General features: G+C 41.7%; 1 long non-coding RNA gene across 3 annotated transcripts; it reads left to right on the forward strand.

Moving 5' to 3' along the window:
- Positions 1-4455: 4455 nt before the first annotated feature.
- Positions 4456-72925, forward strand: LOC122917665. Of its 3 annotated transcripts, none has more exons than XR_006386427.1 (3): positions 4456-4524; positions 5622-5791; positions 38218-38359. It is a non-coding gene; the product is annotated as an uncharacterized LOC122917665 (long non-coding RNA). The 3 variants fall into 3 exon arrangements; XR_006386425.1 differs by lacking the exon at positions 4456-4524 and adding an exon at positions 72873-72925 and having other exon boundaries at positions 5541-5791; positions 38218-38328; XR_006386426.1 differs by lacking the exon at positions 4456-4524 and adding an exon at positions 38402-38434 and having other exon boundaries at positions 5541-5791; positions 38218-38328.
- Positions 72926-144179: the final 71254 nt, after the last annotated feature.

Consider the following 144179-nt stretch of genomic DNA (forward strand, 5'->3'; position numbering starts at 1 on the left):
GCCTTTTCACAGCCTGAGCTCTATTGCTTAGAGCTGAATGATCCATTATCTATCCCAAATCTGTGATTTTACCCTCACTATTTTTTTTTCTGTCTACATGTCCTTCTTTCCCACCCTTGGTGCCCCCCAATCCACCACCCCATCACACACCATTTTATTCTGCCAACTCTTAATCTTTTTTTCATGTTTTATTAGGATGTCAGCTCTCCTAGGAAGTTTCCCTAAAACCCTAGGCCCACCCTATCATCACCCTCCATCCTTGGTCTTTATTGAATTACATGCACTCCCTTCATGTTTTCACAGCAGTCTGAGATTCTGCTCTCATTACACTAGCAATCAGGGTCCCAGAGGAAGGAGATGGCGCTTGCTAATTAGGATGATTCAGAGAGGTGTGGGAAAGGGGCAGGGGAACCATAAAGGATAGGGTAGGAACCCAGGTTAGTAACGGTTGATCTGGCACCCACTCTAGGTCAAACAGACAAGGTGAGAGAGTGGTTACTGACAGCCTAGACAGAGAAAATCATTTGGGAGAGGTTATCTGCTAAAGACCAGTGACCTTTGTTTGACAGTGACCAAAGGCGACCTTTCTGTGAAGAAAATAGAAGAGTGGGGCGCCTGGGTGGCTCAGTGGGTTAAAGCCTCTGCTTCGGCTCAAGTCATGATCCCAGGGTCCTGGGACAGAGCCCCACATTGGGCTCTCTGCTGAGCGAGGAGTCTGCTTTCTCCTCTCTCCATCTCTGCCTGCCTCTCGGCCTACTTGTGATCTCTGTCTGTCAAATAAATAAATAAAATCTTAAAAAAAAAAAAAAGAAAGAAAAGAAAACAGAAAACAGAGGAACAGAAGTGTAACTCTCCTGGCTTCATTTTCCTTTTTTCTACTGGACTTCATACCAGGGTTTCCCATTGGCCAAACCAACCAGCAGGTAGAGGACAAGAAAATGAGTTAAATAATCTCATAGCCCAGCCTGGTGACCTGTAAGTTTGGAGAAGGGTAAAGATAGGCTTTAGAGAAGTGAACGGATTATATCTAGCACAGTCACATGGTAATGAAACTGTCTTCATTGTTCATAGGGCTCCTTCATTAGCCTGAGTTGCTTGAGGATAGAAAATATTTCTTTCATCTCTGCATCCTCGGTATCTAATATATACTAGGTAACACGTGCTTATGGAACACAGGGAATTGGACATTACTTAGAGGGCTGTACTTTCTGAGCATGTCCTACATGCTTTTTGGAATCCAGGGAAAATGGAAAATAGAATGAGTTTTACGATTTCCATTGTCTCACAAAGAAGAAACATCATTTGTTCAAGAGAGATGAGTTATGTTAGTGCTCAGCACTGGGAGGGATTGGATGCAATCTTGTGACTTCCTACATAAGAGATATTCGGCTGAATAATGGGCAATTCCTCCAAGGGAAGCCACAGGTGCAGAAACAGTTTTCATAGGACTATTTAAAAACTATGAGCCCCTTGGGGGTGCCAGGGTGGCTCAGTTGGTTGAGAGTCTGACTCGGTTTTGGCTCTGGTCATGATCCCAGGGTTTTGGGATTGTGCCCTGAATATAGCTCCATGCTGGGCATTGGAGTCTACTTGAGATTCTCTCCTTCTCCCTTTGCCCCTTTCTCTGCTCATGCTTGTGCACACACAGGCTCTCTCTCCCAAATAAATAAATCTTTAAAAAAAATTTAAGGGGCACCTGGGTGGCTCAGTCAGTTAAGCATCTGCTTTCAGCTCAGGTCATGATCCCAGAGTCCTGGGATTGAGTCTCAGGATGCATCTGGCTCATTGCCCAGCAAAGATCCTGCTTCTCCCTCCCTCTGCCTGCCGCTCCCCCTGCTTATACTCTCTCCTTCTTTCTGTTTAATCTTTTAATCTTTTTAATCTTTAATCCTTTCTTTTTAATTCTTTTTTTTTTAATCTTTCTTTGAAGATTAAGCAAGAGAATAATTTAGTCTACCTGGCATCTGGTACACATTAAGACTTTTCTTCTTTTCTTCCTAACTCTCTGGTAAGTTATTTATTGCTGTGTAACAAACCACCCAAAATAATGACTTAAAAAGTAACAATCATTGATGCTGCTCCCAGAGCCAGGGCTGTGAAAACCTGAGTAGCAGGGGTGGGGTGAGGTTGGAACAGCTGGCTTCCTTGGGTTTCTTTCTTTCTGTGGTCTCTCCCCATGGTCTCTCCACAGGGCAGCCCCAGGGTAACCATGGCAGCTGAAGGCTTCCAGTGAGAGCAGAGGGAGTGAGAGAGTAGAGCAAGAAAGAGCCAGAGTGAGTTACAGAGAAGGAGAGTGTGAGGCAGAAGCTTGTAATGCCTTATGACCTAGCCTTGGAAGGACATTGTGCTGCCTCGTTTCCGTCACATTTTCTGAGAAGCAAAGCATAAGGGCCAGCTCATGGTCATGGGGAGAAAAATTAGACTCCACTTCTTGATTGAATTTTTGGCCATGTTTTTTTAGCTACCACATTTTCCTTCTCTAAAATGCTTGCCTGAATGAATGCAAACACAAAGCTCAGAATGTAAGGGTCACATCCAAGGTCATTCAGCCCTTAAATGGTTCCACTAATATTAGATCCAATTTTTTGACTCCTGCCTCTATGCACTTCCCAGAATCCCAGAAAAAAAATCTCACATGATCAGAACCTGGTAGGCAAGACATGCTAGCCCCCAAACAGACCCAATGCTCATTGCCTTGGAAAACACACTTACATTTATTTTGGAGGAAAAATATTACCCAGAAAGCAGTCATCGATGAGCACTTTCCAAGTTTGTCCCAAACATCTGTGTTTAAAATTTTTCCCCCAACAGATTTATTCATTTGCATTTCCCCAGATGAATCACTTTTTTTGTTGTTGTTATTTTTTTACTGTATTTCTCACCTCTCATGATCCTTTGGTATTAATTCTCAAACCCACCACTTAGGTTGGTACTGTCTCCTGATTTGGAGCCTTCCCTTTCTTCTATTATCATGAACATTTGCCCTTTCTGTGGGCCACTAAATGAAATGTTCTTTAAGCGGATGATCTGAGGAGTACCTGGGTGGTTGAGTCCCTTAAGCATTCCACTCTTGGTTTTGGCTCAGGTCATAATCTCAGGGTCCTGAGGCTGAGCCACACCTTGGGCTTCTGCTCAGCAGTGAGTCTGCAGGAGATTTTCAATGCCTCCCCCTTGCCCTCGGAACCTACCCTGCTCTTATTAGTGTTCCCCTCTCTCTTTCTGTCTAAAAATAAGTAAAATAAATGAATTTTTTTTTTAAAAAGAGGACAGTTTGATAGGTCTGAGGGGCATTGTGGTTTTTTTGCTTTGTTTTGGCAATAGGCCAACATTTCTAGAATTGAAACTTCTGTTGACCAAGAGAGAGTTTAAAACTCATTTTAGAAAATCTGGGTTACTTGAACAGTGATATAACTCTGAAATCTCAGAGGGCTCACATAGTGCCTACAGTTCGAAGCAGTAAGGTATATTTCCATGCAGGAGCTTTCCTGTTTGGGGATCCCCAGGAGTCTCTATGGGAAACCATCCTTTCTCTTTCCCAGACCCAATGTCTTGATGGGAACATGGGGTAAGAAAAAGAGAAAGTGGAGGAGTTTCCAGGAGATCTCTGTGTGGCGGTCTCTGCGTAGACCAGCACACTCTTCAGAGACATAATGCAAGCCCCGAGGGTAGTGCTATATTTTCTAGTTAAAAAGTAAAAGGTGAAATTAATTTTAATAATAGATTTTAGTTAACTCAGTATATCCAAAATACTATCATCTGAACATGTAGTCATTAAAAAAAAAAATTCACGAGACACTTTTCATTCTTATTTATATACCCAGTCTTGGAATCCGATGTGCATTTCACACTTCTTAAACACTTCATTTGGGACTAGCCACTTTTCAAGCCTACACCATATTGAAGAGCACACATAAACCCTTCGTTTCTATTGCTCATTGGTCCTCTGGGACCTCAATCTTTTCTCTGTTTGCATACCCTATCATTCAGATCTCAGCTCAAAACACCTATTCTGGAGAGGAAAGACAAGTAAATTCGACCCACTCCCTCCCTGTCCTCCTCTTTCCCATTCTCCTGTGTTACTGTCTCCCTAGAACTGATCTCTTATGAAATGGTCTTATTCATTTGCTTACATATTTCTTTTCTATCTTCTCCATCAGAATGTAAGTTTCACGAGGACAGGGATTTTTAAAAATTTATTTTGGTCTCTTGAGTTCCCGGGGCCGAGCACCGTGCCTGGCACATGCCAGGCGCTCAGGACACATTTCGCTGGACGAAGGAGTCACATTTCTCTAGAACGCAGCGGAAGGGGGCAGCCGAGCTGCGTGCACAGGTGGGGCGCCCACGACACGCGCGGCGCTCCCTCGGCTCCAGGGTGGGTGTGGGTGAAGGGGTGTGGGTGAAGGGGTGTGGGTGAGTGGGTGTGTGCGGGGGTAGAGCACGCCAGGGAGCCCCGAGCGCGGAGCTGGGAGGAGCAGTCGGCGCTGCGCAGAAAACGCAGCGCCCGCCGGGCCAGGCAGCTCGGAGGTGGGTGCACCGTGCGTCCAGCCCGCCCGCGGGGTTCCCATTGGCCGCCTGCCGGCCGCCCTCCACCAAAAAGGCGGCGAGGAGCCGAGGGGCTGCTCCCGAGCCGGAGGGGGAGCGCCCGACCAAGCCGACGTCGGGGCCGACGCGTAGGATCCGCGCCCCCCACTCGCTCCCTCCCCGAGCTCCCGAAGCCGCCCCGCTCGACTCCGGCGCTGGCGACCTCGGTCGGCCCCGACAGCTACGGAGGGACCCGGGCAGCTCCCGGTCGCCCGGCGCTGAGTGGCCGCGCGCGCACTCCCCGACCCCTCGCTGGCCCCGCCGCCTACTTTTGCTTTCGCGGCGGCGGCGCGGCGGGGTTTGCCAGGGCAGCGCCCAGGGCAACCGGGAAGGCCCAGGAGGGGGCAGCTGGACTGCGGGGAGAAATGGAGTCGCAGCCAGGAGGCTCCCCCTGCCCCGAGGGCTGGGTGGGAACAGTTGGCGCGGGCCAGGCCGGGCGCTTTGTGTCGGGGCGCGGAGACCGGGAGCGGGCGACCGCGCCTCCCTCGGCAGCTCCCTTTCCTGCCCTGCTCCCCCGTACGGCCGTACGCCGGGTCGGCCGGGTAACGGGGCGGGAGTCGCCTGGAATGTGCCTCTGGGGCTCGAGGGAGGAGCGGGGGTGGCCGCGGCGGCCGGGGAGTGCGGGAGCCGAGAGGTGGCGCGGGGGCCGCTGTGCCGCCGCAGGCCGGAGGGGGATGCTTCCAGCGAGGCGCGTTCCGCCCGGGCGAGGGCTTCATTCTCCCGCGGCGCTCCCGGAGGTGGGGAGCTGGGTGGGCGTGCGTGTGTGGAGAGAGGGGAGGCGGGGAGGCCAGTCACTTCCGGAGCCGGTTCCGATCCGCGCCGACGCGGACCTCGGGATGCGTTTGTGCCCGGCTCCACGCGCCGCGGGCGATGCGGGAGTGGGGGACGACCCTGGTGCGGGTTTAACAAAGGGTGCGCTTCTCCACCCGGCGGGCCGGGGCAGCCGGGGAGAGGTGGTCCTCGGGAGGTGCTCTTAGCTGGGGAGGACTTCTTCGTTTTCGGGTTGTCATTGTATTATTATTTTTGCAATTATTTTAAAGGACTGGAGACTGATGCATGAGGGGCCCACGGAGGCGCAGGAGCGGTGGTGATGGTGTGGGAAGCGGAGCTGAAGTGCGCTGGGCTTTGGTGAGGAGTGACAGTTGATCATGACTGTGTTCAGGCAGGAAAACGTGGATGATTACTACGACACTGGCGAGGAACTTGGCAGGTACGGGGTGGGGGGCGCGGTGCGGGAAGCGCATGCTACTGGGTTGTGCGAATGCATAATATTGGTGGCAGTGGGCGGTAGACAAACGCAGTTTGAATCAGGCGGCTCCCTCTCCCTTCCAAGAGATGTGCAAATTATAGGGAAGAGTTGCTAACCCTGCGTGTCCTGGGTCCAGAAATAAAGTCGCGAAAATGGGCTATGATGGAAGAGGCAATTTCAGTGCTAGATGATGCTGCATACGGTATTGATCAAGACCCCTGGACGGGAACAGATTTAATTGTCTGCAGTAATTCTTGTCAGCTTTTGCAGTTCCGAGATGAGGCAAAAGCTTAGTAAGATATATTTGCATCTGGTGTTAGGTCTTGTATGTGACTTGAACAGCGTACCGACGAATTAGTAGGATTTAAAATATTCATGCTTTCTCTCTTTGAATTTTCAGAGTAACGCGAGCAAGTATGGGTAGGTCATATATGGCGACAGGCCCGATGTTGGTGTTAGGTTGGATTTTGAAACTTCCTCCAGCCAGAGATTTAATTACCCCGTTGGTGTTCCTGGTTGCTTTGGTTTCCTTTACAATGTTAAATTTGTAGCAGATTAAAGATTGAGAGTCTAATATGGCTATCTGGATTCAGAGCATACTTCCGTTGGTTGCGGGAGCTGTGACTCTGAGGGCAAAGTCGTTCAGTTTCTGGTGAACAAGGAATGATTATTTTGAGGCATCTCAGGAGGGGCTCAGTTTCCCCTTGACTGGTTATTGACAGGATGTGTTGAGCTCTGGTCTAAGTAGCAGGAAACCCAGTTTTCACACCTAAACTTAGGTTCAACATAAGGATTTGATTTTAGTGTATATGTTTTGAGTGAATGATCTTAAAACAAACACGAAGTGTGTATTTACTTACACTTGTATCAAAATATGGACTTTTCCATATTCATATAATGTCCTGATCCTAAGCCTTTTTTTTTAAAGAAGGAAATTCAAAAGCACCCACACCCTAGGTTACCTAATGGGGATTTCCAGTGTGGAGCTTAACAAAAATTTGTTACAAGTTCAGATAAGAATGGGGAACAAAAGCCATTTTATTTTATTTTTTTTAAAGATTTTATTTATTTATTTGACAGAGACAGATCACAAGTAGGCAGAGAGGCAGGCAGAGAGAGAGAGGAGGAAGCAGGCTCCCTGCTGAGCAGAGAGCCCTATGTGGGACTCCATCCCTGGACCCTGAGATCATGACCTGAGCCAAAGGCAGAGGCTTAACCCACTGAGCCACCCAGGCGCCCACAAAAGCCATTAAAAAAAAATAGTTTAGTTAGTTATTTGACAGAGAGAGGCATAACAAGAGAGGGAACACAAACGGGGACGGGGAGAGGGAGAAGCAGGCTTCCCCCCACACCCCAACAGGGAGCCCGATACAGGGCTCAATCCCAGGACCCTGGGATCATGACCTGAGAAGGCAGACACTTAACCGACTGAGCCACCCAGGCACCCCTAAAAGCCATTTTTTAAAAAAGATTTATTTCTTTGACCGAGAGAGAGATCACAAGTAGGCAGAGAGGGGGGAGAGGCAGGCTCCCCGCTGAGCAGAGAGCCCCACTTGGGGCTTGATCCTGGATCCTTGAGATCAAGACCTGAGCCGAAGGCAGAGGCCCAACCCACTGAGCCACCCAGTGGCTCACCCAGTGAGTGCCCCTAAAAGCCATTTTTAAAAGGTTACTGTAACAAAGTATTTCTGTATGTGTTTAATATCAACTCAGGATGTCACTGAGAGCCTGCATTTAGGAGGAGTTTATGATATATTGGAGATTTTCTGAGGGAATAAGGAAGAAGGAAAGTTCTGAAAAATCATATTTCATGGATATGTTTAAAATAAAGGTTTAAGGATGTGTGGTTGAAGTACTTGTTTTAACTAGAATTAAATAACTTTGTTCCTGTGGTTTTCAGCAAAGCGAGTGGTATATGGAGTTTTCCTTTGAATTTCCCCACTGGGGGGAAAAAATGGTGAAAAAATATATTTTAATTCCATTTGTGTAGTGTGGCCTCATTATATAAATTCTCTTAGAAAGAGGGGTGATTAAAATTAGGCGAGCCAGTTGCTTTATGGATTAAGTATATGACTTTATTTTCAGTAAGATCTTTTGGTAGAATTATATGTTATGAGAAAGAAAGAAAAACAAAAAACAAAAAACGAAGTCTCTCTAACGCTGGTGAGGGCGGGGGTTTGTGATCTTCACTTAGTGGGCGAGATGACAGGCCCTCTGCCTCTGAGCTGGGAGGTGGCATGCTCCGTTTTCACTGCATTTATTTTATTTTTTTATTTTTTTCCAATTTATTTATTTTCAGAAAAACATTATTCATTATTTTTTCACCACACCCAGTGCTCCATGCAAGCCGTGCCCTCTATAATACCCACCACCTGGTACCCCCAACCTCCCACCCCCCCCCCCCCGCCACTTCAAACCCCTCAGATTGTTTTTCAGAGTCCATAGTCTCTCATGGTTCACCTCCCCTTCCAATTTACCCAAATTCCCTTCTCCTCTCTAATGCCCCCTGTCCTCCATGCTATTTGTTAAGCTCCACAAATAAGTGAAACCATATGATAATTGACTCACTCTGCTTTTCACTGCATTTAGCTTTGACTTTTGTCTTGGTCTCCGTTTTTGTGTAGAACTTTCTTCCCAACATGTAAGGTTAATTGACATCTCGTTGATGGGCTGATTTAATTTGTGTGACCTGTGGATTTGAGAGAAGGGCTCTGAGAAACTGGGAGTTGTGGGTTTTTTAAATAAAATATATATTCCATCCGCCTGATACAGCTGCTTTTGCTTTGCCTGAAAATGAGGAAAATGGTTGACTTGAGGGGGAAGTTTTATTTTGTTTTGTTTTGTTCTGTTTTTCCCAAGCCCTGCGGTTTTTACATCTGTCTTGGAAATAACCAATTCCTGAAAACAAGTCCTGAGCTAAGACAGAGATGAAGGAAAGAGCACAGAAATAGAAATGGGCAGATGAGGAGCACAGGTGCAGGGCCCTTGTGAGCAGTGAGTTATACCCAGACCTGTGTATATTCTACACTTGACCGGCATGTCTTTAGGAGTCATCGAAATAATAGGTAGTCTTTTCGCTTACGCATGCTGAGACCAAGTCCATAGCCAGAGGAGGTGAGATGTGGACACTCGATATTATTACTATTATTGCTTTACTTTTAGGAAAACAAGAGAGTACCTTATGTATGAGTGTCTGTGTGTCTGTGTGTCTGTGTGGACTCCCCAGGACTGTCATAAAAGCTCTCTGTCCCTGTAAAGAACTTTATAAAGTACTCTGATAGTCGCAGTAATGATCCAGCAGACAGATCCCTGGACAGAGACCCTGGTTCAAAATCTGGCTCTGCAACTTGCTACTTACCTTGAGTAAGTCCCTTACCCTCTCTGACCCTCAGGATCTTCATTTTGTTGTTGTTGTTAAAGATTTTATTTATTTGGCACAGAGAGAGATCACAAGTAGGCAGAGCATCAGGCAGAGAGAGAGGAAGGGAAGCAGGCCCCCTGCTGAGGAGAGAGCCCAATGTGGGACTCGATCCCAGAACCCTGAGATCATAACCTGAGCCGAAGGCAGCAGCTTAACCCACTGAGCCACCCAGGCGCCCAGGATCTTCATTTTTAAAGCAAGTGGCCTACGGGTGCCTGGCTAGCTCAGTCAGAAGAGCATGTGACTCTTGTTCTCTGGGTTGTGAGTTTGAGCCCCGTGTAGGGTGTACACATTACTTACATGAATACATAAAAACTTAGAAAAAAATAAAGTGAGAGGCTCAGTGCTTATGTTGTGGCTGTTTTGAAAATCGCATAGTCTAACACATGTAGAAGTATTTTAATCCTCAGTAAAGCATTTAACCAAGGGAGATGTTATCTGCAGGACTGACTGACACATGTGGGTGTTCCAGGCAGGCTAATAACTTGGCCTGCAAGTCAATTTTTGTTCAGCCTTCTGTTTGCCAATTTTGTGAATGGAAGTTTTCTGGGAAAAGGGTCATGTTGGGGGAGGCACATTGATGTTGCCCTTGGCCTCCCCACTCTGAGTCCAAACTCCTGTCGTGAGCACTGCCACCCTTTTAGAAGACTGTTTGGTGAGTCTTCAACTTTGTGTTGACTCCAGGAGGCCCTTTGGGGTCTCACTCTCCATCCATAAAGCACTGCTTCCATCCCATGGAGTGATTTCTGGGAGGGGTTCTTGTGAACGCAGCTGTAAGAGCTGGGTCACTTGTAACTCCACAGGGTACCCTCGCCACTCTTAGCAGCTGGAGCAGACTGGCTTGTCCCACCCTCGGGCTCCGCTTACATGGTGGTTCAGCCTAACGCGGGAGCCTTCTGGACATCTCGCTGAGCACCGCTTTCCTCTCCCACCGTCTGACCTTACATGATCAGGAGGCAGGGTTTCCTGAAGAACTTCCCTCCACAGTGAGTTCTTCTTCAGACTTGCTGTCTTGAAGCAGTCCGCTCGGCTGGTAGGTGACCACAGACTATCGTGCCGGGCTGGGTCCTTGCTTTGTGCTGTCATTATTCTCTTGCTTCTCATGGCCCGCCGGAGCACTCCTTGTGGTGAGCTCCGTGGTCTTTTCTTCCCAGGGCATGCAGTGCACTGTGTAACACTGAGGGACATCTGGATCAGTGCCTGGACAAGCCATGCGGGTGGCCAGGTGCGGCGTTGGGACCATGATGGGGATTTAAGACCTAAATGACGATGCAGGCGTTCATGCTGATAGAGAGGCAGTGTGCGGTGTGAGACAGCCTCGGGACACTCATTTGGAAAGTGGGGGGACACCTACCTTTGTAAGGTGTTATGGGAATGAGACACTGTGGCTGTCAACACCTGACACGCTGTCCCTGCCTGAGGTATTATTTTTAATAACCTGTTGTCCCATCCCAGTGTTCCCACATTATAGAGTCACTGTTTAGATGATTCCTGCTTTCCTCACAGGTTGTCCCAGGGCTGTGACCTTGGACTTGCTCATGGGTGTGTATCTCTAAGACCAACTTAGATACTCATCAGTAGGGGCTCAGTAAACGCTTGTTGATGGGATGAATAAATTGTTGTGTGTGAAGCACTGTGAACACACACACACACACACACACGTGCACACATGCACATATGGCCCTCAGTAAGGGATGACCCCGGTGGGGGATGAGCTTAGGCGGTCAAGGACTGCGACTCCTAAGAGCGGAAACTGCTCTTCCGTTTGTGTTCTCTGTGCCTGGACAGTAATATGCACCGCAGCCAAAATGTCTAAGCCCAAGGTCCATTTTAAATGAAACAAAGTGGAGCATTAGATAATTTACATCCGTTTGGATGGTGGCTGGAAGCTTAATAATTCAAATTTAAAACTTTCTCATTCTGGCATATGATCCATAGGCATTTTAATAGAAGAAAGGCTTTGTCCTAAACTCCAGGAGCCAGCATACGTCTTTGATTTGGTTTGCTGCGGATCACTGGGTGGGTTCGTGGAGTCATGGCTGTCCTGCGTGGCTAGAAGGAAAAAAGACTTCTCGGCCTGTTTTCCATTTGGAAGGGGTGATCTCGGGCCCACCTGGTTAACTGTGAGATCATCCAGTAGGACTGCGCTGAATGTGATTTTTTGTATTTGCCTTTCTGCTTCCGTGTGCCCTCAGATGTTTCCTCTGATAGGAGAGGCTGCAAAGTTTTAAGAGAGATAAGGTTCAAATAGATGCATTAGAGGTGATATTCAGTGATTTTCTTTTTTTTTTTTTTTTGATTGAAGTGTAGTCGACACACCATGTTACATTCATTTCAGGTGTACAACATAGTGATTGACAGCTCTGTGTGTTATGGTATGCTCACGGGGGTGGCTGTCCTCTGTCACCCACTGTACAACACCATTATGGCATCATCGACTACATTCTGCACTCAGTAACTTTGAATTCTGTGCATTTTAGGACGTTCTAATCATGGTCTTCCAGCCTGTGAAGGGAGGGCACAGTGATGGCAGTTGGGGGGCAGTTTGGCTGGATGCTTGCTTGCCAGCACTGGGAAGGCATCCCTGGACCACCCAGGCGGGAATCATTTAGGGCCGATGGGACCAGAAACATAGGGGGTTGAGGTTTTATTGCTGGGGAGCTGAGAAGCAAGAAGCTGACTCTTCGGTCCCCCTATTCCCCGTTACCCCAAGCCTATATCTTACCAAGTCGCTTGGAAACCTAAGGCCCCATAACACTGGCTGCCTCTCCAAAGCCTTGGAAAACACACAGCAGGCTCACAGAGATGGGTGCTCAGATTAATTCCAGGAATTACATACAGAGGTTTTAAAAGGGGAGGTGACAGGGTCAATACGTTCTCTGACCTTCTAGCAAAGTTGTGATCCCTTAAAGGCAAAGACCATTTCCTCCCAGGTGGAGTGGGGCTGAGGAGGGCATCTGGGTGGAGAGGCACAGACATGTGTTGCCGGATACCCTTGGAGAGGGTATGGTGGGAGGGCAAGGCCCAAGCCCTGTGAGCTACAAGGTCAGTTACATCGTCTGACCTCTTCGAAGGCTCCCTGTCTTCCTACAGGGAGATGTGTTACCAGCTTTCACCCTGAATTCTTGGCAGCTGCTGTGTGTACCTACGCTAGCCAGGTATTTTGTATGAATGCAATAAAACATGATTTTAGCAGAAACCTATTACTGATCATGAGACAAAGAAGCCGCTTCCTGGTGGAAAGGACAGGCGTGCCTTAATGAAGACCCCTCTGCACCCGGACCTGGAAGAAGCTGGGAGTCATCTGTGGGTCTTCCCTTCCCATTTTACCTGGTCGGTGCTTAGACAGGGCCGGTGTCTCAAGCAGCTGGTTAGTAGGTAGCAAGAGGTGGGCCTGAACCCGGCCAGGCCTGCTTCGAATGTTCTTTATGCTAGTTAGGATTTGGCAAGATATTTAAGAGAGGTGACCTGGGCAGCCGGCTACTGCCAATCCGTTTTTAATATCTGCCTCGAAGAGGGTGGTTAGGAGCAGCTAGTAGCCAACTTCCCTGAAGGCTGGATTCTTCCCCCCTGCCAGAGGCTTACTCTGAGCTCAGAACTCTCCTGGCCACTTTCCTGCACAAAGAAACTTCTTTCGTTTTCCCTTGTGCCCCACGGTTATGAATGATGTTCGTGTGTGGCATGGTTTGACCCAACTCCCCAAGTTAATAGTTCAGCTTTTTAGAAAGTTCGCAGAACACTCTTCGTATTACTGAACCTTCGAGTAACATATGTGAGAGTCACGGCTCTGCCCGGTGGGCCATCCCCTAAGTGACAAACTATTTCGTGTTTCATGAAGTGGCGCTGGTCTGTCTGGGGTAGGGCTGCTGTGCCGTTGCCTGAGCCTCTATGTGGAAGGCAATACTTAATTGTTTTGCTTTGGTTTGTTGAGGGAGATTATCACAACAGAAAGCCTCCTCTTTCAGCCTTGAAAGAGATGATATGACAGTATAATTATTTATAGTAAATCCAATTTATCACTTTATTAACATTCTAAATGAATTCGTTTAAATGGGCAGTCAGGAGAGAGAGGAGGGAAAAAAATTGCCATCCTGTTTGTCTACAATATCTAAATGGGATTAAAACATCTGGGTCTGTGTAATAAATCTTTCTTAGGTAACCCGTCTCGTTTATTTCCTCTCTCTTTTTAGGTGACGTTAGAAGCTAGTATGGCTTACAGGTCACACTGTGGTCACTTAAGTGTCATGTTACCTCCCCCTGAGAAATGACCATGGGGCTCACCCCCTTATTCTATGACCTTTCAAGTGTGAGCTTAAGGAATTTTATTCAACTGCCTATGTTCAGAGATGTCAGGACAGGAGGTGGGGTGAATGTTGTAGATTTTTTTCCCTTTATACACACATTCAACTTTGGATGATGAACGTAATGTTTGAGCAAATGAATGCTGGAAACTGCTGATCTCTGGTGCTTGGAAGTTTTTATTGATAGTTTTCAGCTGGGAAATTTGGCTCTGAGTGGGGCCTCTCTTTGGGGACATATTTTCTGTCAAAACTACCTAATTATTTTTATTATGATCTAATGTGACGAACGAGGCTGGTTTCTCTCAAGTAGTATGGATATTCTAAGTGTTCACCTGCAAGGAATGCGCTAATTTCCATTCTTTCCCATAGTTCAAAAGCTCTTTCTGCAGCTTGGCATTTCTTGCCTTTGAAACCACACACAGTTTTCTTTGTAACTTAAAAAATCAGGAGTTTTGAGACCTTACTTCCATCTTCTGTGCTCATGTTACAGGCCCTTGAGGTTAGAGTTTTCCAGTTGAAAAATAAATGTAAGGGGCCCGTGGGTGGCTCAGTGGGTTAAGCCTCTGCCTTCGGCTCAGGTCATGATCTCAGGATCTTGGGACTGAGCCCTGCATCTGGCTCCCTACTCAGCAGGGAGCCTGCTTCCCCCTCTCTCTCTCTGCCTGCCTCTCTGCCTACTTGTGATCGCTCTCTCTCTCTCTGTGTCAAATAATTAAATAAAATCTTAAAAAAAAAAAAGAAAGAAAAAGAAATGTAGGGAAAATAAGTAGTGCCCCTTTTTCGATCTGTCATGAAAAGGATTCCTCAGCCTGTCACCAGGCTGCACGTGCAGAGGGTAAGTAGGACTTGGGTGAGGCAAGGAACAAGATGGAGGGATCTGTTGGGACAAAGTGGGAGTGGCTTGGGGCAGAAGAGATCAGTCGTTGGAGCTGACTGAGGCCTTTGCTGCCCACCCTCCTCTAAGAAGTTGCTTTGCCTCATCTGTGCAGAGCTCCAGTTTTTTGTTGTTGTTGTTGTTTGTTTGTTTTGTTTCTTGTTTTTTGTTTTTTGTTGGTGGTGGTGCTGTCTGTGGTTTCTAGGTAAGCAGTGTAGGTTTGTGTGTGTGTCTCAGATGTTGTCGAGAAGAGACTTTGACCAGCCAGCTGCTGATGTCTGAGATGCTGACTCGTCCATGATACACAGAGGAGATGTCTGTAGAAATTTGGTAAGCAAAACCCAAACCCAAACCACTAACAGGTCACTTGATACCTTACAAATGCCGTTTTATTGTGATATAAATCAGTATAATTTGAAAGCAGAGCCTGCCCGGGGTTTCTCCTGTACACCTAGGGCGTGATTATACAAAACTGTCTCTCTAAATACTGTCTTTGCCACTCAGAGTATCTAGAATCAGCATGTGAGCTGTTGTCCTTGAAGCCAGAAACTTCCACTGAGTTAGTCCTCAGGAGCTTGTCTGGCTCCTGCTGAGCACGGGTTAGCTTCCTTCCCCTCCGCAAGACATGAGCAGCCCCTCTCCCAGTGCGAGTGCTGTGGCACTGGGCTGCTCTGGGCGAGGCCGGGCTGACTTCAGGCCCTCCCGCTCCTTTTTCTCCCAGATGTCATGTGTCCAACATTGTGCAGCTGGAACCTGTCATCCCTTCTGGCTCTGAGCCTATCAGGTGACCACTTGGTATCCTGTTCTTGGCATTTCTTTGTAATCCGAACAAGCTTTGGGATAGCTGGAGGATATTTAGAGTTTTCCCTTCGAGAACTGGTGAGGGCTGGAACCAAGTACCACCCCATATTTTCCCACATGTGGAGCTGCAGGCGGCTGGCTCAGTTGTCTGTGAGAGGAGGTGGGTGAGTACAAGCGGAATATTTTCCAGGGTAAAGTTTTATCAGTCCGTACTCCCCATCGCTCCCTTGACGCAGAGTTGGCAGTGCTTGGCAAATACACCAGTGGGCAGGCCTCGGCGTGGTGTGTGTGGAGGCGTGAAGTCCCTGGTTTGGCCGAATGTGGTCCCGGGGTTGAATGAGCATGTCCTGTTTTGTGAATATCGCTGACTTGTAGGGACCACCCTGTGTAGGTCTCATCTCCTCTTCAGAAGCACTGTTCTCTCTCTGATGAAGATAATTTTAAGAAAGTCATCTACATGAGAGAAGAGTGATCGCCTGGAGAAATGACCTGGAGTGGCAGCCCGTGCCTTCTCCAGAGCATGTCCCCGGCTGGTCCACCAGGAAGCCCGTCTTCCTTGGATTCTGTATTCCTTAACAATTCGGAATGAAGAAGCGGCCACTTGGTGTGCTTGCGCAACTGGGTTCTGCCTGTAATTCTCTGCTCTCCCTATGGATTGTGCGTCTTCTGAGTAGAGAACGTGGCTTCTTATGTCACTTCTCTTGGGTGGGATTAAGGTAAACACACAGTAGGTCTTACTTATTTGCTTAATGAAGGTACATATGCAGAAATTAGAATATGGTTCAGAGCTTTGGACCCAAATCCCTGATTCCACAATGCATCAGCTGTTACCTTGGGAAACTCACTGGATTCAGTTTTTTCATCCATTAAATGGGACCAGCAATATACCTGTCTCCTAAGTTCGTTGTGAGCTTGTAGGTAATGCGTGTAAAGTGCTTGGTCTGGTAGCAGGCATAGAGTAAAGGCTTAAGAAATGGTGGCTGGTTAACAAGATGGAGAGAGTGAGAGGGAACGAGGGAGAGGGCACTATATGACACGCTTCTGAATCTCTGTGACAGGACTGTCCCTTGTCTCCATTCGTTCCTCCTTTCTCTGCTCACGTTCTGTCCTGAACACTTAGTGGTGGGGTGGGGGGTGAGGGCTCACTCCTTAGTTCCCTTCTTCCACCTTCTCTTCTCCATTCTCTTCTACCTTCGACTCAGCCTGCAGGGTGGGCTCACTCTGCCAAGCTCGACTTTGTTCATCTGATTGTTCATCTGATCCATCCTTGTAGGCGTGCCTGCCCCTTGCTGGTGGGCACCGACACAGGACTCGTTTTATGTGCTGGGCTCCCTCAGCAAGTTGGCCTCATGTTGTGGTAAATGGCTCTTCGGAGTTCCTGAGAAACAAATAAGGAATTTAGCTGGGCATTCAAAAGTGGGCTGCTGGGGCGCATGGGTGGCTCAGTCGTTAAGTGGCTGCCTTCGGCTCAGGTCAAGATCCCAGGGTCCTGGGGTTGAGCCCTGCATCCATCACCCTGCTCAGCGGGAAGCCTGCCTCTCCCTTTGCATTCCCCCTGCTTGTGTTCCTTCTCTTGCTTTTTCTTTCTCGGTCAAATAAAGAAATAAAATCTTTAAAAAAAAGAAAAAAGTGGGCTCTTGGGGATAAGATACCATCTTGAAACTCCACCCAGGGATGCCTGGGTGGCTCAGTGGGTTAAGAATCTGCCTTTGGCTCTGGTCACGATCTCAGTGTCCTGAGATCAAGGCCCCCATCGGGCTCCCTGCTCAGCGGGGAACCTGCTTCTCCCTCTGCCCCTCCCCCTGCTGGTGTTCTCTCTGTCTCTCTCAAATAGATAAAATCCTTAAAAAAAAAAAAAAGAAAGAAAGGAAAGAAAGTCCATCCAGATGCCATGGGAAGAAGGAGGGAGAAGCTTCTGTCAAGGAGGTTCTATAAAAAGAGATGTGTCCAGGGAAGCCAGGTGTCAGCTACTCAGAAATGCTCCCAGGCTAAAGCCCTCCTGGCATTTACTGGGAACCCGGGACGTGTCAGCATGCAGATTCAGCTTTCCTGTGCTGTCTTTGAGTTCCTGAAAAGCCTATTTCATTTTTCTAGCTGCTTTTTAAGTTAAAAGTACATTGAGATATCACCTTACACCAGTTAGAATGGCCAAAATTAACAAGACAGGAAACAACATGTGTTGGAGGGGATGTGGAGAAAGGGGAACCCTCTTCCACTGTTGGTGGGAATGCAAGTTGGTGTAGCCTCGTTGGACAACAGTGTGGAGATTCCTCAAAAAATTAAAAATAGAACTTCCCTATGACCCTGCAATTTCACTCCTGGGTATTTACCCCAAAGATATAGATGTCGTGAAAAGAAGGGCCATCTGTACCCCAATGTTTATAGCAGCAATGGTCACTGTTGCCAAACTGTGAAAAGAACCAAGATGCCCTTCAACGGACGAATGGATAAGGAAGATGTGGTCCATATACACTATGGAGTATTATGCCTCCATCAGAAAGGACAAATACCCAACTTTTGCAGCAACGTGGATGGGACTGGAAGAGATTATGCTGAGTGAAATAAGTCAAGCAGAGAGAGTCAATTATCATATGGTTTCACTGATTTGTGAAACATAACAAATAGCATGGAGGACATGGGGAGATAGAGAGGAGAAGGGAGTTGGGGGAAATTGGAAGGGGAGGTGAACCATGAGAGACTATGGACTCTGAAAAACAATCTGAGGGGTTTGAAGGGGAGGGGGGTGGGAGGTCGGGGTACCAGGTGGTGGGTATTATAGAGGGCACGGATTGCATGGAGCACTGGGTGTGGTGCAAAAATAATGAATACTGTTATGCTGAAAATAAAAAAAAAAAACTGAAAAAAAAAAGCGTCAAAAGCCCAGGGGAACAAGGACGGGCACTCCAGTGTGTAAGTGGGCATTCACTCCCAGCACCTGGCAGAGCCTCTTGGCCATTAAGTGAGTCCTAACAATTCAGTCTTTCAGTCACCAACCTAATAGGCACAGGCACAGGCAATTTGGGCTTCGCCAAACACTTATTTTCACATTTTAAATCAGTACATGTCAGAGCTAAACGGAGGCTCGGCTCTGCCACAGGTCTTGTGTTCTGAGGCAAACTTGTCTTGCTCAGGAACTCGGGGGTCCGCACACTCACTGCAGACCTCTTTTTCCATAAAGATCTGTGACAAAAAGCAGCGGTTTTTGCCTCTGATCAAATGCCTGGAGTCTTCTCTGGCGGCTTAGGACTACTTTTTTTAAAAAATTAATTTATTTATTCTCAGCATAACAGTATTCATTATTTTTTCACCACACCCAGTGTTCCATGAAATCCGTGCCCTCTATAATACCCACCACCTGGTACCCCAACATCCAACCCCCCGCCACTTCAAACCCCTCAGATTGTTTTTCAGAGTCCATAGTCTCTCATGATTTACCTCCCCTTCCAATTTCCCCCAACTCCCTTCTCCTCTCTAACTCCCCATGTCCTCCATGCTATTTGTTATGCTCCACAAATAAGTGAAACCATATGATAATTGACTCTCTCTGCTTGACTTATTTCACTCAGCATAACCTCTTCCAGTCCCATCCATGTTGCTACAAAAGTTGGGTTTCCTGTCTTGCTAATTTTGGCCATTCTAACTGGTGTAAGGTGATATCTCAATGTAGTTTTAATTTGAATCTCCCTGAGGGCTAGTGATGATGAACATTTTTTCATGTGTCTGTTAGCCATTTGTATGTCTTTATTGGAGAAGTGTCTGTCCATATCTTCTGCCTATTTTATGATATCATTGTCTGTTTTGTGTGTGTTGAGATTGAGGAGTTCATTATAGATCCTGGATATCAACCTTTTGTCTGTACTGTCATTTGCAAATATCTTCTCCCATTCCATGGGTTGCCTCTTTGTTTTCTTGACTGTTTCCTTGGCTTTGCAGAAGCTTTTGATTTTGATGAAGTCCCAAAAGTTCATCTTCGCTTTTGTTTCCTTTGCCTTTGGAGACATATCTTGAAAGAAGTTGCTGTGGCTGATATCGAAGAGATTACTGCCTATGTTCTCCTCTAGGATTCTGATGGATTCCTGGCTCACCTTGAGGTCTTTTATCCATTTTGAGTTTATCTTTGTGTACGGTGTAAGAGAATGGTCGAGTTTCATTCTTCTACATATAGCTGCCCAGTTTTCCCAGCACCAGTTATTGAAGAGACTGTCTTTTTTCCACTGTATATTTTTTCCTGTTTTGTTGAAGATTAATTGACCATAGAGTTGAGGGTTCATATCTGGGCTCTCTACTCTGTTCCACTGGTCTATGTGTCTGTTTTTATGCCAGTACCATGCTGTCTTGTTGATCACAGCTTTGTAGTAAATCTTGAAATCAGGTAATGTGATGCCCCCCATTTTATTTTTGTTTTTCAACATTTTCTTAGCGATTCAGGGTCTCTTCTGATTCCATAAAAATTTTAGGATTATTTGCTCCAGCTCTTTGAAGAATATTGGTGGAATTTTAATTGGAAGAAATTGACAACCTGAGTAGACCAATATCTAGTAAGGAGATTGAAGCGGTGATCAAAAACTTCCCAAAAAACAAGAGCCCAGAACCTGATGGATTCCCTGGGGAATTCTACCAAACTTACAAAGAAGAAATAACACCTATTCTCCTGAAGCTGTTTCAAAAAATTGAAGCAGAAGGAAAACTTCCTGGCTCTTTCTATGAAGCCAGCATTATTACCCTGATCCCCAAACCAGGCAAAGACCCTACCAATAAGGAGAATTTCAGACCAATATCACTGATGAATATGGATGCTAAGATTCTCAACAAGATCCTAGCCAACAGGATCCAACAGCACATTAAAAAGATTATCCACCATGACCCGGTGGGATTCATCCCTGGGCTACAAGGATGGTTCAACATTTGCAAATCAATCAATGTGATAGAACAAATTAATAAGAGAAGAGAGAAGAACCACATGGTCCTCTCAATTGATGCAGAAAAAGCATTTGACAAAATCCAGCATCCATTCCTGATTAAAACACTTCAAAGTATAGGGACAGAGGGAACATTCCTGAACTTCATCAAATCTATCTATGAAAGACCCACAGCAAATATCATTCTCAATGGGAAAAAGCTTGCAGCCTTCCCGTTGAGATCAGGAACACGACAAGGATGCCCACTTTCACCACTCTTGTTCAAAATAGTATTAGAAGTCCTAGCAACAGCAATCAGACAACAGAGGGAAATAAAAGGTATCCAAATTGGTAATGAAGAAGTCAAACTCTCTCTCTTTGCAGATGACATGATTCTTTATATGGAATACCCAAAAGACTCCACCCCCAAACTACTAGAACTCATACAACAATTCAGCAACGTGGCAGGATACAAAGTCAATGTGCAGAAATCAGTGGCTTTCTTATACACTAATAATGAAAATACAGAAAGGGAAATTAGAGAATCGATTCCATTTACTATAGCACCAAGAACCATAAGATACCTGGGAATAAACCTAACCAAAGAGGTAAAGGATCTGTACTTGAGGAACTACAGAACACTCATGAAAGAAATTGAAGAAGACACAAAAAGATGGAAGACCATTCCATGCTCTTGGATCGGAAGAATAAACATTGTTAAAATGTATATACTGCCTAGAGCAATCTATACTTCTGTTGTTTTTTTTTTTTTAAGATTTATTTACTTATTTACTTGACAGAGAGAGAGATCACAAGTAGAGAGGCAGGCAGAGAGAGAGGAGGAAGCAGGCTCCTTGCAGAGCAGAGAGCCTGATGTGGGGCTCGATCCCAGGACCCCGAGATCATGACCTGAGCTGAAGGCAGAGGCTTTAACCCACTGAGCCACCCAGGTGCCCATGAATTTTTTATTCTTATTCTTATTTTATTCTTATTTAAATTCCAAATGGTATTGAATAGGCACAATAACAATAAATTTATTCAAAATTCAAGGTTAGAAAGAATTTTAATTAACCTGATTGTTTTATATTTTTGTAAGTGAGTAACAGTGTTTTAGCTGTATTATCTGGACTGTATGGTTGCTTTAAAATAATTTTTACCTTGAGCAACTTGATATTGGATAAATGGAAGTTTTCATATGTTTTGGATGCCCTATCGAAATAGTACAGCAGCCCCCGATCTTAGCTCACTCCTCTTAATAGGTTTGGTCTAGCCTGGGGGATGTTGCCTGGTATACTGTGGTGTGTGTGTTTCATGTGTATGGCATCTGTGATACAGATGGGATGTGCGTGTGGTGCAGTGTGTGTTTAACGTGTGATGTACAAGGAGAGTGCCCCTGTCTGTGCGGAATGCGGTGTATGTACAATGTGCCATGTCAGGTGTGTGTGTTGTATGCGTGTGCAAAGTATGTGCTATATAGGGTGTGTGCTTGTGCTCATAGGGGATGTGGTGTTTGTGTGTGTGTAGATAGAATGGAGTCTGTGTATCATCACTAATTTATGTGAGAGGGAAGAAATCAAAATTATTTAGTGGCCAACTCTCCTTTTTAACATGGCCTTATTTTACTGAGTTGGGTACTCAAACTGAGGGAAGAACTAAATTGAGAGAACTAGAGAAAGGGAGAAGCAAGTCAGATACCGGATGATAAAGGGGAGAGAACTCTGGGAGCAAAAAAAGGTGTCTAATACAATTGTTCTTCTAGGTTATGGCCATCTGGTGTGTGATGTGAATTCTCTCCATCCCATAAAAAATTAGTGAAATTAGGCACCTGGGTGGCTTAGTGGGTTAAGCCTCTACCTTTGGCTCAGGTCATGATCTCAGGGTCCTGGGATCTAGCCCCGCATCAGGCTCTCTGCTGGTGGGGAGCCTGCTTCCCCCCCACCCCGCCTGCCTCTCTGCCTACCTGTGATCTCTCTCTGTCAAATAAATAAATAGAATCTTTTTTAAAAATTAGTAAAATTAGGGGCGCCTGGGTGGCTCAGTGAGTTAAAGCCTCTGCCTTCGGCTCAGGTCATGATCCCAGGGTCCTGGGATTGAGCCCCACATCAGGCTCTCTGCCTGTCGGGGAACCTGCTTCGTCCTCTCTCTCTGCCTGCCTCTCTGCCTACTTGTGATCTCTGTCTGTCAAATAAATAAATAAATAAAATCTTTAAAAAAAAAATTAGTAAAATTAGCATCAACTTGCCAGTGCTTTTAGAGTTGGATTTGTTTGTTCTGGGATATTAAATACTACTTATTCTGGCCTCAAAATATTCTTAAGTAGTCTAAACAAAGACTACCCAAAGGGCTGGCACGTTTGAGACATTCTCTGCTTCTCTGAAGAATTTTTTGCATTTTTGAGTTTGGAAAGCCTAAGTCATATGGAATCACTAAAATTCAGATGAGAGGTAAAACCCAGAACGTCACGTCTAGAGATAAGGTGTGGAATGATAGAACTTAATGGGACTTGTTACTTCCTTTAGCCCAAAGACTATAGAGTTTGGAAATCCATAAGAAGCTTACTGGAAAAACTAACATTATTTCCTGGAAGTCATTGCCATATAAGAGCCTGGGATTTGGATGTAATATGACCCAGATTTGAACCCCAGTTCCACGACTTATCATGAGTGACATTGGACAGGCTAAGTGAACTCTTACCTCCCAGTTCCTCATCTATAAAACATGGATAGAGAAACTTCCTTGCAGGGTTTAGAATGAGGGGTAAGTAAGTAAGTAAGTAAGTATGTATAGTGCAGTTGTCACAGACTTTGGCATATAGTAAGTAACAGCTTTTTATCAATTATAAATGATAATAAGTTCAACACTACAGCATTGGACTACACAAAGTCCTATTGTGTAGCATTAATATGATGCTGGACAATGGATGGATTCTGTCCCTACTCCCAAGAGTAACTATAGTTATGTATTGACACTGAATTCATTCTACCACACAACTGTGTAACAAGGCAACTCTGCAGATAAATCTTTTTTGCGTGTCAAACTTGGGTATAAAGACTATTCTTGGAGGCATCAGTCCGAAAAGCATATTCATTAACTAAAAAAATGAGAAATCTGATGCATTCACACCCACCCTGTGTGTGCACTTGTCGTCATGGTCAAGACACTGAGGAGACATAGCAGAAGGTTAGCATTAAACACAGAGCATTCATAAATGGACTGTAATTCATTATTTGGTCATCAGAGTGATGCAGTTCAATGGATCGCAGCACAGAAAAATGCCAGAGTGTTTTACATAATGTCAATGCGTGCTTGGTAATTATCTATCATTTACCTAGTGCCTTGTGTTTTCAATATGCACTGCACTCATTTAAAGTGGGCAGGTGGTATTCTTCCTCCTGGAGGGCTTGGAAAATAAATATAGAATACTGTAGGAACTAGGACTGTTTCTTAGCTCTTCATGTTCCATAGTTGGAAGGACCTGACAAATGAGGTATAGAAGTGATAGTATCTGATGATCTTTGTTCCAATAAGAAGTTCTTTTCATCACAAAATGTGCCGTATTCTTACTAATTTCCTCTAGCTAGAGAGATTTCTGTGGGCCAGTGTTTCATGGCCCTTTGTGCTCTAACTCCCAAATGAAGATAGGGGATTGGCATCTGCAAAACTAGGTGGGAGTGAGCATACTTTCTGGATGAAGACTTAAATTTACACGGTAGCCTGTGTTTTCCACAGTAGTCCTACATGTATTATCACATGACCCTTACCATGCCGTGAGAGTGATAAAGGGCAATAATTACTATCTCTATTATGCGGATGAAGAAACTCCACTGTAAAGAGTTAAGTGACTTGTCCAGGTCAATTTAGCTAGTTAAGTAGCAGGTGCCAGTCTCAAAGAAAGGACTTCCAACTTTAAGATCAATATACTTTCCATTCAAATACAAAATCCCTGTGCTAGCAATCTTGGTTTTGTTGAGTAATCATACTGGACGCTACAGTGCTAACTTATGGGTCTGTTGGTAGACAAAGCTACCATTATTCCATAGGAAAAATGTGGGAAAAGCATGCTTTTCTCTGAATGGAAATAACCTTGCTCTAGCCAGTAATTCGTATGGCAAGTGGAGCATGAGCTAGATTTCAGCTCTCATTTATCCTTTCAGCCAGACAAGCTTGTGAAACACTCATGGTAGACCTGCTGGTGGGGTAAAGGAAGGCAGACTGTGGTAACTGGCCTCCAAAGATAGTTGTCAACATTACTCCCACTTCTGTATGCTCACGAAGTACTTCCATTGAAAACTGAAGCTTGTTTCTCCTCCCTTTAAATATGGGTTGGTATTCTGACTATTCTGACTGAGAGAATTCTGTCATAATTAGTCTAATATTTCTAAGCCCAGGCCTTCAAAGAACTGTCAACTTATCCTTCTTTCCTTTTGATGCTCCATAATGGAAATCAAGTCATCATGCTGTAAGGAACCCCAAGAAATACAAGGAGAGGCCCACGCAGTGGAGAACTGTGGTCCCCAGCCACAGCCCTGTTTGAACTTCAGCCAACAGCTAGTACCAACTGAAACCCATAAGAATTAAGTCGTTTGGATTTTTCCAACCGTCCTAGTGCCCCAGCTGACAGGAAGTGAAATAGACCTATGTAGTTAAATCCCAGAATCATTAGCTAATATTATTTAAGACATTAAGTTGTGGGTTGCTTTGTAATATAATAGTCAATAACTAGAAAGAAATTCACATGGATTAGTGAGAACTGGGGCACAAATGACCAGAGCTGTTACTAGCCTCACAAGTGAATTAGCTACAATAATGAGGTGATGACAGTGTATTGGACTGGTTGGTGGCCCTGAAAAAAATCTATGTCCATATCCTAGTCCTCAGAACTTGTGGGCATCAAATTATTTGGAAAAGGTGTTTTTGCAAATGTAATTAATGTAAGGAATCTAAGATGAGGGTATCATCATAGTAGGCTCTAAACCTAATGACAGCTGTGACCATGGAGACAGAGATTGGAGTGATGTGGCTATAAGCATTAAGAAATGCTTCAAGCCACCGGAGGCTGGAAGAGGCAAGAAATGGATTTTCCCCAAGGTCCCCAGAGGAAGTATGATCCTACTAGGTTTCTGAATTTCTAGCTTCCAGAACCATCAGAGAATACATTTCTGTAGTTTGAAGCCATCTAGTTTGTGGTAATTTGTTGTAGGAAATAGATACAGATTTTGAAATGGGCTGCTGTAAATGTAAATAAACACTTAAAAGGCAGAAGTGGCTTTGAAATTTGATAATGGGTACAGGTTGAAAAAATCTCGAGATGCATGATAAAATATATCAACTGCCTTGTATAGACTATTGGAAGAAATCTGGATGTTTAAGAGAGTCTTTAGTGAGGGCTAAGAAGAAGATAAGGAACATGTTATTGGAGATTGGAGAAAAGGCAATCCTTGTTATATTATAACAGAAAACATGGCTGACGTGTTCTGTACTTGTGTAGAACACAGATTTTTTCTTTCATCATGATAAGTATATTATTTAATCCCTATCCCTTATTCCCTGTCGGGGTGTCCGGGACCCCACAAGGCAGGCCGGACGGGATGGCGGCTGGCAATGAGCCAGTGCGGTCAGGCTTTAGAATGAACAAGCTTCATCCGGATGAGGAAGCAATCCTCATTGGACAGGGCGCCTGCATGCTCTGTGCGTGATCTCTGTATGCCCTGTATGCTTTAGTGCAGTGTCCACGCGCCTAACTCATGTACCCTGCTGTGATTGGCTGACCATGAACATATAACTGGGAGGGGCCGGGAGGACCGAGAGAGAGTGAGCGCGGCCGCCGCTGCCTGGAGAAAGGAAAGCGCGAGGAGCCGCCACTGCCACCGCCGCCAGCGCCGCCATGCCAGAGCCGAGGGGACCCAGGCCGCCGCCCCGCCGTGCCTCCTGCTCGCCGCTGGCTCCCTGTCCTCGGAGAGTGCCCCAGGGCAAGCCCCGCGCCAGCCAGCAGGGAAGAAGCATCCTCCGGAGTGTAAGAAGCTAGCATGCAGAAATAAAAGAGCTCTCCTTAACTACGTATCGTGTCTCTCTGCGGGCGGAGTGAACGCGATAATTCCCTCCTCCTCCCTCCGCCACTCATCTCCTCTCTCATAACCATGTATGTACTCTATAGCTAAGAGTCTATTTCTTGGTTTGTCTGTTTTTCTTGCTCATTTTTTTTTTTGTTTCTTGAATTGCACATATGACTGAGATTATATGGTGCTTGTCTTTCTCTGACTTATTTTGCTTAATGTTATTCTTTTTAGGTTTATCCATGTTGTTGCAAACTTCAGGATTTCATTTTTTATGGCCAAATAATATTCCTGTGTGTGTGTGTACCACATCTTGATCCATTTATCTATCAATGGAAACTTGAGCTGCTTCTATAGTTTGGTTATTGTAGCATATGTTATAATAAACATAGGGATGCATGTATCCCTTTGAATTAGTTATTTTTGTATTTTGGGGGTAAATACCCAGTAGTGTGATTACTGGATTGTACAGCAGTTCTATTTTTAATTTTTTGAGGAACTTTCATACTATTTTCCACAGTGGCTGCACCAGTTTGCATTCCAATAGTGCAGGAGGGTTCCTTTTTCTCTACATCCCTGTCAACACATTGTTTCCTGTATTTTTTATTTTAGTCATTCTGACGGGTATGAGATACTTTTTTTGTGGTTTCAATTTGCATTTCCCTGATGAGTGATGCTGAACATTGTTTTGCATGTCTGTTGGCCATCTGTATGACTTCTTTGGATAAATGTCTGTTCCTGTCTTCTGACCACCTTAATTGGATTAGTTGTTTTTTGGGTTTTGAGATGTATCCAGTTCTTTATATATTTTGGGTGCTGACCCTTTATTGGATATGCCATTTGAAAATATCCTCTACCATTCAGTAGGTTGCCTTTTAGTTTTGTTGATTGTTTCCTTTGCTGTGCAGAAACTTTTTATTTTGATGTAGTCCCAATAGTTTATTTTTGCTCTTGTTTCCCTTGTTTCAAAAGACGTATCTAGAAAATGTTACTATGACTGATGTCAGGGAATTTATAGGCTATGCTCTCTTCATGGATTTTTGTGGTTTAAGGTCTCACATATGGGTCTCAGATTTTGAGTTTGTTTTTGTGTATGGTGTAAGATAAGTGGTCCAGTTTGGTGCTTTTGTATGAGGCTGTCCAGTCTTCCCAACACCATTTGCTGAAGAGACTTCTTCCCTTTGCATATTCATTCCTCCTTTGTTGAAGATTAACTGACCATATGAGTGTGGATTTATTTGAGTTTTCTATTCTATTTCACTGATTTTAGTGTCTTTTTTTTTTTTATGCCAGTACCATACTGTTTTAATTACTACCACTTTGTAGTATAACTTGAAGTCTAGAATTGTGACCCCTCCAGTTTTGTTTTTCTTTTTCAAGATTGCTTTGGCTATTCAGGGTCTTTTGTGGTTCCATACAAATATCAGGATTGTTTATCCTAGTTCTGTGAAAAATGCTGTTGGTATCATGATAGGGCTGCATTAAATCTTTAAAACATAAACTTTTAAGGGATGAACTTGACGACTTGTGGAGGAGTTTTCCAAGCTAAGTGTTGAAGGTGTGGCTTGTTTTCTTCTTAATGCTTATAGTAAAGTGCTAGGGGAAAGAGATAAATTAAGGAAGAAACTTAAGTAAAAAGGAGCAAGCTCTTATTTGGAAAACTCTCAGCAAATTCTCATCGCAAAAGATGCTAAATTTGGGAGATTCGCTGTTAGGAAAATGTCCTGGAGAGAAGGCCAAGGGTATGTCTAAACAATCTTTTGCTGAGGAGATTGGGCATGTGACTCACACATACAATCATCTCAGCAGAATCCAGTAATAGAGATGAGGTTTTCCAGGAATGATGTGTTGGGAATCCTCTTGTTTAGTGGTTTGGATGCTGTGACGTACACAGAAGACATGAAAGGTTTTTGAGAATGTTGTATCAGCAGAAACACTGCTAACTGAAGGGGAATCCTGAAGGGGACAGAGAGAGAACAAAGTGAAAGTGGTCTATTGGACTCACAAAAGTCTATAGAAAAGAAACAAGCTGATAGAGCGACTTTATAGGGCTTAGCCTGTGCTAGTCTTCAAATAAAACAACACCAAAAAGCAGAATGACTTGAAGAGGTTGATAGATTGAGAGGCACAGGCCTACCAAGCTGAGCAGGTGCAGAAGCCGGCTGAGCTGCCACAGGCCTGCAGGGCAGAGCCTCTGGCCCAGAGCAGAGAACCTTGAGTCATAGAGGGATATTCTAAGTCTTGAAACCTAATGGAATTTTTCCCCTCTGGACTTTAAAATTGCTTGGGACTGGTAACTCCTTTGTTCCTTCCATTTTCTCTTTTTTGGAATGGTAATGTCTCTAACTCTTATACCCTATGTGTGTCCCACCATTAGGTTTTGGAACCAGGTAACTTGTGGTTACTCATTTCACAGGTCCACAGATAAGAGTGGAATTTTGTCCCATCATGGATCATACTGAGTCTCATGCAGACATGATTTAGATGATTTTGATGTGATTTTTGACTTTTGAGTTGATGATATACAATGAGAAATTAAATCTGAGCTAATGCCTATAATGAGTTAAGACTTTCAGGGATCTTGAAATGAGGTGAATGTATTTTGCACGTGGAAATGATGTGCATATTTTGAGTGGAGCCAGACAGTAGGCGGCCGTGGGCTGAATAGCGACCTCTGAAAATTTACGTCTATTCCTAATCCTAGAACCTGTGAATAGTACTTTATTTTGTAGATATAATTTAGTTAAAGATTCTAGAATTAGAATACCATCCTGAATTATCCAGGTGGGCCCTAAATTCAATGACTGATATACTTAACAGAGACAGAAGAGGAAGATTCCAGGATTCTCTCCTCCAGAATTGTGGGAAAATAAATTTACCTTTTTAAAGTCTCTTGTGTTCATGATAATTTGCTATAGCAGGTTAGGAAATTAATATAGCAAGGAAGTTCATTCTGTGGTTGGAAGGAACCTGTTTTCTCAATTTTATCACAATCTCTTGACAGTGGTTTTTGTCATAAATAAGATAGCCCCACGTCCCCATGATCCATATAGCACAGGACATTCAGCTCTATCCATACCCACAGATAGGAATTGAGTATCTCGATTTTTCAGCCCTGCCTGCCTCTAAGCCCTTTGAATTGTTACAGTGTAGCTCCTCCCATTAAGCGGTAGAGTGGATTCCCATCCCTTGATTTTGAAATTAATCTTCGGGCTAATAAAATGGGACAAAAGTGAGAGCACACAAGTTCGAAACCTATGCCTTAACCTCTTGGATATTTCTACTCTCTCCCAGAATCCTATTCCCAGCCTGTGAACAAGCATATGCTAGCCTGTTAGAAGATTAGAGACCCTGGGAAAAAAGAGCTCAATTGTCCAAACGAAGGCTTTCCTCAGCCAACTTAGAGCCAAGTAGGTGAGCAAGCCCCGCCTACCCAACAGCAAGGTCACCTAACCCAACCTCCAGGTCACCAAAGCTCATGAGGAAGCCCAGCTGACATATAGACTTCTGAGTTTTAATTAAGTATATAAATGAAGGAGTCATTAACTAATGCAGTATGCAAGAAGACTTTTCCTAAAGGTTATTGAGAAGACTTTAATTTCCTTGTGATGAAATAAAGTCCACCTGAGAAACTCTAGGGTCAGGTATGGCTCCAATATTTCCATATAAGGTTTCATATAAATATATGAAACTGGATGGAATAAGGAAGCAAGAGAATTTGCCTTGAAACTGTGTATGTATAGCAAGCATACATTTTTTGCTTTGGTATATTTATCTGGGGGTGGGAATAAGGGATAGTTTTCACAAGGAATTGACATTAATTATAAAGTCCAAAAGATGAGCAGTGAGTTGGCCAAGGCAACAAGATATAGGAGGACAGGAGAGGTTTTAGCTTGAGCAAAGTCCCCGAGTCCTTTGTTGGTACTCAGTATATGTTTAATAAATAAGCAAGTGTCCACGTACCGCTTAGTACTTTGCTTCATTACCACCTTTGGAACAACCCCCAAGATGCCTACTCTGCCAGCTGTCAGCCTCCCCCTCACTTCCTCTCCCCTTCCTTTCATCTACAAAAACACTGCCTGCTGATGAGTTGTAAGTCATTTTGCAGAGGAAATTGGGTGTGCAAATCCTGTGATTAGACAAACATCCCTCATTAAAAGCTGTAATCCACTGGCCCTCTGTGTTGACACCTTAATTCTGAACTCTTAACAGCCTGAGCACACTCAATGGCCCTGAACACCTCCACCTTCATCATCTCTTTCCCAGCCCCCTCCCTTCCTTGCTGAGTCTCCAGTAGAAAATGACATCGTCTTCCAGATGGGGTAACGTGGCCTTCTCTTACTTGCAGTGGTAATAGTGTTTTCTCAGTTTTATTACAGTCTCTTGAGAGTGGGACTGATTTGCATATTCCCTAACACTTAATTAACGATGTCACCTTCCCAGCGCCTTGAAAACAGTTTGCATTTTTTCTTCCTCCCCGGGCAGACCTCCAACAGTTACCTCCCACATTTTCTGCTGCAGTCCTTTTTATTACTTTAATGACAAATAATTGGACAGATTCTGAGTAATGAGGGTGAGAGCCAAAGGACTGTTGCATGGAAGACGGCTGCGTGTTACAAGGCACTTTTAGTGGTCTCTAAATCAGACAGACAAGTAGAGTAATGATCATCTTGCCGTAATGAGACACAATTAAGAATCACTGCGGCAAATGACAGAGCAGTTCATTGAACAGTAACCTCCTTCTTCACGTTCTCTCTCCCTTCTTTTTTTCCAAAGGAGATCGAAGCTTAATTATAGCATCGCCATTTGCAATGCTATCGTTAGGACTGTGTCAGCACTTCCAATATAAATTGCATATTTTCAAGGGTTTATTACTTAAACATTAAAAACTAGCTCCATTTTGAAATTTAGGGAGTCAGATCTTAATCTAACAGAATCAGAAAATATAGATTCTCTGGTAGAAAAAGGTCTTACAGGTGCTTGATTTGTATCTGATCTCTGAATGCTAGAATGAATCTAAAGCATTTTACGTTTTGCAGATTTCTAAGGAAAGACCCTTTTGCCCAATGTTTTTCAAACTTGAGCATGTATAACGACCACAGGAAGGACTTGTCACAACAGATTTCCTTGCCCCACCTAAGTACTTATTCAATAGTTGGGGTAGGACCAAGTTTACATTTCTAAATAATTCCTAAGTGATGCTTCTGTTGCTGGTCCAGGTAACCACACTTTGAAAACCATGACAAGGATCAATAACAAAATTCCAGATCATGGAACCACACATCTCAGAGGTTAGTGACATTGATTAGTATTTGACAGACTAATCCGACGTCGTGTAGGAAACAAAGCGTCCTCTGCAGAAATCCACCCTGTGACTCCTCTCCACTCTAAGTGGCAGGGAGTCTTTTCTAGTCTGTTCCTTCAAAATAAAAGGGAAATTAAAAACCAACTATATACTTGATGAGCCACTGCAATTTAAATTAAATATTCGTGGGGTGCCTGGGTGGCTCAGTTGGTTGAGCATCTGACTCGGCTCAGGTCATGCTCTCAGACTCCTCACTCAGTGGAGAGTCTGCTTGTTCCACTGCCCCTCCCCACAGTTCATGCTTATTCTCTTTCAAATAAATAAATAAATAAATTTTTAAACATACATATTCTTTTTTATTTTACTTTGTCTCTTTCCTAATGAGCTGAGTGCCCTTTGGAATGTATTCTTGCTCTCTATACACATTCCCTTTCTCCAAAGCTACATGTCTCTTTCAATATAGTATGTTTGGAATGGCCAACATTCCCAATTTCATAGACAGAGAAATGGCAATAGACTATAAATAATTTGCCCAAAGTCATGGAAATTTTGTGGTAATGGCAGATATATGTGTGGGTGCTCATTCTATGGATTTATAATCCATAATTTAGAATATAAATGGTTACATCCATCCTTATACTTAATTCCATTCCTTCTGTGATTGGTTCATAGCAATACAGTTTGCTATGGAATAAGATCAATTATACTATGTAGTTTGTATATAATATAAATTTGAGATGGTGGAAGAATTCAGTAGTGACTAAACATTTCGGTGGAAGCACACTCACGAGTGAAGGAAAGTAACTTATTTTTTCCTGAATTTTGCTAAACCGACCAATTTTTCTAGCATTGTTAAAATGCAGCTGAAAGGCAAGTTAGTGAATTGAAGAGTTTGAATATACTCAAAAAATTTTCTTGATTAATAGCACTTAGGAGATTCTGATATCTAAAGTTTAACATCAGCAGAACTCTGTGGTTGTGTCATGGGTAGAAGCATAGAAATCCCTGCCAATTACCTCAGTGATTATACAAGTCAGGATAGGCTGAGTTATTCAGTGGTAACAAAAATCAATAAACAAAACAAACTCAAAATTGTCATAGAGGTTTATTTCCTGCTCATGCAAAATCTACTGTGGGTCCAGATGGCTCTAGGGTGTAATATTCCTTATTTACCCACATCATTTACCCAAGTGGCCTGGATCTTTCGGTTCCACTATTTCAACTAAGGCTCCTCAGTCACCTTTGTAGGTGAAGGAAATGCCAACGGGGTGGGGGGTGGGGGGTGGGGGCATTGCACTGGTAATTAGAGCTTTGGCCCTGTGGACTCAGATATCACTTCTGCTAGCAGACTGTTGGCCTAGAACAGTCACTTCGCTCTGCCCAGTTTGAAAGTGGCAGGGAAAGGTGATCAGTCAGGAGGAGAGAGGACGAGATAAATGGGAGGACTAGAAGTCCTACCACCTGCTACAGTGATTCAGACAAAATTTCCTTCCTTCAATACTTTACACAAAATTGTTTTTCCTACCTAGCATCTACCTTTTATTTATGATTGGATAGTAGGAGGCTTTTGTTATATTTGGTTAATTGTCTCTGCTCTGCATTTTTATCATTGAAACATAAACTAAGGCCTAGTTGTATTGAACATATGTCATTTCCAAAGTATTTTTTTTACTATTATCTCAGTTAATATAACCCTGCAATAATGTGTGTAGAAGGGTATCATGATTGCTGTCAGGAAATAGCCTCAGCAATGCTTAGAAACTTCCAGGTTTTCCTAGTCAAGTAAGTGCTGAAGATAAGACTAAAACCCAAATCTGACTAACACCTCATATTCATTTTACTATACCATACTACTATTTTTGCTGGAGCTCTTTATGCTTAGTCCTCTCAAATAAGTAAATTAAAATTACTATTGTGCCCTTAAACATGGAAGATTCTGTATCTGGTTTGCCTTAGCGTTTCAGACTTCATTTAGTATTTATGAGGTCTGGAGTTGTTTTTTCACAAGGTTGCTGCAGAAATCCTTAGTCCATAATTTCCTTAAAAGTCTAAAATTAACTCTGCTTTTATTCCATTTTATTTGATTCTCACATGTGCTTTTAAAATTTTGGATTATTGGCCATTAAATTAATTAAATATCTGTAATTACGGGTCTTGGCTAACATAGCTCTGATATGTGCCATTTGTACTTCTTTACCAGTAAATTGAGATCTGTCAACTTTTATGGTGTCATTTTGTAGTTCCTCTTACCCCAGAACTTTAATGCTTTTTATAGAAACTAAACTCCTTGGAATTAGGTGTTTGCCTTTTTACCAAGGGAGAAAGCGAGGCCCACTAGGAGCTGTAATGCAGATTCTCGACTCCTGATCAGTTGTTATTTTCATGGCTTGGTTGGTATACATAGCAACATTTTGAATTGATTTTCCAATATCAAAGTGAACTATGAATGTAATTGTAAGGTATATAAACATTCACCCATAAAATCCAGTCTATAACAAATGTAACTATATTTCCCCTTAGATAACTCTGGCTAAGTATCTCTTATAAGCCCCCATTCTCCTGGGTGTTAGAAACTTAATTTCATGGCGTTTAGGATGCCTACAAGTAAATTGTGTCAATGCCCCCACCACAACCCCTTGGCTGTCACCATTCCCATATATGCAATAGTGCCTTACTGCCAACTTCTACAGCTCTCTACCTGAGGGCTCTCTCTCCCACATAGAGGGCAAAATGGAATAACCCTCAGCCAAGTAGAGATGAGAGCTAAAAAATAAGTACATTAGCTTCCTCGCCCCTCAGGTGGAAAACTAAGGTGTATTTCAGTCTCTCCACAGATTCCTATTGGGATTGATTCAGAGTTGCCCACAGCTGTAACATGTTCCTTAATGCATGCGTATTGGTTTCCTTCTTTTTCCTGTTTCATTTACCCACTCCTCTATGACAGCTTCCTGTAATTACCACCCACATAAGCCCCATGCTTTTGGACACATCTCAAGTTCTGTTTTGGATGGATTAGTCCAAGATACTCCCTTTCCAGTTTCCCCTACATCTGAATACCATTGGCTCATAGAACATTGAGACACCAGTGGAGGGGTGACTGTTATATGGGGTTGAATTCCAAATAGGTAGATACATGGATCTGGGAACCAAAAGGTGGAAGTAGAAAAGGTCCTGCTTTTATTACTCCCAGAGACTTTAAGGGGCTTTGTGCTTCCCTACCCCACGACTTGAGATTGTCAGTCTTGTGGTTCTAGTTCCCAGATGGGGAGAAACTTCCACCAGAAAACACAGCCTGAGTCTCATTCAGTTTAAAGTTAAGGTTGCCACCTCATCACTCTGAGTTCCTGTGCTAGTAGTCCAGTAGGCACAAAAACGATTTAACCCACTGAAATGGGTAATTGTCTCTGAATATCATAGGTAGTAGGAATGGCACCATATATTGGGCAAGGAAGAATACGTTTGGTATTAAAGTAATCCATTAGAGTCCTGGTATTCATATGTTCAGTAAATTGGCAACCATCACGTTATAAGGGCCTACGATCCCTTAGTGGTGAAGATCTGGGTCATCCTATCAGACAAACCACCTAGAGTATCAGAATGATGAACTAAGAGTGAGAGAAATCTAGATGGCAAGGGATGGAAATAGTATCAGCATGATCTCGGATTTTAAGTGCAACATCAGGTATGGTAGTTTGACCCACAAATTCCCTTTTGTAAATCTTCTTAGGAACTATGGCCATAGAATCCTAGAGTAGCTGCACCTAGATGCTGGATAGAGTGAAGAGAACGTGAGGAACAAGTACATTTGCTCAGTACAAGGGGTGGACTGTATTAGACGTTGTTTTGGTGCCCCACCCCACCTTCTTTAGAGGATGCTGTAAATGCTCACAGATGACTTTCTACTTTGTAGAAATTGCTTTTATCTTGTGGGTTCTTAAATATAATCCTGAATCCTAAGGAAGAGCCATAGCCAAAGGCTGAGTGATAGGAGAGTACATCAGCTCCTGCCTCAAGGAAATATAGCGCTCTGGTACAATTTATGTTCCAGAGCTCTTGTGGATGTGAAACCATATCCTTGCTCAGTTATAACCTCTTCTCTGTCCTGATTCACTTCCTCCTTTACAAGACTTTTTCTCAAGAGCACTCCTTCAACTCATGCATCTTCAAATCCCTGTCAGAGTATGCTTCAAGGGAATTTGACCTATGACACTCAATTACACAGGTTATTTTCTGAGATTTACATAGTTTTACAGTAAAAAAAAAAAGGTCATTTTCTCAATTCCTCAAATGATAGGACAAGTCAAAATTATGATTTAAAAGGGTTTTTTTCATATCATATTTTATAATCAGTCATAGTCAAGGTCATATTTGACAATTCTGTTTTCTTCACTAATTGTAACTCTGCTATTGTAGAGTTGTAGTGTAACTCTGCTAATTGTAACTCTGAAATTTTAGTTCAAGTAACTTGCCAAAATAACTTTATGTTTGAAAGGTGGGCCTGAGCCTATCTTAGTTGACTGAAGGTAAGAATTGGAAATAGTTAAATACTATGGAATGCACTCTGCAGGTGTTAGCAAATAAAAGGTGAAAAATTGGAGCACTTAAAAATCTTTTGAGTATAAAAAAATGCCTTTCTGTCTACCTATTTGTTGATCTGTCTAATCTATCTAGTTTTGCATGTATTTATATTCACACAGGCTCTTTTTTACTAGGCTAACATAACTATTGCTAGTGAGAAAGCAACACAGTAGTACACTGTAAGAAATACTAGGTTAGAAAACTTTAAGATAGTGCCTCAGCATCATAGTTTAGAGGTGGTGGTGAGGGCAGTGCTGATTAAGTGGGCTGTTCCTTCTAAATTCTTATGTGTCTACAATATCTTGGCTTTATTCTTTTGCACTTACTGGGCCAAATAATGCCTGGTCATGACAACCTCTTTAGTCACATTCCTTGGCACTGTTCCTTTGTATGCTATGCTCCATCCATTTCTGGAAAAATGTCAATGCAGTTCTCAGAAAGTGCCCTACTGTTTTCATCTTTAAACTTCACACAGGTTCACAGGCTCCTTTTGCCTGTAGCTAGCTCACATTTTTGTATGGCCAAACTCTACTCACTCATGAGATATCCCACCCAGTAGGAAATTGCTGATTACCTGTACATGTCATTGCATTATGTTTGCCCAGAACCTTGTCTTTTATATGAATTGCTCTAAGTTGTTTGTTTGATGTTAAGGAATGTATATTCAGTTCTGTACTCATACTGCCTAACAAACAACTTAACATATAGTAATTGCTTAAAAATGGCACTTGTTATTATTTAAAAGTGGACACAGAGCACATACCTGAATTTTAATTAAGTTCTGCCAGTTTCAAAAGCTCAGACATAAAACACTTTTTTACTGACATAAAACCATACCTATCACATCAATTTTATTTTTTCTTTTATTCCCCCACATTCTCTGATATTTATCAGTAGTCCACAATATGATGTAGATCAATGTAATTTACCATATGGGGAAATTGCAAATTACCTTGCAAACCATTACAGGATTTCATAGAATTGATGAAAGTGATGTTGGAAGACTACTAGTTTCTGTGTGAAGCTGTTGAAAAGCATGGCATACAAATGAAGACTGAAGAAGAGAAGATGCAAAGACAGTTTGAGTGATACTTCAAATAAGAATAATTAGTATAATAATAAAGATTAGGAAAATCCCTTGGAAAAATGGTTGAATCCTTTGAGTACTTTAGGAAAAATTATTCACTTTAGTAATATCTTAAAAGTAAGAAGTGACACAATAAATGTTCTATCAATATTTTACCTCTGATTTTTTTTTTACCTCTTAAGAAAAACTAATTCTAAGAATTAGCATAGAGATGCATTTCTTACCTAAATTCCATTAGTGGCACAAGATAAACACACTTCTTTTCTATACTGTTAAGTTTCATTTTCATAGTACTGGCCCAATCAAAATTTTTTTTCATTTTTCACCATGAGATTTTGGTGCCCACTTAAAGTGGATTCACTTTAAGTTGGTCTTCTTTTTGAGTACTGATTATCTTCATATACTGAGAACTTTCCGTACTTTCAGGGACTAAACTAGAACTAAAATATGGCAATTATAGGCAGATGACCAGGAAACTTTTTAGAATGAAAGGGAGCATACTTTATACCCATCACCCTGACACGACTATTTTTTATTTGACAGAGAGAAATCACAAGTAGATGGAGAGGCAGGCAGAGAGAGAGGGAAGCAGGCTCCCGCTGAGCAGAGAGCCCGACGCGGGACTCGATCCCAGGACCCTAAGACCATGACCTGAGCCAAAGGCAGCGGCTTAACCACTGAGCCACCCAGGCGCCCTACCCTGACACGACTATTAACTGGAACTGCTCTGGGCAAACCAAAACATTTAGGCACCCTTATTTTAGGGAGGTGTGTGCGTTGAAGTATTTATTAAATATTTTCTGATGGTGTGAGCAATCTCCTACTATCATGACTTCCCTGACATTGGAAGTATTCAGACTATCTGTCAGCAATGATATGATGACATCTGAGAACCCCTTTCCAATCACCAAGAGCACTGCTTCTTGATACACACGTAAAGCCATTATAGCATTCCAGCATCTTGCTTGGCTATAAAAAACCTTTTTCATTACGACAACAACAACAATAATGGCAACGCTGGTAAATATAGTTCTTGGTGTTTGATAACCTTGTTTCTGGTCTTTTTCAGGTTTCAGCACATTCTGTAACTGAAGACTCATTCTGCCATTGGTCAAGGCTTGGATAGCCTCAGCTGTCTATGCCAGGCACTCCCTAGCCTTATGGAACTAGAATCACAAAGGTGAGAATAAATGAGGACCTTAAGATCAGATATTAAAGGTAAAGTTGTTTTTTTTGTTTGTTTTGTTTTTAAGATTTTATTTATTTATTTGACAGAGAGAGAGAGATCACAAGTAGGCAAAGAGTCAGGCAGAGGTTGGCAGGGGGTAAGCAGGCTCCCTGCTGAGCAGAGAGCCCCATGCAGGGCTCGATCCCAGGACCCTGAGATCATGACCTGAGCTGAAGGCAGAGGCTTAACTGAGCCCACTGAGTCACCCAGGCACCATGAAGTTAAAGTTTTAAGTATCATATTATTTATAGATGAGACAGTAGGAGAATTTGTCAATTGGTTAGTGCTTTAAAAACCAGAGGGATGTTTCCTACTCTTGCTATAAAGAGGAAAACTGGATGAAAACTCTGTCATTCTCTTCAGGCATTGGGGTAGATCAATATTTCCTAAGAGAAATTTTGTAACATATTCTACTAGACTTTGATTCAAAATAGCAACCTGAAAACATGAGTGTGTAAGCTAGGAGATAGCCATTTAATATCTGGATATCTATAAAGCTATAATGCAGTAGAATTTTTTTCTTGAGTCTAGCCACTAAGAGAGGTGCCCTAAGTTCTGTCAATCATATTGTCACCTTATTTTGAGATGATCTTATCTGTAGATAAAACAGAAAAGGGAAGGGGTAGAAGAAAAAATAGATAATTGTAAATGTAGAACTTGAAATAATCCTGTGCTTTCATTACATCTTTTCACCTCTCCTTTCCATCTCCCTTGCTGTGGCTCACACCTCTCATCTTCCTTCTGATCAGCAGATTTCCTTGTGTATACTGAAGGTCTAGCATTTCTGCTCTGTTCTTTCTGAGTTTTAAAATAGCCTTCTGTCCTTCAGAAAGTTGTTAATAATACTTCATGGACTGATGGCTTGTTCTCTGGCTATAAATGTAAAGTGAAGGAGACAAGCCCCACCCACTTACATGGAGTGTCTATTCAGGCTGCCTCATACTCCATACTTAATATGGATAGAAAATTAAGAATCACTACACATTTAAGAAATATTGAAGTATGGAAGAGGAAAGGCAAAAATAGACAAATGAGGAAAATTTATAAGTAACAGAATAGAACTTTAAACATTGTGATTGAAGACTTCCATTCTGGACAAAATGGCATAGACACCCTTACCCTGATATCAATGCCAAAGATGATAAAATATAAACTTCTATCTCTTCTGAACTTAAATGCAAAAATCCTTAACGAATTTGAATCTAATAACATATAAAAAGAATTATACACCTTGGCTAAGTTGGATATATTCCAGGTATGGAAGACAGGTTCGACATTCAAAAATTAATCAATATAATCCACCATATCCACACCTATATGAGAAAAAAAATCTCCATTTTTTGGCAGAAAAAACATTTGACAAAATTCAACACACACTAATGATATAAAAATTCCAGCAAGTTACGAATTGAGCAGAATTAGCTCAGCTTGATAAGTAGCAGGTACCAAAAAATACACAATTAATATCATGGTGAGGGACAGAATGCTTTCCCTATAAGATCAAGAACAAGGCAAGGATGTCCTTTCTCACCACTCTCACGCAACAGTACTGAAAATTCTAGCTACTGCAATGAAGAAAATGAAGTAAAAAGCATACAGATTTGGAAGGAAGAGATAAAATTGTCTCACAGATCTAGTACAACATACCAGAAAATCTGTAAAAGAACATCTAGAACTAATAAATTCAGCAAGGTCACGGCATATAAGATCAACATGCAAAAAAATCAGTCCCGGGTGCCTGGGTGGCTCAGTGGGTTAAGCCGCTGCCTTTGGCTCAGGTCATGATCTCAGGGTCCTGGGATCGAGTCCTGCATAGGGCTCTCTGCTCAGCAGGGAGCCTGCTTTCCTCTCTCTCTCTCTGCCTGCCTCTCTGCCTACTTGTGATCTCTGTCAAATAAATAAATAAAATCTTAAAAAAATTAATCCCATTTCTGTATACTACAGTGAACATGTGGAAACCAAAATACAAAGCACAATACAATTTACAATCACTCCAAAGAAATGGAAATACTTAGGTATACAGTTAAAATATATATATAAGATCTGTATGCTGAAAATTACAAAATGCTGATGAAAGAAATCAAGGAAGACCTAAAAGTGGAGAGACATGCAGTGTTCATGAATTGGAAGGATCAACATACAAAAGATGTAAATTTTCCTTGAACTGATCTGTCAGTTTAATGGAAGTCCTATCAAAATCCCAGGAGGTGTTTCTATATACATAGACCAGCTTGTTCTAAAATTTATATGGATAAGCACAAGCCCTAGAATAGCTAACAACCTTGACATTGAAGGATAAAATGGGAGGAGTCACTGTATCACGTATTTTTGCTTACTATATAGCTACTGTAATCAAGAAAGTATGGTACTGACAGAGGGATAGACACAAAGATCAGTGGAACAGAAAAGATCACCCAGAAATAGATCCACACAAATATGTGCAATTGATTTAGGCAAAGATCCAAAAGTAATTCACTAAAGGAAGGACAGCCTTTTCAGCAAAAAGCCTGGAGTAATTGATATCCATAGGTTAAAAAAAAATGAACCTTGACTGAAACTTCACACCTTGTATAAAAATTAACTCAAAATAGTGGTGTCTGGGTGGCTCAGTCCATTAAGCATGTGCCTACTGCTCAGGTAATGATCCCAGGGTCCTGGGATCAGGCTCCATGTCACGGTCTCTGCTCAACGGGGAGCCTGTTCCGCCTTCTCCCTCTGCCTGCTGCTCACCCTGCTTGTGCATTCTGTCTCTGTCAAACAAATAAATATTTAAAAAATTAAAATAGATTATAGATATGAATTTAAAATGTAAATTTATAAAAATTAGAGATAGACATTTCATAGACTTGACACAAAAAGTATGAAAAACAATGGGAGGGAGGAGGAGTGAGATGGTAGAGGAGTAGGAGACCTAAATATCGTCAGGTCCTAGGAATTCAGCTAGATAGTTATGAAACCATTCTGAACACCTACAAACTCAACAGGAGATCAAAGAGAAGAAGAGCAGCAGCTCTAGGAAGAGAAAGCGACCACTTTCTGGAAGACAGGACATGCAGAGAAGTGAATGTGCGGTGATATACAGGAAGATAGACTATGGGGGCAGGGCTGGCTTCTGGCAAGCTATAGAGCAGCAGAGCACATAATCAGAATTTTTTATAAGTTTGCTCCCATGAGGGATTTCACTCCAGAGGCTAAGCAGCGTGGTGGAGCCCTTGAGGGGACAGTGTGGTCTCAGGACCCGTGGGGTCACAAAAAAGACCAGGAGTGCCCAAGTGTGGCAGAGCCCCCAGGTATCAGAGACAGCTGCAGAGACAGATCTGAGGGATGGGTCTTCAGCTCGGGGTCACCTTAAACTGTGATCCAAGGCACATTTGGACCACTGCTCTTTGAGCAGGGACTCCACTAGTGGCAGATCCAGGGAGACTCACCTTCCTCCCCCAGGAGGAGCAGTGCAGGAGCGCACTGTAGGAATCTGCTGGGTTTGGAGACTCCAAATGGGGCTGTGCACCAGAGATAGAAATGATCAGTCACAGGCTGGATGAGCTTGGAGCGTGGCCAGAGACCAGGGAGACAGGAGGGATTGACAGGAGGGTGCAGTGAGTCAGGCCCTGAGCTCTTGGTCCCTATGGGGACACTGAGAAGACACCGTATTATTCTCCTCTTCCAAAGCAGTACAGAAAGTGATCAGGGAACAAAAGCTACTGAGAGTGAACCTGAGCAGATTACTTAGCCTGGCCCCTAGAAAGGGCAGTGTAATTCTGCCTCCGGCACTGCAACATAACCCTCCCCCGGAAGGTCAACAGCAACATTCAGCCAAGAGCAAGTTCACCGATCAATGAGAACTGCAAAACTTCAGAACTACAGGAATACAATACATAGACTTCATGGCTTTCCCCCCCCATGATTCTTTAGTCTTTCAAAGTTAAATTTTTTAATTTTCTTTTTTCTTATCTTATTTTTAAAATTTTTTCCACTTTCCTATTTTAATGTTTTTAACTATTTTATCTTACCAGTACCTTTTTTGGAAATCTTTTAAAATTTTTATTGTTATAGTCATATTCTATCCCTTAATTGTATTTAACCTTATTTTTGTATACATACAAGTTTTTCTTTAAAATTTTGGAATACAGTTGGGTATTTTGGAATACCCTAAATCTAGTGCATGGCTTTGTTCTAGTCTCCAGCATGATCACATTCTTTCCTTGCTTTTTTTTTTCCTTTTTTCACTAACTTATCAACAATTCCTTTTTAGAATCTTTTTAAATTTTCATCTTTACAGTCATATTCCATCCCTTTGTCATGTTTACCTTTTTGTGTGTGCGTGTGACATATGTGTTTTTCTTTCTTTAATGTTTGGGAGGCAGTTTCTTCTAACATACTAAAATACACCCAAAATCAGGTGTGTGGCCCTGTTCTATTCACCAGTCCTATTTATTTATTTATTTATTTATTTATTTATTTATTTATTTTCCCCTCCTTTCTTTGCCACTTGGTTTTGGGTCTCTACCGATTTGGTTAGTATATATTTTACTGGGGTCATTGCCACCCTTTAGTATTTTCTCTCATTCATCTATTCTTGCCTGGATAAAAGGACGAGGTAGAAAAACGTACCTCAAAAAAAAAGAACAAGAGGCATTACTGACAGCTAGGGATCTAATCAATGTAGACATTAGTAAGATGTCAGAACTAAAGTTCAGAATGACAATTATCAAGGTGCTAGCTGGGCTCAGAAAAAAGCATGGATGATACCAGAGAATCCCTTTCTGGAGAAATAAAGGAACTAAAGTGTAACCAAGTTGAATTAAAAAAAAAAGCTATTGATGAGGTGTAATAAAAAATGGAGGCTCTTACTGCTAGATAAATGAGGCATAAAAGAGAATTAGTGATATAGAACAAATGATGGAGAATAAAGAAGCAGAGAAAAAGAGATCGACAGCTATTGGGCTTCAAGGGGCAATTTGAGAGAAATGTGATACCATAACACAAAACAATATTAGAATAATTGAGAGCCCAGAAGAAGAAGAAAGAGAAAGAGGGGCAGAAGGTATGCTGGAGCAAATTATAACAGAGAATTTCCCTAATTTGGCAAAGGGTATGAGCATCAATATCCAGGAGACAAAGAGAGCTCCCCTCAAAATCAAAAGACTGGCAGCAGACCCTTCCACAGAGAACTGACAGACCAGAAAGGACTGGCGTGATATATTCAGAGCACTAAACGAGAAAAATATGCAGCCAAGAATACTATATCCAGCTAGGCTATTGTTGAAAATAGAAAGAGAGATAAAAAGCTTCCGGACAAACCAAAACAAAGAATTTGCAAACACCAGACCAGCCCTACAGGAAATATTGAAAGTGGTCCTCTAAGCAAAAAGAAAGTCTAAAAGTAACAGGTCAGAAAGGAACAGAGAAAATATAAAGTAGCAGTCACCTTACAGACAATAAAATAGCACTAAATTGTTTTCTTGCAATAGTTATCCTGAATGTAAATGGGCTAAATGCCCCCAAACAAAAGACACAGGGTATCAGAATGGAGAAACAAAACAAAACCAAAACGAGATCCATCAATATGCTGTGTGCAAGAAACTCATTTTAGACCAAAAGACACCACCAGATTTAAAATGAGGGGGTGAAAAACAATTTACCATGCCAATGGACATCAAAAGAAAGCTGAAGTGGCAATCATTCTATCAGATAAATTATCTTAAGCCAAAGGCTATAATAAGAGAGGAGGAAGAACACTATATCATATTTAAAGGGTCCATCCAATAAGAACAATTTTAAATATCTATGCCCCTAACATTGGAGCAGCCAATTATATAAAGCAGTTAATACAAAATCAAAGAAACGCATCGACAATTATACATTAATAGTAAGGGACTTTAACACCCCCCTCACTGAAATGGACAGATCATCTAAGCAAAAATCAATAAGGAAATAAGGGCTTTAAATGACACACTGGACCAGATGGACATCACAGATATATTCAGAACATTCCATCCCAAAACAACAGAATACACATTCTTCTCAAGTGCACATGAAACATTCCCCGAAATAGATTGTATCCTGGGTCACAAATCAGGTCTCAACCAGTACCAAAAGATTGGGATCATTCCCTGCATATTTTCAGATCACAATGCTTTGAAACTAGAACTCAACCATAAGAGGAACATTGGAAAGAACTCAAATACATGGAGGCTAAAAAGCATCCTCCTAAAGAATGAATGACTCAACCAGGAAATTAAAGAGGAACTGAAGAAAAATTGATGGAAACAAAGGAAAATGAAAACACAACTCTTGAACATCATTGGGACACAGCAACGGTGGTCCTGCGAAGAAAGTATATAGCCATACAGGCCTTTCTTAAGAAATAAGAAAGGTCTCAAGTATACAACCTAATCCTACACTTAAAAGAGTTGGAGAAAGAACAGCAAAGAAAGCCTAAATCCAGCAGGAGAAGAGAAATAATAAAGATCAGAGCAGAAAACAATGAAATAGAAACTGAAAGAGCAGTAGAACAAATCAAAGAAACCAGGAGTTGGTTCTAGGAAAAAACTAGTAAGACTGATAAACCTCTAGCCAGACTTATCAAAAAGAAAAGAAAAAGGACCCAAATTAATAAAATCATAAATGGAAGAGGAGAAATCACAACCAACACCAAAGAAATACAAAGAATTATAAGAAACATATTATGAGCAAATATACACCAGCAACTCTGACAATCTGAAAGAAATGGATGCATTCCTAGAGACATATAAACTACCAAAACAGAATCAGAAAGAAACAGAAAACCTGAACAGACCCATAACCAGTAAGGAGATTGAAGCAGTCATCAAAAATCTCCCAACAAACACGAGCCCAGGACCAGAAGGCTTCCTAGGGGATTTCTACCAAACATTTAAAGAAGAATTAATACCTGTTCTCCTGAAACTATTCCAAAAAATAGAAATGGAAGGAAAACTTCCAAACTCATTTTATGAGGCTGGCATCACCTTGATCCCAAAACCAGACAAAGACCTCATCTAAAAGAATTACAGAACAATATCCTGGATGAACACAGATGCAAAAATTCTCACCAAAATACTAGCAAATAAGATCTAATAGTACATTAAAAGGATTATTCACCATGACCAAGTGTGATTTATGCCTTGGCTGCAAGGTTGGTTCAACATCTGCAAATCAATCACTGTGATAAAATACATTAATAAAAAAAATAAAAATAAAAATAAAAAATAAAATACATTAATAAAAGAAAGAACAAAAACCATATGATACTTTCAATAGATGCTGAGAAAGCATTTGACAAAATACAGCATCCTTTCTTGATAAAAACTCTTCAAAGTGTAGGGATAGAGGGTACATACCTCAGTATCACCAAAGCCATCTATGAAAAGCCAACAGCAAATATCATTCTCAACAGGAGAAAACTGAGAGCTTTCCCCTAATGTCAGGAAAACAGCAGGGCTGTCCACTATCACCACTTCTATTCTACATAGTATTAGAAGTCCTAGCTTCAGCAGTCAGACAACAAAAAGAAATAAAAGGAATCTGAATCAGCAAAAAAAGGAGTCAAACTCTCACTCTTTGCAGGTGATATAATGCTTTATGTGGAAAACCCAAAAGACTCCACTCCAAAACTTCTAGAACTCATATAGGATTTCAATAAAGTGACAGAATATAAAAACAATGCACAGAAATCAGTTGCATTTCTATATACCAACAGGAGGACAAAAGAAAGATAAATTAAGGAGTCGATCCCATTTACAATTGCTCCCCAAACCATAAGATAACTAAGAATAAACCTAACCAAAGAAGAAAAGAAACTGTACTCAGAAAACTGTAAAGTACTCATGAAAGAAATTGAGGAAATAACAAAGAAAATGGAGAAACGTTCCATGTTCATGGATTGGAAGAGCAAATATTGTGAAAATGTCTATGTTACCTAAGCATTCTATACATTCAATGCAATCCCTATCAAAATACCATAACTTTTTTCAAAGAAATGGAACATATAGTCCTAAAATTTATATGGAACCAGAAAAGACCAAATAGCCAGAGAAATGTTGAAAAAGAAAACCAGAGTTGGCGGCATCACATTCCAGACTTCAAGCTCTATTACAAAGCTGTCATCATCAAGATAGTATGGTACTGACATAAAAACAGACACATAGATTAATGTAACAGAATACAGAGTCCAGAAATGGACCCTCAATTCTATCGTCAACTAATCTTCAACAAAGCTGGAAAGAATGTCCAGTGGAAAAAAGTCTCTTCAACAAATGATGTTGGGAAAACTGGACAGCCACATGCAAGGGAATGAAACTGGACCATTTCCTAACACCACACACAAAAATAGACTCAAAATGGATGAAACACCTCAATGTGAGACAGGAATCCGCCCAAATCCACCCAAATCCACACAGGCAGCAACCTCTTTGACCTCAGCCACAGCAACTTCTTCCTAGAAATATCTCCAAAGGCAAGGGAAGGAAGGGCAAAATGAACTATTGGGACTTCCTCAAGATCAAATGCTTTTGCATAGCAAAGGAAACAGTCAACAAAACCAATGACAACCAACAGAATAGGAGAAGATATTTGCAAACAACATATCAGATAAAGGGCTAGTGTCCAAAATCTATAAAGAACTTAACAAACTCAACACCCAAAGAACAAATAATCCAATCAAGAAATGGGCAGAGGACATGAACAGACGTTTCTGCAAAGAAGACATCCAGATGGCCAACAGACACATGAAAAAGTGCTCCATATCACTCGGCATCAGGGAAATACAAATCAAAACCACAATGAGATATCACCTCACACCAGTCAGAATGGCTAAAATCAACAAGTCAGGAAATGCCAGATGCTGGCAAGGATGTGGAGAAAGGGGAACCCTCCTACACTGTTGGTGGGAATGCAAGCTGGTGCAACCACTCTGGAAAACAGCATGGAGGTTCCTCAAAATGTTGAAAATAGAACTACCCTACCCTACCACTGTTGTCATATGATACAAACGTAGTGATCCGAAGCGGCACGTGCACCCGAATGTTTATAGCAGCAATGTCCACAATAGCCAAACTATGGAAAGATCCTAGATGTCCATCAACAGATGAATGGATAAAGAAGAGGTGGTATATATACACAATGGAATACTATGCAGCCATCAAAAGAAACGAAATCTTACCATTTGCGACAACATGGATGGAACTAGAGTGTATCATGCTTAGTGAAATAAGTCAAGCAGAGAAAGACAACTATCATATGATCTCCCTGATATGAGGAAGTGGTGATGCAACATAGGGGCTTAAGTGGATAGGAGAAGAATAAATGAAACAAGATGGGATTGGGAGGGAGACAAACCATAAGTGACTCTTAATCTCACAAAACAATCTGAGGGTTGCTGGGGGGAGGGGTTTGGGAGAAGGGGGGTGGGGTTATGGACATTGGGGAGGGTATGTCCTTTGGTGAGTGCTGTGAAGTGTGTAAACCTGGTGATTCACAGACCTGTAGCTCTGGAGATAAAAACATGTGTTTATAAAAAATAAAAAAAATACAGGATGAAAAACTCATATGATCATTTTAATAAAGTATCTGAAAAAATGCAACATTTTTTCATGACAGAAACACACAACCACTAGGAAAAGAAATTTTTTTCTTAACTTTGTCAAGTAAGATCATCTAAATTGGAAGGGGAGGTGAACCATGAGAGACTATGGACTCTGAAAAACAATCTGAGGGGTTTGAAGTGGCGGGGGGGTGGGAGGTTGGGGTACCAGGTGGTGAGTATTATAGAGGGCACGGCTTGCATGGAGCACTGGATGTGGTGAAAAAATAATGAATACTGTTTTTCTGAAAATAAATAAATTGGAAAAAAAAAAAGAAAGATCATCTAAGAAAAACCCACAGTTAACTTCATACCGAATCAGCAAGAAATGAAAGTTTTCCCTGCCCCAAAGATCAGAAACAGGAATATCTTTTCTCATGCCATTTCTATTAAACATTGTGCTGGAGCTTCTAGCCAGGAAAATTGAGCAAGGAAATAAAGTAATAGGTATATAAACTGGAAAGAATTAAAACTACCTCCATTTTGATATGACATGCTCTTGTTCACAGAAAATCCTACAAAATACACAAAAAATTATTAGAGCTAATAAAGGAGTTCAACAAAGTTATAGGATACAAGATCAATATACAGGTAATGTAATGCCCCCAGTTTTATTTTTGTTTTTCAACATTTCCTTAGCGATTCGGGGTCTCTTCTGATTTCATACAAATTTTTGGATTATTTGCTCCAGCTCTTTGAAGAATACCAGTGGAATTTTGATTGGAATGGCATTAGAAGTATAGATTTCTCTAGGCAATATCGACATTTTAACAATGTTTATTCTTCTGATCCAAGAGCATGGAATGGTCTTCCATCTTTTTGTGTCTTCTTCAATTTCTTTCATGAGTGTTCTGTAGTTCCTCGAGTACAGATCCTTTACCTCTTTGGTTAGGTTTATTCCCAGGTATCTTATGGTTCGTGGTGGTATAGTAAATGGAATCGATTCTCTAATTTCCCTTTCTGTATTTTCATTGTTAGTGTATAAGAAAGCCACTGATTTTTGTACGTTGACTTTGTATCCTCCCATGTTGCTGAATTACTGTAGGAGTTCTAGTAGTTTGGGGGTGGAGTCTTTTGGATTTTCCATATAAAGAATCATGTCATCTGCAAAGAGAGAGTTTGACTTCTTCATTGCCAATTTGGATACCTTTAATTTCTCTTTGTTGTCGATTGCTGTTGCTAGGACTTCTAATACTATGTTGAACAAGAGTGGTGAGAGTGGGCATCTTGTCATGTTCCTGATCTCAATGGGAAGGCTGCAAGCTTTTTCCCATTGTGGATGATATTTGCTGTGGGTCTTTCATAGACAAATTTGATGAAGTTCAGGAATATTCCCTCTATCCCTATACTTTGAAGCATTTTAATCAGGAACGGATGCTGGATTTTGTCAAATGCTTTTTCTGCATCAATTGAGAGGACCATGTGGTTCTACTCTCTTCTCATATTAATTTGTTCTATCACATTATTTGTGAATGTTGAACCATCCTTGTAGCCCAGGGATGAATCCCACCTCGTCATGGTGGATAATCTTTTTAATGTGCTGTTGGACACTGTTTGCTGCTTTATTACAAAGCTGTGATCACCAAGACAGCATGGTACTAGCATAAAAACAGATACATAGACCAGTAGAACAGAGTAGAGAACCCAGATATGGACCCTCAACTCTAATGGTCAATTAATCTTCAACAAAACAGGAAAAAATATACAGTGGAAAAAAGACAGTCTCTTCAATAAATGGTGCTGGGAAAACTAGACAGCTATATGTAGAAGAATGAAACTCGACCATTCTCTTACACCGTACACAAAGATAAACTCAAAATGGATAAAAGACCTCAATGTGAGACAGGAATCCATCAGAATCTTAGAGGAGAACATAGGCAGTAATCTCTTCGATATCAGCCACAACAACTTCTTCCAAGATATGTCTCCAAAGGCAAAGGAAACAAAAGTGAAAATAAACTTTTGGGACTTCATCAAAATCAAAAGCTTCTGCACAGCAAAGGAAACAGTCAACAAAACAAAGAGGCAAAGAACCAAGATGCCCTTCAACGGATGAATGGATAAGGAAGATGTGGTCCATATACACTATGGAGTATTATGCCTCCATCAGAAAGGACGAATACCCAACCTTTGTAGCAACATGGACGGGACTGGAAGAGATTATGCTGAGTGAAATAAGTCAAGCAGAGAGAGTCAATTATGATATGGTTTCACTTATTTGTGGAGCATAACAAATAGCATGGAGGACATGGGGAGTTAGAGAGGAGAAGGGAGTTGGGGGAAATTGGAAGGGGAGGTGAATAATGAGAGACTATGGACTCTGAAAAACAATGTGAGGGGTTTGAAGTGGCGGGGGGGGGGGAGGTTGGGGTACCAGGTGGTGGGTATTATAGAGGGCACTGATTGCATGGAGCACTGGGTGTGGTGAAAAAAAATAATGAGTACTCTTATGCTGAAAATAAATTTAAAAAATTATAAAAAGATCAATATACAAAAAGCTTGTTATATTTCTACATACTAGCAATGAATAATCCACAAATGAAATCAAGAAAACCTTTTTCTATTTACAATACACAAGAGTAAAATACCCAGTAATAAATTTAACAAAAGAAGTACAAGTCTATAAGAGACTCTTAATCTCAAAAAACAAACTGAGTGTTTCCCGGGGAGGGGGTAAAGGGAGAGGGTGGTTGGGTTATGGGCATTGGGGAAGGTATGTGCTATGGCAAGTGCAGTGAAGTGTGTAACCTGGCAATTCACAGACCTATACCCCTGGGGCTAATAATACATTTTATGTTAATAAAAAATTAAAAATTAAAAAAAAAGAACTACAAGTCTTGTATGCTGAAAATAACAAAACATCATTTAGAGAAATTAAATAAGACCTAAGTAAAGGGAAAGACATTGCATATTCTTAGACTGGAAAATTTAGTATTAAGATGACAAGACTCCCCCAATTGACTTCTGTATTCAAGGCAATCTCTATCAAAATCTCAGCTGCCTGTTTTGCAGAAGTTGGCAAATGTTCCTGAAATTTCATATGAAAATGCAAGTGACTCAGAATGGCCAAAACAATCTTGAAAACAAAGAACAAAGTTGGATTCTCACACTTCCAGTTTTCAAAACTTAATACAAAAAGCTACAGTAATCCAGACAGTGTGTATTGGCATAAGATGAATTGATCTACAGAATATAATCAAGGCTCCAGAGGTAAACCCACACACTTATGGACAAAGATTTTCAAAAAGGGTACCCAGACAATTCAAAGCAGGAAAGAACAATCTTTGACAAATGGTCCTAGGACCATTGGCTATCTGAATACAAAATAATGAAGCTGGACCCATTCCTCACAGCGCTTAAAACAAAAATTAAAAATGAGTCAAAATGGATCAAAGGCCTAGATGTAAGAGCCAAAACCATAAAACTCTTAAACGAAAAAAGGCATAAATCTTAGTGACCTTAAATTAGGCATTGGTTTTTAAATATAACACTAAATGCATTACCAACAAAATAAAAATGCATAAATTGGAACTTATCAAAATTAAATACTTCCATGCTTCAAAGGACACCCTCAAGAAAGTAAAAAAGAGAATCCATAGAATGGGAGAAAGTATTTTCAAATCCTTGAAGTGATAAGAATCTAGTATCTAAAATATATGAAGAAGCATTTCACCTCAACAATAAACACACAAATAACCCCATTTTAAGATAACAGATCTATTTTTCCAAAGAAGTAGTGCAAATATCTAATAAGCACATGAAAAGATGCTCAGTATTGTTAGTCTTTGGGAAATTCAAATCAAAACCACAATTAAATACCACCTCACACCCACCAGGAGGGCATAAAAAAAAAAAAGCAGATGGAAGGATATGGAGAAATTGGAACTCTTATTCATTGCCAATGTACGATGCTTGGAAAAAGTTCAGCAAGTTCTTCAGAAAGTTAAACACACAGTTACCACATAACCCAGCAATTGCACTCCTAGATCCATACCCAAGAGATTAAAAACAAGTTCACACACACAAGAATCTATACATTTGCATATGAGTATTTATGTTAGTATTATTTGTAACAGCTCTAAAGTGGAAAGTACTCAAATGTTCATCAACTGAGGAATGGAGAAACAATGCGGTATAGCCATATGAAGTAGTATCATTCAGATATGAAAAAGACTAAGGTACTGATGCAGGGTACAACATGAATGAATCCTGAAAATATGCCAAGGGAAAGAAAAACCAGGCCCAAGAATCCATACATTACAGGACTTAATTTTGTGAGATGTCCAGAATTGCCAAGTTCACAGAGATGAAAACAGGTTAGTCATTTCCCAGGACTCGGGGGAGGCGAGAATGGAGAGTAACTGCTAACAGGTACTAGAGCTTTTTTTGGTTGGATGAGAATGTTTTGGAATTATATAGTGCACAACTCTAAGTAGGCTAAAACCACTGAACTGTATACTTATAATGGGTGAATTTAATAATATGTGAATTAGATCTCAATATTTTAAGGAGCCGATCATAACATTCTCCTCCAGCAGGCTCATATCTCAGAGAAAAAGTCGAAAGAATACAAGGCTCTGTAAAGCCACGCTCCCCACTGCTTCTCTGACCTCACCTCCTATCACTCTCCTGCCTGCTCAGGCAGCTCCAGCCACACTGCCTCCTTTCTGCTCTCCAAACCTGCCAGCTCACTCCCACCACAGGGCCTTTTCACTTGATTTCCCCTCAGCCCTGGAAGACAATCCTCCACATACTACTGCACAATTAACTTCTCCAGTTGCTGAGGTCTGTGCTTGAATGTCCCCTTTGCAAGGAGACCACATGCCCCAACACTTCTTTATCCCTCATCCCTGCTTTCCTTTTCTCTTCTGTATTGGTCACTATTTCATATACAGTATGATTTTCTTATATATTATTTGTCTGCCCCTCCTATTAGAACATAAGCTCCATGACAGCTAGGGTTTTTATGATCTTGTTCACTGCTGTAGATTTCACACTCTACATGACACACAGTAGGAGCTTATTAAATGCCTGCTGGGTGATCACAGAAGGAGTGAATGCCTACAAAGAATTTAGAGGACCCATCCTGAGAATCAAGAATTTTCAGGTTCAAACAATAGACATACAAATGACTTTGGGAATAAGTTTTTTTTTTTGAACATGGGTTCCTGCCTGTCACCAAAGAGTTTTTGAATCCTAAGAGCGGGCAAGTCTTTTCTGATATCTGCTAGTTAATCATCGTAAGCACTAAGCACGCAGGAAAGCAGCAAGCCCCAGGCTTGCTCTTTCAGCAGTGGAGGCTGTGAGCCTTGGCTACCTTCTCATCTTTTTTTTTTTTTTTAAAGATTTTATTTATTTATTTGACAGAGAGAGATCACAAGTAGGCAGAGAGGCGGCAGGCAGAGAGAGAGAGAGGAGGAAGCAGGCTCCCTGCTGAGCAGAGAGCCCGATGCAGAACTCGATCCCAGGACCCTGAGATCATGACCTGAGCCGAAGGCAGCAGCCTAACCCACTGAGCCACCCAGGCGCCCTACCTTCTCATCTTTGATCCTTCCATTTCAGCTGTACTTCTCACTCGGTTTCACACAGTGACACGGACTGCTGGCTAACTTGCTCTCTCCCTGGACATGTGTGCTTTGAGTCTTGGCTAACTCTGCAGACTGAGAGACATTCTGGAAGAGCCTGAGGACAGGAGGAGCCCTCCTCCAGCAGGAACTCCCCCGCCCCGCCCCAGCTCCAGAAAGCCTCTCTGTTGTACTTAAATAGGCCTTCCATAGGAGCCCTGCGGGAACGCCCCTGTTAGCGAGCATTTAAGAGGAGGCTCAACGGACAGACTTTTTTCTGTTATTTTTAACTTCTGATTCATTCCCTTCAGCGATTCAGCCTTTCTTTGCCTGTGAACTTGAAACATGAGAGAGACTTCTGATAAGACTTCTGAAAAGTCATAATGCTTTCCAGAAACTGAGTCTTCGGTAGAAATCCCTCTGTATTTCTGCCATTTAGATTCTCTATTTTGCAGATAAAATAGCTTTTTGCTGTGTCTGTGTAGGCTGTGGCAGAAAAGACCGGAAATTGAGAAAAAGTTCAAAGACCCGTCTGTGTCACCTTCAAAATCTCCCTTTCCTCAAGTGTCCTGAAACACGCCTGTCCTCTCTACCCCCACCCCCGAACATTTTCTCTGCAGCTGACACGATTATGCCAATAATTTTCAGTAGCACCTGGGATCCCAATCAGTATAATTTAGAATCAGGATCCAATTTCACACCTGTGTTTGGTCCACCCAAATATCCCACAGCTTCTTTGGGTTTGGTTTCATTCTAGCTGAGGCTAACTTATTTTCTTTCCAATAAAATAAAATTGAAACAGCAAAGCCAGGGGCACCTGGGAGGCTCAGTTGGTTAAGCGCTGGGCTCTTGGTTTCCATTCAGGTCATGATCTTATGGTCCTGAGATCAACCCTGAGTCAGGATCCACACTAGGGTAGGAATCAGCATGGGATTCTCTCTCTCCTCTCCCTCTGCCCCTTCCCACCCGCTGTGCATTCTCTATCTCCCTGTCTCTCTATCCATCCCTAAATATACGTAAATTTTGAAAAATGAAAAATAATTAATAATAAAAAAATCCTTGTTCTTCCATTGCTAACCCTAATGGCAGTACCTTCTCCTACTCAATGAAACCAGGAAACTCAAAGTCAAACTTGACTCTTCAATCGGATGCTATGGAAATTGTCAGTCATGAAGTCACTGCTTTGATGCTGTTCCAGCAAATTTTCCAGTTTTTCCTAACCATATAGATCTTGAAAAAGAAAAATTTCCTGCCCGCCATCAAAAGCTGACACTGGGGGACTCACTATTTGAGAGCGGACTACTGTTTGACCATTATTACTCAGCTGACCCTGGAAATAAAACCTGCTGTTCTGCCCAAGTCCTGCGGGCTCCCGTGGTGCTGGGCTGGGTTCTGCCTTGTACTAAGGAAGATCTGACTCTGAATATCAGCCCTGTCATTTTCTGCCTACTCAAGGTTGGATACGGTTTTGGAATAACTTGTGTCAATTTGTCTCTAAAATGGGGATAGACTGATACCTCAGAGGGTGGTTCCAAGGGGTAAAAAATACCAAGTGCCTGAAACATACCCATTAACATATCCCCCAGCAATTTAATTTTTTATCCCCTCTTTCTTTAAAGATTTATGTATTTATTTATTTGACAGATCACAAATAGGCAGAGAGGCAGGCAGAGGGGAGAGAGAGAGAGAGAGAGAAGGAAGCCAACTTCCTGCTGAGCAGAGAGTCCGATGGGGGGCTCGATCCCTGGACCCTCAATTCCAGGACCCTGGGATCATGACCTGGCCTGAAGGCAGAGACTTTAACCCACTGAGCCATTCAGGCACCCCATCCCCTTTTTCAAATGACCTCTTCCATCCCTCTCCTGGAAGGCAGACCTAACCGATTTTGCCATCGCCCTGCTGAGAAACCAGAAGCCCCAACAGCCCAACCATCCACCTTACACAAACTTCATGGGGGAGGCCACACTATTTCCCCAGCTGAGTGTTTCCCAAAGGGGTTCTGTGACCATAGTTTGGTCTGCGAGTCACGCTTGGAAAGAAGGTGCCATGGAAATAAATGCTCATTGTTGTAGCTTTATCTTGAGAAATTACAATACACACTAGCTCAGGAAAGCCCTTGTGTAAAACAGCTTTTGTTGGCCTTACTCATTTCAACTCCCTCGCACTCACTTAGCAATAGTTCTGATTTGGAAGTTTGAATTGGAAGAAATACATTCTAAGCTAATATAGAACATCTGCCTTTACATGCCATGCATATGACACGAAAGTCCGATCTAGAAACAGGTTACCATCATAAGGCATGGTAAATGCACGGGGTACTAGAGACCCATAGATGATCCCACACTAGGGAGCTCCGTTACTGCCCTATTCCTCCTCAGGAGACATTTCTCTCTGCATCCAAACTCCGCTTTCTAGAACAACTGATATTAACGAGACTGCGGCAGAAATAAACTGGATTTAAAAACACGTGGACCCGTTTGGCTGAACAAAGGACGAGGCTGCCCCCTAGTGGGGAACCCACAAAGAGCAGCGACGCTTCCAATCGGTTTACACTTCCAGGTTAAGGAACTGAAGTGTTCCTGCCTTTTCAGCTCGACGGACTCCCCCAAGCTAGAGAGCCGCTGGTGAGGAAAGTGGGTGCAGAGTCTTCTACCACTACGAGGCGGTGTGTTGGGGGGGTCGTTGAGGAAAAAAAGAACAAGCGAACCCGGTGTTCCCCCAACCTCCCTACCCTATGTAGCACCTGGTTAAATCCAGATTCCGGGTCCTCGCTGCGGAGATTGTGATTCAGCAGGTCGGGAGTGGAGGCCTGGGGTCTGGGTTTCCAACCAGTGTGATTCTGAGTTGAGAAGCAACTTTCTGTTTCCGGTCCCCGGGAAAGGCCCAGCTCTTGAGGGTCAAAGGAAGTCAGTAGCTTTATTCCCTTGGCGGCTCCTGGCAGCCACTGCCCGACCCTCCCACCCGCCCCGGATCAGCCCCTCCGCCGGCGGTTTCCATGGCGACCCAAGCAGCGCCGAGTGCGGCCTGCTTAAGACCCAGCCCCTTTCACCTGTCTGTCCCAGCACCCACCACCCTACGGAGAAAGAGATTCGGGTCCAGGACAGTCAGGCTAAGAAGCATCTTATTATTATTGCCACTATTATTATTATTGATTTGAGTATTTTTGTGCCTTATTTAAAATAAGCGTTAAGAGTTTTTTGGGTTTTTTTGGGGGGGGATGGGGTGGAGGAGAAGAGGAATACACGCTTTCCTAGTAGCTTTATGTACCATTTTTATCTTCAGTTCAAATGCTTGGGACAGACTGACCCCCGACCCCCCCCCCAGCTGTGAGAATCTGGGATTTTTACTTGCCTTAGCGATTTACCTTTGCACGGTCTTCCGGTGATGCACGAGGTCACTCAGGCCTGTGGCTTATGCATTTGTGCCAGTAAGTGGTCACACCAAGGAGATTTCCAGAACTTGGACTTTTTGTCCCTTTCAGTCCTGCCTTTCTTTTCAAGGGCTGCTGCTTCAGTTGCCCCAGATGGCGGTCAGGTTCTCAGGGGGTAAAGTGGGAATGAAAACTGTGCGATCAGATACATCTGGGTTGAGCCTGGTAATTCTAATCAATGAGCCCTAGCTCATTCCAGTCAGTTTCCTTTAGAAGAGGGCCATAGCCTCAAAAAGTGCTGGGTTTTCTGTTGTCAACTCTTAGGCTTGAGCAAACCCTTAAAATATGCCAAAGTAGCTAGCCGGTATGTACATTTTAGCTAGTGGGTCCTCCTATCCTCCGGCTGGGGGCTGGGGGATTGGGTGTCATCTCTTATTTTTGGTTATTAATAAAAACCATTGGACCACTTCTGAAATGCTTCTTTAGGGCAGTTCGAGATGCCTGGAGACTACATGGAAATCTAGGCATCTCAGGAAACGAGTAGATTTATAGAGCAAGTGCCTCAGAGGAGAAGGGGGGAACTCCAAGAAGAAGTATTGCTTTTTCCTTTTCTCAGTAACCCAGTGGGGAATTATTATCTCCAGCTTAGCAAAGATGAGAATAAGGGAAAGGCAGGGCTAGGTAGGAAGAGACTAGGTAGGGGGTAGGTAACGAGGGTCAAGCAGAGGGTAAGTAACCTGGCTCACAGAAATCCTAGATTTGGAGAAATGTTATAGACAAGATATTAACCAGAGAGAAGGGAACATAACATCTACTTTGTTTGTCCTTAATGTTATAGACAAGATATTTACCAAGTTCCTTGGTCCATTTTCTACAAAAGACCATAAAAACCCTTAGAGGCAACCCATTTGGGATTCCTCTCACTCTAGAGAGCTCCTTTCCTTTGAGTTCTTATCTTCACTTAGTAAACATGCACTTCACTTCATTCTTTTTTTTCCCCTGAGAATCATTCTTTAACTCCATGAGACAAGAACCCTGCAACAAAAGGGAGGCACAGAGAATTTCAGAAACTTGCCCAGTGGTGGAGTCCAGAATTAAATCCACTCGGGGTCTGGCTTATGAGCTCACACTCAGTACTCTAAATTTAGGTTCATTTTCTTTGGCCGTAATGGAGCTTTATTCAAGCCCCAGCCCCTCATTAATTTAAGCAAATTCATCCACTCATTTAACAGTGAGCTGTTTCATTGTTGTCTCCACCCCTTCACTGTAGTTCTATGGGGACAGAGACAACCACATCCATTCTGTCCTACAGAAGTCTCCCAGGAACGTTTGACAAATGAATAAACAAAAAAGAGAACAAGTGCTTCAGAGTTTTTGCACTTGTTGTGTAAATTAAGAGGAACAGGAAACACAACTGAGCTTTAAAATTACCTCTTCTGGACCAGGAATCTGGAGTAAATATCCCCATTTATTTCTACACCATGAGATAGGGAGGTAACTGTTTTTCTACCTTTTTTTTTTTTTTTTAATGAATGAAGTGACTAGGGCTAAGAGGCACTGATCACTTATGGAGCTAGAATTTAAACTATGGATTTTTTGCAAGAATCCCAAATCCACAATTTTCCCACATACCACATTGCCCTCTGGAACATCTAGAATGATGTAGTAGTGGCTAAGGAGAAGGTAGAAATTTTTTTCTAAGTGACAACTGAAAAGTGAAAATTGGACTGTGATTGTGTTTTTCTTTAGCCAGTCAATAAGCACATGAATGCTGAGAGAGGGAAAACATGTACATAAGAGCAAACGTGCTGGGGCCAAGAGAACCCCTCCTTTACTGTTGTTTCACTTGGGTCCTGGCTTAGAGAATCCTTCAGCTTCCACATGAAAATGGGGGCTGGGAATAGAAGCGTTTTCTCTATCAGCTCTTTCCATCATAGGCTGGCCTGAGATGAAATTGCAGATTATTTAGTTTTATTTTAAACTAAGAAGATATTGTGTAAGCACAGAAACAGAGCAGTGTGTTCTAATGGATTTGTGGGGGAGAGGGTTTGCTGTGGAGTCTATAGTGCCTTTAAAGTTTGTGTTGTGTTTCCAGCTTTATCTTCCTGGAAGATTCTCTTGTGTGTTCTAATCATTTATCAGGGTACTCTTGGTTTGGGTTGAGGTGAAGTCAAACTGCATTTCGGGTCTGTAACTGATACCCTTTCTACTTTTCCCAGCTATTCATTTAATATGGCTAACATTTTTGTTTTCTCTCCCATTTGATTGCCATTTCCTTTAGTCCCCTCTGCTGGTTTTCTTAATGTTGCTAGTTTTTGTGCTAACCGTCTCCTTCCTGCCCTTTTCTTGACTTACTTCTGCCTCCTGGGGCTTTGGGGATGACAGTCCATTAAGCAATCCTATTGGCTGCCTTGGAGAAAACCAGCATCCTCTTATGCCTGTAGATGGCACGTGTAGACTGCAGACTGTAGTCCGTGGAGGGTCTCGCGGCAGTAGAGCTGAGCTCTTGGAAGATTTCAATGGATTGCAGGAAACAAGATTGAAACAATGAAGCACTGGGGTCTTGAAAGAAAGCTTGACATTTACCAAGGAATGAGAAACAGACCTATTAAGTAGACATCTGTTATCTGTGGAGACTACCACTGTGAGTTCTGCACCCTGCTCTGAAGTCATTGCCAGCTGTGATTTTAAAACATTTGTATTTTTTTTTTCTATTTGGCTTCAGATGTTTTCTTTTTCATGGGCAGGCTGGCCTGTTTGTATTTGAATTAGTCACTTATCAATTCGGGCTATTCATTGGTTATGTCAGTGCAGAGCCAATTAAGTAATTAAGTTATTATCCAAGAGTTAAGAGCAAGAACTCTGACCCTTCCACTTATGAGCAATGTGACCTTGGGCAACTTACTTGGCTTCTTTGTGCCTCTATTTTTAAAGCTTTAAGTGCTTTGTGTTAGCAATTATTGTTATTGTGATTATGTGGTGGTCCATGTTATAGGTATAGAGATAAACAGCCCATACACCTAAGGGTTTTGGTTTTTTTTTCCTTTTAAGTTACTGGGTTTGAGATTTCTGATATAATCGACATATAATTTCCTGACAGTGGTGTTCATGCCATCATTGTTTATGGTCAAAAACCTGTGGAAAGAGCACTGGGCTTCCAGAAGTTTCCCTTAAAACTCACCCACTACTGCCTGTGGGCATAGCTGTGGTTCTCCTCTCTCCAGATCTGAGTGTCCATCTCTAACAAGCAACAGGCACCATTGGCCTAGGCAAAAGCCAAGTCCTCTTACCCCACTGTGGCCCTAATAATGCTCAATGTGCATCACCACAAAAATAAGGTCAATGCAAGGCAATACACAGGCTCATTTCCGTAGTCCCAGTATCTCACTCCTTGTTGGGTAAGTCCAGTCCTGCTAGGGCTTGTGGGGCCAGCCTAGAATGAGTATGTTCTTGACTTCTAAAGAGAATGGAGAGGGGTGAGGGACTGTGGAAGAGAGAGAGAGTCTTTCCATTCTTCAGCTCTGCTAGCATGGGACCACCAGGGTTTGGGGGACTTTGGGTTGTTGCTGAGAACAACTAAGTCAGTACCCTAGTAGAATCATGGCTACCTTTACCTGCTCGCTCCTGTTGGTTGACCAGTTATTTATGGGGCAATTTCGACGACGATAAACATGTTCTTCGTGCTCTATGCTTTCAGCATACAATGTGTGTCCCAAAGGAACTTGGACCCTAGCTTATCAGAGAAACCACCTGTGGCTATCTTACAACATCACTGAAGCCAAGGAGAGACTGAGGAACTGTTCCAGATTGAAGGGGACCAGAGAAATATGAGAACTAAATGCAAAGTGTGAATCAGAAGTGAATTTCTTTCTTAGAAAGGACATTGTTGGGACAGTTGCTACACATGAATGGAGTCTGGGAATAAGAGAGTCATAAGGTGTCAATGTTACTTTCCTGATTTTAATGATTGTAAGTTATGACGGAAAATGTTCTTGTAGAAAATCTACACCAAAGTATTGAGAGGTGATGGAGTACCAGGTAGGCAACTTATAGGGGGTGGTGGGTGTCTTTGAACTTGGAGTAACAGCCACTCTGGTGTGCTTGGGACAGTCCCAGTTTTGGCATTGACAGTCCTGTATTTGGGAAACCCCTCTGTCCCAGGAAAATGATTGGTCACCCTGTTTTTACTGTGCCAGCAGCTGTTCTGGAAATATCAGTTGTTTCAAAATAAATGTTTTGGTAAAAATTAAAATAATTCGAGTAATAATAATTCAAGTGACTCCTGCAAGCATGGTTAAAGAAAGAGTTTCCAAGCAATAGGACAGATAGAAGCGGTGTAGTGGACAGAAGTGATCACAGTCGTCTGGACCCGCCAGGGGCAGGTGAGGGCCCATGTGCAGTCTGCGAGCTCCTCTTGGTGCCCCACCCCTCCACTCTGCACCATTGTGTGCGGTGGATCCTGCACCCCATGGTCTGAATCCAGCTGCCCTTGACCTTGTTGCTTAGTTATTCCATTCTTCAGTCTCCTCGTCTGTAAAATAAGAATGCTATAGAATGTGGGTTTCCAGCATTCTGAGAGGCAGAACCCTTTCCGGAAAGGCAGTCTTACTATTTCCGAGGCAATGGAACTGCTCTAGTTGAAGTGTATGACGCGTGTGCCGTCCTGCCAAAGCACTGGCCTCACCCGAGCCTGCTACCTTGTACTCTTATCTTCCCTGACACCCTGGGGCTGGAGGAAATGTAACAGAAGGCACTGGGCGGGAAAATATTTCTTTGTTATTTATGATCACCTTTTTTCTCTTCACATAGTTACTATTTTGTATGTGTGTGTGTTTGTGTGTGTGGTAAGAATACTTAAGATCTACATTCTTAGCAAGTAGCAAGTATACAATTCAGTATTATTAATTATAGTCACTGTACTATAAATTAGATCTCTGGAATTTGTTAATCTTATAGCTGGAAGTTTCTACCCCTTGGCCGATGTCTCTCCATTTTCCTACCTCCCAGCCCTTGGCAACCACCGCTCCTCTCTTTTTCTGTGAATTTGACTTTTTTGGAACCCATGCCTAAGTGATTTCATTTGGTGTCTGTCTTTCTGTGTCTGTCTTATTTCACTCAACATCATGTCCTCTAGGTTCATCCATGTTGCAAATGGCAAGATCACCTTCTTTTTATGGCTGAATTATATATATATATATATATATATATATATATATGTATATATGAATGAATTATATATATATTAAAATTCTTTTTTTCTTATCCATTTATCCATCAACACCTAGGCTGTTTCCATATCCTGGCTATTGTGAATAATACTGCACTGAACATGAAAGCGCAGATTTTTTTTTAAGATACTGATTTCATTTCCTTTGGATTTAGACCCAGAAGTGGGATTACTGGAACCTACAGCTACAGCACTTTTACTTTTATTTTTTTGAGAGGAAACAAACAAACAAACAAACAAAAAATGAAAAGGGAACCTATGGAGTGGGAGAAAATATTTGCAGACTATGTATCTGATTGAAGTTAATATCCAAAATATGTAAGAAACTCATATAAGTCAATAGCAAAAAATAAAATAAAAATAACCTGCTTAAAAATGGACAGAAGGGGCACCTGGGTGGCTCAAGGGGTTAAAGCCCCTGCCTTCGGCTCACGTCAAAATCCCAGGGTCCTGAGATCAAGTCCCGCATTGGGCTCTCTGCCTGGCAGGGAGCCTGCTTCCCTTCCTCTCTCTCTGCCTACTTGTAATCTCTGTCAAATAAATAAATAAAATCTTTAAAAAAAAATGGACAGAGGATCTGAATAGACATCTCTTCAAAGAAGACATACGATGGCCAATATATGAAAAGATGCTCAACACCACTCATCATCAGGGAAATGAAAATCAAAACCACAAGACATAACATCTCACAGCTGTTCAGATGGCAGTTATTAAAAAACAAAAGACAGAAGGTGTGAAGAATAAAGAACCTTTGTGCACTGCTGATGGGAATGTAAATTTGAGCAGCCACTATGGAAAACAGTAGGGAGGTTCCCTTGCCTCCTAAGATGGATGGGTCCCTTTTCTTTAGAAAATTCCAGATGCAACTATCTGTTACTTTCAAGACACACATGGTATCTTCAGGAAGCATTTCTCAAAGTGCATACATGCATGTTTAAGAGAAAGTGTCCATTTAATACTATTTAGTATCAGCATTATTTGTATGACACTATAATTGTCAGTAACACCTGGGAATGCATTTATTTATGAGATTGATTTTCTATTGGGTAGAGAGTCAGATCAGCCGGTAGACACTTAATGGGATTGGAGAAGGGGAGGGTAGAGGTGAAGTCTAGGTCAATGGAACATGACTATTTGAATATAAGGTCCTGGTCCCAATCTGAAATTTTTTATTCCAAAACAACCTGACAGTCATTATACTTTTAGGATAATGATTGAGAAAATTCACAATGTCAAAATACTTCTCTGGGCTGAGAAGTTGTTTTTATGTTACCCTGAATTCCAGGGTCATTTGTTTTTTACCCAGGCCATTGTCACATAAGTTCACATAAAGACTCTTCAACTACTTGTAGTAACTGATTCACCCCACTTCTGGGGTTCTGCAGCCTTCTGCTTGGGCCAAGAGTCTTCTGGCTGAATTTTCTCTTATCTGGAAGCCTCCCCACCTGCTGTTCTGTCTGCTTGGAACATTCTTCCCTCCATTCTCTTGGCTGGGCTAACTTGGTATGAAATTCATGTCTCAGATGAGATATTATCTCTCCAGAAGTCTGTTGATATGCCTCTCCAATGACACCCCAGCATCTTGAGCTCCTATGGTTAGCTGGGATAATGTTCTGCATGGGGACAGATGGAGAGGTAACCCCTATTGACTGGGAAATAGTTGTATTCAGAGAGCAGTGAGGATGAGACATTTCCTGAGAGGCCACAACTCCGCCACACTTCTGAAGGAAGTAAGGTTTTAGAGGAAACCAGACAGAGCTCACCCAGGAAGAGTTACTTCTGGACTCCACTGACTGATAGCTCAGAGGAGGAATGTTTGGATGAACCTGGAGAAAGTAAAGGGACACCTAGAAGGTATGTTCTAGGCAGGCAGTGTAGAGGGTTCTCAGAAATTGCCTTGTCTCCCACAAGTGACTGCATATTAGTGTCGAGAACCATAGGGCTAAGTGGTTCCCCTGCCCCTGGGGGTGCATCCTGCAGGCTAAAGTCAGGAAGGTGTACAGAGGACCAGAAGAGTCCTTTCTGAGGACCACCAAAGGTGTCACAGTGCAATTCAAGGATGACAATTCCAGAGGCGAAGAGCCCATCCAGAAACTTCCTGGGGGTCCCAGTATAACTCCAGTCACAGCTCCAGTGGAAAGAGGAAGGAATCAGATAATATGAGGTACACTTTAGGGTCCCCCAAACTGATATTAGCCACAAAAATGAATGGAAACCTGCCATCACAGAGAGAGCAGAAGGGACTATTATGCGGAGAGTGCCAAGAGGTGCTCAGAACAGAGGCATGCAGAGTTCTACTATAAACAGTCCTTCTTTATGAAGAATTATAATTGTAGGCAGAACCTCTTGAAAGCAGCTAGGACAAAGAAGATCCTTACATACAGAGGAAAGCCCATAAGAATAATGTCAGACCTGTCCACAGAGATATGGCAAGCCAGGAAGGGCTGGCAAGATATATTCAGGACACTGAATGAGAAGAAAATGTAGCCAAGAATACTTTATCCAGCAAGACTGACATTCAAAATGGATGGAGAGATAAAGAGTTCCCAAGACCAGCAAGGCTTAAAAGAGTATGCAACCACCAAGCCGATACTGCAGGAAATATTAAGGGGGCTTCTTTAAAGGAGGAAAAAGCCCAAGAATAGCATTGAACAGAAATATAGAGACAATCTACAGAAAGAAAGACTTCAAAGGTAACACAATGTCAATAAAAACGTATCTATCAATAATCACTCTCGATGTGAATGGCCTAAATGCACCCATAAAATGGCACAGGGTTGCAGACTGGATAAAACAACAGGACCCATCCATATGTTGTCTACAAGAGACCCATCTTGAACCTAAAGATACACCCAGACTGAAAGTGAAGGGATGGAGAAGCATCTTTCATGCCAATGGGCCTCAAAAGAAAGCTGGGGTAGTGATTCTCATATCAGACAAATTAGATTTTAAACTAAAGACTGTAGTCAGAGATACAGAAGGACACTACATCATTCTTAAAGGGACTATCCACCAAGATGATCTAACAATTGTAAATATCTATGCCCCCAATATGGGAGCAGCCAATTACATAAGAAAACTGTTAATCAAGATAAAGAATCATATTGATATGAATACACTAATCATTGGAGATCTTAACACGCCTCTCTCATAAATAGATCATTGAAGCAGAAAATCAATAAAGAAACAAGAGCATTGAATGACACATTGGACCAGATGGACCTCATAGATATATACAGAACATTCCACCCTAAAACAACAGAATACTCATTCTTCTCAAGTGCACATGGAACCTTCTCAAGAATAAACCACATACTGGGTCACAAATAAGGACTCAACTGATACCAAAAGACTGAGATTATTCCCTGCACATTCTCAGATCACAATGCTTTGAAACTGGAGCTCAATCACAAGGAAAAGTTCCGAAGGGACTCAAACACCTGGAAGCTAAAGACCACCTTGCTTAAGAATGCTTCGATCAACCAGGAGATCAAGGAAGAACTGAAACAATTCATGGAAACCAATGACAATGAAGACACTTTGATCTAAAACCTATGGGATACAGCAAAGGCGGTCCCAAGGGGGAAATACATAGCCATCCAAGCCTCCCTCAAAAAAATTGAAAAATCCAGAACACAGCAGCTGTCTCTACACCTTAAAGAACTGGAGAATCAACAACAAATCAAACCAACTCCACACATAAGAAGGGAAATAATCAAGATTAGAGGTGAGATCGATGAGGTAGAAACCAGAGATGATACAGTAGAACGTGTCAATGAAACTAGAAGCTGGTTTTTTGAAAGAATCAATAAGATCGATAAACCATTGGCAACACTAAACCAAAAGAAAAGAGAGAAAGCTCAAATACATAAAATTATGAATGAAAAGAGAGAGATCACAATGAACACCAAGGAAGTAGAAACAATCATCAGAAGTTATTATCAACAGTTATATGTCAATAAGCTAAGCAAACTAGATGAAATGGATGCATTCCTGGGAAACTATAAACTCCCAAAATTGAACCAGGAAGAAATTGACAACCTGAATAGACCAATATCTAGTAACGAGATTGAAGCGGTGATCAAAAACCTCCCAAAAAACAAGAGCCCAGGACCTGATGGATTCCCTGGGGAATTCTACCAATCTTCTATAGAAGAAATAACACCTATTCTCCTGAAGCTGTTTCAAAAAATTGAAGCAGAAGGAAAACTTCCTGACTCTTTCTATGAAGCCAGCATTACCCTGATCCCCAAACCAGGCAAAGAACCTACCAAAAAGGAGAATTTCAGACCAATACCACTGATGAATATGGATGCTAAGATTCTCAACAAGATCCTAGCAAATAGGATCCAACAGCACATTAAAAAGATTATCCACCATGACCAGGTGGGATTCATCCCTGGGCTACAACGATGGTTCAACATTCACAAATCAATCAATGTGATAGAACAAATTAATATGAGAAGAGAGTAGAACCACATGGTCCTCTCAATTGATGCAGAAAAAGCATTTGACAAAATCCAGCATCTGTTCCTGATTAAAATGCTTCAAAGTATAGGGATAGAGGGAACATTCCTGAACTTCATCAAATCTATCTATGAAAGACCCACAGCAAATATCATCCTCAATGGGAAAAAGCTTGTGTCCTTCCCGTTGAGATCAGGACCACAACAACGATGCCCACTCTCACCACTCTTGTTCAACATAGTATTAGAAGTCCTAGCAAAAGCAATCAGACAACAAAGAGAAATAAAAGGTATCCAAATTGGTAATGAAGAAGTCAAACTCTCTCTTTGCAGATGACATGATTCTTTATATGGAAAACCCAAAAGACTCCACCCCCAAACTACTAGAACTCAAACAACAATTCAGCAATGTGGCAGGATACAAAGTCAATGTACAGAAATCAGTGGCTTTCTTATACACTAATAATGAAAATACAGAAAGGGAAATTAGAGAATCGATTCCATTTACTATAGCACCAAGAACCATAAGATACCTGGGAATAAACCTAACCAAAGAGGTAAAGGATCTGTACTCGAGGAACTACACAACACTCATGAAAGAAATTGAAGAAGACACAAAAGATGGAAGACCATTCTATGCTCGTGGATCAGAAGAATAAACATTGTTAAAATGTCTATACTGCCTAGAGCAATCTATACTTTTAATGCTATTCCAATCAACATTCCACCGGTATTCTTCAAAGAGGTGGAGCAAATAATCCTAAAATTTGTATGGAATCAGAAGAGACCCTGAATCGCTAAGGAAATCTTGAAAAACAAAAATAAAACGGGGGGGAGGGTGTGCACCACGCTACCTGATTTTAAGCTTTACTACAAAGCTGTGATCACCAAGACAGCATGGTACTGCCATAAAAACAGACACATAGACCAGTGGAACAGAGTAGAGAGCCCAGATATGGACCCTCAACTCTAATGGTCAAATAATCTTTGACAAAACAGTAAAAAATATACAGTGGAAAAAAGACAGTCTCTTCAATAAATGGTGCTGGGAAAACTAGACAGCTATATGTAGAAGAATGAAACTCGACCATTCTCTTACACCGTACACAAAGATAAACTCAAAATGGATAAAAGACCTCAACGTGAGACAGGAATCCATCAGAATCGTAGAAGAGAACATAGGCAGTAATCTCTTCGATATCAGCCACAGCAACTTCTTTCAAGATATTTCTCCAAAGGCAAAGGAAACAAAAGTGAAAATAAACTTTTGGGACTTTTTCAAAATCAAAAGCTTCTGCACAGCAAAGGAAACAGTCAAAAATACAAAGTGGCAACCCACGGAATGGGAGAAGATATTTGCAAATGACAGTACAGACAAAAGGTTGATATCCAGGATCTATAATGAACTCCTCAAACTCAACACACACAAAACAGACAAACACATCAAAAAATGGGCAGAAGATATGAACAGACACTTCTCCAATAAAGACATACAAATGGCTATCAGACATATGAAAAAATGTTCATCATCACTAGCCATCAGGGAGATTCAAATTAAAACTACATTGAGATATCACCTTACACCAGTTAGAATGACTAAAATTAGCAAGACAGGAAACAACATGTGTTGGAGAGGATGTGGAGAAAGGGGAACCCTCTTCCACTGTTGGTGGGAATGCAAGTTGGTGCAGCCTCTTTGGAGAACAGTGTGGAGATTCCTCAAGAAATTAAAAATAGAACTTCCCTATGACCCTGCAATTTCACTCCTGGGTATTTACCCCAAAGATATAGATGTAGTGAAAAGAAGGGCCATCTGTTCCCCAATGTATATAGCAGCAATGGCCACGGTCGCCAAACTGTGGAAAGAACCAAGATGCCCTTCAATGGACGAATGGATAAGGAAGATGTGGTCCATATACACTATGGAGTATTATCCCTCCATCAGAAAGGACGAATACCCAACTTTTGTAGCAACATGGACGGGACTGGAAGAGATTATGCTGAGTGAAATAAGTCAAGCAGAGAGAGTCAATTATCATATGGTTTCACTTATTTGTGGAGCATAACAAATAGCAAGGAGGACATGGGGAGTTAGAGTGGAGAGGGGAGTTGGGGGAAATTGGAAGGGGAGGTCAACCATGAGAGACTATGGACTCTGAAAAATAATCTGAGGGTTTTGAAGGGACGGGGGGTGGGAGGTCGGGGTACCAGGTGGTGGGTATTATAGAGGGCATGGATTGCATGGAGCACTGGGTATGGTGCAAAAATAATGAATACTGTTATGCTGAAAATAAATAATAAATTTTAAAAAAAACAGTCTTTCTTTGATTACTCAGAAGCAATTTGATCTAATACATTCTGAAAGTTATTTGGATCCTGAAGTTGCCTGCCTTCCAATGAATGTGGCAGAGGGCTCCTTGGAGAATGCTGCTTTTCATGGATGTTCAGGTGTCATTGTTTTCCGTGGGCCCACCACAGATGCATGTGGTGTTCATGGCAGCACTTGGTTTGACCAACTACCTCCCCCTAGGACAGAGGGCAGATCAGTACAAGCACCCTGAGTGGTCACCAGACAAGGAACTCATGAACAAAGGGAAAAGATACTGCCTTCAACTTTACCCTATTTCCAGAGGTATTTCTATAACTGGTTTGAAAGGATCCTTTCCTTTCCAAGGTGATGGTGATGAGCAACTGTGTACACCAGAGCTAGAGGCCAAAGTGCTGGAGACATATTTCTATTACTTACGCATGTTGAACAGATCAGGAATGTCTCTTCAGAACAGAGGAACTCCTCTTTGCCTTTCAGGGGCCTAGAATATATGAATCAGAGTCAGTAATCACACCTTCAGGAGGGAAGGGCAGGTCCAGAAGGGTCATCCTGGACAGAAAGCCCAAGGAGTGGAGAGATGGGGGTGTCAGCATGCAGCTGTAGAAGGTGAGGGGGCCCCCAGCCCCAAGGACAAGGCTATGCCAAACAGGCAGCTCTGGAGATCTGGAAGAGAGAACCTCAAGGCATCTATGGTATAAAATCAAAGCGGGAGAAAGGGTTTCATGAGCATCACGTTTGTTGACACTTGTCTCACCTATCACGTGGCCGCTGGGGATAAGCCACAATGTTCTGGCTTCATCATGTGCTTGATGTATTAATGTATTAATTCTTTGCTTCATTTTCCATAGATATAAAATGGGAATTGTCTTGGTCCCTCTGGGCTGCTGTAACAAAAATTCCGTCGACTGTGGGGTTTAAACAACAAACATTTATCTCTCACAGTCCTGGAGGCTGGGAAGCCCAAGACCAAGGTTTCAGCAAATCCAGTGTCTAGTGAGGGTCTGCTCCTATATCTGTGCTATGTCCTCAACATCGCAGAAGCAGAAAGGGGAAGCAAGCTCTCTCATGACTCCTCTAAGGGCACAAATCCCAACATGAACCACCCCTCCGCATGACCTCATCTAACTCTAATGACCCCCATGACCTCATGTAACCCTAATGACCTCTCAAAGGCCCACTTCCTGATACCATCACATGGCAGGTGGGTCTCAACATAGGAACTTTGGGGGGACACAAGCTCTCAGTTCATACCAGGGATAACTCGAAGTATAAACTGTTGAGATATTATGCAAATATTAGCTTTATTTTGGCAGACCAAAACCATTAGCTAATTAAAAAATAATCTCAGAAAATAGTTATTTGGAAAGAGCAAAGCAACAGCATTCTTTTTGGCTAAAGAGATCTCTCTCTCAGGTGCCTGCATTTTTTATGAGCAGGATGACTCTATTCATTCTGCTGTCGAGTAGTTTGTGTGGAAATAAACATTTTATGCCTTTGATGTAAAATACATTTTAATAACCTAGCATTAGAAAATAGAATTTGCCTCTCCAATTTGAGGGCTGTGTAGACAGAAAATGATTAATGCATTTTCATTTCATAGAATAAGCTCAGATTAGGAATTTACAATTTGCTAGATCTTTATGCAAAAACAAAAATTCTTATTAGAATTCATCCCTTTTTGGTTTTTTTTTTTTTTTTGGAACAAGGTTACAGGATTGGTTATAAACAGTAATAAAATAGAATACTCAAAAGCTATTTTGAGATACAGCTGAAATGGGAGAAGATACATATTAAAGTAGGCTTACAATATTCTTATAAGATCTGGGGAGCTGAGTGGCATGACTTCCAGCGCTGCAGATTCTAAAGGACACCAGTAAAATCCAATCCATGTGCTTAAAATGAAATGTGATGGATTTGTAACTTTTTATTTTGTACTTTTAGGGAGGTTATGTTCTACTTCCCTCAAAATGACATCCAGAATGGTCGGCTATGGGAGAGATCAGGAAACGGTCCAATATTGGACGGTCAGCTCATAAATGTGGAGATGTGAAGCCAAGGTTTGACTTCCCTTCTCTCACATAATATTAACATTTTAAATAGCCAAGTATCAATATGGGCAATCTTCTGAGAAATTAGTTCATACTCTAGGTTATACAATGCAGTAAAGTCAATTATGTATTGGCAGTCTACCATGGAAAGATACAGGGTGTTAGACACAGAAGGGAAGAAGAGATAGTTACTCTAGAATATGAAGTTCTCTAAGAGAAGTGCAAACAAAATACTTGGAGAACAAAAGGAGAAGTTGTTATGCTGGTGGAATCAGAAAAGGCTTCCTTTACTTGATGGTAAGTGAGGTTTTGAAGGATGGGTAGGAGTTTAACAGGTAAGAAAAGGAATACCAGGGGTTGCGTGGGTGGCTCAGTCAGTTAAGTGTCTGACTCCTGATTTTGGTTCACGTCATGATCTCAGAGTTGTGAGATGGAAACCTGCATCCCCAGTGCGGAGTCTGCTTGGCTATATTTGGATTATTTTGTTTGCAAGTGATGGAGACACTGCTCAGACTACTGAGGTAACAAAAAATGTATTGGTTTGCTTATTTGTTATGGTTTCATCTAGCTCATTTGTTATGGTTTCATCTAGCAATTCAATACAATAACATCAGCATTCAGCTTCTTTCCATTTCTTGGCTTTGCTTCCAAGATGGCAAGAGCCCTCATCCATCTTTCCTATTACATTTGGCTATGGGACAAAACTGTGTAGAGCTGTCTCCTAAAGCAGACTTCTCCAAAGAGTTCCTCACTTGTTTTGTGACCTTGAACCAGTGCTGGAATACAGAAGCTGAAGTCAGAGACTTGAGTAGGAACTATGGCCCTGCCATTTCTTGACTGAGTGGCTTTGGTTGAGTTACTAAAACTCTCTGAGAGTCCGTTTTATGACTTACTAGGTGGGTATGATATTTATCCTGTCTGTTTGAATGGTTATTGTAAAAGTTAATTGAATAAAGTATATGGAAGTACTTTGAACATTATCAAGTGCTGTGTACATGTAAGATAAGATTAGTAAAAGTAATATTAATACTATGTGTATTTGATAAATCCCAACTTCTGGAACTGTTAAATCATTTTAGTATATGTTTATACCCCTCTTATAAAATAGCCCCATGACTATCTTAACAGTCCTCCTCCTCTTCCTGAAAACAGTGAATGTTTACAAAGTACTTACTTTGTATGTGCTAAGCATGTTTCATGCAGTGATTCATTTATTCCTTCCGTTTCATGCAGTGATTCATTTATTCCTTCCAGCCGTCCATTTTACAGAAGAGGTCACTGAGATTAGGGAGGTGAGGATCTCGTCCAGGTTCCCCTGGTTAATACGTGACGGAGCCAGTGTCCAGCCCCATCTGAGAACTCTTGCTTTGAATCCCTCCAGTCTACTTTCTCTGCAGACTGATTTTCTATAGTCCTGTAGGTCATTAACACCACATTTCTTAACCGGTTCCTGTGTACGCCCATGCCACCACACCTTTAAACTCCTGTGTGAAGGAGCCAGCAGTAATCTCTTCTGGTTTCCAGTTGTCCTGAATGCCACCCCCAGAATGTGACTGTGAACTTTCGGTTGAATATAATTTGATATGAAAGCAGCTGTATGTTGTGCCATGTTGACGTATCCTTAGGTTAAATTGCAGCCACTGTTCTCCATTAGATTGTATGTTCCCATGGTTGGTTTGAGCTTACTGACGTGGAATCCATTTTTCTTGCTTCATCCAATGTCTTTAGAAAGTGCAAGTGATTTAATTCCTGAAATCAAATGTATCAAAAGCACCCAAGTTTTCCCTTGGGAAGTTTTGGTTCTTGCCAATAAAATCTGTTGTCCCCCTCAGCTCTTATGTTCCACAACCAGTGGAAGCACAGGGCTTGAACATTATATCTTTCCCCACAGACGTGGTCTCTGGACTCCAGACCCAGGCCTACATCCTCCTGACTGACACGCCACCTGAATGTTTCACTGGAGCTCCACATTAGGCAAGTCTAAAACTACATCCATGGGTCCCTGTTCCTCATCCCATGATAGCCCTGCCGCTCTGTAGTATCTTCCGTTAGTGCCTGGCACCCCTGCACACCCAGCTGTCCGCGTCAGAACCCTGACGGCTGTCCTGACTTTGCCCCCTTCTTTACCCTCCATTGTGGTGCCTTCCAAATCCCGGGAGTCTTTGCCTCCTGAATATTGTTGATTCTGGCTATTGTTCTTCCGCTCATACTTTGACCCTCTGCTCTCCCTGGAGGACTATAGTAACCTCCTACCTTATTCCCCATAAATACTCTGACTCTCACTTTGATCTATTCCTCCTACTGCCATCAGAGTGATTTCTTTTTTCAAACATCTTAAAAGGTCACTCTGCGGTGGACTGCCATTGTCCTTAGATTGAAGGTGACCTTCGCTAACACATCCTCTGGGCTCAGCATGGCCCCATCCCTGCCTCTTGCCCTCTTCACTGCAGCCACAGTGCGAGCTGGGTGCATTCAGTCCCTTGGCCACAGTGCTCTTCCACCCCCACGCCTTTCCACTTCCCTCTGTACCACGCGCAACTCACCTAAGTGATGACCACTCCAGAGCTGAGCTTAAAGCCCCAGGGCCGCTCCCCACCCCACCACCCCGACTAGATCAGGTCTATTAGTCTCTTTGCTCTCAACGCACCCTGTTTTCTTCTTTCTAGGAACTTATCTAAAATAGGATGAAATAGAATGTAAGGAGAGTCTACAAGGGCAAGGTCAACTCTGTCCAGCTCACTTGGAACTAGCACTGTGCTTAGCACTTCATAAGAGCTCAAGAAGTGCCTGGGTGGCTTAGTCAGTTAACATCTGACTCTTGATTTGGGCTTAGGTCTTGAACTCAGCGCCGTGAGTGCAACCTCCGTGTTGGGCTCGGTATTGGACTCCATGTGGAGCTTACTTAAATAATAGTTGGGTGCCTGGGTGGCTCAGTGGGTTAAGCCTCTGCCTTCGGCTCAGGTCATGATCCCAGAGTCCTGGTATTGAGCCCCGCATCGGGCTCTCTGCTCAGCAGGGAACCTGCTTCCTCCTCTCTCTCTGCCTGCCTCTCTGCCTGCTTGTGATCTCTGTCTGTCAAATAAATAAATAAAATATTTGGAAAAAAAATAATTTATAAAAGCTCAATAATTATTTATTGAATAAATGAGTAAATAAATGTAAAGTTTGTGATAAGCTGACCTCATTTTTAGTGGATTGCTGTGATCTATCATCTCTAATATATCTATATATTATATGTGTAATATATATACATGACTATTATATGGTCTCTATATATACATTTCCATTTTTACTAGCTGAAAGAATTAAAAGTTGGGTCCTTTGAAGAAGTAATCCAGATAACAATAACTTTCTCTTTTAAATACTGCTTCTTTTTAAAGCAATTTCTGTTTAAAAATTTTTAAAAAATAAATTACAAAAGCTCGCTGTCATTTCAACGTATGCTGGTCATAGTTAAATACTGTCTTGACAATTAATCTTCATTATTACCTATGGTTCTGTTTGCCCTTTTATGGGTATCATCTTTCTCACCCCTGAATCATTTTAACAGTCTTACTACTATGTCCTTCCAATCTGCTTTAGATCTAGAAATTAATTAAACATACTTGTTAAGTTTGTGCATTAAATAAGAGTTAATAAGGCTTTGAGTGAAAGCCGAAGGAGCAAAGTGCATGGTTCTATGCGGCAGAGTGATTTTAGCTTCCTTCGTGTATGTCCTAGGCTGGCTTTTGGATGCCCAGAATAGTCCAAGGTCTGATAATCTGGGAAGAGAAATATTACCATATTTATTCATGCATTTAGGAGCTAGAGTATTTAAAATAGAATGCAAATCACTTGAAAAATGGAATTGAAGAGAACACAAACCAAGCATGAAATTGCACCAAGTAATTTTCCCTATCTACATACTAAGTAGAGCTAGATCTTCAGGAGGTAACTAATTTGTAGTTAGGAATGAGGAAGTAGAAAAAACATCCCATTAATATCTACAGTTACCCAACTGCTACATGTTGGCCCACACGACATCATGTTTTATTCTAAAAGCATTTCTCAGAATGCTATTTTTAAAAAATTATGAAATTGAGCTAGATTGCTTAAGGAATTGCCCCCCACCCCAACGCCCCGGAATCTGATTAGTGTTTGGAGCTGTCTCCCTTAGCAAGACCTCTGCAAAGAGAATACTCAAGCTATGGTGATTTACAATTATTTCAGCAAGATACAATGCTAGGAAGATACATTCTTGTATGCTGTGACTCTTGAACGGGCCATTTCTTAGCATTCTGCTGCATCTTTTTGATGCAGTTTGAGGCTGAAGAAAGTACGCTACGTGGAGAAGAACCTCATTCCAGACAGAGACCTGAGGCCGGTGGCCATCCCATCAAAGTCAGGGTACAGTCAGCTGGTTTAACTTAGCAGGCAGGTGTCTTTCTTCCCCAGCTTCTCCAGGATGGTCCCAAACCTGTGCAACTGATGGAAGTCAATGACCTTCTAGGAAAAGGAGGGCCATCCTTTCATCAAAGTCTATGAGTAGTTGCATTTCCCTGTTAGAACCTGGACTCAAACATGTTCCAGAGAGTTAAAGCCTTGAAGGACAGAGTCCCAGATTCCTTGGACCCACTTCTAGTGTGAAGTCAGCTAGAGATCATGTCCAAGGCGGATTCGTCCCTGTCTCATTGCCTTGGTAGCCCTTAAGTAATTTCTAGGTCTTTGTACTTCAGGGAACATCAATAAGGGGAACATTTCGTCTTAACTAATTCATGTAACAAACATTGAGCCTTTGTTATGAGCAGACACTGCCTCAGGCACTGGGGACACACAACAAAACAGATAAAAACATCCCTCCCCTCATGAAGATGATAATCTAGGGAGTGAGGCAAAAATAACACACACGGGGACGCCTGGGTGGCTCAGTTGGTTAAGCAGCTGCCTTCGGCTCCGGTCATGATCTCAGCGTCCTGGGATCGAGTCCCACATCGGGCTCCTTGCTCGGCAGGAAGCTTGCTTCTCCCTCTGCCTCTGCCTGCCTCTCTGTCTGCCTGTGCTCGCTCTCTCTCCCTCTCTCTCTGACAAATAAATAAATAAATAATCTTTAAAAAAAAAATAAATAAATAACACACACAAATAAGTAAACCATGAAATGTGGCAGCTGACAGTAAGTGTTTGAGAGGAAATTAAAGCAGCAAAAGGGGATAGAGAGTGCTGGAGGGGTTGGGATTTTAAATATGGCAGCCAGGGGTGTCCTACTGAGATGAGGATTGACTGTAGAACTGAGAGGAGGCTCTGGGGAGGAGCTGAACAAGGGCTACCACAAGCACGAAGGCCCTGATCAGGAACCTCCTGTTTGGTTGGGTGTGTGTGAATCTTTTTGGAAGACTTTCCTGCATCCATGTGGGTACGTATGTGTGCGTGTGTGTATCCTTAACACATGTACACAAATGCCACCATTAAAGAGCATACTGTCTCCTATTTCTTACTTAAGCACATCTTAGAGGTCCTTCCTTACCAACAGACAGGTACGGCTCAGTCTTTGGCGGCTCTACCGTGTTCCGCGTCGCACGTGTGATATCTGTAGTTAATCAGTTCCCCATGAATGCACTAGGCTGGGGCTGGTTCCCAGCCCACCTCTGGGTGTGAGAACTAGAGGGGCACTTTCCCTGCCCATTTCTTTGTTCTCCTTTTCTGTCATCCCTACTGGCCACGTGGCGTATCTTGGCGTCTCTCTTGCCAACTCCGGGTCCTACCTGCTCTCATCCTTCCTTCTGACCTTCGGTTCAGGAAAGACCTGTCCTCCGTCCTGCTACCTTCTGAGTCCTTTATTCTGTGTCAACTTTTGCTGGCAGGTGCTGTCCTGTCAGGTGAAGTCCCTTACATTATCTTTAGACGTGGAAGGAAACTCTTTGTAAGAGGATTCAGAAGTGCCTTGTGCCGACCTGTCACCCATGGCTGTGGGTGTCACTCTCTGACGTCTTGGGCTTCATTTCTCCCTGAGTCTGTACTCACCCGGAATCTCAGTGGGGCCTCAGCAGCACTGAACACGACAGTCTCGTCCTGACCTCCAGTGGATGACGCTGTTTCAACACGCAGGCTGCCCATGTTGGTGAGCGATTTCCTGCTAGACAGGCGGCCTCAGTCAGTAGCTGCGTGCATGCTTGCTTTTGCTGAAAGTGCGTAACTCTCCCTCTCTCTTTTTTAAAGATATTGTTTATTTATTTATTTTTCAGAGAGAGAGAGAGAGAGAGGCACAAGAAGGGGGAGCAGCAGAGGGAGAGGGAGAAGTAGGCTCTCCCATGAGCAAGGATACCGATGCAGGACTTGATTCCAGGACCCGGGGATCATGATCTGAGCCAAAAGCAAACACTCAACTGACTGAGCCACCCAGGTGCCCCAGTGCAGAACTCTCGAGAGCAGATCTCTAACAGGAAAATAAAACTGACTTTGCCCTAATAAGTTTTCAGGGGTCAAGTGTTGTTTTTGTTTTTGTTTTTGTTTTTGTTTTTGTTTTTGTTTTGTTTTGTCTATCCAGGTGTCTCCAAAATGTATGGGGTGGGGGTGGGGGTGGGGGGATGATAACTTCCAAGCCCCCAACTTGCAAAAGTGTAACCTGGTTTTGTTTCCTGACCTAAAATCCTGCCAAACTTTGGAAGAGGGTTGGATCTTTTTTCTCTTGCAAAGGTCTTGGAAATAGTTGGGGAGTCAGCAAGCAGAGTAATTTGAGATGAAAGCCTCTCAGGGCTCAGACCAGGTGTTTGATGTTTGTAACTTTTGGATGAGTTCTTTGTGTGCTGACCCCTTCGTGTGGAGATCCTCTTTCCTTCTTTCATTGTCTAAATACTTTAGGTGTTTATTTCCATGGCAAAGTGTTTTCTGTTTATCCCTTTCCTCTGCCTATCTGTAGGTTTTTAAATTGTAGAGGAATAGAGAGCTACTCCTTCTGCCTTTTCTCATCCTTTGGACTTTGCTTTCTCCATCCCTGTCTACACAGGAGGCGACAGGGCCCCCAAACACATGTAACTACAGTGGGCTCAGGGAGAGGCGTGCTGACTGGGGCATGGCTTTAGCTCCCAGGCCTGGCGAGCAGGTTTGCTCTGCCTGAGACACTGGATTGAGGGGAGTGGTGGGTGGTAGGAGCTGGAAGGAACCTGAGATCCACTAATTGGCCTCCAGATCTCTATGGTGTCACATTAACTGGTCCAGTGGGCTAATGAAATGGGGCCACTGTCTGGGGTCTGCCAGCGGGGCGCCTGGCATGGGGGTCCATCCCCTATAAAAATGTGCAGGGTGTGGAAAGTGAAAACCTTCCAAATTTGCATAAGGAAAGAGCTTTCCCTATGCATAATAAAAGGAGCAGAAACTGTTGGCATTGCATTTTTTAGACAGTAGAGAGGAAGGGGTGAAGTCCCTTACATTATCTTTTCCTAAATTGTGTGTTAGGGTATCTGTTTGCTTTGAATATAAGTGTCGTGTACTCATAGATTTCAGGTGGCTCCTTATTTCCAGACTATATGTCTGAGGGATTTAGCAAAGAATACGTTATTTGGGGAGTCCTGACATTAGAAAGGACTGATGGAATGATGAACTGTGATTACTTCATTATAAATAAATAAATAGGTCATTATCACTTCATTATAAATAAATAAATAGGTCCAAGAGGTCATTTGTTCCTGAGGCATCTAAGAGATGAGAGAGAGATTTTGTGAGGTCGGCATGGGTGCAATGACTTCAAGGTGTACACGTGAACTTGCAAACTACAATTCTCTCTCTTACACAAGAACAAAGAAGTGCCCCCATCAACCGGCTGAATTGTTTCCCTGTCCTTTTGTTGCTGAAGATCTCAAAGTATTTCTAGACCCAGCTGGGCTGAAGCAGAGAAGAGACTTTCCACCGGGACCCCCCGCCCCGCCAGTGCTTATGCGGTTGGTAGATGGCCAAGTAGTGAATATGCCAAGTGGTCAGATCTGCCAGATGGGAATAAAGAGAGAAATTGCATGTGCCAGACCCAATTAAAATGGAAAACCCAAGGGCGCTGATAGGGGTGAAGAAAGGGGAGCTGGGTCCATGACATGCAAACTGCTCGCATGTTAACATAGTGTTCAGAGAAGCACTCGTTAACTCTGTGGTCTCAAAAATGATTTCCAAAACTTTCCTTCAGAAATTCCTTATTAGGGAATCACCATTGAAAACCACCAGCATTACTTGGATATTCTCTGTCGCTTTTCTTCCTCTTGCCACCACTTGAGGAAACAAAAGACAGGCTCACACCAGCTGCTCCCTGTGCCCATCAGAACCTTGCCAAAGACCCCTCTCCAGGTTGGTCTTTCTGTGGCTCCAAAGGGCTGCGTTTACGCAGTATCAGGAGATGCTTCGTGAAGAGGTAGAAGGACTCTTGTGACCAGGGAGTGTTGGGTCCCAGAGGCCGACTGGGATCATTTTGCTCAGTTTTCAGTGACAGCGTCACAGAACAGTAGCTCACCCCTTCCTGTCTGGGGAACAACCTGTTCTTCACCGGAGGAGCAACTCTTGAGAATTTTCGTCATTCCAAGAACTGGTGAAGATTTAATTGATGTAGCGGGATTAGAATTCCAGGTCTGCGGTTTGCTTTTTGGCCTCTCAGCTATGATAAAGACTGATTAGTACATATCACCACCTCGAGGAAACTCCCACTGGGATGTCAGAGATCCAGGGAGGCAATAATTAACACTGCTTTTTTCCCATCCCAATTATGGGAGGACAGGAGTCAGACAGAGAGAGATGAAAAAACCATCTTTATTATGCAGTAGCGCAGCTGTGGTTATGGGTACGAGCTGGCCTCAGACTCAAGACAGAGACAGGCTTTAATCCCATATCGTATTTAGGGGGCTTTACAGAAAGGTACAAAATGGGAGGTACAGGAGGTACAGCGTCTCCACGTTCTCGAGAGGCTGGCAGCAGGCCAAGGACTGCTCTCTGCCCTCTCTCCCACAGGACTTGCGTAAGGCTGAGATGGACGTGAATGGGAGCAGGGCGTGGGGGCTCACTGGGACCCACAGAAGCCGTGCGTGACTTAGATCATTCTAGCTGTGCAGGCTGAGACTTACAGTCTGATCCAGGTGCAGAGTCACAGGACTGGGAAAGGAGTTCCCACTGATCGTAGCTGTTTGTCAGGTAGTTCTGAGGGGGCCAGATCTGTGTGGCGCTTTCCGACACTGACATTCATTCTTTCTTCACCATTACTATAAAGGATCGTGTCTCTGATTGAACTCCTGATCCTCTCCACCCCAACTGATCCTGCACCCGTCCCCATCTCGGTCAAGTCCAATTCTGCGAGCCAGTGGTGCAGACCAAACTCCTGGGAATCCATGGGTCCTTCTCTCTTCTTTGTGCTACTCCTTCTGCCACCACCCCGGTCCAAGCCATCATCATCTCTGTCCTCGGTGACTGTGGGAGCCACCCAGCTAGCCTTCCTGCTTTGCCCTTACCTTCCTACTGCCCAAGACTCCTATCAATAGGCCACTTTAAACTTGACAGAGTGGTCACTAAGAAAAAAGAGAAAGGAGAGGAACTATTCCTCCATTCAAAGCCCACTAATGAGCTCCCCCTCATTCAGAGGGTCGTCCTCTCCTGGACCCCCTTCCCTCCTTGCTGGCTCTCTCTACGTAGCCTGCCTTGTGTGTTTCTAGCACTGCTAGCCCTCCGATCTTCACATATTGGTTCCTGCTTGTGATCCTTATTCCCCTGCAAGTATGTTAGCTCGATGAAGGAAGGAAGTCTGGTTTTCGTGTGCCTGTTTTTCCACTGCTGTATCACCAGGGCCTGGAACAACTTGTATATGTGGTAAATACATACTTGTTACCCAAGGAACAAACGAATGTATGAATGACTGATTGACACAACTTAGCAGCATGGCCAGGGTGCGCCTCCTCATCCTGAGACCAGCTGTCCCCACCCCACACCCTCCTGAAGGCATCAGGGACTGCTGCCTCTGCTCTTCTGTCAGACATGTTGGAAAGAGAGAACCCTGACAGGGCTGAGGAAACTTAGTTCCCTCTTTCAAAATCACCAGATAATTCATTCTGCCTCTGAGTGGTAGAATGAATGGTTCAGGGTCCAGGTGAGCCCATACACCTTGGCTCTTACTCATGTCCAGGGCAGAAAAATTCCTCAAACTGAAGTCCCACCACACAGAAGTGTAAAGTCCTAGCCATGGGACAACCATAATTCAGTAAGGAGATGCTGGTGGACCAAGTCCATGCTCCAGAATAAGCCTCCAGGGGAGGCCAGGCCTGTCACAGACAGTTGGAGTGTGATCTCTGAGCACCCAACCAATGGGGAACCCAGTGCATGGCTCTTCTTGTCTGACACCGTTCTCTGATCAAAGGAAGCCAGTCTCCGTGGAGAGATGACTGTTTGTAGGGCTGGGCACAGAAGGGAAGGGGGGTCAGGAACATCCTGCAGCACCAGAGGGTAAGGAATTGTTCAAGAAACAAAAGGGTGGACACATTAAAGGAATGCAGGAGCCATCCCACTAGAGCTGACCAAAGCCAGAACAATTTGAGCATGAAAATCAATAACCTAGAGTTAGAATTGAAAGTATAAAATATCCATGAGTCCATGCTGATAGAAATGAATAAATAAATAAATCAGTGGTGGAGAAGAGATTACATCTTCCTTACAGAAGAATTTCAAATAATTTAGATGTTAATAGTTTATATAATATGCAGGTGGAGCTTGAGCTCCCCTCCCCCGATTCAAGATTGGGCTATACTTAGTGACTTCAGAGTATGGAAAGGGGGGAAGTAATCTTACAGTAGCGAAACTGGCAAGCTCGACCTTGACCAGGTGGTCAAGATCAGCATTATCACTGATAAGTCAATAAGTCATCAGCATTATAAGTGATAGCCAGTAATCCAAGGTGTTTAAGAAGGGCACTTCACTGGTGCGCCTGGGTGGCTCAGTCGGTTAAGCATCTGACTCTTAATTTCAGCTCAGGCATGATTTCATGAATCATGAGATCAAGCCCAGAACTAGGCTCCGTGCTTAGCAGGAATCTGCTTGAAGATGCTCTCCCTCTGCCCATCCCCCACCTCAAATAAATAAATAAATCTTAAAAAAAAAAAAAAAAAAAAAGCCCTGCAACTCTATAGTCTTCTTCTCTGAAGGCCAGAAACTCAGGTGAACTATGAGGAAATTATCAGATAAACGCAAATCAATGAACATTCTACAAAACACTTGACCAGTAGTCCTTAAAACTGTCAAGGTCATGAACAAGGGAAGTCTGAGAATTCCTCGATCCTTCGCAGGTGAGAGGAGCCTAAGGAGATCTGATGACTGAACGTACTGTGGTGTCTTGGATGGGATCCTGCGACAGAAAAAGGGCCTTAATGGAGGAACTATTAAACTCAGAATCAAGTATGGAATTAATTTAATACTAATTTGCCAGTGTTGGTTTCTTACTAGTGCCAAATATTCCATGGTAATGTAAGACATTAACAGGCAAAACAAAGGGGGGGAGTGTAGGAACTACAGAGTTCCTTTTTTTATTTTATTGCCTTTGTGGCTTTTCTGTACATCTAAAACTATTCTAAAAAGCGATGAGGAGTTAGTAAGCACTTCTGTCTGCTGCCACCCAAGCTCATGCAGCGTAGAACCTCGTAAGTTGATCTTCCTTGAGGCTTGGAGACGGGACTGAAGAGGCCAATATAAAATGCCTTTGATGTCATCAGGCTTCAGTATAATTGTTCAACCTGTTTATACACATGCGCTCTCCCTTTGACCCCCGGGATGCTCTTCCGCCACCTCCTGCCTAATTTACATTCTCTATCTTTATTTTTGATTTTAGACATGTAGGATTCTTCTTGTCTCATTTATCACATGCACTATCATAAAGAAATATCAATTTTGATTTTAATATATAATTCCGTATGTCTGAGACCAGTTAGGGGGAGGAAATTAGCATTTATCGGATACTTCCAAGGTACCAAGCACTGCATTAGATGTGGTTTCATTCAAGCAAAGTAATGCAGGGAGTTTGCATTCTGCCTACCTCAAGAATGGATTTTTCTCTCTAGGGCTCATCGAAATGCTTAGAATTATTGGCATACAAATTTTGTGCGGAGAAGTCCATTCATCATAGTGAGGGTGAAGGGAAGATATTCCAGAGTGAGTGTACACAGTACTTGAATTTTCTCTGATCTTATATACCTGTAGGTAATTACACCGCGGACAAGGGAATAAACCCACTCTCCATTCTCTCTCAGCTTATAGCACCAGACTGGGTTTCTGTATTGCCCTCCTGTAGGTCTGGCTATGGAGTGTGGTCCTGGTTAAGGCACGTTCCCCCCGGGAGGTGGGAGCCCCATTTGATGGGCACGCACATGGGTTTTGGCATTTCCTCTTTATCTCACTTTGCAGTGTCATCCACTACTTCTGCTTGCGTTTGGGTCCCAGCAGCAAAGAATCCCACATCTCCGCACAACAAACACATTCCATATTCTGTACTCTGCACCTCACAAAGGCCTTGCATAGGGGAGGATGTGTCCATTTAACTGCTGGACATTATAACCCGTCTCTTGCTAGGATCCTGGGCACATTATCCAATGCAGTTTCTTATGGGTTCTCAAAAATAAAGACATTTACATAAGAAATAGTACTGAGGGATGCCTGGGTGGCTCAGTTGGTTAAGCATCTTCCTTTGGCTCAGGTCATGATCCCAGGTCCTGGGATCGAGCCTCACATCGGGCTCCAGCCCCACATCGGGCTTCTTGATCAGTGAGGAGGCTGCTTCTCCCTCTGCCTCTTCCCCTACTCGTGTTATCTCTCTCTAACAAATAGGTAAAATCTTAAAAAAAAAAATAGGAATGAAACAGCTGGCATTTTGGCATGATGTCACTACTTACTCTTTTGCGGTGATAAAATTGCACTCTTCATTACTTCCGTTAACCTGGAACAACTAGTTTTACTTGCTCTGGATGTAGTCAACTGTGTTTACCACTGTTGTCCTTATCTAACCCAGTCCCTTTTATTTTATTTTATTTTATTATTTATTTATTTTAAGTAGGCTCCATACTCAGCATGGAACCCAGGACAGGACTTGAACTCAGAACCCCAAGATCAAGACCTGAGCTGAGATGAAGAGTCAGACACTCAACTAACTGGGCCACCCAACTACCCCCTAATGCATTCCTCTTTGAATCCCTTTTTGTTTTGGAGTAATTTTATATTTCCAGAAAAGTTGCAAAGTACAGACTTCTCATATACCGTTGATCCAACTTTCCCTAATGTTACCATCTCTGGATAATGTTTCAATCCATGTCATTGCCAAAGAAAGCATTTCTTTGGATAGGAGTGAGGGAGGGTGGGATGAGGCAGATAAAGGTTTGACACTTTGAAGTCAGTAATTCACCAAAGAGGAAGAATGATCAAGCTTAAGTCTTTGCAGTATTGTGGGTTTCCAAATGGAAGCTCCAATGGATAGTGTGTAAGGGTCTGAGGCCCTCACCTGCCACGGGGTTCTTTTCCATAGATTCCAAGTATTAAAAAAATGATGGCTGGGGGCGCCTGGGTGACTCAGTGGGTTAAGCCTCTGCCTTCGGCTCAGGTCATGATCCCAGGGTCCTGGGATTGAGCCCAGAATCGGGCTCTCTGCTAGGCGGGGAGCCTGCTTCCTCCTCTCTCTCTGCCTGCTGCTCCGCCTACTTGTGATTTCTCTCTCAAATAAATAAATAAAAATCTTTTTAAAAATTTAGAAAAAAATAATGGCTGAAAATTGTTCAGATGAAATGAGTGAATCCAACCGATGACCATGCTGCTTTCCTCACCTGATAGTCTTTTAGTCTTGGCCTGTCAAGAAGTAATAAAGGGGAAGCTGTGACGGGAAAGGTGCTGTTTCTGCAGGGGTTTGTGGTTGGTGCCTGCCTGTTCATCATTCTGTAACAGGAAACTATGATCAGACTAAGGTGCCCTCTGTCCAGGGAAAGGCCTTCGTCATTGCTGGAGCCTTTGTTAGCCCACTGTTTTTCCTGGTGACGGAAAGTTCAAAACCCACAGAAGCATCACAACTTCCCAGGCTGGGCTTTCCTCTCTGTGAGTTGAGCGTGATGACTTACAGCCTCCTTGGGGCGGTTGGGGACTATGTCCATTGACTAGGGGGCTATGTCACTGGTTTCCTCCCATGGGTCTCATGTGCTAAATTCCTTTTCTTCTTCTAGGATCTGTTGAAAGAGTCATTTGTAAGACTGTGCTTCGAGATGCGGAGACGGAAAACAAGGTAGCCAGCCCACGCACCGCACGAATGATCAACATGCTAGTCTCATTGTTACTTAAGTTCGTAAAAAGCCCAAATGGGACAAATCTTGCTCTAGTAGGAATGTCATTTGGTGACTAGATGGGAGTAGGCCATGGTGGATGGGAGAGGCTGATGAGGCTTGAATAATGGCTTTGCCTAAAGCCAGGTGAGGGTTTCAGGCTTTTCCCAACGATCATTGCTGTAGCACAGTTGTGGAAATTTGAGTGAAAATGCCTTTCAATTTGGGTAGTCAGGGTGCCTGGGTGGCTCAGTGGGTTAAGCCTCTGCCTTTGGCTCAGGTCATGATCTCAGGGTCCTGGGATTCGAGTCCCGCATCGGGCTCTCTGCTCAGCAGGGAGCCTGCTTCCTCCTCTCTCTCTCTGCCTGCCTCTCTGCCTACTTGTGAGCTCTGTCAAATAAATAAATAAAATCTTTAAAAAAAATTGAGGTAGTCAGTAATTACGTGTCTTTTTTTTTTTTAAGATTGTATTTATGTATTTGACAGATAGAGACACAGCAAGAAGGGAACACAGCAGGAGGCGTGGGAGAGGGAGAAGCAGGCTTCCCGCCGAGCAGGAAACCCAATGTGGGGCTGATCCTAGGACCCCAGGATCATGACCTGAGCCGAAGGCAGACGCTTAACGAATGAGCCACCCAGGTGCCCCAGTGATTACGTCTTTTTTTTTTTTTTAAGATTTTATTTATTTATTTGACAGAGAGAGATAGATCACAAGTAGGCAGAGAGACAGGCAGAGAGAGAGGGGAAGCAGGCTCCCCGCTGAGCAGAGAGCCCGATGCGGGGCTCGATCCCAGGATCCCGGGATCATGACCTGAGCCGAAGGCAGAGGCTTAACCCACTGAGCCACCCAGGCGCCCCCCAGTGATTACGTGTCTTAACAAAGGATTTAGTGAAGTGGGAACGTTGGCCAAGAACCAGTCTTTTTTCAGGTGTTCCTATTCTCTTAGTTAGGCGTCTCTTCCCCGCCTAATATACAACGTTGATGTCATTAAGCACAAGATAAAAAATGCAGCATTCACAGAATAAAAATATTGAGGGCTGTGAAATCCACAATCATAAGTAAAATGAAAAGCTGAGAGTTATTAACCTGAATCCTCAAAGATCTGATGTATCCCATAAATGATAGGCAAGCTCATCAACGAACAGGTGTTTTTCTTTTGTGTTGTGTGTATAGATAGATGCCTATTGTCCCATTAGAATTAGTGGGTATCTTACCGTTCATTTTTATGATTGACAGATTTTTTTTAAAACATAGTTATTTAATAGAAGGTGGAGGGAAGAAGGACATTCTGAAGAGACTGAGTATCAAGAAGAGAGCAAAAAGACTTTGTAGAAGGTAGGGATTCCATTTGGTGACTGGTTACAGAGACCTGTAGTAATGGTGGCTTAGACTTTCAGAAAGCATTTTATTTTTTCTCAGGTGACATGAAATCTACAGGTAGGTCATCTAGGATGGATTTAACTGACTTGGGATGTCCTCAAGAAGCCAGATACCTCCTTTTGTTATGCTTTTGGAGGGTAGATGGTTGGAGGTGGAGGCTTGGGCATTTACCGTGCGTGACTGAGGGTTCTGGTCTGAGGGGCAGGGAGAATGTGGTGGCTTCCCTAACCCTCTTATCCCGGCTTCATTCCATCACTAGGCAGACAGTGCTTAATGATATCTTGAGAACGGCTTTCCGCAGTCTCGCTCTGTTGTTTCAAAGGTGGGGATGAGCTTCTAACAGGCATGGGGGGGATTTGTGAAGAAGGAATTTCCCAAGTTGGGTCACTTGGGTTTTTTGGTTAACTTACGCAGTTGTGCTTGTGGTGTACTTTCCTGCTAGGAATCAGGACATTTCTAGGATTCCCCAAAGCATGGAGTCATAAACTCAAGACACCTGGTTTTGTAAATAAAATTATTTGGGAGCGCACTCATGCCCATTTGCTCACACATTGCCTACGTCTGCTCTCTTGCTGCGATGGTGGGGGTGAGTAGATGTCACAGAGACCTTAAGACCCTCCAAGCCTAACATATTTACTATTTAGTTTCCTTAAAACTTTTAAAGGGAAACTTTGCTTTCTCCTGCCTAAAACATTTGATTCCACTTTTTCCAGGATAATTTCTGGAAGGAAAAAAAAACAATAACAACTATGGATATTTTTGCTCGTGGGCCTGAGATCTAGGAGCTTACACAGTACTTTTTGTTGTTATTGTTGTTTTTTTTGTTTTTCTTTGTTTTGTTTTGTTTTTGTTTTTGTTTTTAATTTTTTTATTTTTTATAAGCATATATTTTATCCCCAGGGTTACAGGTCTGTGAATCGCCAGGTTTACACACTTCACAGCACTCACCAAAGAACCTACCCTCCCCAATGTCCATAACCCCACCCCCCTTCTCCGAACCCCCCTACCCCCAGCAACCCTCATATTGTTTTGTGAGATTAAGAGTCACTTATGGTTTGTCTCCCTCCCAATCCCATCTTGTTTCATTGATTCTTCTCCTACCCACGTAAGCCCCCATGTTGCATCACCACTTCCTCATATCAGGGAGATCATATGATAGTTGTCTTTCTCCACTTGACTTATTTCACTAAGCATGATACATCCATGTTTTCGCAAATGGCAAGATTTCATTTCTTTTGATGGCTGCATAGTATTCCATTGTGTATATATACCACATCTTCTTGATCCATTCATCTGTTGATGGACATCTAGGTTCTTTCCATAGTTTGGCTATTGTGGACATTGCTGCTATAAACATTCGGGTGCACGTGCCCCTTCTGATCACTACGTTTGTATCTTTAGAGTAAATACCCAGTAGTGCAATTGCTGGGTCATAGGGCAGTTCTATTTTCAACATTTTGAGGAACCTCCATGCTGTTTTCCAGAGTGGTTGCACCAGCTTGCATTCCCACCAACAGTGTAGGAGGGTTCCCCTTTCTCCGCATCCTCGCCAGCATCTGTCATTTCCTGACTTGTTGATTTTAGCCATTCTGACTGGTGTGAGGTGATATCTCATTGTGGTTTTGATTTGTATTTCCCTGATGCCGAGTGATATGGAGCACTTTTTCATGTGTCTGTTGGCCATCTGGATGTCTTCTTTGCAGAAATGTCTGTTCATGTCTTCTGCCCATTTCTTGATTGGATTATTTGTTCTTTGGCTGTTGAATTTGCTAAGTTCTTTATAGATTTTGGACACTAGTCCTTTATCTGATATGTCATTTGCAAATATCTTCTCCCATTCTGTCAGTTGTCTTTTGATTTTGTTAACTGTTTCCTTTGCTGTGCAAAAGCTTCTGATCTTGATGAAATCCCAATAGTTCATTTTTGCCCTTGCTTCCCTTGCCTTTGGCGATGTTCCTAGGAAGATGTTGCTGCAGCTGAGGTCGAAGAGGTTGCTGCCTGTGTTCTCCTCAAGGATTTTGATGGATTCCTTTCTCACATTGAGGTCCTTCATCCATTTTGAGTCTATTTTCATGTGTGGTGTAAGGAAATGGTCCAATTTCATTTTTCTGCATGTGGCTGTCCAGTTTTCCCAACACCATTTATTGAAGAGGCTGTCCTTTTTCCATTGGACATTCTTTCCTGCTTTGTCAAAGATTAGTTGACCATAGAGTTGAGGGTCTATTTCTGGGCTCTCTATTCTGTTCCATTGGTCTATGTGTCTGTTTTTGTGCCAGTACCATGCTGTCTTGATGATGACAGCTTTGTAATAGAGCTTGAAGTCTGGAATTGTGATGCCACCAACATTGGCTTTCTTTTTCAATATTCCTTTGGGTATTCGAGGTCTTTTCTGGTTCCATATAAATTTTAGGATTATTTGTTCCATTTCTTTGAAAACGATGGATGGTACTTTGATAGGAATTGCATTAAATGTGTAGATTGCTTTAGGTAGCATAGACATTTTCACAATATTTATTCTTCCAATCCAGGAGCATGGAACATTTTTCCATTTCTTTGTGTCTTCCTCAATTTCTTTCATGAGTACTTTATAGTTTTCCGAGTATAGATTCTGTGCCTCTTTGGTTAGGTTTATTCCTATGTATCTTATGGTTTGGGGTGCAATTGTCAATGGGATTGACTCCTTAATTTCTCTTTCTTCTGTCTTGTTGTTGGTGTAGAGAAATGCAACTGATTTCTGTGCATTGATTTTATATCCTGACACTTTACTGAATTCCTGTACAAGTTCTAGCAGTTTTGGAGTGGAGTCTTTTGGGTTTTCCACATAGAGTATCATATCATCTGCGAAGAGTGATAGTTTGACTTCTTCTTTGCTGATTTGGATGCCTTTAATTTCCTTTTGTTGTCTGATTGCTGAGGCTAGGACTTCTAGTACTATGTTGAATAGCAGTGGTGATAATGGACATCCCTGCCGTGTTCCTGACCTTAGCGGAAAAGCTTTCAGGTTTTCTCCATTGAGAATGATATTTGCGGTGGGTTTTTCATAGATGGCTTTGATGATATTGAGGTATGTGCCCTCTATCCCTATATTTTAAGAGTTTTGATCAGGAAGGGATGCTGTACTTTGTCAAATGCTTTTTCAGCATCTATTGAGAGTATCATATGGTTCTTGTTCTTTCTTTCTTTTATTGATGTGTTGTATCACATTGATTGATTTGTGGATATTGAACCAACCTTGCAGCCCTGGAATAAATCCCACTTGGTTGTGGTGAATAATCCTTTTAATGTACTGTTGAATCCTATTGGCTAGTATTTTGGTGAGAATTTTCGCATCTGTGTTCATCAAGGATATTGGTCTATAGCTCTCTTTTTTGATGGGATCCTTGTCTGGTTTTGGGGTCAAGGTGATGCTGGCCTCATAAAATGAGTTTGGAAGTTTTCCTTCCATTTCTATTTTTTGGAACAGTTTCAGGAGAATAGGAATTAGTTCTTCTTTAAATGTTTGCTAGAATTCCCCCAGGAAGCCATGTGGCCCTGGGCTTTTGTTTGTTTGGAGATTTTTAATGACTGTTTCAATCTCCTTACTCGTTATGGGTCTGTTCAGGCTTTCTATTTCTTCCTGGTTCAGTTGTGGTAGTTTCTATGTTTCTAGGAATGCATCCATTTCTTCCAGATTGTCAAATTTGTTGGCGTAGAGTTGCTCATAGTATGTTCTTATAATAGTTTGTATTTTTTTGGTGTTAGTTGTGATCTCTCCTCTTTCACTCATGATTTTATTTATTTGTGTCCTTTCTCTTTTCTTTTTGATAACTCTGGCCAGGGGGTTATCAATTTTATTAATTCTTTCAAAGAACCAGCTCCTAGTTTTGTTGCTTTGTTCTATTGTTTTTTTGGTTTCTATTTCATTGATTTCTGCTCTGATCTTTATGATTTCTCTTCTCCTGCTGGGCTTAGGGTTTCTTTCTTGTTCTTTCTCCAGGTCCTTTAGGTGTAGGGTTAGGTTGTGTACCTGAGACCTTTCTTGTTTCTTGAGAAAGGCTTGTACCGCTCTATATTTTCCTCTCAGGACTGCCTTTGTTGTGTTCCACAGATTTGGAACTGTTGCGTTTTCATTATCATTTGTTTCCATGATTTTTTTCAATTCTTCTTTAATTTCCCAGTTGACCCATTCAGTCTTTAGAAGGATGCTGTTTAGTCTCCATGTATTTGTGTTCTTTCCAAACTTCCTCTTGTGGTTGAGTTCTAGCTTCAGAGCATTGTGGTCTGAAAATATGCAGGGAATGATTCCAATCTTTTGATACCGGTTGAGTCCTGATTTAGGACCGAGGATGCGATCTATTCTGGAGAATGTTCCATGTGCACTAGAGAAGAATGTGTATTCTGTTGCTTTGGGATGAAATGTTCTGAATATATCTGTGATGTCCATCTGGTCCAGTGTGTCATTTAAGGCCTTTATTTCCTTGTTTATCTTTTGCTTGGATGATCTGTCCATTTCAGTGAGGGGAGTGTTAAAGCCCCCTACTATTATTGTATTATTGTTGATGTGTTTCTTTGATTTTGTTATTAATTGGTTTATATAGTTGGCTGCTCCCACGTTGGGGGCATAGACATTGAAAATTGTTAGATCTTCTTGTTGGACAGACCCTTTGAGTATGATATAGTGTCCTTCCTCATCTCTTATTATAGTCTTTGGCTTAAAATCTAATTGATCTGATATAAGGATTGCCACTCCTGCTTTCTTCTGATGTCTATTAGCATGGTAAATTCTTTTCCACCCCCTCACTTTAAATCTGGAGGTGTCTTCGGGCTTAAAACGAGTTTCTTGGAGGCAACATATAGATGGGTTTTGTTTTTTTATCCATTCTGATAACCTGTGTCTTTTGATTGGGGCATTTAGCCCATTAACATTCAGGGTAACTATTGAGAGATATGAATTTAGTGCCATTGTACTGTCTGTAAGGTGACTGTTACTGTATATTGTTTCTCTTCCTTTCTGATCTACCACTTTTAGGTTCTCTCTTTGCTTAGAGGACCCCTTTCAATATTTCCTGTAGAGCTGGTTTGGTGTTTGCAAATTCTTTCAGTTTTTGTTTGTCCTGGAAGCTTTTAATCTCTCCTTCTATTTTCTTTTTTTTTTCCAATTTATTTATTTTCAGAAAAACAGTATTCATTATTTTTTCACCACACCCAGTGCTCCATGCAAGCTGTGCCCTCTATAATACCCACCACCTGGTACCCCAACCTCCCACCCTCTCCTTCTATTTTCAATGATAGCCTAGCTGGATATAGTATTCTTGGCTGCATGTTTTTCTCGTTTAGTGCTCTGAAAATATCATGCCAGCTCTTTCTGGCCTGCCAGGTCTCTGTGGATAAGTCAGCTGCCAATCTAATATTTTGACCATTGTATGTTACAGACTTCTTTTCCCGGGCTGCTTTCAGAATTTTCTCTTTGTCACTAAGACTTGTAAATTTTACTCTCAGGTGACGGGGTGTGGGCCTATTTTTATTGATTTTGAGGGGCATTCTCTGAACCTCCTGAATTTTAATTCTCGTTCCCTTTGCCATATTGGGGAAATTCTCCCCAATAATTCTCTCCAGTATACCTTCTGCTCCCCTCTCTCTTTCTTCTTCTTCTAGAATCCCAATTATTCTAATGTTGTTTCGTCTTATGGTGTCACTTATCTCTCGAATTCTCCCCTCATGGTCCAGTAGCTGTTTGTCCCTCTTTTGCTCAGCTTCTTTATTCTCTGTCATTTGGTCTTCTATATCGCTAATTCTTTCTTCTGCCTCATATATCCTAGCAGTGAGAGCCTCCATTTTTGATTGCACCTCATTAATAGCTTTTTTGATTTCAACTTGGTTAGATTTTAGTTCTTTTATTTCTCCAGAAAGGGCTTTTATATCTCTGGAGAGGGTTTCTCTAATATCTTCCATGCCTTTTTCGAGCCCGGCTAGAACCTTGAGAATTGTCATTCTGAACTCTAGATCTGACATATTACCAATGTCTGTATTGATTAGGTCCCTAGCCTTCGGTACTGCCTCTTGTTCTTTTTTTTGTGATGAATTTTTCCGCCTTGTCATTTTGTCCAGATAAGAGTATATGAAGGAGCAAGTAAAATCCTAAAAGGGTGGCAACAACCCCAGGAAAATATGCTTTAACCAAATCAGAAGAGATCCCAAATCGTGAGGGGGGTTAAAGGGGATAAAAAGAAGTTCAAAACGAAAGAAAGGAAAAAAAATAAGAATTAAAAAAAGAAAATGAATAAAGAAAAGTATAAAAAAGAAAAAATAGATATATTAGATATACTAGTTAAAAAACGTTAAAAAGGAAAAGGGTAAAAGTTAAAAAAAATTAGCAAAAGAAGAGAAAAAAATGAAAAAGAAAAAAATTACTTTAGCTGCAAGACTAAAAAAATCACAGGGAGAAAGCCTTGAGTTTCGTGCTTTGCTTTCTCCTCTTCTGGAATTCTGCTGCTCTCCTTGGTGTTGAAACTGCACTCCTTGGTAGGTGAACCCGCTCTTGCCTGGATTTCTTGTTGATCTTCTGGGGGAGGGGCCTGGTGTAGTGATTCTCAAGTGTCTTTGCCCCAGGCGGAATTGCACCGCCCTTACCAGGGGCCGGGCTGAGTGATCGGCTGGCTTTGCTTTCAGGAGCTTTTGTTCCCTGAGCGCTTTCCGTAGAGTTCCGGAGGATGGGAATACAAATGGCGGCCTCCTGGTCTCCGCCGGAGGAGCGGAGAGCCCGGGGCCCCACACCTCAGTGCGCCCTCAGAGAACAGCGCCAGTATCTCCCGTCTGCCTGACCTCCGGCCGCGCTCCGAGCTCACCGAGCCTGCGACCTGTTCAAGGTAACCCCAAGCTGCGAGCTTACTGTCGGCTCTGTCTCTGTAGCCGGCTTTCCCGTTCCAATACCCGCAAGCTCTGCGACACTCAGACACCCACGATCCTTCTGTGACCCTGCGGGACCTGAGGCCATGCTGACCCCTACATAGTACTTTTTATAAGGTTCAATCTTTCTTGACAAAAGAGTTTTGTTTATTTATTTACTTATAAAACAAAAACAAAAACAAGAAAACCCACATGAAAACAAAACAAAATAAAATTGTGTTCTATTTGCCTGTTCTCCCATGGAATTCTATAAATGATGTGGCTGGAAAAAAATGTTAGAAGTCCGTTAGGAGCCTCTCACAGCACTTTTTTACATTTCACATTGAATATATAATTGTCATTGCAATCCCAATTGTGAATATGAAGTCCTCAAATTTAAATTTCCCTTCAGTAGAACAAATAATAAAAGCAAACCACTTAATTATTTTTATGGCTAATGTTAAGGAAAGGTCCTCTGAAGATTAGGGTTTTAGGTGTCGTGCCTTTCAACACTGGGGCATAGGTTTAGAAGGAGGGTGGGAACAAGCAGGGTAGCTTGTCAGTGGGGTGACAGAATGATTCTTTCTGGAGAACTTTGTTCTGCAAAAAATTGGGAAGGCAGCCTGTCTAATTACCACTGTAGCTTCGCATTCACTAAGTTGAGGGGGGAGGAATTCAGGAATAAATAAGATCTCCCCCACCCAGGGCTTTCAGGTGGGCGAGGCTGCACCCCAGCACACAGCAGGCTGGGGGCTCCGTCCGTGGCTCACTGCTAACACGTCTAAAGGATGGGTGAGGGGGTACTGGCTTTGCTGAGCAAGAACAAGGCTGGCTCTGGTAAGTTCTCCTATCCTTGCTTTCTCATCATACTATCTTTTGTTCCTACTTAAATTATCTTTATAATTTAAAATAGAATTGTATTGTATAAAATCTAATTATGCATCTTATCATATATTATCTAATAATATATATTAGAGTATATATCTTATTTAATTACATAAAACAGAATTATAAGATGGAATTTTATAATTTAAAATAGGTTTTAAATTATACACGGTACTGTTTCCAAGCCTTTATAAGCCGGCTGGACTTACTTTGGGATTCAAGCCTTGTAGAAAGCAGTGGTTCTCAATCTCAAGCGTGCCTTCGAATCACCTGAATGTCTTGTTAAAATACAGGTGGCCGCCCTCCCCCCACAGTCAGTAACTGGTGGCTCTGGGCAGGGCTGAGTCTGTGCTTTTCTAACACTTCCCAGTCGTTAATGCTGCTGGTCTAGGAACTATCTTTTGAGTACCGCCGTCACGGAGAAAACAAGCAATAAAAACAATTAATATTGATGATTTAATATGTTAGCAACCTTCCAATCAAGCAGTGAGATTTTGGGGGGTTTGTGTGTGTTTTTTGTTTTGTTTTATTTTTAATTCTTATGATGCAGCTGGCCTTATACTAGGTGTTGTGGGATTCTGGTCCTTATCCTGAGGGATTTTTCTGATTGGCTGAAGAGATAAAGAATACTTAGAAACAGGAGAAAACGGTAAGGTTTAGCTAAGTGTAGAGCAGGGGTGGGATAATTCAATGTGAAATTTTGTCTTTAGGAAGGAACATGGGGTGAAATAGAGCTTGAGCTGGTCTCTGAAGTGAGAATAGGGTTTGAGTGGGGGATAAAGGATGGGGGAGGGGAAATCTTGTCATTAAGGACCCACGAGCATGCGCACAGGGCCAGTGCTGGAAAGCCCCTATAAAATCACATCTGGTTGCGTGACGCCAAGCATAGGACCTCTGACCCCGAAAGCAGTGTGCCTTGCTTGCTTGTGGAAGAGAACATACCCTGCCAGCCGGCACCACCCTCCCGCGCATCTTTCCCTACCTTCCATTTGATTAGAGCCCACACTGTTCTTGGAGGACTTTCTATACATCCCGAGGCCATTCCTGATCCTTTGTTCCTGATACCTCCTTCACCCAACATCTCCTTTTCTCCCATCTCTACCAGTCCCGTGCGGCACAGCTCAGGTGCCACCCATGACTCAAAATGTCCCTAGTCGCTCCCTAAACGCAATTGTAGTCATTAGTGAAAAACTTGAACTGATGAGGATATCGTTCCGTCCCCCATTTACTTGTGTCCAAGTTTTACTCATCATCTGTCCATTCCAGTTTCCCTCCTCTTCCTCTGGGATGACCCTTGTTCTCAAAGTGTGGTCCCCCTTACCTGGGGACTTGGAAATGCAAATACTCCAACCCCTCTGCAGGCCTTCTGGGAGGCTCTCCAGGGGATCCAGCCATCTGAGCTGTCGCAAGCCCACAGGTGATTCTGAGAAATTCTGCTCTGGGAGGAAAGCTAATTTTTCAAAAGTGGCCCCGAAGTCTTCCCAGAGAGTTGTTTCCTCCCAGAGGAAATCCCCACTCTCTAATTACTAACAGTCCATGTTAAACATTGAGATTTTGCATTTCTTTTAAGATGAAGAGTTTTAATTTCTAAAAGCAGTTTACTTTAGAAACAAAATGAGAATGTTTTCTCCATAAGTTTAACATTTCACTGACTTTATTATGTAGTACAAATGCCCTGACTGCTTTTTCTAAATGATTATAATAATTCAACCATAGATAATGAATGCTTTGGAGTCCTGTAACAAATTGGATAATAACAATGATTTAATAGAAGTCAAGCTATCTAACAGTAAGAAGAAAAGCCCCACTGATTAAATTCATTTAAAAAAAAATCATGTTCATTTAAAGTAAACTGTATTCATACCTAAAATCTTCAAGAGCTTTGCTTAATCTGTGTCTAGAATATATTCTTTCATACTGGAAGAATGGAAAAAAAATAATGAGGAATCCTATCTAGAAACACTGCTAGATAATGTTCTGCTAAATGTTCAAGGATTCACAATATACTGCTTATTGCCAAGTGAAATTGTAACTGCTTGGCCATGTACAGAGTTTATAAGAATGATTTTCCATGCAAACACACATTTGTGAATAGTTTAAGTATATTTAAGTGATCCAAGTGATGTTCCTTTTACAAGTTTTTTTTTCTCTTAATGTTATTGAGGTACAATTCATGATATAAAACTCGACCCATTGAAAGTATACAATTTGATAAGTTTAGACGGTTACAGTTATGAAATTAACACCACAGTCAAGATATAGAACATTTCCATTTCATATTTTCCTTATGTACCCTTCCAATCTATCCCACCTTCAGGAGGAGGAGTGCCTGGCCTCAGACAACTTTTTGTTATAATGTATTAATTAGCATTCTATATAAATAGAATCATACATATGCATTCTGTTTGTGTCTGGCTTCTTGAACTCAGCACAAGGATTTCAAGATTCATTGCTATTACTGCATATATCAGTAACCCACTCTTTTTTTCATTGTTGGGTAGTATTTCATAGTACAAATATGGCACATTTTGTTTATTCACTTGGACATTTTGAGCTTTTGGAGATTACAAAGAATTCTGCAATGTACATTCATGTATAAGCCTTTGAGTGGACATGTGTTTTTGTTTATCTTGGGTAGATGTCTAGTAAGGAAGGGCTAGGTCATATGCTACATGTTAAATGTTAAGATTTTTTTTTTTTTTCAAAATGCTGGTTTCCAAACCTAAAAACAATTTTAGGTTCCCACCATCATTGTATAATCTTAGGGTAGTTGTACAACCTCACCAATAGTTGGTATCATCGGTCTTATTTTTGGTCACTCTGATGTGTAGGGTGATGGCTCAGTGTTTATTGAATTTGCATTTCCCTGATGACTAATGGTACCAATATTCTTTTTTATGTGCTTATTGGCCATTTGTATATTTTCTTTTGTAAACTGTCTGTTCAAATATCTTGCCTTTTTTTTCTTATTAAATTATGAAAGGTCTTTATATATTTGGGATATAAGGCCTTTATCAGATATATGTATTTGCAAGTACCTTCTCCCAGTCTGTGACTTTTCCTTTTCTTAATGGATTCTTTCAAGCAGCAAATTTTATTCATTCATATTGATAAAGCCCACTTTAACAATTTTTTTCTATAGTATGTGCTTTTCATATCCTATTGAAGAAATTGTTGCCTATCACTAGGTCACAAACATTTTCTATGTTTCCTTATTGAATTTTTATCATTTTAGCTTTTAGATTTAGGTTTATCATTTTGAATTACTATTTGAGTGATGATTTTTCTTTTCCCATATGGTTATCCGATTCCTCTAGTACCACGTGTTGACAAGGTTATCCTTGCCCTACTGAATAGCCTCGATATCTTTATAAAACTTCAGTTGACTATATAAAGTATATCTTTTTCATAATCTCTATTTTGTACCATTGATCTGTGTTTATCCTTACACTAATACTATATTGTTTTCTGATCCATAAAGATGGTTTCTATCTCCATTTATTTCACTTATAAAAATAATATTAGCTATGTCTTAGACATTTTATTGTAGAGGTTTGCTTATCCTTTATTTAGTTTATTCTTAAGTATTTTCTGCTTTTTGATGTTACTGTAAATGAACTTATTTTTGTAAATTTTATTTTTCTTTGTTTGCCCTTAGTATAAAATATACAATTGATTTTATTTTTATTTACTTATTTATTTTAAAATATTTTATTTATTTATTTGATAGAGAGAGAGCACAGTTAGGCAGAACGGCAAACAGAGGGAGAGGGAGGAGCAGGCTCTCTGTTCAGTCAGAGAGCCCAGTGCAGGACTTGATCCCAGGACCCTGGGATCATGACCTGAGCCAAAGACAATTGCTTAACCTACTGAGCCAGCCAGGCACTCCTACAATTGTTTTTATATATCAACATTGTGGGGCACCTGGGTCGCTCAGTTAGTTAAGCATCATCTGCTTTTGTCTCTGAGGTAATGATCTTGGGGTCTTGGGATTGAACCCTACAGAGATCCCGACTTTGGGCTTCCTGCTCAGCAGGGAGTCTGCTTCTCCTCTCCCTCTGCCCCTCAACCCTCTTCTGCTTGTGCTCTCATTCCCTCAAATCTTTTAAAAATTATATATCTATCTACCTATCTCTCTATCTCAGCATTGTATCCCTTTAGCTTGCTAAGTTCAATTCTTATATTTAATATTTGTTTCTAGATTTATTAAGATATAAATAATAATGTTACTTGAATACAGAAACAGTTCTACATGTTCCTTTCCATTATTTTTGCCTTTTGTCTTATGGTCTTCATATAGTGTCTAGGACCTGTAGGATGATGTTGGGCAGAAATGATGGAGTAGTCTTTCCTGCCTTTTTTCTCAGTCTTGCAGGAAACAGTTTAATATTTCATCCTTGAGATTGATGTTGGTTATTGGTTTTAAGTAGATGACATTTATCAGATTGTGGATATTTTCTACTCCTAGTTTGCTGAGAGTTTTTGTCATGAATTGATATTACATTTGATCACATGTTTTTAATTTATTTAGTAAAATGATACACTTTTTCTCCTTTATTCTGTAAACATGATGAATTGCATTGATTGATTTTGGAATATTAAACCAATCCTTCATTTAAATATTAAACTCAAGCACATCATTGAGTGTTATCCTGTTTGTTAAGTTCTTAGATTTTTTTCTTCTTATCTTTCAGTTCTAGAATTTGTCTTTCTTCATTAAACTTGCTACTCTTTAAAGTTTGCAGATTCATTCTAAGATTTTATTTTTTGGAATATAGTAACTGCACTTGTTTTAAAGCCCATGTCTGGTAATTTATAGCCTTCTGAGTCCCTTTCTGTTGTTTCTTATTTGTGCCTTGTTTTCTTTGATTATATATGGAACATTGTTTTTTGAAAAGTTATTTGTGGGAAAATTTGAGCCCTAAGATGGTTTTACATTCCTCCAGAATTTGATTCTGCTTGGCCCCTGGGGACACTATTAACATGGTTATCAGCTTTTTTCAGTTTTAGTGCTTGAGGTTTTCTTGACCTCCTAGGACAGTCCAGGTCCCAGGACTAGTTTAGTCTTCATTCATTCTTAATCCTAGGGCTTGGGTCAAACCCATGCGTGGTTGCCTTGTGTCTTTGGCCTTGCAGGGACTGATTCTCTTTTGATTTCCTCTATCCCCAAGAGCCCTGTGAAAACCACTGTCTGGTCTCTCTGCTGCCTTTGTTAGAAACGAACACACCCTAGGGAAAAGGGGTTTCTAGACTAACTATACTGGGTTACAGCTTTTCCAGGCATTCAGCTAGGTTTTTCCTTACCATTTAGCTTTTTAGTATGTTCCAGATGAATTTAAAAATAAATTCTACATCGATTTTTTCAGTTGTCTTCAATAGGAGGTTTGGTTTGAATGACCCAAAGCAGACACCCTGATATTGCCTCCATGAGCCTGCTCCCCCCACTGATATTCATACTGTGGATTCCACATCTGTTCCCCAGATTGTATACCTTGACCTGCTGTGATTTCCCAAACATATTTCTCTAGTTTGCTCACACACTTGTTTCAGCCAGCCTCCCACCTGTGGGCATTGTTTTCTTTAAATTCAGAGCTGAGTCAGATGCAAGTCCATCCCACACTGCACTCTTCAGGAAGTACACACCAAGTTCCTTGAGAAGTCTTAGATGATCTGTCTCGAGGCTTCAGAAAAGGACCAAGTGGTACCCCACTCGTGACTGTTACCCAGAGCACATCAATAGCGCTCTCCAAAGAGATTCTCTCAACTCCAACTTCTAGCCTCTCCAGCTTAAACCCTTTGATCCTGTCGAAGCAGAAGAGTGGCTAAGGGCTGCAAAATTGGTTTCACAAACCCCCTGTATCAACATTTAGAATCCAGGTAATTGGCACACCGTGACTTGAGTGCTGAAGTAGAAATGTTTCGGTGTCCTAGTATGTATCTTACAAAATGTTTCTCCAGTTTGTCATCTGCCTTTTATCTATAGTCTTGTTTTGATGTGCCAGTGTGAAATTTTAATATAATTGAAAACTTTTTATGGTTTTTAATTCTGTGTTCTTTTTTTAAAAAAAAAAACACACATTTGTACTTTAGAGGTTATTAAATATTTATTTAAATTTTCTTCTGTTATTTTTATGAATTCCTCTCCTATATTTAAATATTTTACCCATCTGACTTTTGACAAGTTTTGGAACCTTAAGTGTTTTTGTTTTTTTGTTTTTGTTTTTGTTTTTTTCTTCTCAAATGGTAAATTGCCCAAATACTTATATACTTACATTTTTTTCCCTAGACTTTTATATTCTGTTCCATTTGGTCTAATCTGACCATTCTGCTAATGATAATGTAATTGACTAATTGAACTCAAAATATGAGTTTATTTGCCTAAGTGTTTACACTTATCCTGATGATGTAATTCTTTATTAGACAATTGTTTTTGAATTAAATAACCTTACTGAAGATGACTCAAAGGAATTACATTTAAATTGGAATTTTGAAAAATTGAATCACAGATTCACTTTGATGCACAGCATAAACCTTTGGTTGTCCAGTGACAGTCATGGTATAGGTGTAGGAAACTCCTGCATTCCATGATTTAGTCAACAGGAGTTTTAAGGCCATAAACAAATACATCTGAGAAGGTGCTGATGTCTGTTGATTGGTCTGCTTTTCCCCTGCTACTAGTCAGAGATTTTGGCTTCTGTGACATTCTCACAGTACAACTTGAGGCTAATGGCAATGGGCAGTGTTAACAACACTGAATGGCTGGAAGCAGCAGACTCTTGTGTCTCAGACACTGTGCATTAGTGTTTTCGACATCAGGCGTGTTGTTTAGAGTGAGCAGGACTCCTGGGCGGGGATCCTGCAAATGAAGCCGGATGTTTTGAGTGGTTGCATGATTGTTGGGCAGCCAAGGGCTATGTGCACACATCTTTGAGTCTCACCAGACTCCTTCATCTGACTAGAGTCCAACTCGCTGTGAGTAAGAGTGGACACTTACTCTGGAGAATGATCCAAATTGGTTGTGCTTTTTTGTTTCCAGGAGTGGATAAGTATCGAGAAAGAGTTAGCACAGTATTACCATGGAATTTTTATTTTTGTTTACCAGATTAGGTAAAAAAGTAGTTTTGTAGGGTGCCTGGGTGGCTCAGTGTGTTAAGCCACTGCCTTCGGCTCAGGTCATGATCTCAGGGTCCTGGGATCGAGTCCCACATCGGGCTCTCTGCTCAGCAGGGAGCCTGCTTCCCTCTCTCTCTCTCTCTGCCTGCCTCTGTGCCTACTTGTGATCTCTGTCTGTCAAATAAATAAATAAAATCTTTTAAAAAAAAGTAGTTTGTTTTTTTTTTCCCCAATTTATTTATTTTCAGAAAAACAGTATTCATTATTTTTTCACCACACCCAGTGCTCCATGCAAGCCGTGCCCTCTATAATACCCACCACCTGGTACCCCAACCTCCCACCCCCCTGCCACTTCAAACCCCTCAGATTGTTTTTCAGAGTCCATAGTCTCTCATGGTTCATCTCCCCTTCCAATTTACCCAAAAGCACATACCCTCCCCAATATCCATAACCCTACCCCCCTTCTCCCAACCCCCCTCCCCCCAGCAACCCACAGTTTGTTTCGTGAGATTAAGAGTCACTTATGGTTTGTCTCCCTCCCTATCCCATCTTGTTTCATGGATTCTTCTCCTACCCACTTAAGCCCCCATGTTGCATCACCACTTCCTCATATCAGGGAAAAAGTAGTTTTGTAGATAGTTAAAAACATCTGTCTTGTGTTATTATTTACCTATGTACTCCATACTTTTTCCTAAAAGATTTTTGAGGTATTTTTAAAAAGTGTATAGCAATAAGAAATATAAATTTCATTTTATAATGATATCAGGACAAAACAAAAATAAGGGTCACATAAAAAAAATAAAGGCAAGGGGAAATAAATACATATAATTTGATGCTCTTTTTAAATCTTTTCATAATTGTAAAGTCACTGCATAATTGACTCTCAGTTTTCCTGGGCCTCGAGAGAGGTGAGCATGAGGAATCACAAAATTCTCATTGCTCCAGAAAAGAAAAACAAGCCAGCTGCTCAGAGAAAAGGCTTTTCACAGGAATAAATTCTTAATAGGAGAGATACTTCTTTAGTTTTTTTTTTTTCTTTTTTAGACAGTGACGTTTCGTGTTGCTTTTTTTGATGCTGTTTAGGTCCTATGTTTTATAAATAAATTGTATCTTATGTGCTGAATGCAGCCAACAGCCAATTTCATAGACATTGTCTCCAATCCATATATATTAATCAGTTATTTATGAAGTGCCTTTTATGGGCCTAGTATTGCTTGGTGCTAAGAGATAAAAAGATAACACCACTTACCACCCACAAGGAAAACTAGCTGGGCAAATAGGCATTAACAGAGAATTATTTTAAGGTACAATTTCACTAGTACAACAGCAGGATTAGGCACAGGAAAAGGAGCAGTGGATTGAGCTTGAAATTGTAAGAAGTAGGTTTGCTGAGCTGGCCAGAGTAACATCTATGAATTTTGCAGACCAAGAGGAAGAAGAGAGTCTTTCCAGGCAGAGGGACAGGATGAACATAAAGACCACCAGTGTAATTAATACATTGGCACTTCCAGCTATCAGTGATGAGAACGTTGTGTCTGCATAGATGCCACCGGGTGGACCCAAGTTAGGCTGAGTAACAAAGGACTAAGACAAAGATGGCTGCGTATTTGAATTCCCTGATCTCAGAATTCTGTCTTGGTGTTTATGCCCAGCGCTAGGGAGAGAAGTCACATTAACATCAGTCCAGCAATGGAAGCCCCCAGGTCCATGGGTCCCATTCTGTAGGGTCTGGGCAAGACTATGAAAGAGAGCAAGTTTGCCAGATATAACCTTCTACCTTCTTCTACCTCTTTTGCCTTCTCAAAAATACCCCAGGAAAATATCTCTCTCCTGTCATGGAACTATTATGTGTAGATGTGTTACTTCTCCCAAGGTTATTCAATTTAAAGGCTTTCTAGAATTATGCAGTGAAAGATTTGGTATACTGGTCCACATGTGTCTAGTTCATTTTTTGAGAGGGAGCCCTTTTCCTATCTCCTATCTAAGAAATGCTCACCTTGGGCCACTGCATTCACAAATACCACCAAGCACAGACTTCCCTTTCCCCTCATTTTAACTATCCCTACCCTTCTCCCCAAAGAAAAAATTCCCACCACCCTGCAAAGTTTTGTTTATGGCTACTTTGGTCTAGAAACAGATTTTAAAGATATCAATGTAGTGCTTACAAATTGTATTGACTGTGACTCACAGAAATACATTTTTTAAAAATTTTTATTTATTTATTTGACACAGAGAGAGAGACAGTGAGAGAGGGAACACAAATGGTGGTTGGGGGTGGGGGTGAGAGAGAGAGAGAAGCAGATTGCCGGCTGAGCAGGGAGCCCAATGCAGGACTCAATTCCGGGACCCTGGGGTCATGACCTGAGCCAAGGCAAATGCTTAAAGACTGAGCCACCCAGGTGCCCCTCAAAGAAATACATTTTATATCATTTCTCAGCAAACATGTATGACTGAATGAAGGTTTTTTGAAAAACAATACTTGGGGCACCTGGGTGGCTTAGTTAAGTATCTGCCTCCAGTTCAGGGTCCTGCCTCCAGGACCCTCCCAGGGTTCTGGGATTAAGCCCCATTAGGCTCTCTGCTCAGTGGGGATTCTCCTTCTCCCTCTCCCTCTGCCCCTCCGGCTGCTTGTGTGTGTGCTCTCACTCTCTCAAATAAACAAAATCTTAAAAAAAAATACTTAACCTTACCGCATGTGATGTATTCTTATTTCTACTTTATTGAGTTACATTCTGCTTCATTCCATTCCATTCCATTCCACTTAGTTCCATTCTGTTTCATTTGCTATTTTGGTAAAAAGTGGGTTGAGCGATTCTGCTGGTAGGCAGCTATTCAACAAAATCCCATACATATGTGCATCAAAAGAATTCTCATAGCAGCTTTATTTGTGATAATCATAACTGGATATAATCTAAATGTCCATCAAGAGTAGCATGGATCAGTAAATTGTCTATTGATACAATTCATTACTAAAATGGAAATGAGGGGCGCCTGGGTGGCTCAGTGGGTTAAGCTGCTGCCTTCGGCTCAGGTCATGATCTCAGGGTCCTGGGATCAAGTCCCGCCTTGGGCTCTCTGCTCAGCAGGGAGCCTGCTTCCTCCTCTCTCTCTCTGCCTGCCTCTCTGCCTACTTGTGAGCTCTCTCTGTCAAATAAATTAATAAAATCTTAAAAATAAATAAATAAATAAATAAAATGGAAATGAAAGAAGTACTGCTATAAACAAAGACACAGATGGAACTCACAATGTTAAACAGAAGAAATGAGACACATAAAGAGTATATATTGAATGATTCCATTTATTAAAGGGACAAAAACACACAGATGGAAACTCAATATAGACTATAGAACAGTGCTGTTTAATAAAACTTTCTATAATCATGGAAATGCTCTGTATTTGTGCTGTATGGTAGCCACTAGCCACACATGACTATAAGCAAAAACACTGAAATGTGACAAAATAAATACACTTCTAATTTTTTTTTAAAATTTTAGTGAGATTAAGAGTCACTTATGGTTTGTCTCCCTCCCTATCCCGTCTTGTTTCATGGATTCTTCTCCTACCCACTTAAGCCCCCATGTTGCATCACCACTTCCTCATAATTTATTTAAATAGCCTCATATGGTTGCTGGCTACCTTTCTGGACATAGGAGTTCTTCATGTGCCTACGCACAAATTCCTCAGACCAAGACACCACATACATGAATGTGTCTAAGCAAGTAAAAAGGATTTTAAAGTTGAAGTCAATTTCTAGTCAACAAGTCTTGGTTAACTGTGTTTTATAATAGGAGAGTGATGAAGAATTGACAGGAATGTTACCTTGTTTTATATTTAGTCAAATAGTGAGAGGGACGTTTGAACATCAGTCTTCTCACATGACTTGGATTAAATAGCTTTTTAATTGGTGGTGTTTGGGGAGGAAGTAATGATGCTGTAATCTGAAATGGTTTGGATGCATGTGCTATTTCTCATGGCCACATCTCTCTTCTGACTGGAAAATTACTGTGTTCGGGAAATTATCTTGCATGAAAAAAATGACCACTGATTACCACGCTGCTGTCACACCCGAGGTAATAACTCTTTAAGGAAATGCTCTGTTGATCCTTCCATGACACCAGTGTCACAGGCTGGATCACAAGGGTTCAGCTGGAGAGGATGCTTAGCTCCGGGGACCATTTGTGCCTCCTCCAAATCTTGTAATTACACAAAAGTCCATCCCTTCTTCATCCCTGCTTTATCCTAATTTTTCTTTTAGGTTTGATTGTGTTTGGTCTTGAAGATCTGTGGTCTGATGGCAATCAAATCATTATATTCTCTGAAGCTTGGGCATAAACCCTTCTGTCTCCCATTCTGGTTATTCCATCCAGCTAATGCTCAGAAATTTTTCTTATGTAAAGATAAAACCTATTCCCTGAAGCTCTGCCCATGATATGGGCTGTCTTCTGGAATCACACAAAACAATTCCATCCTAGCCCTTCTCTTTAAGTGGGTGTCCTTCAAATATTTGAAGTCAACTCTCATATCTCATAATAGCTTTCTCTTGGATAAACACCCCTGGTTTCTCCAGCACTTTCTTTTTTCTTTTCTTTTTTTTTTTTTTTTCAGTTCAGACTTTCACCATTTTGAACACACATCACCTCCTGATGCTCTCTTATTTGCCAAGATCTAACATCGTCTTCTAATTTACTTCTCCGTTATTGGGGCACATTTGAGAATAACAGGGGTGCCTAATAATTACAGGGAGACAAAAGAATGTAAACAGGGACTGTCCAGGGAAATCCGAGATGTATGGTCTTCTTAACAAAGTCTTACTTTAAAATGTATCACAAAACTAAGCAGATAAATTCTGACAGAACTACACATGCATTTTCACATCCTGAGATCTGTGCTTTGCTTCTATTAGTGAAGCTAAAGTCTACAATTTGTTGTAGGTGAATGTCTCTTTTGAATTTCTAGCCTCTATTTTCATTTTGGTAATGGCATCCCTGTTCCCTCTGGGGAAGCAGTCTTCCCTTAATTGGGTTCATCATGATTTCCAAGAAGAACACAGGACCCAGATCTGGTTAATCAGAGCAATATTTCCCTGTAAGCATCCCTACAGTGATTATTTTAAACTGAGAACTTTGGGTAAAATACCCACAACATTGCCTGATGCAGCAATACCCAATATAGTAGTTCTCTTCTTAGATCTAATGATCTTCTTTTTCCTTCCTTTTTTTTTTAAAGACTTTACTTATTTATTTGACAGAGATCACAAGTAGGCAGAGAGGCAGACAGAGAGAGAGGAGGAAGCAGGCTCCCTGCTGAACAGAGAGCCCAATGTGGGGCTCAGTCCCAGGAACCTGGGATCATGACCTGAGCCAAAGGCAGTGGCTTAACCCACTGAGCCACGCAGGCGCCCCTGATCTTCTTTTTCTTAGATCAACGTGTTCTAGAGGTTTTACTGTGATTTGTCATATTTATTGATCAAATATTTCAAAAAGTTTCCCTTTCACCATGTTTTGGGAAACAAGAGTAACATTTATCCGTTGGTCCATTCCTGGTTTCCTTATTCATAATTGGCAAAAATATTGACTTCTGTAAAATTACAGATTTTGCAGACCTAGACACCCGGTTGCATTTAAAGTGGCTGGCTATTTATTCTTCACTGTATCTGCTTCATTCTAACAGGCTGAAATTTCTTCTTTAATCATGCTTGCTTTTCATATTTTGTTTGATTGCAAGATGCAGGTTAGTGTAATTTTTAACCATCCTGATATAGAGGTACATGTTATATGATTTTAAAAAATTTTCCTCTTGGTTTTGATTCCTATATTTTGCACTTGGCTTAAAAACATTTTCTTAAAGTAATACACGTACCTATATAATAAAATTCAAGCGCTATCAAGTGGAATATAATGGAAAAATTTTTCATTCTCTATTTTTCAATTTTTCTAGTTGGAGCCAACCCTGTCTTTTAAAAGGTCGTCATTGCAGTCATTCGTGTGTGTGTGCGTGCGCATGTGCATGTGTGATGCCAATGGCAACATATTATTCACACTACGCTCTCTTTGTTTATTTAGCAAAATATCAAGTTACTTGTTTTTTGATAAAATATGAACTTGTCAGAGAAATTTCTTTGCAATTACGGTAGGTTTTTTAAGGTACATTTATTCAGGAAATATCCAGTAAGCACCTCCCACACTCTAGGTACTGTAGTGTTTGACGGGCTATGAATGACAGGTGGTAAATGAAAGAGACATGGTCCTTGCTTTGATGCAACTTATCTAATGTTGGTTACCCCTTCTCATTGGACTGGGTTGGCACTGTAGATACTGAAGAAACAAAAACCACAACAATATTCATCTCTTGGAATAAGCCATCTCCTGCTTTACGCTTATCTGAGGTTTGACAGTCTTTGCTTTCTGTATGGTGACAATGATTTTGCTCTAAGACTGGGTTTCTTAGTGGTAAGAGTATTAATGCTGTGAATCAAGAAGGGTTAAAGGCTACTTAGACAAGTATTTTTTGTTTTAGTAACTATGGATTTATTATTCTGATTCTCATTATTATCATGACCAATGATACTAATTTTTCTTTTTTTTTTTTAAGATTTTATTTATTTATTTGACAGAGAGAAATCACAAGTAGACGGAGAGGCAGGCAGAGAGAGAGCGAGGGAAGCAGGCTCCCTGCTGAGCAGAGAGCCCGATGCGGGACTCGATCCCAGGACCTGAGCCGAAGGCAGCGGCTTAACCCACTGAGCCACCCAGGTGCCCCCAATGATACTAATTTTTCAAAACAGAGATCAAATTTCCTCTTGAAATAAATTTAGGTAAACAAATAATGATAAATATGCCATGCAAATAAATGTATGATGACAACGATAATGTTATGACAAAAAATTGTGAAGGCTGTACTTAGATCACTGCAATTAGGGAACATGATTTTAGACAAGAGGAGTGGTAATAAAAATGTTTTGGCAAGGAATCACATAATCATATTTGTGATTTAGGAAGATCACCTTGGTTGCCATGTAGAGAATGGACTGGCAGTGGGGAACAATGGAAGGTTATGCTAGGCTTGTTGGCAAACAATGAAAGCTTGAGTTAAGGCACAGACTTTGGGGAAAAAGCCTAGCTCTCAAGACAGTAGAATGTGAGAAGAGAGGAGGACCTGAGGAAAGCTCCCAGCTTCCTGGTTTAGGTGATTAGACAGTTGGATATAATTAAGCAGAATATGAAGTATAAAAGAGAAACAATCTTTGGAGAAAAGGGGAGTCCAATCTTAGCTGTGTTTAGTAAATTTGAGGTGTCTGTGGGTCACAACAGAAATATCCAGTAGGCAATTGGGTGCTGGGGCTCAAGGAAAGGTTTTGGCTGGAGACATGAACTGGTGGTTAGAAGACATGAGTGAGAGTATAAGCCATCAGCATGGATGAGGCTGCCAGGGCGTGCAGGTACTAAGGGAAGAGAGACAGTGTAAACACCCTTCACCAGTTACACCAGCATTTAAAAGTAGATAGAAGGAAAGATCCATTTTATGGTTTGGGGTGACCTGAATAGTGAAACAAGAGGAAAAGAAAATCTCCAGGAGGGAGTGAATAATGGTGCAGAAGGATGAGGCAAGAACTGCTTACAAGACTTGTCAACTAGCAAGGGCTTGAGTGGTGCCTCAGTGTAAAATATGGTCTTTTATTAAAAGACTTATTTATTTCTTTTAGAGAGAGAGATAAAAAGAGAGAGTGTATAGGGGAGGAGCAGAGGGAGAGAGAGAAAATCCCAAACAGACTCCCTGATGAGTGTGGAGCCCAATGAGGGGCTCAATCCCCACAACCCTGAGATCAGGACCTGAGCTGAAACCAAGATGCCTAACTGACTGAGCCACCCAGGCATCCTGATATGGTGTTTTGTAACAGTAAAGTGGGCTAATGGAGAGAAAGACATTTTCAAATTTAATGTCTTTGAGGAGGTAAACAATAAAGAACACAGGAGGGACTTCCACTCCTGCAATGAGAGCCTGAGGAGCTCTGAAGACTTACTCCCCAATGAAACAACCACACCATGTGAGGATTATTTAAAAACAACCATTTAAAGTCCTGGAACTTGTCACTACAGGGGTTCAGCAGTAGATCTGAACCAAGAAAAGAACAAATTAACAAGCTTGAAGACAGAAGTAATGAAACCAACAGAGAGAAAAAGGAGAGAATGAAGAAAACCAGTAAACGCACCATCACACACATAATGTAAGTCCCCAATGGAGAAGAGAGAAAGAAAACTGATGAGGAAACAATGTATATCAAGAAACTCAACAAACTCTATGTAGATAAATGTAAAGTGATCCACACTAGGAAATGTTGTAGTAAAAATATTGAAAGCCAAAGATGAAGAGAAAATCTTGAAAGTGTCAAGAGAAGAATGACAAATGACAAACAAAGAAATTGCAATAAGAGTAACATCTCACCTGAAACTTTTCACCAAAACAATGGAGGCCAGAAGGCAGTTGGATGTCCTAGTCAAAATTTGAAAGGTAAACACACAAACAAGAAAACCTTTCAGCCAAGAATCTTATATTTAGTGAAACCATATTTCAAAAATTAAAATGATATACAGACATTCCCAGATAAACAAAGATAAAGAATTTGTTGCCAGCCAACCCACCCTACAAGAAATACTAAAGGAAGTTCTTCAAACCATTCAGAAAGTAATTTAAATCCATATAAACAAAAACGAAGAACACTGGTAAAGGTTATTATGTTATAATTAACAGGATGAATGCACATTTCTTCTTTCTTGTATTAATGGATTTAAAAATCAGCCACACAGAGTGATATATATTTAATTGCACTGTGAATCTATCACATACAGAAACGTAATATGTTTGCCAATAATGGTACAAATAAGGTGGTGGGAATAAGGGATATTGGAGTAAGGGATTTGTGTCTAGAATATATAAAGAACTCCAACCATTCAATAATAGGAAGACAACCCAATTAAAAATGAGCAAAGGATCTGAATAGACATTTCTCCAAAGAAGATACACAAATGGCCAAGAAGCACATTAAAAGATGCTCAACACCATTAGCCATCAGGGAAATAGAAGTCAAAATCATGGTGAGATACCATTTCATCATACCCACTAAGATGGCTATAAAAAAACATAGTAGCAAGTATTGACAGAGATGTGCAAAACTGGTAGGACTGCTGGAGCAGGCTCTTTGGAAAAATTAACTATTCCTCAAAAAGTTAAGTATCAAATTAGCCATATAACCCAGTGTCGGGGTCGCGCCCCTAAGATGGTGCCGGTTGCGCCCCTAAGATGGCGCTGGCTACATAGCCCGAGCAGCACGGACAGCCTGAAAAACATCCGCCCTGGCCACACGTGACCTCGTGCTCCTCACATGAACACCACATGCCACCACTGCCTACGAGCCCCAGATACCTCCTGTTCACGTGAACACCTCTGTGATTGGCTGTTATGCCCTATATAAGGCAAGGGAACTTCCCCGCAGTGGGGAGAAAGATCAATCAGGGAATAAACAAGAGCTTGTGCATCGACCTGTGTGTGTGTTGGTATTGCATCATTTCTGCAGGCAGGGAGGGCACGACATTTGGTGCCGAAACCTGGAACTGTGAGTACTTTTTCCCCCTCGTCATATTGCACGATTGTCACTAGGACGACCACAAAGGAAAGGTTAGAAGTTTGCTGAAGAGCAACCACAAAGGGACAGCAGCTGTATGTTCGCGGATCACGACTGTAAAGGTAAAGATAACGGGGTCGGAAATTTTTAGACTCTGAATGGAGAGCCCCTTGCGGGCACTTTTGAAAGCTAACAGAACCCCTCTTGAGAGTTATTTAAGAAATTTTTCAGGAGGTGGGAATTTGAATAGTAAACCTGCATCATCTCTGTGAAACCTTAAGATGATGAAATAGAACCTTTCTTTGTTCCTATTTCTTTAGTTATCACTGTCTTATCTAACACTTTGAACCAGTTAACTCTGTTGGAGCATGGTGCTAATGTGGCTAAGGATGGGAGTTCAATACTTTTATAGGTCCCTTAACTTTACACACTTACACAGAACTCTTCATAGCTACAGATTGCCACTTCTTCTAGGTATATATCTCGCAATTCAGCTCTTAGTCACAGGGAAGGTGAGGAGTATAGCTTAGCATAAGCCTTTCATCTCAAGTGGAAAGACAGCTTAAATAATTGGTATATGTGATACTATAGACTTTTAATCTAATATTTAAATTAAACATAATAATGTAATATCTAAAATATGTGTCACTACAATTTTCTCTGGGTAAGACCATTTCTAAATAGTATCTTTTAAAAATTAAATTTCAATAAACTAAGTTTCAGTAAAAATTAGGTACAAATACAAATAAAACATAGTAAGAAAAGGTGAAATCCTGTTAACACTGAGTTCTTGTGCCTAAGTTTGGGTTTATTAAAGGAAAGTATACTTGGTGCTACACAAGGCAGCAGAGTCTTCAGTTCACATATACTATTCAGTATCACACAACTCCTAATTTCTGTTCTTGGCCTTTGCAGTTTATGTTAGTACCAGTTCATGTTAGTACTTTTCTCAGTTATGAGTTCAGATTAGTATTATTTTTAGTACAATTTTTTGGTAAAAGATGTTAGATAAGTAAATATTGTTAAACGCGTCAGTTGCTCTTAAGCTCCTCACATGCTGTTTAATCAGAAGAGTGTTGATTTGATCTCCAGAAAGAACCAAAGAAAGAGTTTACAAAGTATTTTGGCTGTTGTACTGACCTAGATTAGGATAGTTGCTGTCTGTCATTGCTCATTTGATATTGCGCTGCTAAGCAGTATCCAGAACTGAGGGACTACCCAACATCTCTATGCCTTTTTACCTCTTCTACCATCTTAGGTATTCTGTACTTGACTTTGCTAACTTTGCAGGTCTAGGGATGAGAAGTTTATTGAGGTAATGGAGGGCTATAATCAAGTAATTTGCTTCTGCTAGAGATAAAGTGAATGGATTTTGTAATGAGTGGTCATGATCAGAATAAAGGTTAAAAGGAAGCAAGCATTATCACATGGTTTTTAAAACTAATCTTTTGGCAGTAATTTCAAAAGTAATTGACACAGATTATTTACTTGAATCCTGAGATGTGAGGATTTGGATCTAAATCCTGTATCCACTTTGGGGAATCATTAATATCAGGACTAAACTCTAAGGACTATTGAGGAATTAAATCTAAATGACCTTGAACATTCTTGACATTTGTGGCCTTTGAAATAGGCCAACTTAGAACATTTCTGTATTTGGCAAGTTGTGCCCCTCTTATCCCAGCACCCTCCTTTGGAGTAAACCCATGTGGAATACTACCCAATCATGTGTGGCAAATGGATATTACACACATCCCTGAATTCGGCAACTGACAACGATGGACCCCCTATGCCTACTGTGGATACTCATCCTACCCTTCAGTGTTTTGACTCAACCATGGAGGAATAGAGAAGTACAATTATGGGCCATGGTGCAAGCCTGGCCTGCTCCTCTGCCCCTCTCTAACGACTCGACAGTTTTTCCTTTGTTTTTCTCTACCAATGCAAGTACCGGCTTTCCATCTCTACCATACGAGAACACCGAAGCAGCTTACAACATCACTTCCTTACTCCTTCCCGGGAGCCTTTGCTTCTTTGTTCGTTTTAACTATTCTTCTTCCTTTCAACCCCCTTGTATATCACTCGTAATGATCCTCAATCAAAGGGTAGATCTCCTCCAGGAACAAATGAACCTAATGTTGCAAATTGTATCCAGCCCTTTTCAGGCATATGCATCACATCTAACTTGTATTCTAATCTCTCCCAAGCAGTGAACCTCTCCCGAGAATTATCTCAGACGCTCAATGGCACCTGGTCAGCCAAATTCCACAATCTGACAGCCTCCCTCCGGATGGAGATTCTGCAGATCAATGCCACGAGAGTCAACCCTCTCACGGCCTCCCAATTCCTACAAACTATGCAGGCAGTGGTGGCTTTTGGGAAATCCTGGTTTGAGACTATTGCACTCAGCTGTATTGTGCTCTTCGTCCTCCTCCTGGCGCTGCGTTGGATAAGGGCCCTCCAATGCACATTAGCCAGAGACCAGCAGGCAGTACATCAAGCCTTGGTAGCCATAGAGCATGATAGCTCACCCCAAGTATGGCTTAGCATGCTGGACCGTTAGTCAATGACGGATAATGAGGACGATAATGGCGTACCAACCTAAGACAGAAGCTGCAGCATGCTCTGCAGTATTTGATGACGGGTAAGGGCGCAAGTTGATCGTCCCAACCTAAGAAAGGCACGGTCCCTTATCCATACAAATAAATAAAGAAGGGGAGCTGTCGGGGTCGCGCCCCTAAGATGGCGCCAGCTACATAGCCCGAGCAGCACGGACAGCCTGAAAAACATCTGCCCTGGCCACATGTGACCTCATGCTCGTCACATGAACACCGCATGTCACCACTGCCTACGAGCCCCAGATACCTCCTGTTCACGTGTACACCTCTGTGATTGGCTGTTATGCCCTATATAAGGCAAGAGAACTTCCCCGCAGGGGAGAGAAAGATCGACCAGGGAATAAACAAGAGCTTGTGCATCGACCTGTGTGTGTGTTGATGTTGCGTCATCTCTGCAGTCAGGGAAGGCATGACAACCCAGCAATTTCATGTCTAGATACATGCCCAGGAGAACTGAAAATATAGGTCCACACAAAAATCCATACATGAATGTTCAGAGCAGCATTAGTCATAATAGACAAAAAGTAGAAACAACCCAAATGGTCATGAACTGAGGATAATAAAATGTGGTATATCTATATAATAGAGTGTTATTCAGCCATATTAAGAAATAAAGTACTAATACCACTTGGATGAACCTTGAAAACATTATGTCAAGTCCAAGAACCCTAACACAAAACACCATACATTATATTACTCAATTTCTATGAAATGTCTATAGTAGGCAAATTTATATAGACAGAAAGTAGATTAGCAGTTACCTAGCTCTGGGGGAGGGAGAGTGCGTAATGGGGGGGGGTGACTGCTAAAGCTGATGGGATTTCTTGTGGGAGATGTTAAAAATGTTCTACAGTTGATTATAGTGATGGCTGCAAAACTGTGAAAATACAAAAAGTCTCTGAATTGCACACTTTAAATGGATGAATTGTATGGTATGTGAATTCTGTGTCAATACAGCTATTGCAAGAGAAAGAAAATCCAAGAGGCATATCCCCAGCATTTGTAGAATACATATTTACAAAATGTTACTGTCTTGAACATCTCCTAGGCTTCCACAACAATCCCAGGGAGAGACTGGTATTGCCAGAAAGTAAGCTCTAAAGACTCTAAGCGATTTACCTAAGATATTTGCTAGTTTGTGGTGGAGCAAGGAGATGCCAGCCACCATCCCTGAGGCCAGTTCCAGTGTTATTTTCATCACATGAGTTTTTTCCCAAGGTATTTTCTACTTACTCCTTACTTATTTACCTCTTATTTAGGGACTCATAAATAAGTCTCACTTTTGTGCCTGGCACTGTTCTAAGACCCTCAAGTATATTAACTAATTAAATCCTTTTTAGGACCTTCTGAAGAAACTGCTACTTTGACCCCATTTGCTGATTAGGAAATAGAAGCATGGGGATGAACTTCCCCAGACCACAGAGCCAGGAAGTGGCAAAACTGGGATTTGAACCCAGGGAGTCTGGCTCCAGGCCCTCTTGCTCTTGAACTTGTGTACTTGGCAGAGAGCTGCTCTTCTTTGGATGCTGGGATCTTGGACCTCAGCCTCAATTGCAGGAAGAGCTGAAGAGAACCTTCTCTCTCTGTGTAGTTGTGCTGAGATCCGAGGTGGTTTTGAGTTCCCAACACTGGAGCCCAAGGTGAATGGCATCAGAGAACTGATGACTTCCGGGCTCAGAGCTCAACTGGGAGCAGAGCTTTCTTTGCAGTAACTAGAGGACTCCTTCATCCGTCAGGTGATCCAGCTGGAGTGGGGGTGGGGTAAGGCAGGGGAGAGGAGGAGCTGCCAATTTTTTGTGACCTCAGGCCCAAGCAAACCCCCTGGAAACATAACACCACTAAAGAAGGATCCAGAACAAGAGCTGTGGGATTCGAGAAGACTCACTGTGCGTACACACTCACACACACATGCATTGTGCGGATGGCCACACCACATTCCCCACAGCGTCTTACTGCTAACGTGGCCACAGGGTTGCCTGTTACTTTATACCGTGGCTCCCGGGTTTTGCGTCAATGGGCGTCCACAGCCAGTTCTTGGACTTGTCTTTCTGGTTGGTTGTTTAGAGAAGGCTTACAGGTGCAACAGTGCTTTCCTTGTGACTTCCCGTCCCTATTTGCAATCGAGTGTGTCAAGTGTAATTAAGAGTTCCTACCAGGTCCTGCAGGCTGCCCTCCCCAGCGGTGTCTGTACTTGGCGACCTCGGGGGGAGGCGTGGTCACACTTGTATTTTGTTTGTGGACAAGGGCCAGACTGTTTCGTTTCACAGTTATGTTGAGCCGTTCCGAGAGTTCAACAGGCAGCTTTTAGGCAGCAGTGGAGGAATATGCAGTGTTCCTAGCACTGACTTGGGAGGGGAGGGCTGCACGGACCTGACCTGTACCTCGAGCTGTCATGTGATGTTCATCCTCCCTTTAATATACTCAGGCATATCTTCCTCTCGATGTCCTATTTAACTCTTTATTTATTTCAAGTACAACGTAAATCTAAATTATGATTTTATTTTAGGGAAAGGGTTTATAAATGCTTCTGTGTTGAGAGTTGAAGAGCAGCTGAGGCATGTTAGGATATTAGGACTATTCAGTTTTAGATGACTTCTAGTTTGTTCTGGTTAATACCATCTAGTACTCTGGCTTCCACCACCCACAGGAACCTCTCTGGCTCCTAATTATCTACTAGCTAAGAGGAAGAGTAATAAGAGATGAAGTGACAGGGAAAAGAGCCAGTCTGTGTAGGTTTTACCACACAGCTATTGTAAGAACTGTAGCCCTTAATCCTGAGGAACAGGAGAAGGTACTGGAGTTCATTGAGCAGACACTTAAAAAACACAATTGCAATACCATTATGCCCCACACAATTAATAATAACATGACAATGTCATCACATATCCAACCAATATTTATCCTTCTATTTCTCCCATAAATGTCATATTTTAGTATTTATTTAGAAAAAAGCAGGATCCGGGACGCCTGGGTGGCTCAGTTGGTTGGACGACTGCCTTCGGCTCAGGTCATGATCCCGGAGTCCCAGGATCGAGTCCCATATCGGGCTCCCAGCTCCATGGGGAGTCTGCTTCGCTCTCTGACCTTCTCCTCGCTCATGCTCTCTCTCTCTCACTGTCTCTCTCTCAAATAAATAAATAAAATCTTTAAAAAAAAAAAGAAAAAAGAAAAAAGCAGGATCCAATAAGGGACACACATTCAGCTGGTTGAGGCATCTTTTAGTCTGTTTTAATCTGTAAGTTCTTCTCTCTCCCCTTAGTTTGTTTCTTTAACTCTTTAGTTTATTTGTGGAAAAATCCAGATTACTGTTGCTGACGTTGTGGAGACTTCCACATTCTGGATTTGCTGATGGTATCTTCTGGAGCTCTCCAACATGCCTCTCTGCCCCATTACTTCCTATACATTATTAATTAGGCTTAGAGGTCTACTCAGATTCAGGTTTTATTTTTGTCAGATACTTTTTATTATACTTACTTTTTAAAAAAGATTTTTATTTACTTATTTATTTGATAGATATGAAAAGGAGGCAGAGAGGCAGGCAGTGGGGTTGGGGGCAGAAGCAGGCTCCCCACTAAGCAGAGAGTCCGGTACAGGGCTCAATGCCAGGACCCTGAGATCAGGACCTGAGCCGAAGGCAGAGGCTTTAACCCACTGAGGCACCCAGGCGCCCCTGTCAGATACGTTTCAAATGGCATTGTGTTTTTCCACCAGGAAGTAAAATGTCTAGATGTTGCTTTTTCGGTATGCTGTTAGCACCTGTTGATGTTCAACTCTTACATTTATTAATCCCTTAGGTATTGCAAAGTGGTGATATTCAAATTCTACTACTTTAAAAAAAAAAATTCGCTCAGGCTTGAGAATAGCTTGGGGCAGGTGAAGGAGGAGTTAATCATCCAAGTGAGTAGTCTTTTCAGATTGGCTTCAGTGGCTTAGTAATATGCACCTAATGAGCTGGATAGCTCATTAATGTTTAATGTTTAATGCTCAATAATATCCCATTGTCTGGATGTACTATAGTTGGCCCATTCATCTCCTGGATGTTTTATTTGCTTCTGAGTTTGGGCAATTATGAACAGAGGTGAAGTGCAGTAAACATCTCTGTGCAGGCTTTTGTATGGACATATGTTTTTAACTCCTTTGGGTAGCTACCAAGGAACTCAACTGCTGGATTGGATGGTAAGAGAAAATTTACTTTTGTAAGAAAATGCCAATCTGGGACGCCTGGGTGGCTCAGTTGGTTAAGCGGCTGCCTTAGGCTCAGGTCATGATCCCAGTGTCCTGGGATCAAGTCCCACATCAGGCTCCTTGCTCGGCAGGGAGTCTGCTTCTCCCTCTGCCTCTAGCCTGCCACTTTGTCCTCTTGTGCTTGTGCTCTGTCTCTTTCTCTCCCTAATGAATAAATAAAATCTTAAAAAAAAAAAAGAAGATGCCAAGCTGTCTTCCAAAGTGATTGTACATTTCCAGCAGCAGCGAATGAGAGTCTCTGTTTTTCCACACGCTGCTCAGCCTTTGGTTGTCAGTGCTCCATATTTCGGCCATTCAGATAGGTGTGCAATGGTATCTTATTGTTGTTTTAATTTTCATTTCCCTGATGACTTATGGTGTAGAGCATTTTTTCCATATGCTTGTTACCTGGATATCTTCTTGGGTGTGAGATGCCTGTGAAGGTCTTTGACCCATTTTTTAATGCTGATGTTTGTTTTATTATTGTTGAGTTTTAAGAATTCTTTGTATGTTTTGGATAACAGATTTCTATCAGATGTATCATTTGCAAATATTTTCTCCCAGTCTGTGGCTTATCTTCTTATTCTTTTGATAGGTCTTTTGCAGAGCAAAAAATTTAAATTTGATGAAATACAACTTCTCAGTTATGCATTTCATGGATCCTATCATTGGTGTTGTATCTATAAAGGCAAAACCACACCCCAGGTCATCTAGGTTTTCTCCTATGTTATCTTCTAGAAGCTTTATACTTTGGCCTGTTACATTTCAGTTTATGATGCATTCTATGTTAATTTTTGTGAATGGTGTTATATATTGACATTCATTTTTGTTTTTATGTGGCTGTCCAGTTGTCCTAGCATCATTTCATGAACAAATTATCTTCGCTTCTTTGTATTGTCTTTTGTCCTTTTTAAAAAAAGATCAGTTGACTCTATTTATGGAGGTATTTTGCTGGGCTCTCTATTCTGTTCCAATGATCTATTTGTTTATTCTTTCAACAATAACATAATATCTTAATTACTGCAGATTTACAGTGAGAATTGAAGTTTGGTAGTACCAATCATCCACCCTTGTTCTCCTTTAATATCATATTGGATATTCTGAGTGTGTTACTCAGAAGTATATTTTTAAATTTCCAAGCATTTGGGGATTTTCCAACTACTTTTCTGTTAATAATTTCTAGTTGAGGTTCCCTGTGGTATGAGAACAGACATTGTATGATTTCTGTTCTTTTAAATTTATTAGTTAAGATATATTTTATGGCCCAGAGTGTGGTCTGTGTTGGTTCATATTCCATGTAAGCTTGAGAAGAATGTGTATTCTGCTATTGTTGGGTGACATAATCTATGGACGTCCATTGTGTACAGTTGATTGTCAGTGGTGTTGAGTTCAACTGCGTCTGTAGTGATTATCTGGCTGGATCTGTCCAGTTCTGAGAGAGGGTTGTTGAAGTCTCCAGTTAGAATAGTGGATTTATCTATTTCTCCTTGCAATTCTATCAGTTTTTGCCTCATAAGCTTGGTGCTCTGTTGTTAGGAACAGATGTGTTAAGGATTATTAGGTATTCTTGGAGAATTGACCCTTTCATAATTACGTAATTACCATCTTATCCCCGATAATGCTCCTTTCTCCGAAGTCTGTCTAAAGATAGTGTAACTACTCCTGCTTTTTTTGGATTAGTGTTATCATAGCATATCTCTCCATTTATTTACTTTTTATCTATATGTGTCTTTATACATAGAGTGGGTTTCTTGTAGACAGCATGTAGTTGGGTCTTGTATTTTTTTTCCAATTTATTTATTTTCAGAAAAACAGTATTCATTATTTTTTCACCACACCCAATGCTCCATGCAAGCCGTGCCCTCTATAATACCCACCACCTGGTACCCCAACCTCCCACCCCCCTGCCACTTCAAACCCCTCAGATTGTTTTTCAGAGTCCATAGTCTCTCATGGTTCACCTCCCCTTCCAATTTACCCAAAAGCCCATACCCTCCCCAATATCTATAACCCTACCCCCTTCTCCCAACCCCCCTCCCCCCAGCAACCCACAGTTTGTTTCGTGAGATTAAGAGTCACTTATGGTTTGTCTCCCTCCCAATCCCATCTTGTTTCATGGATTCTTCTCCTACCCACTTAAGCCCCCATGTTGCATCACCACTTCCTCATATCAGGGAGATCATATGATAGTTGTCTTTCTCTGCTTGACTTATTTCGCTAAGCATGATACGCTCTAGTTCCATCCATGTTGTCGCAAATGGCAAGATTTCGTTTCTTTTGATGGCTGCATAGTATTCCATTGTGTATATATACCACATCTTCTTGATCCATTCATCTGTTGATGGACATCTAGGTTCTTTCCATAGTTTGGCTATTGTGGACATTGCTGCTATAAACATTCGGGTGCACGTGCCCCTTTGGATCACTATGTTTGTATCTTTAGGGTAAATACCCAGTAGTGCAATTGCTGGGTCATAGGGCAGTTCTATTTTCAACATTTTGAGGAACCTCCATGCTGTTTTCCAGAGTGGTTTCATTCCCACCAACAGTGTAGGAGGGTTCCCCTTTCTCCGCATCCTCGCCAGCATCTGTCTGGGTCTTGTATTTTGATGCATTATGACAATCTGTCTTTTAGCTGGTACAGTTGCATTGTTGCAAGTGACATAGTTGGATTAATATTTGCCACATTCCTTACTGTTTTCTATTTGTTGTCTTAGATTTTGTTCCTATTTTTGTCTTCTGCTCTCTTTTATGCCTTTTGTGGGTTTCGTTGAATGTTTTATATGATTTCATTTTTCTCCTTTCTTAGCATGTAAGTTATACTTTTTTCCATAACTTTCTTCTGTGATTGCCCTAGGGTTAGCAATATGCACTTACAACTAATCCAAGTCCATGTTCAACTCACACTGTACTGCTTCACAGGTGGTATGAGTACATTACAGTGTATTATAACAAAGTAATTCTAATTATTCCTTCCTGTCCCATTTATCATTGCTGCCATTCATTTCATATATATATGCCTACATAATCAAGCACTTTGTTGCTCTTAATGTTTTGAACAAACTGTCATAGTTAGAACAATAAAAAATAAGAAAAAGAGAACTTTTATTTTACCTTCACTTATTCTTTCTCTGATGGTCTTCTTTTCTTTATGCAGATTTGAATTTCTGATCTATATAATTTTCCTTCTCTCTAAATAACTTCTTTAAACATATCTGTCAAGGGAAATCTTCTGGCAAAAAACTTCCTTAGTTTTTGCTTGAGAAAGTGGTTGCATTCTATGATTACAATTTTAAAATTACTGATACTTTCTATTGATTTTCATCTGTAGGCCATCATATTTTAAATCAGCTCTCTTTATAGATGTCTGGATACCTAGTGAGCTCATGGTAAATCCTCTGGAGTGAACAAAAGTCTGAATTCTAATTATTCTGTATTGAAATTTGTAAATATAGCATCTATAATATTTTCATAAGTTTTGTGTTTATTCAACAAATATTTTATAAGATAAAATTCATCAAATAAGTTGTTTATGATTATTTTCAATGTTTTTCCAAATGTAAATGGTGAAAATTTTTGTATTTTCTCAATCTATTTCATTTCAATGTAGAATATAAAATTATCCCATTAAAAATAGGAGCTCCATGAAAAGAACATGCTATACATCAGGATATCCAAAAGCACAGTTAGGGAATTTCAAAGCTAAATATTATTTCCCATGTGAATTCTGACTACTAAATTTTTTCAATTCCTCCCTTCCTTGTTTTTATAGAATATAGTTCAGGAAATTTCTGCCTTTAAGCATTAGTTATTATCACTGAAACTTTTAAAAGCAAATTGCAAAAGCTGAAATTTTTAATACTCCATTCATTGAACATTTTACTAAAAATCTTCAAGTGATGCAGAACAAGGGGTACCAACAATTTAGAGGACTTACTTATAAAATGTTCAATGTAAGTGCAGAACATTAAAGTTAACTTACAAAGCACTTTTTAAAAGCTCAGACTTTTCTAAATTTGCTTGAGGTTATGCATCGAAGAAAGAAAGCATATTTTTGCCTTGCAAAAAATCTTTACATCTATTCACACACTGTTTTGTAATTTATATATGTATATATAAAGCTTACAAATATTACTCACAAATATTAGATATAGTTGTAAAAATTTATAATGATTCCCATTTAATATACGTAAGTATCTATAAATATTTTAAAATATCATATGAACAATGAATCTTGGAATACTGAAAAAATAAAATAAAAAATTTAAAAATAATAATAAAAACAAATCCAAAAAATAAAAACTCAAAAACTATTCTCGAACAATAAAATAGGTAGTTACAGATTAATACCATCTAAAGGACAAGACCTCTGTAACCAAGTTCACTAAACTACTAAGACTGCTCTTAGTCCTGTGCTCACTCTATTTCCTGTGTATTTTTTATGTCCACCTTACCTGTAATTCCTGCACTGACCCCTGACCTCACTGACTGGCAGCTGTGTCTTCATTTTGTAGGCCATGGAAGCCTCCAGAGCAACACTGGCTGGTGCACCAAGCGGCTGGTTGCTGTAGGAGCTTCCAGTGTTTTTCCTTTCACCGCCTGATATCAGGAGTTAGCCAACTCTTACTTCATTGACTGATTAATTGATTGTTGGATTGAGGTGATGGGGTCCTTCACACCCAGCACAGAGCTGGATATGGAACTCGATCTTACATCCCTGAGACCATGAGCTGAGCTGAAGTCAAGAGTTGATGCTTAACCGACTGAGCCACCCAGGCGCCCTGAGTTAACCTTCTCTTCTGTCCAGACTTTCTTTAAAGCAGTAAGTGTCTTCAATGCTGTATTTGAGAGGAGGAATTAGGTTTCATCTTGAAATGGTTGGGTTATTTTAAATGGAACCACATGTTAATGTGAAAACTTTGTTTACTCCCCATGTATCTTCCATATTATTAAGCAAGATCAAGGCAGGAGTTGGAAGTACAAAGTGGAGACCTTACAAACCCATCCCAGCTCACTGTAATAAAATAATAATGATAATATTTCATTAAAAATGAAAAATCCTGGGGTGCCTGGGTGGCTCATTCGGTTAACCGTCTGCCTTGAGCTCAGGTCATGACCTCAGGGTCCTGGGATTGAGTCTAGCTTCCAGCTCCTTGCTCAGCGAAAAGCCTGCTTCTCCCTCTCGCTCCATCACTCCCCCTGCTCATGCTCTCTCTCCCTCAAATAAATAAATAAAATCTATTTTTAAAAAAGGAGTTAAATCTAATAAAAAATGGAAAACCCAGGACACGAGCTAGATCAGATGGGATGCTGTTGGGACCACAGGCACAATCCAAGACTTTCCTATGCAAACCAGAAAGGTTCTAGAGAAACAAATGTATGATTATCCCACCTTTCGATCGTCAAGGGGAGAGAGTCATGCATGCAGTTAGATAAGTGAGACTTGGGTTCCTGATGTGTCTGTTCTGGAACACATTAGGTAAAATCTACACATTTGGGAATCATCAGTATGTAGATCGTATTTGAAGCCATGAGATTGGATGGGGTCGCCAATGGGAATAAGAAACAGGAGAGGCCCAAGGACTATGCCCTGGGCACTCCATCATGGGAAAAGGGGAGAAGTGGAGGGGCCAGCAACAGAGACTGGAAGTTGAAACTCAAATTGCAGAATGCTACTTCTCGGGTTGCAGAGATCACTCAGAATATTGCCTCAGGGTTTGCTCCATGCTAGGAGATTTTACACCCTCATGGGACTCCTGAAGAAGAGGTCCATGGGCCTGGCCACAGAACACAAACCTTAACGCAGGTCAGTATAAGACGAGAGGGGAGAACAGAGTGTGCCAAACAGAAGGCAGGCTTCCTCTAAAGGAATTTATAAAGTACATTTCACAGTTTTGGGAATCAAGGAAGTTATGTCTGTGGGCACTGTAAAGCCCGTGAGTCATAGTTTGTGATACTGGGGGGTCGGGGGGGTGGTCTGGGTAGCTCAGCGGGCGAAGCCTCTGCCTTCAGCGCAGGTCACGATCTCAGGGTCTTGGGATCGAGCCCCACATTGGGCTCTCTGCTCAGCAGGGAGCCTGCTTCCCCCACCCCCCACCTGCCTCTGCCTAATTGTGATCTCTCTCTGTCAAATAAATAAATCTTTAAAAAAAAAAAAAAAGTTTGTGATACCGGCTATAACTTTCCAACAGATACTCCCATGATTCCAGGCAGGATAAATGCATCGCAGGGCCACATAGCTATTAAGTGGCAGATTCTGGGATGGAAGCTCAAGTTTGCTGGCAACAGAGTTGGGGTTCTTTTCACTGTACCAAACTGCTGCCCTGAAATTTCTGAAAGCAAACCTTGCTGGAAGCTGACTGACAAATCCAAGTGACAAGCTGGCTCTGTCTGTCTGTATGCTGGAGTGATTGCAAAAAGTAGAGAAAATTATATGCATTTTTCTTCCAGAGTATTCTCATTGGTACTTTGAAGTATTTCTACCTCCACACCATCCTAGTTCTAAAAAGAAAACGGAGGCACTTGTTTGCATTTTTCACTGGAAGAAAATGTATGGAATTCAGGCACCATAGAGGGAAAAAGAGACAGAGACGTCCAGGAATCCTAAGGTCCCTGAAGTGTGTTTTTGGCCCTCTGAACATGACTCTGGGAGACTGAATGACCCCAAAATGCTGCCTGTTATTCTTGGAGTCAATGACCTTTTCCTTTTTTAACTTTCTGGTTTACTTCAGGATTCAGGCTGTCTGTTTATTATAGGTGGCTAGAATGTTCCTTCTTGGCTGTACCTCTTGAGTTTCTTATGGAACCCACAAGGTGTAACGTTCAGAATATTGACCTTGAGTCAGCAAGCTGGCGTGTGGGGCCAGGCTTGGCCACATACTATCTATGTGGCCTTGGAGCACATCACCCAGCCTTTCTGACTCTTGCCTTTTTATTTTTTTAATTCTAAAACAGGGATAAAAACACCTTCTGCCATTACTTCCTTAGATAGTGGAGAACTTAAAATATAGTATTTGTAATTTCACCTTTGTAGGACACTTTATTAAGTCTGTGCATATAAATATTCTTTTTTTTTTTTTAAACATAAGCAGGAGGAAAGGTGTCTGCTGGAGTGGAGAAAGGGAAAGGCAAGCTTAAAAAAAAAAATCAGATTGTGAGCAAGGGAATTGCCATGGGGTATAAAGAAGGTCAGCTAACCTTGATTAAGAACTTATAGAAATCATGCCCCAACTTATTGTGCTTTGAAAGTTCCTGATATTTTTCATATTTCAAAGGCAAACCTTTGTACCCAGGGAGTGAGGGCAGGGGAGGGGGAGGGGATCAGCTTTCTGCCCTGCTGTCAGTTTTCTCGCTGTGACTGTAAGGCAGCAGAGACCCAGTGTTCTGGAATTCCTGACCCATCTGGAATCACACTAGTGCACATAGGACTGTGGATGGTACTTTTCGTGCTGAGGAGAAAGGGTTCTAGAAGGGTTTGGACTTTTAAATGAGACCTTAACAGGCAAATGGATAAGATAAGGAGGCCCAAGAAGGGTGTTCCTTCAATCTTTGAAGATTGTGTAGTTCACAGGGCTTTCTATAGCCCATCTCTCCTTTCCTTATATAACAGAAACACTGTGCAAACAGGGAAGATATTATTGTCCTTGTTTTATAATAAGGTATTTGAGGCCATATTGACTAAGAGCTGGCAAGTGGCCGGATGTAGACCAGGATGTGAGCTGTTGTATTGCCTACTCTTTACCCCAAAGCCATCCGTGGTTCATAGTTGCTGGAGCCCAGAGAGAATAAGTAACTCTTAAAAGGTCACACAGCAATAAATAGCAGATCCAGGACTTTAAACAAGGCATCCTGGCTCTGTATCCTATGCATTCCCCACTATTCTATGTAGCCTTCCTAAGGAGCTATGGAAAGGTTATTTGACAACTGTTGGGCACTAAGCAGGTGTCAGTGAAGTGGTATTCCATGACTGTGTGCGACACACCTGGGTCTGCGATACCTACCTGAGAATGTGTCACAGACTCTTCAGTATATTGGCAGGAGCTGCCTTTTTTTTTTTTTTTTTTTAGGTGTCGCTTCTGAAGTTTTATCTTTTTATTTCCCTTAAGGCCCACTGGTGCTAAGGACTAGAAGATAAAATCAAAAGGAATAAAATATCGTTAAATAGTATCACACAATGGGTCTGTATGAGACTTCTATGGCATGGGGTGGAATTTGAAAGTCTTAGACAGCTGAATTACTAGGTTACAGAAGAAAGGGCACAGTCATTCCAGGGAAAGTACAGAAGGCAGCTCAGGGTCCCTGTGATGGAGAGACAAAATGAAAGACTGCCTTGTGACATGAAATTGACATACACCTTCCTGTGGTTTCCATAGCATTAGAGATGGTCTTCTTAAACACTGGAGTGATTCGTAGTGCCTTGGAACATTTACAGTAAATAGTGGGTTCCCTTGAATATACAGAGGACAGCAGATTTCTATAAGCAGTAATAAGAGAGAATTGAGGAGACCTGGTAACCTTTGTCTTCACTAAAGTCATAGCAGTTGAGTTGGAATTGATCAAACTTATTTCTAATTTCTACTGCAATTGACCCTTGACTGTGGGGGTGAGGAGGGCTGGCCCCTTATGCAGGAGAATATCTGTGTGTAACTTGATTCCCCCAAACTCCTAGTAGCTCACTATTGACCAGAATCCTTCCTGATAACATAAACATTTGATTAACACATGTTGTGCACACTATATGTTTAATATACAGTATTCTTACAATAAAGTAAGCTAGAGAAAAAATGTTTAAAAAATCAAAAGGAAGAGAAAACACATTTAGTCCTGTACTGTATTTATTTAAAAATTCTGTGTGTAAGTGGACCCGTATAGTTCATACCTGTGTTATTCAAGGCTTGACTATGTATTTTATGTTACTCTCTGCAAAACAATTTTCTGAAGGTATTCTTTTGGCAGAATCAAGCAGCATAGAATATTTCATTGGGCTGGAGCAGAAAACACTGGTCATCCAAATTCTCCAGTGGTATGCTCACTTTATTCTGAGCACAGTGTCACTAACTGTATAGAAGGGGTTTATGTGGTTAGCAAGATTTAGTCTTGTCAACTGTGCCTGAGATTTTATTTATCTCTTTGTTACAACAGGCCCTATCAATACTGTACAAGAGGTTGGAGAGATTGATGGGAAAAAATAGGTAAGGTTTCTGAGTTAGGCCTCAGTTACAATTTTCAGTATGTGTGTATGTGTGTACATGTACACAAAAGTATTCTGAGAGTCTAGTGGCTTTCATTTTCTTCCACACATGAAGAAAGACAATGGACCTGTAAGATGGAACAGTGACCTTTATGAAGAGGAGTCTCTTTCTTAGCCTGGGCTTCCTTAGATTGAAGGGCCCAAAGAAGGAAGATGGTGTGTAAGATCCCTTCCAGCTCTGCTTTTGGAATTTGTGATTCAATCCGATAAATGAAGGCAATGATAATTATTCTGGAAGTGGTCCAATCTGACATGAGTTAAATTATTTGATTAAGGCTGCACATTTGGGCTAACAGACACATGGAAGTGTCTGTTAGCCATCAGGGAGATTCAAATTAAAACCACACTGAGATACCACCTTATACCAGTTAGAATGGCCAAAATCATTAAGAGAGTAAACAACAACTTTTGGAAAAGATGTGGAGAAAGGGAAACCCTTTTATACTGCTGGTGGGAATGCAAGTTGGTGCAGCCACCTTGGAGAACAGTGTGGAGACTCCTCAAAAAATTAAAAATAGAGCTACCCTATGACTCTGCAATTGCACTACTGGGTATTTACCCCAGAGATATAGATGTAGTGAAAAGAAGGGCCATCTGTACCCCAACATTCATAGCAGCAATGGCCACAGTCGCAGAACTGTGGAAAGAACCAAGATGCCCTTCAACAGATGAATGGATAAAGAAGATATGGTCCATATATACTATGGAGTATTATGCCTCCATCAGAAAAGATGAATTGTCGCCCTCGGCCCGCAAGAACGACAACCAGCCTGGCATGGTGTTAATGCTTCGTCTCTTTATTGCGACAACTTTCTTAGCTTATATGTGTCAGGGTGACCAATAAGGGGCCAAACAATGGGGAGAGCCAATGAGAGTCCTGTTACTATGCTGATTAAATTTGAAACAGCCAATGACTATGTCCTCCTTTAGGTGGGCTTCACCAGAAAGTTCGGTGTTCACTTGCAGCGTATTTTGCTGGCAGTGAGCCAAGCACCATCGTGTAATGGTGGGGACTTTCCTGGCCGGAGGCGGTCCCCGACATCTCCCCCTTTTTTGTTTTATGGCAGAGATCATGCCTGTCTTAGGTCGTCAGTAGCAGAAAACATCCTTACCCGTCATCAGACACAAGATATCGATGATCTCTGTCCTGTCTTAGGTTGGTATGTTTCTCTACTGATCTTACCCATCTTTGACTACCGATCTAGCATGCTTAGCCATATCTGAGGAGATGTCCCAGCCTCTATTGACATAAGGGCTTGTACTATAGCTCGGCTCTGCTCTCACTGCTGTGTTCTCCATTGGCGAACTTTTCTGAATAGAAGCAGAATGCCAATAAGAAGGAGGACAAGAAGACCAATTGTGCCAGCCCATTGTTTGGTAAACTGGAACATATTGCTGAATGTTTGAAATAGCTCTGGGAGGGAAGTTGGTTGCACACGCGTACTCGTGTGAAATTTTGAAAATCGTCAGAAAATCGTCAGACCAAGCACCCTGCAAATACTGGGAGAGCTGTCGGGAGACATTCTGTAAGTTACTCATATTAGTATAGGCTATGGGGGTTACACAAATTGCTGGGAAGTGTGCTATACATCCCAGTCCCAATAGGGCCCCCAATATGTCCACTTGTTCTTGAACCAAATCCACTCTCTGGTTGACTATCAGGATTCCTGCTTGCAGATGTGCATTGATCTGAGTGTGTTTGAAGGGCAGCCGCCGTTCCTTCTGCAAGGGTGTCCACAGCTTCTGCAGTGGGTATAGTTGCAGCAAGCAAGACTGCGGCTGCCATGGCAGCTGCTGTAGATATAGCCAATGCTGTCACAATGGCGGCTGTGATACCCAAATCTCTCTTCTTTCTGGATAGTACCTCCAGTAACTTGTCATCTGGAATGAAAACTGGGATAGGAACATGGGTAGGGATACACATAATCACAGCCAGCTTGAAGGCCGTGACATTCCAGCACTGGGAAAGATAGCAATTAAATAATATTATTAGGACAAGACACATTAACTGTTGTCTCAAAGGTACTAGAGTCATTTTGTTTATAAGAACAGTTGAGGGATTTGCCACCATTTAACATGGACACTGCTGAGATATCAGTACATGCTCCTAACAAGTTACAGACCTGCCATGCATCAAAGGGAGAGGAGGGAATATGAGAGAAGAGTTAGTCACTGGTAAAGGATATAACCATGCTTTAACCACTGCTCACAGCTCTCTGGCTTGAGTCTGCCGCAGGAGGTGTAGCATCTCCAGAGTTATCATCAGCATCTTCAGCATCATGACTGGTGTTCGGAGGCAAGGCTGCACGCACCAGCCGCTCTGGGATCCAAATTGGAGCCTCTTTTTCCTGTGGAAAAACACATACAGACCCCCTACTCCATACTAACACTGGATCTGGTCCATTCCACTTTCCTGTGAGGATGTCCTCCCAAAGTACTAAAGGCTTAGGGGGAGCAGCAGCAGCACTTGCATGTCTGTCTGCAGCTGATTTACCTGTTTTGTCCAACGTTAAAAAATTCAAAATAAAGAAAATGGTGTTGAGCTTATCTTTAGGGGACCTGAAGGTGTACCCTATTCCCCCTTTTTGTTTATAAAGCGCATTTTTTATTGTAAGATGCGCGCGCTCCACAACACTGTCCTTGTGGGTTATAGGGTATTCCATGTATCAAGTGAATGTCAAGTTGTTGTAGGAAGGCTTTAAAGGGTTGTGAGGTGTAGGCTGGACCATTATCTGTCTTTAACTGGCGTGGCTTTCCCCATGCCGCGAAAGCCTGTAGGCAATGGACGATAACATCTCTGGATTTTTCCCCTGTATGCACTGAGGCGAAAATTATTCCAGAGCAGGTATCTACAGAGACATGAACATATCTTAACTTTCCAAATTCTGAAACATGTGTGACATCCATTTGCCATATATGATTAGGTAACAGACCCTTAGGATTAACCCCCAAAGACGGTGCAGGTAGTAAAGTCACGCAATTTCTGCAGGAGACTACTATGTCCCGTGCCTGTGCTTTTGTTATGTTAAGTTTGAGGCGAAGAGTTAAAGCATTCACATGGAACAGCTTATGATAATGTCTTGCCTGTTGCAGCGGGTCCTCAATGGCAAAGACAAATTCTCCTCTGGTTAAGGAGTCTGCTAACCGATTACCTTGTGTCAGGGGGCCTGGTAAGGTTGTATGAGCTCTTATGTGGCCAACATAAAATGGAGCCTTCCTGTCCCAAACTAATGTTTGGATTTCTTGTAATGCCTTAGAGATAGTAGACCTGGCATTAATAGAACCCACATTTTCAATGATAGAGACAGCTTGCACCACATATCTACTATCTGATAAAAGGTTGAAGGGTTCTTGATGAAACATTTGAAATGCTTACACAATGAGTGGGGGAAATTGTGTTCTCACCTCCTTCAGGGCTTGATCTACATATAATTGGCACATTGTAGGGCTGTTGGCCATGCCCTGAGGCAATACCACCCATTCATAGCGTTGATCCGGACTAGAATGATTAATGGTAGGTACTGTGAAAGCAAAACATTGGGTGTCCTCGGGGTGCAATGGGATGGAAAAGAAACAATCCTTAACATCGATTACCACAGAGGGCCAACCAGAGGGCAGGGCTGAGACTAAAGGCAGCCCCAGCTGTACTGCTCCCATGGCCACCATCCTTTCATTAACAGCTCGTAAGTCATGTAACAATCGCCACTTCCCTGACTTCTTTTTAATCACAAAAATAGGCGTATTCCATGGTGATGTGGAGGGCCGAATATGCCCGGCGGCAAGTTGCTCTTTTACCAATGTGTGGGCAGCTTCACATTTTTCTTTAGGCAGGGGCCACTGAGAAACCCACACGGGTTTACTGTTTTTCCATTGAATTTTTAGAGGTTCAGTGGCCCCTAAGAAAAACCCAGCCCCGGCCCACCTATTCTTTGAGAGAAGTAATTAGTCAAGGGAATAGGTTCAGGAGTGCCCTGCAGCTGTTTCCCTAGGCCTCCCGTTCCAGGATAACCAGACTTAGTCACTAAGGCTTGAGCTTCCTCACTATAGAATAATTCTGTACTCAACTTCAGGTTCATTTGGGTCAAAACATCCCGTCCCCACAATGAAATGGGAATCTTAAGGACATATGGCTGCACAAGTCCATGGTGGCCTTCATCATCCTTCCATGGCAGTGTAGCTGCACTGCACATGGGGCTATGAGCAATCCCTAATCCTCGAAGTGTTTGATCAGCCTTTTGCACAGGCCAATCCTTAGGCCAGTCAGCTTCATTGATGATACTGCGATCTGCTCCAGTGTCCAATAAGCCTATGAATTTCTTGCCTCCTATCCAAAGAGAGTAAAGGGGTCTATTTTCCATGCCTAGCGTGACGCATGCTAGAGGAGCTCCAGATGAACCAAGCCCCTTTTGTTCCCGCGTAACCTCATGGCTTCCAAAAAGCTTGTGACAACTAGGCAATACCAGGATCTGAGCTATCTTATCACCTGGACTAATAGCTGTAATTCCACGTGGGGAAGATACCAGGATTTTCACTGTTCCTTTATAATCAGCATCTATAACTCCAGGGTGAACAATGAGTCCTGATAACGCCGTGAAGCTCCGTCCTAGCAAGAGGCCCACGGTGTCCTCAGGTAATGGACCCTTAAAATCTGATTCAGCTACTTGGGTCCCCATCTCTGGAGTCAGTATGAGTCTGGTGGTGGCATGGATGTCCAATCCTGCACTCCCTGTTGTGGCTCTCCTTGGCTCGTTGGCGGATAATGCGAGCGAGCCACCTGTTGGAGCACCCCATACATTTGAGGGCCCTGGGGTGTGGGGCCCCCCTTCCCGTTTTTTGACCCTCTTGGAAGCAGAGAGTTTCCTCGTATATCCCTTATTGAGCGACATTCATTTGCCCAGTGGGCACCTCTCCCACATCTTGGGCAGATACCTGGTTTTTTAGGCTCCTGATAAGACACCTTTATCTCTGGGCACTCACGCTTAAGGTGTCCTGGCTCCTTGCAGTAATAACAAACTCCAGGAATACCCCTATGTTTATATTGTTGAGCTCCCTGTAATCCTTGTAAACCTTGAGTGATAGCTGCAGCCATAACCTGCCCTTGAATAACACTGTCATTGATATCCCTGCAAACTTTAATATGTGTACTCAAGTCTTTGCTTTTCCAAGGTCTGATGGCTTCTTTACACCACTTATTAGCTTGCTCATAAGCCAGCTGTTTTATCAATGGCATGGCTGCCTCTACCTCCCCAAATATTCGACCAGCTGTTTGCATCAGCCTCGCTACAAAATCAGCATATGCCTCATTTGGTCCTTGTATTACCTTAGACAGCTGACCCTGTAAATCCCCACTGCCTTGAATGGTTTTCCATGCTTTAGTGGCCGCCATGGCTATTTGCAGATACACTGCAGGGTTGTATTGTATTTGGGCCTGCTTTCCCATGTACGGTCCCATTCCCATTAACATATCTAGGTCCCATTGAGGATTTCCAGCCGCTGCATTACGGCGGGCAGTGTCCTGTGAGTATTCTTGCCAGGCTGTTTTCCATACTAGATATTGCCCTCCTGACAAGGTTGCGCGGGCTAGATTACCCCAGTCTTCAGGGACTAAGTTCATTCCCGCTATGGTCTCCAACAAAGATACTGTAAAGGCTGCCTGAGGGCCATACTGCATGACTGCTTCCTTTAATTGCTTAACTAGTTTAAAATCAAGAGGCTGATGATACCGCTGGTTGTTTTGGTCCTCTAAAACCGGAAAGGCAGAGGCCAGGCCATGATCTCTCCAGCTCGAAACCCTGCCACTACCGCATGTGGTGCAGCAGCTACAAGCTCCTTGGCACGCCATAGGATTATACGGCGGAGGGGCACTAGGCGTTGCTGGAGTCGACAGTTTCAACTGTTCAAACTTGGAGTGCATTTTACGGTCTAACTCTTCCCCTGACATTTCTTCTTCCTCTTCACTAGAACTACCCCCCTCTGAGGCACAAGAAGACTGCTCTTTAGATACTTCAGATCCCATTATGAACACAAAGACAACAGACGCAGACGTTAAAGACACTAACCAACACATTGACTTTTTACGCGCATATACTTCAGTCGACCTTTACTCCCCGCTTTACCGTGGAAGAAAATCCCGGCTCTACGGCCGCCCGCTTCTTGTTGCGGTCTTGTACAAGATTGCCACCACTTTAATCGTGGTCCCTTAAGAAAATCCCGGCTCTATGGCCGCCCGCTTCTTATTGCGGTCTTGTACAAGATTGCCACCACTTTAATCGTGGTTCCTTCCCCGCTTACCTGCGGTTTTTCTCCTTGCAAGGTTTACTTACTCATTAACTATTCCCGGGTCTCAGCACCATTTGTCGCCCTCGGCCCGCAAGAACGACAACCAGCCTGGCATGGTGTTAATGCTTCGTCTCTTTATTGCGACAACTTTCTTAGCTTATATGTGTCAGGGTGACCAATAAGGGGCCAAACAATGGGGAGAGCCAATGAGAGTCCTGTTACTATGCTGATTAAATTTGAAACAGCCAATGACTATGTCCTCCTTTAGGTGGGCTTCACCAGAAAGTTCGGTGTTCACTTGCAGCGTATTTTGCTGGCAGTGAGCCAAGCACCATCGTGTAATGGTGGGGACTTTCCCGGCCGGAGGCGGTCCCCGACAATGAATACCCAACTTTTGTATCAACATGAACAGGACTGGAGGAGCTTATGTTGAGTGAAATAAGTCAAGCAGAAAGAGTGAATTATCATATGGTTTCACTTGTGGAGCATAAGGAATAACATGGAGGACATTGGGAGAAGGAGAGGAGAAGTGAGTTGGGGGAAACTGGAGGGAGAGACAAATGACAAGAGGGTGAACTCTGAGAAACAAACTGAGGGTTTTGGAGGGGCGGGGGTGGGGGGTTGGGTGAGCCTGGTGGTGGGTATTAAGGAAGGCATATGTTGCATGGATCACTGGGTGTGGTGCATAAAGAATGAATTTTGGAACAATGAAAAAAATTTTTTTTTAAAGTCTGCATGTTAAGTTTCCTTAGAGCTGGATCTAGATCGAGGGGATGGATCCTTAGCCTAGTGAGACTTCTGGTCTATCTGATTTCCTGCCATCTTGCAAGTATTGAGCCCCTACCGCATGTGAAGACACCGGCTTAGGCACCAGGGATATCAGAAGAGGTCTTTCTCCCTGAAATGTCCTCTCCTCTTGGTTTTGGTGATGCCAGGCTCTGTGGGCTTTCTTCTACGTCTTTGGTAGCCTTCCTGGACTTCTGAAACCACATGTCACATAAAACGAACCTATTTTCAGAGAGAAGCAAGTCTGTGTTGCTCTCTTCATACCATGTCCTCTTTCGCTCTAAGTTCCAACTGCGCCAGACACTGGTAACGTCTGTAGACAACTCCTCACTGCAATGCAGAGTGATAGACCTTGTGTTTCTTTTCAATATCTCCGAGAGATGGTTCTTTCTCAAAACAAAGTTTGACCAAGTAATTGGGTCCGCAAGATGAGGCCAAAAATCAACCCTGGTATCTCCTAAGTTGCTTTTGGAAAAGTGAGGTAATTGCCCAGTGCCTTGGTTTTCCAGTTGCAAAATGGAAATAATATTTGCCAACATACTCCCTTCTCCATGTTAGAGCTCATCAAGGTTCAGCACTACTGGGCAACCCTCCCTTCCCAGGCCATTCTTGTGGCATCAGTCTCCATCTACAGACCAATGAGTCCATCCCCCTGGGCGCCCAGCAGACTTCTGGGCGTGGCCTCATTCCTTTCCCCGTCTGAATGTCCAATCAGTCACAAAGCCCTAACAAGCCTCCATTTTCTCTGCCACTGGCTTCCCTCCTACTGGCCTTCTCCAGATGTCTTGCTCTCCTTCAGTGCATTCTTCACACCTGTTGTGTCCTGAGGGCTGGGGCAGAGGGAGGAGACGTGCCCTGGGTGCATTAGGAAGGCGGTACATTGACTGTAAAGAGTTTAAAAGCAGTAAGAAAACCTACTAAAAGCTACCTACTAAACCTATTATCACCATGCAAAGGCAATTCTAAATGGTTTCAGCAATGAAGTACTCATTGCTGGAAAAGAAAATCTTTTTTTTTTTTTAAGTTTATTTATTTATTTATTTGACAGAGAGATCACACGTAGGCAGATGGGCAGGCAGAGAGAAAGGGGGAAGCAGGCCCCCTGCTGAGTAGGGAACCCAATGCGGGGCTCCATCCCAGGACCCTGAGATCATGACCTGAACCAAAGGCAGAGGCTTAACCCACTGAGCCATCCAGATGCCCATGGAAAAGAAAATCTTGACCTAAGTTGTATACAACTGTTGCAGTTGCTCTGGAATTCTGATAATTAATATATGAGCTTTAAATGAATCCATTTGCAATACTTAACCCTTTGATAAACATTGTATTCTACATGGAAATGGATCCTTGAGTGCTCAGTAACATAGCAGGCCCCTGACTCACATGGCCTCATGAATCCACATCTTTTGAAAGTTTAGTTTGTGATTGTGTGTCTTCTAGAGTTCACATTCAAGTATTTAAATGGCTGATACAAATTGCACGATCACAGCACAGGGAATATAAAGATAAAGAGTTACTTTAGTTCCATTATTTCATATAACCACGTAGAGAATTTATATGCTTAAAATTTTCAACAGCAGAAGTTTGATATGTCCGCTTTTTGCTCATACATGAAGTGATTTGCTGATTTTAGATGATGTCTTAAGAAAGTATGTTTAAAGGTATTACAACTAAACCCAAACAGCTCCAGGAAACAATAATTGTCGTTGGAAATCATTTTGCCCTATAGAGAATGGGAAGTGTTAAGAATGACCTATCACATCTCCACAAGGTGGCCAGAGTGATCTTTTTTTTAAAACTCAAGATGGATTCTTGCTTAAAATCACTGGGTTCCGACCCTTATCCTAGGCCACAAGGTCGCATGCAGTGTGACCCTTTGCCACCTCATCTTGGGTCACCGCACACCCCCACTGTGCAAATGCAGGTCACACCAACCTTTCTTCCCTTCCCTATGCCAGGCTCTTTCCCTTCTCCCTTCCATGCGGATTCTCACATCAGCACAAATGTCTCTTCCCGGGGAAGGCTTCTCTAACTCCGACATTACCCTTCATACAATCTTCTAGCATCTTTACTCGAGCATTGGTCAGGGTTGCTGGTGACCTTGCACACATGACCGTCCCTTGGAGGTCTGCCTCTCCCAGCTGAGCAGCCTGAGAGCAGGGTCTATGTGTCTATGTGGTTACATCTCCACGTGCACCACAGTGCTTAGCACTTGCTGGTGCTCAGTAACCTTGATGGCACAAGAGAGGACACCTGGAATGGGACTTATCCTGAGGGTGCTATTGGAGGGGAGCTCCTTACGGTCTTTGGTTTTATGTATTATTATTATTTTTAACTCCCAGGGAAGCAGGTCTGGATCACAGACTGCTGCATCCTACAGGATGACTGGCTAGTGGCTGCGGCTGGCCACCGGCCCTGTTCTCTCTCTCTGCACTGCTGCCGCCATGTTGTCCAGGCCATGATGGAGCAAGGGCTGAAGGACTTCTCCAGAATTGTGGGTCTACTTTTCAGGTATCAGTACTGGCTGCATGCCTAATGCTGTTTCTCCTGGGGGGAACAGTATAGATTGCGTTCTGATGGCTTTCTCCCTCCCTTTTCCCTCACTTCCCATAAAACATTATCTCTTTGGCATAAGACTGCACAAAAATGTAATCTGTTGGATGGGTACTACATTTGCTTGGTGTAAAAAGTGAAAAGAGTATGAAGAGCTATCCTCTGAGACTGCACCCAGATCCATGTTGTATTAGCTGGGGAGGATGGTCATAGCAGGGTACCACCAACAGGCTTATGGGATTATAGGCCCGCCCTACACCAGTTCGACCTCATCATCACTAATTGCATCTGCAATGAACCTATTCCCAAATAAGGTCACATTCTGAGGCACTGGGGATAGGGCTTCAAAATGTAAAGTTTTGGGAATCACACTTCAACCCATAACACATATCCCCCATTATATTTTAATGTCTGATTCGACTTTCATGCAGGTAGAAAAGCACTTTATAATTATCTGAGCATAGATGACTTTACATAGACACTCAAAGTAATTTTTGCACAGTTTTACTATGTGCTGAATTTCTCAGAAATTCAAGTACCATACTTACTGAGTTTGTTTTGTTTGGAAATTTACAAGGAGTTGTTCATGTCTTTGGAAAATTGGGATCACTACGATAATACACTGAAAACATGCTTCATTTACAGAAAATGTCAGGATCCTGCAACTGTAAAAATGATCTGGAGTGCGCTTTTCATTTTGTTACACAGTATTCTTCTTTTGAGGTGGGAAGAATGGGATTGCAAATGTTCTAAGCCAGATTTACAGATATTCCCAAAATAGTCCCAAAAATATTATGGGAAAAATACACAAAGAGATATGTACGCACTCACACATACATACATATATATGACACATTCATGATTTATGCATAAAGTTAAATATTTGTGGCATTGGGGAGGTTCGGAACATAATGATTTTGTACAATATCTTGAAGATTTAAAATTTTCTTTTTTTTTTTTTAAAGATTTTATTTATTCATTTGACAGACAGAGATCACAAGTAGGTAGAGAGGCAGACAGGGTTTGGGGGGCGGGGAGCAGACTCACTGCTGAGCAGAGAGCCCGATGTGGGGTTCGATTCCAGAACCCTGGAATCATGACCTGAGCCAAAGGCAGAGGCTTTAACCCACTGAGCCACCCAGGAGCCCTGAATTAAAATTTTCTTAAAGATTGTTAGTTGTTGTTGGTCCACTTTAATTTTCCTCCCGTTCCTGGGGGCTCTGTCTTTTCTGCACTGTTTCGTCCCCAAGTTTTCAAAAGCCCAACATTTCTAGTTGTGTCTTTTTAATGGTGGGAAACATTCCTGGGATTTCCATACAAAGACTTTAAGACAGTGAGGTGCTGAGAGCCTCATTTAGCATATGCACCCAGTTACATATTTGTTTGAAAATTTCAGTCTGAGAGAAGCATTCAAAAGGAATTTTAAATACTTAGAGTTTCTAACCTTTATCTGAGATTCAAAAATTAACAATTTAGGAGGACAGAAGGTGCCCGCTCTCTGTTGACATTCATGGATCAATTGGTGTGCAAATATTGGATTCTTTTCTGCTATAATAACAGGCAAATAGCAGCAAATCTACTCTCCAGAAAAGCACAATTACAAAATAATCAAAGGGGTGTTTGCACCTGTATGTGCGTGGGTTTATAATTCCTTTTAATCCAAGGATATAGCACATAGTAGGGGCTCAGTAAAAAAATTTCACCAAGGGGCGCCTGGGTGGCTTATTGGGTTAAGCCGCTGCCTTCGGCTCAGGTCATGATCTCAGGATCCTGGGATCGAGTCCCGCATCGGGCTCTCTGCTCAGCAGGGAGCCTGCTTCCTCCTCTCTCTCTCTCTGCCTGCCTCTCTGCCTACTTGTGATCTCTCTCTGTCAAATAAATAAATAAAATCTTTAAAAAAAATATTTCACCAAGAATCACATTACTCAGCCATAAAAAAGAGTGAAATCTTGCCATTTGCCATGATGTAAATGGACCTAGAAGGTATTATGACAAGTGAAAGAAGTCAGAGAACGACAAAATCCATCTCACTTTTATGTGAAATCTAGAAAACAAAGCAAATGAATAAACAGATTCTTAAATACAGGGAACTGGTGATTGCCCAAAGGGAAGGTGGGTGGGGGGATGGGTGAAATAGATGAAGGGGACTAACGGGTACAAATTTCCACTTATAAAATAGTAAATCCTCCAAATGAGAAGTATAGTGTAGGAAATACATTCAGTAATATTGCGATAACATTACATGGTGGCAGTTGCTGGATATAGTTAAGGTGAGCCCTGAGTAATGTGGAGAATTGATGAATCACTATGTCCTACACCTGAAACAAATATAATATTGTATGTCAATTACACTTCAATAAGAACTATAAAAAGAATCACAGACATTTTTTTTCGGAGCTAAAAGGACTCTTAGGGATTATCTACACTGTTCCACCTGCCAGTCATCTTCCCTTTTTCAGACTGACCATTACTGAAGTCCACAGAGATTAACTGAATTACTGGTGATTGCTCATATACTTGGCCCACTTTGAGGGATCTTGCAAAAAACAGTTGTCTTGCATCTGTACATGAATGTCTTTGAGGACTTAACTTATGAGCCACCATAGGGCTCCCTGAGGAGCGTCACCTTCAAGAACTCTATTTTTTGCATTTTTAGCACTTCTTTTGTCCACTTCACATATCATCGGTTATTAAACTTTAGGGCTGAGCATTCTTTATAGCTACATTATCAACTGAACTCTTCAGGAGTGCCCATGAGATCAATTTCTCAAAGAACTTGGACTTAGGGTTCTTGTCATTGTTGGGGACTTGTCATCATTCCGAGTAACTGATTTGTGTTTACTTTATGGAAGGTTTGACGATGCTTTCTGCTTTGTCTTAGAAATTCCTTGCTAGGAAACGTAGACTTAAATCTGTGAAATTAGACATATTCATAGGACATAGGATATTATGACTTACATTTTGTAAACTAACCTAAACTTTGGTCTCAGTTTATTTTTCTTGCCTTTTTTTTGTTTGTTTGTTTATTTCTATTTTTCTTTCTTTCTTATTTTTAATCTTATTGAACTGTGGGTATTTTGAAGTTCCTTTTCCATATTGTACTTAACAATCTTCTTTGGATCTATTATTCATTGCACAGCAAAATAGGCTAGGCCCACGTTAGCAGTTGTGATGAGACAGGCTTAAGACATAGAGAATCCGATTAGCTGCCTTTTTAATATTGAATAAAACATTGGGGCCCTGCCAGGTAGAAAGAATATGAAAAGGATCCAGGTTTCCCTCAAGTTCTAAGGTCTCTTCAGCTAACTGGGAAAATAAATGATCATATTTAACCTTATGTATATATACATATAAATATATATTAAAAATATAGTTTATCTTAAAAATGTAATATATCAAGTGAAATTAACCCAGAATTCTCTCTAGTGGATGGGGTTTATAGGCTCAAATCTGACATGAAAACTATATCATTTTGTGACTTCACCCCAGTGATCGGAATGTTCGATTAGCTTCTATTATAAGTTTTATAGTTCTTGCTCAATGTTTAAAGAGGGCTCTGTGTCACTGAATTTTGAACAAAAACTCAGCCTACATTCCAGCCAATCATTCTGGTTGGTAGGGATTTTTAGCAAACTGAGGAGACAGCCCCCAAGATTGCTTGAAAAAGTAGCCTCAGAATTATTTGGGATGATTTAAATTGTCTTTTTTATGAGTTCACAGATCGTAATCCTAGAAATTAAGACTAGAAATGTTGATGAGAACCGAATCTGTATTATTAATATCTTGCATAAAAATCTGTACATATTTGTGTTTTAAGTATTTATAAAATTTAAGGGGATTTGGATTATTAGGGTAAAGTCCTTGTGATTCTAATTTAAAGAGCATAATTGAATAAATGATTTATACATGGAAACTAGGATTTGCAATCATACCAACCCGAGCCCGGGTTTTTCTCCTCCTCCATGTGGGATCCTCTAAGAAAGTAAGTGATTAGTGTAATTCAATTGCTCTCCAGTAAATAAGTTAATGCTTCCTTTCTGGGTGCTGTTTCCTTTTGTATACCAGCTGTCTCATTCTGTCTGCCTGTGCTGTGTACTTTCTTACCCCCTTGTGTTTCTTCATACTGTTCCAGATAACCACCACCAGGCCTATCTCTGCTCGGAAAAATTCAGCCCAGCCTGTAAGGCACAGCAGAAATGTCCCCCTAGCTGACATCTTCCCTCTGTCCCTCCTCCCTAAGCAGGAGCAAGATGTTCAGCAGCCTCTGTGGTGTTCTACCTTCCTTGCCCGGGAGGAAGTATGTGTGACTCTCAGCTGTGTGAGCCCACATCCATAAAGGGACAGATCCCAGATCCCAGATCATGACTCAGCCAGCTCTTATTTAGGGTCCTAACATCATGGGGATTTGAAATATAATCTAGTTCTCTCTGTTTCAAATTCTTCTGTTCTTCAGAGAATTTAACTCGAAGACAGACTTGTGTAGCATGAATTAGCACGATAGCCACGGATCCTGGACAAAATCCTTCATTTTCAGATGCAAAACCTGAAGATTCTTTAAAGTATAAAAATGTAGATATCAAATTTCTTTTAAACATGACAAGACTCAGTCAGCAATACAGATTCCCATTCCTGAAAAGTATCCATTGAGTGGCACGCCCCCCCCCATGTTTGCCATGGTCCTCAGCACCCCTGCATTTCCCTGATGCAGAAGCTAAGTGTCAAGATGAGGGTTAACACTCCAAAAAGAGGACGCTGTTGTACCGTGGTAATACACCTGGCCTTCTCCCCTTGTGTATGTTACTTGCCTGTTCCTGAAGGCAATTACTCTAGGCCCCAGATTTGCAGCAGGTGTGGATCTGTGAGGTGGGAAAAATATTGTTTACAAATCAAACTTCATCTGAACTGCATGTAATTTGCATGCAATTCAGAGAAATCCACTGTAACTGTAAACCAACTCTTTTATGCATCAAATAAACACACCTGATTATAATTCTTTGGCCTTGACAAAGAGCTGCATCTTAGCTTGGCATACAATTTGGAGAGCTCAACTTGTCCTATTAAAATTGTGTAAAAAATTCTTCTTTTTATTATGACATTTACATTCATACAGGTGAAGGCTAGGTTCAGTGATTGTTTTTCTTCCACAAGTTATCTGTTTTTCTGGTTTTCTTTTCCCACACGGATAAGATTGTATCACTTATACAATTTTTATATGAAAATAAAACTGTTGCCAAGACAAGCTGAAGACTGAGCAATATTACTTTTTGTGAGACACATGGTGAGTTCATTAGAGCTATCAGCTGAGCCTTTTTTTAATCTTAGAAAGTTTTCCTTTTTAGACTTTGAGTCTTAATTCTAAACATTATATGAAGAATTAAATTTCAGATGAAGTAGAAAAGCTCCTCAGTGTGACTTCAATGTCACTATTCAGCCAAGATCTGCTCTTTGGCTTCAACTCTGGCCTCAGCCATTGAAAGTCTAATTACTAAATCATCACTTCAGTGGCATTTCTGGTGTCCTTGGACTTGTGCATGACCAAGTGATCAGTTTGGTTACGACCATATGTAATCAGTGTAACGAAAAAGGGAGATCATATAGACGAGCTGTTAATATCTGAATATGCAGTTGTAAATACTACACATGTAATTGAGGGTAGAAAAGCTCAGATATTTTATATGTTGAGATATAAGAGCATAATTTTTACTGCAAATGATAAATGTTGCAATAATGGATAGTTGGGGCCATAGTTTTATGTATAAAACTATTATTTTAAAATCTTAAAAAAGGAAAAAAAATTGAAAGTTTATATGTTTGTGTGTGTGTGTGTGTTTATTTGACAGAGGGAGATAGTGAGTGCAGGAACACAAGCAGGGGGAGTGGGAGAAGGAGAAGCAGACTCCCTACCAAGCAGGGAACCCAATGTGGGGCTTGATCCCAGGACCCTGGGATCATGAACTGAGCTGAACTGAGCCACCCATTGCCCCCAAAATTAATACATATATTAAAGAGAGAAAAAATTTGCTGAATAGTTTATGAAGAGTATTTTATCTTTTGGGGGCTTACAACTACTTATTAAATTAAAAAGTAATTAACTTATAAAGTTAAGAAAGTATCATTGCTTTATAAAATTGTTTGGTATACCAACATCCATAATACTAAATAAAATAATTTTTAAGAATTATAAAAAAAATAAAAAAAATAAAAAAAAAAAAAAAGATTAAATTCACGTATTCAACTATTCACTCAAGATTTATTGAGGACCTACTGTGGCTTTTTCTAGGAAGAAGGAAGACAGTGATGATAAAGCCTGACTAGGTCTCTGTCTCACAGAACTCAGATCCAGCGAGGGAGACAATCATTTCAGAAACAAGGAAATATATGATATAACATGTGGTGCAGAGTTACTGCAATGAAATAACAAGAAGCCTTTCTGAGGAGACACCATCTGAGCAGAAACCCGAATGAAGTGAATGTGAGATCCTTGTGGACAACTGCAGAAAACATTTCCAGCGGAAAAAGAAAACAAGTAAAAGGTCTGAGGAGCTGTAAGCCTACCATGTTCGCAGATCAAAAGATAAAGTGGTGGCTGACATGAAGTGGAAGCAGATCTGGGGAAGAGGTTGAGAGGCAGGCAGGGGCCAGATCATGAGGGACCCCCTAAGCCAAAGTAAGAGTTTGGATTTTATGCCAAATGAAATGGGAAATCACTGGAAGTTCTGAACTTTGTTATATATGATCTATAGGTTTTTTGGGTTGGTTTGTTTTTGTTTTTGTTTTTGTTTTTTTAAATAATCCTGGATGTTCTATGGAGGACATATCTCAGAGATAGAAGTGAAAACAGGGAGCTCACCTATAGGGTTATAGAAACAAGGTGACAGCCTAGAAGTCAAGTAAAGAAATTGTTTCAAAATGAGGGAGTCGGGGTGCCTGGGTGGCTCAGTGTGTTAAAGTCTTTGCCTTAGGCTCAGGTCATGATCCCAGGGTCCTGGGATTGAGCCCCGCATCAGGTTCTCTTCTCAACAGGGAGCCTGCTTCCTCCTGTCCCGCTCGCTCTGCCTGCCTCTCCCCCAACTTGAGATCCCTGTCTGCCAAATAAATAAATAAAATCTTAAAAAAAAAAAAAAAAAAAAGAATTATAAAAAAATGATAATAAAAATAAAATAAAAACAGTATGTGCCCTGGGGGGAGGGGGATTGGGAGAAGAGGGGTAGGGTTATGGACATTGGGGAGGGTATGTGCTTTTGGGTAAATTGGAAGGGGAGATGAACCATGAGAGACTATGGACTCTGAAAAACAATCTGAGGGGTTTGAAGTGGCGGGGGGGGTGGGAGGTTGGGGGTACCAGGTGGT

The sequence above is a fragment of the Neovison vison genome, chromosome 9 (assembly GCF_020171115.1).
Source record: "Neovison vison isolate M4711 chromosome 9, ASM_NN_V1, whole genome shotgun sequence".
In the NCBI taxonomy this organism is placed as follows: Eukaryota; Metazoa; Chordata; class Mammalia; order Carnivora; family Mustelidae; genus Neogale; species Neogale vison.